The sequence below is a fragment of the Podarcis raffonei genome, chromosome 11 (genome assembly GCF_027172205.1).
Source record: "Podarcis raffonei isolate rPodRaf1 chromosome 11, rPodRaf1.pri, whole genome shotgun sequence".
Lineage (NCBI taxonomy): Eukaryota > Metazoa > Chordata > Lepidosauria > Squamata > Lacertidae > Podarcis > Podarcis raffonei.
Genome location: NC_070612.1, coordinates 227907 through 363527, shown reverse-complemented (window position 1 = coordinate 363527; position 135621 = coordinate 227907). Strand labels below are relative to the sequence as shown.

At 53.7% G+C, this 135621-nt stretch overlaps 9 protein-coding genes across 13 annotated transcripts in view; 4 read left to right on the top strand and 5 right to left on the bottom strand.

Moving 5' to 3' along the window:
• Positions 1-5225, top strand: part of SPAG8 (sperm associated antigen 8) — a 9458-nt gene extending 4233 nt beyond the window's left edge. For both annotated transcript variants that reach the window (XM_053408956.1, XM_053408955.1), the window contains exons 4-7: positions 1647-1692; positions 4507-4627; positions 4722-4784; positions 5076-5225. In XM_053408956.1, the coding sequence (XP_053264931.1) occupies positions 1647-1692; positions 4507-4627; positions 4722-4784; positions 5076-5198 (353 nt within the window). In that variant the 3' untranslated portion in view covers positions 5199-5225. The remainder of the gene's footprint in view (positions 1-1646; positions 1693-4506; positions 4628-4721; positions 4785-5075) is intronic.
• A 232-nt stretch (positions 5226-5457) lies between these two features.
• On the bottom strand, positions 5458-40041 carry NPR2 (natriuretic peptide receptor 2). The gene is made up of 22 exons (XM_053408935.1): positions 39178-40041; positions 26763-26965; positions 25375-25488; positions 19747-19882; positions 18070-18164; positions 17692-17818; positions 17359-17443; positions 15807-15927; positions 15497-15571; positions 15298-15375; positions 13664-13768; positions 13368-13439; positions 12830-12989; positions 12427-12588; positions 11431-11599; positions 10578-10724; positions 9562-9685; positions 7318-7386; positions 7000-7174; positions 6715-6813; positions 6365-6456; positions 5458-6085 (listed from the first exon to the last, which is right to left on the bottom strand). The coding sequence occupies exons 1-22, from the start codon at positions 39944-39946 to the stop codon at positions 6023-6025; spliced, it is 3240 nt and encodes a 1079-aa protein (XP_053264910.1). The 5' UTR covers positions 39947-40041; the 3' UTR covers positions 5458-6022.
• Positions 40042-55602: 15561 nt separating this feature from the next.
• MSMP (microseminoprotein, prostate associated) lies at positions 55603-58351 on the top strand. The gene is made up of 3 exons (XM_053409109.1): positions 55603-55726; positions 56797-56977; positions 58085-58351. Exons 1-3 carry the CDS (start codon positions 55603-55605, stop codon positions 58299-58301), a joined length of 522 nt encoding a protein of 173 aa, XP_053265084.1. The 3' UTR covers positions 58302-58351.
• Positions 58352-59158: 807 nt separating this feature from the next.
• On the bottom strand, positions 59159-69673 carry RGP1 (RGP1 homolog, RAB6A GEF complex partner 1). 4 transcript variants are annotated; one of them, XM_053408458.1, is made up of 8 exons: positions 69532-69672; positions 63612-63748; positions 63100-63183; positions 62350-62499; positions 62103-62273; positions 60634-60761; positions 60313-60490; positions 59159-59631 (listed from the first exon to the last, which is right to left on the bottom strand). In XM_053408458.1, exons 1-8 carry the CDS (start codon positions 69645-69647, stop codon positions 59402-59404), a joined length of 1194 nt encoding a protein of 397 aa, XP_053264433.1. In that variant the 5' UTR covers positions 69648-69672; the 3' UTR covers positions 59159-59401. The 4 variants fall into 4 exon arrangements, with proteins under 4 accessions (XP_053264433.1, XP_053264434.1, XP_053264435.1 ...); XM_053408459.1 differs by having other exon boundaries at positions 62103-62249; positions 69532-69671; XM_053408460.1 differs by lacking the exon at positions 63100-63183 and having other exon boundaries at positions 69532-69673.
• A 304-nt stretch (positions 69674-69977) lies between these two features.
• Positions 69978-88635, top strand: GBA2 (glucosylceramidase beta 2). The gene is made up of 17 exons (XM_053408101.1): positions 69978-70237; positions 71356-71447; positions 71634-71749; positions 71963-72181; positions 75020-75259; positions 76148-76250; positions 76351-76504; positions 78372-78497; positions 79846-80024; positions 80336-80440; positions 80686-80793; positions 82703-82854; positions 82960-83066; positions 86230-86372; positions 86500-86615; positions 87634-87825; positions 87918-88635. The coding sequence occupies exons 1-17, from the start codon at positions 69978-69980 to the stop codon at positions 88161-88163; spliced, it is 2658 nt and encodes an 885-aa protein (XP_053264076.1). The 3' UTR covers positions 88164-88635.
• An 835-nt stretch (positions 88636-89470) lies between these two features.
• Positions 89471-93737, bottom strand: LOC128423207 (avidin-like). The gene is made up of 4 exons (XM_053408100.1): positions 93577-93737; positions 92778-92991; positions 92448-92568; positions 89471-89695 (listed from the first exon to the last, which is right to left on the bottom strand). Exons 1-4 carry the CDS (start codon positions 93700-93702, stop codon positions 89662-89664), a joined length of 495 nt encoding a protein of 164 aa, XP_053264075.1. The 5' UTR covers positions 93703-93737; the 3' UTR covers positions 89471-89661.
• Positions 93738-110616: 16879 nt separating this feature from the next.
• On the bottom strand, positions 110617-112748 carry LOC128423314 (avidin-like). Its single transcript, XM_053408321.1, has 4 exons — positions 112491-112748; positions 111761-111974; positions 111394-111514; positions 110617-111012 (listed from the first exon to the last, which is right to left on the bottom strand). Exons 1-4 carry the CDS (start codon positions 112614-112616, stop codon positions 110979-110981), a joined length of 495 nt encoding a protein of 164 aa, XP_053264296.1. The 5' UTR covers positions 112617-112748; the 3' UTR covers positions 110617-110978.
• Positions 112749-119623: 6875 nt separating this feature from the next.
• On the top strand, positions 119624-124403 carry LOC128423424 (avidin-like). The gene is made up of 5 exons (XM_053408552.1): positions 119624-119823; positions 120194-121209; positions 122053-122284; positions 123371-123491; positions 123972-124403. The coding sequence occupies exons 2-5, from the start codon at positions 121078-121080 to the stop codon at positions 124003-124005; spliced, it is 519 nt and encodes a 172-aa protein (XP_053264527.1). The 5' UTR covers positions 119624-119823; positions 120194-121077; the 3' UTR covers positions 124006-124403.
• Positions 124404-125619: 1216 nt separating this feature from the next.
• CREB3 (cAMP responsive element binding protein 3) lies at positions 125620-135281 on the bottom strand. The gene is made up of 11 exons (XM_053408446.1): positions 135167-135281; positions 134530-134661; positions 132833-132967; positions 132435-132744; positions 130959-131077; positions 130716-130808; positions 130224-130330; positions 128872-128940; positions 128315-128399; positions 127856-127943; positions 125620-126838 (listed from the first exon to the last, which is right to left on the bottom strand). Exons 3-11 carry the CDS (start codon positions 132965-132967, stop codon positions 126453-126455), a joined length of 1392 nt encoding a protein of 463 aa, XP_053264421.1. The 5' UTR covers positions 134530-134661; positions 135167-135281; the 3' UTR covers positions 125620-126452.
• Between the last annotated feature and the right edge of the window lie 340 nt (positions 135282-135621).

Below are 135621 nucleotides of genomic sequence, written 5' to 3'. Positions count from 1 at the left end.
TGCCTTCGAAGCATAGAATTGTAGAATCAGAAGGGACCCCAAGGGTCCTCTAGTCCACCCCCTGCAATGCGGGAATCTTGGCCGCAGCATCCATGACAGAGGGCCCCCCCCAGCTCTGCTTAAAAGCCCCCAAGGAGGGAGAGGCCACCACCGTCCAGGGGAGACTGTTCTGCTGCCAAACCGCTCTTGCCATCAGAAAGTCCTTCCTGCTGTTCACTGGGAATCTCGTCTCTTGGAACTTGAATCTGCTGCTTTGGCTGCTTGGGAGCGGCAGAAAGCCAGCTTGCTCCCTCTTCCATGGGGCAGCCCCTCTGGGGACCCTCCCAGGGCTGCCTTGAAAAGCACGGGAATGGCGAAGTTTTACCTTTAGCTCCTCCTTTTCATTTGGCTTTGAGTCTTCTTCCGTGTTTCGATTAAGCCCATTTCATTCCTGTTTGCTGCCCTGAGCCCTCGCAGAGCTGGGGGGTGGCAGCAGCTCCACCTCCTCCCTCCAGTCTCTGGGGGTCCAGAGTGTGAGGGGCCACAGGCTGGGGACCCTTTCCATGGGGCTTCCTGGAGGCGGGGGAGCCTGCCCAGCTGCTCTGGGGGGGCATTGGCCTCTTGGACGTCTCCAGCTGCCACACAGGCAAAGCTCTTAGCAGCCTGTGCCCCCACCCCCCAGAAACTGCTTCCCCCACCCCAGTCTAAACCAGGCTTCTCAAGAGTCACCCGCTGTAGGCAGGCCAGCTCTGCTCCCACAGGCTCCAAGCAATCGCCATGGGTGCTGCAATGGGCTCTTCCTCCCCTCAACCTGCCCATCTCAGAGTGATGATGTTGGAGCTTCACGCTGCAACTGGATCTTTGTGAGGCCTGGAGAGCTGTAACCTGAGCTTACCTGGGTAGATCACCTTTGTATTCGCACCCTGAGCTGCTTTGTCGCATATAAAGAGGAAAGAGTGAAGCCGTCCTTGACCTCTCGCCTGGGTCCCCCTTTCCTGGGGAGCTTCTCCCCACTGCCCCTCACAGCCACCCCCTGCAGCCCAAGCCCACTGGGCAGCCTTTCTGTGCAACATTTCTGTAGCCTGCTGGGGATTTCACCACTGCTAGTGGATCAGACCCATCTAGTCCAGCCTCCTGTTCTGACAGTGGCCCACCAGATGCAGGGGGGAAACCATCAGTCAGGATTTGAACACAAGCCCTCTCCCCTCCCGTGGGTTCCAGCAACTGGGATTCAGAAGCCTTGCTGCCAGAGCTGAGCCATTATGGCTTTGAGCCCCCAATATCCCTCTTGCCCTCTATGAATGTGTCACGTCGCCTTTTCAAACCATCCAAGCCTCACTGCCTCATGTGGAAGGGAGTTCCATAGTTTAACGGTGCTGCACGAAGGACTTCCTTTATCTGTACTGAATCTTCCAACATTTAGGTTTGTTGGACACCCAGGAGTTCTGGTGTTAGACCAAAATATAAGCCCCGAGAGAGGGGGGGGAAGAGCCCTCCCATGGCTTGTAGCTTGAAAACGTCACTGCTGCCCAGGGAGGCGAAGGAGACTGGCATGTGGGGGGGGGGTGCAGGCAGAGGAGGACATTCTGCTCCCCCCTCTCCCCACCCACTTGAGGCCCCGTCCTGCCTTCTGAGATCTGACCTCCTTCTTTGTCCTCCTCCCGCAGGGCAGCGTGAGGCCATGTTGGAGTGGCTCCTGTACCAGAAGCACAGGTGAGCAGCGGGCAGAAAGTCCAAAATACCAGGGCAGCAGGTGAGCCATGGGTGGTCCCCTCCTCCCCCAGCTGGGCCTCCCCTCCTGCCTCTGGAATGGGCTTTCCGAGGTGAGAGAGGCTGCCCCGCCCCCCAGGTCTCACCCGCTGTGCCATCGCCTGTCTCCCAAGTGGCAGAGGCTCCACCAGACCAGGAAGACTTGCTTTGGCGCTCGAGGGGGCAGTCCATCTTTGGGCTTCTCTGCCCCAAGGCAGCCCTGGAGGAGAGGGTGTTGCACAAAACAAATGAAATACCGTGAAAATCCCTGAAACGAGAAGTAATTGACTAGAAATATTATAGAATTAAACTAAATAACAAAAATCTAAAAGTTTAAGGAAAAAATTAGAAAAACCTAGAATTGAACAAAGCCTTGATGGGATGCCGGCTACAAACCTCGTTTCCTGAGTTTGTAATCATTTAAGGTTTATGATTTCTCTATTTCCTTCTGAAGAATCTGAATAGTTCAGTGAAACGAGGTTTGTAGCCAGCATCCCGTTAAGGCTTTGTTCAGTTTTAGGTTTTTCTAACTTTTCCCTTAAACTTTTAGATTTTCCGTATTTAATTCTATAATTCTATCATTTAATTCTATAAGATAATATTTCTAGTCGATTACTTCTCGTTTCAGGGATTTTCATGGTATTTCATTTGTTTTGTGTAATTTCTCGGTTCTGTGACTGTCTTTTTTCTACTAGATGAGAGGGTGGGCAGGTGGGCAGGTGCCCCCCAGTGGCGGTGCATATGCCCATGCAGCCCAGGGCGGGTGCGCTCCCGAGGGGGGGGCGTGGCACAGAGGGTGCCCTCCCAGGCGTGGGATAGCTGCTCAGGTGCCCATCTGCGACTCTCAGGCCTCTCCCAGCTGTTAAAACGAAGGAGGAAGTGGGCGGAATGCTGCTGGTGAAGCAGTGCAGCTCCCCCCCTGCCCCCAATGGCTCGGGGTAGGCTTGGGAGTCGCAGGCGTGCCAAATGTCACCCCCCCCCAAGGAAGACATCTGGGGCAGCCCGCCCCCACCGCACCCCCCTTCCTCCGCCCCGGTTCCCCCTTGCCGGGAGCAGATTGCGGGGTCATTCCACGTCAGTTCAACTCAGTCATGCCACTCACCGCCTTGGATTTTGATGAAACTTGGTGTACACCCTTCCCTTGTGGTTGAAAGAAACCTCCTCAAGTTCCCCCCCTCTATCTCAAACGGTTTTAATTTTATAGCACTTAAAAGTTTAATGTAATCTGTGTTTCTGTCCCTCTTGAGATCCTCCGCCTTGTGTGCATTTTATTTTTTTTCTCCATAACCAATGATCAGATCTTTTTGAAATTTTACATAGAGATCAATAACATGATGAGAATTTCAGGAAAAAATACACCAGCACCCAAAAGATTTTATAAATGCCTTAAAAAGTGTATAAATGTAGCTTTTTGGGTGGAAAAACTAGATTTAGAAAACCTAAATTTTCAGCGTTAGGGCACAATGCAATCAAAAGTTTTTGATGGTGAAAATTATTGCAAAGACATGTACTTTCTCAACAAAGAATAAAAGTTATGGGTCTCTTATGTCTGATCATTGGTTATGGAGAAAAAAAATAAAATGCACACAAGGCGGAGGATCTCAAGAGGGACAGAAACACAGATTTCACGAAACTTTGAAGTGCTATAAAATTAAAACCGTTTGAGATAGAGGGGGGGGACTTAAGGGGGTTTCTTTCAACCATAAGGGAAGGGTGTAAACCACGTTTCATCAAAATCCGAGATGGTGGGTGGTGAAACCCTTGTTTTTTGCGTTGATTTGATGTGGACTGACCCTGCAAGCAAGTGGGGACTGGGCACAATGGAGAGATGTCAGCAATGGGGCTCTCTGAGGAATGGGACTGGGGCACGGACTGTTAAGCTGCCCACTTTGAGAGTGGCATGGAAGGGGCCTGGCACCGAATGCCAGTCTGCCCCTTTCGAAGGAGCTCTTGCAGGGGGCTGGGCGAGGGGGTCCTTCTGATCCCTCCCAGCCAGCGTGACAGGTCAGGCGCCGTGAGGAGACTTTTCCCGAATTGAAGAAGGTGTTTGAAGAATTAAAGAAAAGACCAGTTTGGTGGGAGGGCTGTGAGAAGCCTCCCTTCCTGGCCTGGACCCTTTTCTGGTCGCTCCAGCCAAGGACGGAAAGAAAGCAGGACAGGAATCTGCGTGGGGAATAACAAAAGCATGGGTAGGCAAACTAAGGCCCGGGGGCCGGATCCAGCCCCATCGCCTTCTCAATCCGGCCCGTGGACGGTCCGGTAATCAGCGTCTTTTTACATGAGCAGAATGTGCCCTTTTATTTAAAATAGGTTATTTGTGGGGCAGAGGAATTTGTTCTTTTTTTCTTTTCTTTCAAAATATAGTCCGGCCCCCCACAAGGTCGGAGGGATGGGGGACCGGCCCCCTGCTGAAAAAGTTTGCTGACCCCTGAACAAAAGGATATTGGAGACCCCTTCCCTCAGAGGCAGGCGGAGGGTCTTGGGGTGCAGCCTCCAGCCCCCGTGCCCCAGATCTCAATGCTGAACCTCGTGGGGGGGGGTCCTCCCTTCCCCCAGATCCCATAGGGCCAGAGAAGGGAGGAAGGTTTGGGGGGAAGAGGGAGTTCTCTGCTGAATTTTGCTCCATCTCCTTTGGGGTTGACGCAGCACCCCAAGCTCAGATCTTCCTGGGAAATCTCTGCGGTCTCCTCAGTGGGGCTCCCAGAGGCAGGGAACTGGACATTGCCCCCCCCCCATTCCAAGAAGCTGCTTCCCAGCCCCCTCTGCCTTTCTCTGCAGCAAGGAGCTGAAGGAGGAGGAGGACGACGGCCCCCCATGTGGACCCATGGATACCATCTCCACCACGCACGACCACTATCGCAAAGAGGGCTTCGTGTCGGTGGCCCCTGCCCCCACCAAGGTGAGAGAGAGGCAGGAAAGCGCCCCCCCCCAGGGGCAGCCCCCCAACCCCCCAAAAAGGGGGCTGCCATGTGACTCTTGCTCTCCCCCCCCAGCCCCACGACTACCGCCTGGAGCAGCCGCAGACCTTCTGGTTGGAGCACTGCCGACAGGTGCCGGTGAGTGGCCCCCCCTCCCCGACACCCCACCCCCACCCCAAATGCCCTACATTCTCCCCCCCCCCCGTGGTCCTGACTTTGAAGAGGCTCTGGAGGGCACTGAAAAAGGAAGAGGAACAGGAGTTGGGTTCTCTCCTCCCCCCTTGCACCTGTTGCTTTCACTTGACAAGGCTGCCCCCCCCCACAAAAAACAAGACAATGCTGGCTCCCTGACAGGCAGAGGGAGGGGGTGACCCACGGTGCGATTGCCGGCCCCCAGCTGCCTTCTCACTGTTTCCCCCCCCCCCGCAGGGCGTCTCCAATATCCGGACTGGTGACACCCCCTTCAAGAAGTGTGCGACGTTCACGACCCCCACCACCGAATACCTCGACCAGCCGCTGCCCTATGGCCCAGAGAACTACCCCAAACTCTAAGAAAATAAAGTGGGGCAGCTATTGGCAGATTGGGGGTGCTGCTGCTTGGGTCTTTTCCCCCCTTGAAGCCCCCTGGCTGGGGGGGGCAGGATTTGAGGATCTCCTGGACAGGCAAAGTCTCTCTCTCCGTTTTGGATCTGGCAGCGGAGTCAGGCTCCCAGGGCCAGGAGAAGGAGAGCAGGGAGGGCTGCCCCCCCCAGGCACCTTCCGACCTCCACCGGCCCCCTGCTCTGCCCCGGACAAATCGCAAAGGCTGCCCCAGGTTAAAAAGTCTGTATTTCGACAAAATATTTTGCACTATATTTACACCCGGAGGGAGGGGGGAGGAACAGCGGCGCTCTGGGTTGGCTCAGCCGGCTGAGTTGTGGTGCAGGATCCCATCTGCAAGGGGGGGGGGTCAGGAACCAGCCAGCCCCCCGGCTGGGCGTGGGGAGCACAAGCGGCCTGGGATGATCCGTGCTCCGAGAGGTGCGCTGCCTCTCCCTGGGCTCCTGGGGCCTCCTTGCTGGCGCATCTTGGTCTGGGCGGGGGCAAGGGATGGAGGAGGTGGCAAGACCCAGCCCTGGGCACATCCCGGGGGGGGGGCGCTCTCATCCTGCCCCTCCTGCCCCATCTTCCTCTCTCTCTCTCTTTCCTCTCATGGCCGGGGGACGATATGGCTCCAAGTGCTTCCTTCTCTCCGTCCGCCCGCCTGTCTCTCATGGCTGGGGGGGGGGCCTTATTGCTCCAAGGCAAAGGGGGGTTTCGGTGGCTCTTGGCGGTGGGAGGAGCCTGCTGCCCGGTACCCGTAAGTGGGAGGAGTCACAGGAGGGGGAGGAGCCACATCAGATGACCACGTTCTTCTTCTTCTCGCCCAGCAGCCAATAGGTGCGCAGCTTGCCCTTCCCCTGCCGTGGGGAGAAGAAGAGGCTCAGCCCTGGGACAGGTTTCCCCCCCCAAAAAACCCCACCTGTACCCCTCCCCCAGCAGAAGCCGAGGAGGTCGTGGCTTCCACAGTCTTGCCACAACTCTCCCAAAGGTCCAGGGCAGGAGGATCAGGAACGGCGACCTTTTCCTCCCTGGTGGAGGAGCGAAGGGTCGGGGGCTGCCTGGTGGGGTGGGGGCTGCCACACGGCTTCCCCTCCCTCCCTCCCTCCCACCCAACCAGGGAGGAGAGAGACCCCCACCTTCATCTCCACATCCCCCCTCAGCTCCAGCTCAAAGCAGCCAAACTCGTCCAGGTTCTCCTTGGTGGTGCTGGAGACGTGGATCTTCAAGGCTGGAAGACACAAGGGGTCGGGGGGGGTCAGGGCCAGTGGAACCCCCCTCCTTCCCAAAACGGGGCCAGAAGAGACAGATATAGGGCAGCCAGCATCCACATTGGGCTGGAGGGAGGGAGGAGGGACACCAGTTGTGGGGGAATCATAGAACGGAAGTTGAGAGGGGCTCCCAAAGGTCCTCTAGTCCACACCCTCTGCAATGTTGTGCAGCAGAAACTTCAGCAAGGTTGGGGGTGGGGTGGGGAGAGGGGGCTCACCCTCGCCGCTGGACTCCATGCGCGACGCTGTGTTGACGGTGTCCCCAAAGAGGCAGTAGCGGGGCATCTTGAGGCCCACCACACCTGCGCACACAGGCCCTGCAGGAGGCAAAGGGAGGCGGCAGCTTAGAATCGTAGGGTTCGAAGGGACCCCGAGGGCCATCTAGACCAACCCTCTTCAATGCAGGAATGGCAAGCGTCCCTGACAGACAGCCCCCCCAACCTCTGCTCAAAATCCTCCAGTGAAGGACCTGTTGCCGGTGCCCCTGCTGTGCCAGGACTCACCCGAGTGGATGCCAACGCGAAGGCGCAGCTGCTCGTTGGGCCGGTGCCGGATGTGAAAGGTCTTGACGGCCTCGAGGAGAGCTAGCGCCATGCGGACAATCTCGTGGGCGTGCAGCTTCCCGTTCCGGACCGGCAGCCCCGACACCACCATGTAGGCGTCACCAATCGTCTCCACCTGTGGGGTGAACCTGTCAGGCCAGAAGTGGGGAGGGGGCCCTCTTCCCTACAGCTATATGGTCCAATCCTGGCTCTAGTTTGGGGGCTGACAGACAGCTTTGGGTTCAACAGCCAGGACCCAAAGGCATGTTTTGCACTCACCTTGTAGACGTCAAAGTTATCAATGATGGCATCGAAGCAGGTGTAGAGGTCGTTGAGGAGGGTCACCACCTGGCGAGGGAGACACTCAGGTAAGTTGGGGGGAGCCAAGGCAGTGGGGCAGAGGAGGATCTTTGGGGGAGAATGAAGAGATGGGGGGCAGAAGGGGCAGAGTTGCCAAGGGAGCCTGGGGGGGGTGAGCTTTCAGGGGGAGACAGAGAAGAGGTTGAGTGGAAGCACCAGGGGACACACACAGACATCGCTATAGGGCCACCTGGGGATTTTCACCACAGAGTCCCCAATGTGCTTTGCTTAGAGTCATAGAATTGTAGTAGTAGTAAATAAATAAATAATAATAAAATAAAATAACAATAAAATATATTTTTTTTATTTATGCCCCGCCCTTCCCGGTTCATAAAACCGGGCTCAGGGCGGCTAACAACGAATTTAAAACACTTAATTGATGCAACAAAAAACAGCATAAAATACAGTATAAAACATGAGTAACAATAAATTCAGAATTCAAAAATCAATTTAGGGCTGGAAGGGACCCCAGAGGTCCTCTAGCTTAACGTCCCAGGACTCACAGCTGAGGAATCCCTGGCAGGTGTCTCCCCAAACTCTCTTGAAGGAGGGTCCACCACCTTTACACCTTTATCCAATTTTCCCTTTACACCTGATCCAAGGGAGGCAATGTGTGTTGTAAACTTGACATGAGCCAACAGTGTGACGCGGCAGCTAAAAAAGCCAATGCAATTCTGGGCTGCATCAATAGGAGTATAGCATCTAGATCAAGGGAAGTAATAGTGCCACTGTATTCTGCTCTGGTCAGACCTCACCTGCAGTACTGTGTCCAGTTCTGGGCACCACAGTTCAAGAAGGACACTGACAAACTGGAACGTGTCCAGAGGAGGGCAACCAAAATGGTCAAAGGCCTGGAAACAATGCCTTATGAGGAACGGCTAAGGGAGCTGGGCATGTTTAGCCTGGAGAAGAGGAGGTTAAGGGGTGATATGATAGCCATGTTCAAATATATAAAAGGATGTCACATAGAGGAGGGAGAAAGGTTGTTTTCTGCTGCTCCAGAGAAGCGGACACGGAGCAATGGATCCAAACTACAAGAAAGAAGATTCCACCTAAACATTAGGAAGAACTTCCTGACAGTAAGAGCTGTTGGACAGTGGAATTTGCTGCCAAGGAGTGTGGTGGAGTCTCCTTCTTTGGAGGTCTTTAAGCAGAGGCTTGACAACCATATGTCAGGAGTGCTCTGATGGTGTTTCCTGCTTGGCAGGGGGTTGGACTCGATGGCCCTTGTGGTCTCTTCCAACTCTATGATTCTATGATTCTATGATTCTATGAAAGGTAAAAGGAAAAGGACCCCTGGGATGGTTGAGTCCAGTCAAAGGTGACTTTGGGGTTGCAGCGCTCATCTCGCTTTTCAGGGAGCCTGTGGCGTTTGTCCACACACAGCTTTCTGGGTCATGTGGCCAGCAAGACTAAACCGCTTCTGGCTCAATGAGACACCGTGACGGAAGCCAGAGCTCATGGAAACGTCATTTTCCTTCCTGCTGTTAGAATTCCTGCTCCGTGATTGCAGTCATGGGATTGTTGTCTAACACATGACGGTGTACGTTTTGACTCCCCAAAGTGGGAAGTGATGGAGACAGGATGTTTGTGTTACTGTGTTCCGTGAAGTGGGACTGTTGTCCTTTGTTCTTTTTCTCTTTGCTGTCTGATGCTAGAGAGAGAGGGAGCCATGTTGCAGTGCTCCGTGTGTGTTTATATGTAAATAAAGTAGATTAGCCAAAATGCTGAGTTGCTGAGGTCTGTCACGCAAGCTGCGAAGATTCTGCGGATCCCTAAGTGTACCAGTGTCGGTTGGCATCGGTCACTGTGATGTTCGGGCTGAAGAAAGCTTTTGAAGCTCCCGAATGATCGACCAGTTGGGCATGGGCCCTACTCAAGTGTAGGACGAATTCCGGCCACCTGCCGCAGCAGTGTGGTACCCTAACTGAAGCTGAAGACAGGACTGCAAAGGTGTCAAAGCCAGGTGTGCCATCTGGCATTGCAGGGGGGTGGACTGGATGACCCTTGCCCCCCCTTCCAGCCCTACAATCCCCTGACACCAACCGCCTCCCTGTGCTGCTGGGAGGGGGCATGGCTGTGGTGTGCGGGCAGGGTCAAGCGCACCCCCCTCAGCCAGCCTAGTGGGACAGGGACAAGGGGCCGCCCCCCCAGCCCTGCTACCTGCATAGGGGTGCTCTCGGCCGACAGGGAGGTGAAGCCCACGATGTCGCTGAAGTAGATGGTGACGCAGTCAAAAGCTTCGGCCTGGACCGTCTCCCCACGCTTGAGCTGCTCAGCCACCGAGCTGGGAGGGGATACGCAAAGTGAGTCACTGAGCCGCTGGCTGACCCCCAACCCCTGCGCACCCATTACTGTGTGGGCAGGTGAAGGGGGGCATCTCCCTCAGTGCAGCAGGCAGGCAGGCGAAGGCAAGTCCCCAGCTTCAAGGTGGCCACAGATCTTCTCCCCACTGAATTGGGTGGGGGGCAGCCTGGGTTAAAGGTCAAGGGACCCCTGACCATTAGGTCCAGTCGTGGTCATCTCTGGGGTTGCGGCGCTCATCTCGCTTTATTGGCTGAGGGAGCCGGCGTACAGCTTCCAGGTCATGTGGCCAGCATGACTGAGCTGCTTCTGGCGAACCAGAGCAGCGCACGGAAACGCCGTTTACCTTCCCGCTGGAGTGGTACCTATTTATCTACTTGCACTTTGCTGTGCTTTCGAACTACTAGGTTGGCAGGAGCAGGGACTGAGCAACAGGAGCTCACCCCGTCGCGGGGATTCGAACCGCTGACCTTCTGATCGGCAAGTCCTAGGCTCTGTGGTTTAACCCACAGCACCACCTGTGTCCCTTAAAGCCTGGGTTACTGGGTAGGATAATTTGGAGAAATAGTGTAAGATGGCCCCTGCTTTGAAAGGTAATGGATTGGGGGGGGGGGCTGGCGGAATTCAATTGATTAGAGAAATTTAATTAATATGGGGGGGGGGCTGAATGGAAAAGGGAAGTGGGGCGGGCGGGCAAGGTGCCAATTAGCCAAGGGATTTATTTTGGGGGATTTGGATGGAGATCTGCTTGGTTTACTAATCCAGCATCTATACCTATGAATTGGCACTTGCCTGGCGCCCCCTCTGCCTGCCTGGCTGGGTCTGCGTTCCACCCCCACCCCCCACCCACCAGTGCCCCCCACCAGGCGACTCACTGGGGGAGGATCTGGTAGAGCAGGTTCTCGGCCTTGCGCTTCTCCTCCAGGTACGCCTGGGTGCGCTCCTCCACCAGTTTCTCCAGGTTGTTGGCGTACTGCTCCATGCGAGAGAGCAGGTTGTCCAGGATGCTGGCGCTCCCTTCCCTGCGGCAGGAAGTGCGGGTGAGGGGGGCAGGGGCTGCTTCACAGGCACATTGCGGTGGGGGGTGGCTCCTCCAGTATCGGGGTGGTCTCCCCCCACCCACATGGGCTGAAGCTCCTGGAGGTGCCCAGGATAGGAGAACCTGCCTCCCTTTCCCGTGTTTTGCTCTCACACACCCCATCAATACAATACCATATTTTTCCATGTATAAGACGCCCCCTTTTCGGGGGGACTCCAAATTAAGAAAATGGGGGGATACACTATCAGTGTATAAGACCCACAATTTTTAACATAACTTTTTAAGAAAAAATCCTTCCAGTGGGGGATTGCGCCGAAAAACAATGGAAGAATAACAACAAGAAGAATATTTCCTCCTGCGTGCCAACATAATATGGATTCATTAATCACGATGGAAAAGTCCCATACCAGGGGCTGCGACGATAAGAAGGGGAACTGTGATATTGGGAATAAACAACAGAGAAAACGCAGGAACAAAAATAAAAGACTTTCTCTGGACCAGCCGGAGATGGTGTGTCAATATTTGATATGTTATTAATTGCAATGTTGTTAATTAAAAATTAATAAAAACTATTTGGAAAAAAATTCCTAGTCTTATACACGGAAAAGTATGGTACATAGCTAACTGAGGTTCTGCCCCCCCCAACAAAAGGCCTGCCCCCCCATAACAAAAATGTGTCCAGCACCCACTTGTTGAACCTCCGGATGAAGATCTTGATCTGGGCGAAGTCGGGCCGCTCGGTCAGATCCTGCGCCCAGCAGCGCTCCATCAGGAGGGCCAACTCCTCGCTGTGCAGCCGCAGGTCCACCGTGGGGCGGAAGTGGGGCTTCTGGCTGTTGCGCACCTTCTGCACGATCTCTGCAGGGTGGGGAGGGCGAGTGGGGGGAGTGAACGCGCAGGCCGGGCGGAGGGGGTGGGGGCACAGCTGGCCGGTGGGAGGCTGTTATGGGGCGGGTGAGGGGGGGCGGAATGGGTGACTGGGCCACGGAGACAATGAGGATGTGGGTGTGATGAGCACCCTGCGGGTGTCGGAGGGAGATGTGGGGGAGAGAAAATGGGGGAGGGGTCACCCTGGGTGGTCAGCAGCAGCGGCGACAGACGTGATCACCATCAAGTGATGCTGAACGTGCTCCTTCCTCCTCCCAAGGCCAAAGGCTCTGATCCGGGATGCAAAGGCGGCCACAGCCCAAGGGAGCCTGTGGGGAGACCTGAAGAGCAGGCAGGTGGAGCAACGGGGGCTTTGCAGGGGGCTCAGGACAAGCCCAGAAGACGTCGCCAGTGCGTGCCCCCATCCTCTTTTGCTCACACAGAAACGCGCATGTGCTTCCAGCATAAGCGCCAGTCATGTCTCCCCTGCGATTGGCGGAGCTGTGCGCATTGTCCCCTCTAAACACAAGGCCTGGTGGGGCGAGGGGAGGACCCCCCACCCAGATCAGGAAGGCTTTCTCCCCGGCTGCTGGGACAAATGCCACGCCTGATACCTGGGGGATGCTGAGGTGTGGCAAGTGGAGCACCCCTCCCAAGTAGGACACACCCCCAGGATGTGCTGTGGTCCAAGGGTGGCCAACTTTGTGAGGGGGTCTCCTGGGACAACACCCAAGGACCCCGTGGTGGTTGTCATCACCACCTCTGCCACCCTCCCCAAGGGACCAGGGGTGGGGCTCGCCTTCTCCCTCTCCCCTCACCCTTGGGGCTGAGGTCCATGCCCTCGATGTAGAAGGCTCCGTTGCGCAGTGCAATCTCCTGAAGGATGATCCCAAAGCTGTAGACATCGGCCTTCTGCATGGCCAGTGGGGAGAGGACCAGAGGCCCCTTTTGCAGCAGCTCTGGGGCCGTCCACAGCTTCTCTGGGAGATAGGGGGAAAATCAAGGAAAGGAGGAGGGTCAGGAGGCCAGGGGCTCCCACCTCCGCTCCCAATGGCCTCCCAAAGACCAGCCCAAGTAGTGGAGGTGGGGACCCCTCAACCTGGCAGCGTGGGCCCTCGCTGAGCCCAGAGAGGGCAGCAGAGAAGGCCCTCGCTGGTCTGGAGGAAAGGGGGCAAGGCAGGAGATGGCACATCCTGCCGCCAGGGTGGGAAGGACACTCACTGGCATACAGGGCATGGTTGCCCTCGCTCTCAGTGCTCTGCCGGAAACTAGCCAGGCCATAATCCGTGATCTTGAGAACGAAGCGACTGTCCACCACGCAGTTGGACGACTTGAGACTCCCATGGTAGCCAATGATGCTGTTGTGCAGGAAAGCCATGCCCTGTGTCAGGCAGAGAGGGGGAGGCTGCTGAGAAGGCCCGGCAGGAGGGGCAGAAGCAACAAGGGGCACCCACTCTCCTCCCAAGGCAGGCGGTGCAAGGCCAGGGCAGGCCCCGTGACCCATACAGGTGATTGGGTGAATAGCAGCTCCTGCAATGATCGAGCATGTGGGGGCGGGACTTAGAGGTTTTAGCAGAGGGACCCAAACAAGGAAAGGCTTGGGAGTTACTGGCACTGCTGGCCAGGATGGCGCTGGAGGGCAGAGAGGCCCCACTGTGGGGTGCCACTGTGGGGAGCCCCCAGCAAAGCGGCTATTTGCCCAGCCTGTCCCTTTTCATGCTCTCGTGGGGCTCCTCTTGCCGCCTCCCGAGCCCCCCACCTTGACAATGTCATTGATGAGTGAATAGCGGAACATCCAGTCCAGGTTGATGCTCTCATTCTCCAGGACGTCCTGTCGGGGGCGGAGGGAGGGGAGATGAAGCAGAGCGGCAGTTAGGTGTTGCCCCCGCCTGAAAACAGCCCCTCCCACAGCACTGGGGGGTTGGGGAGGGCACTGCACCCCCCCCAGGAGGTGGCCAGAGGCACAGCAGCCAATGCTCACCGTGACCTCCCCTCCTTCCCCGGCTGCAGCCATGCAGGGAACAGACACACACCTGTGCCCAGGTGCTTCCTTACCTGCAAGCTGCCCCGGGGGCAATACTCAGTCACAATGCAGATGTTGGGCGGGTCAATGCAGGCTCCGATGAAGCGCGTCAAGTGGTTGAACTGCACGTCCCGCATCTGCAGATGGACAGAGACAGGTAGGAAATCTGTCGGCCAAGAGCCCCCAGAATGGCCACAAAGGAGCGCACCAGGTTGGCAAAGGCTGGTTTATGTGGCACATGCCTTTATCCTGTCTCCTGGTGCCATCCTTCCCTCCTCCATCTGCCCACAGGCACACATATAAGGAGGGGAGGGCTGCATTGCTAAACTGTGGAACTCTCCCCTGCAGGAGGCAGTGATGGCTACCAGGGCCAGATTTAGGTTTGATGAGGCCCTAAGCTGCTGAAGAGGGATATGGGTGGTGCTGTGGGTTAAACCACAGAGCCTAGGACTTGCCAATCAGAAGTTTGGTGGTTCGAATCCCCACGACGGGGTGAGCTCCCGTTGCTTGGTCCCTGCTCCTGCCAACCTAGCAGTTCGAAAGCACGTCAAAGTGCAAGTAGATAAATAGGTACCGCTCCTGCGGGAAGGTAAACGGTGTTTCCGTGTGCTGCTCTGGTTCGCCAGAAGCGGCTTAGTCCTGCTGGCCACATGACCCAGAAGCTGTATGCTGGCTCCCTCGGCCAATAAAGCGAGATGAGCGCCGCAACCCCAGAGTCGGCCACAACTGGACCTAATGGTCAGGGGTCCCTTTACCTTTACCTTTAAGCTGCTGAAAGTAATGGGGCCCTTTCTATGTCCAGGTGTCCTTTGTCAACAACAAATTGTCGCTGTTTTTTGTGTTGAATATATATACTATATGCTAATTTATGGACCCAATAAGTATCTAAAACCATTTGCACATAACAAAATATGTATTTTATCAAAGTGCTTCCTGGTTTTTTTCCTTTAAAAAATTTGGGGGCCCCCAGGCAAGTGGGGCCCTAAGCTATAGCTTGTTTAGCTTATACGTCAATCCGGCCCCGATGGCTACCAACCAAGAGGGCTTTAAACAGGGATTTAAATAGGGATTTGACTGATTCCTTCAGGCTGGCTGTGGTCTGCCTCTGAATGTGTCTGAATTCCAGTTGCTGGAAACCAAGGGAAGGGCGAGGGCTGCTCTTGTGCCCAGGTCCTCCTGGAGGGTTTCCCACTGGCGGCATCTGGTTGGCCACTGGGAGGCTGGACCAGATGGGCCCTTCGTGGTCTCTTATGGAACCTCCAGACCCACAGGCAGTCTGTCTTGATTGCTGGGTCCGTATGGGTGAGAAGAGGATGCTGAACCAGGTGGGCCATTGGCCTCATCCAGCAGGACCCCCTCGGGAGTTGTGGACCTCTCCTTGATTGGAGCTTTTAAAGTGGAGGATGGGTGACCATCTGTCTTGATGCTTGAGATTTCTGCATTGGAGGGGGTTGGGATGGATGACCTGTGGGTCCCTTCTAACGCTATGATTCTGTGATTCTATTCTTATGCTTAAAGACAGCTTGGTCCAAAAGGGGCAGTGGCAGCCCAGGCAACAAACATGCTCTCGGTGTGGTTCTGGGCTCAACACCTGCTGGATCCCGGCTAGGCCCCCCAAGTCGTCCCCCACCCCAGCTTGGCTTCTCCCCCCACAGCAGGTACCTACGTGTTTCAGCTCGAAGAGGACCTGGCGGGTCAGCTCAATCCTCTTCTTGTTGACGTGCTTGATGGCCACGACGTTCCCCTGGCCGAGAAGAAGAGGGGTCAGAGGGAGAAAGGGGGAGGGGCGGGACCCCCACGTCACCGCTCCCCACAACTTGAGCCCCCAATAGATAGGACGGAGGGCCGAAAAGCACGACACTCACCTTGAAGAGCCCGGTGTTGGCGAAAATCTGGTATTTGCCATGTGCTGTCATCAGGGAGCCGTAACTGGAGCCACGCTGGGGGCGGGGGGGGGGGGGGAGAAGACAGAGAGTCACCTGCCTGAATGGCAAAAGCTGGGCAGCTGTGTCTTTGTGTGTGCCAGCTGGGCATCTGCCCAGGCCAGAGCGGGAGGGTGGGAGGGGGGAGATGGCTGCTGGAGAGGAAGGAAGAGCAGAGGAGGGGGGGCCTTGGAGGGCCCCAGGGCAGTGGGGGGGTGTCTCTGGGAAGACCATGGGCTCCAATGGGACCCACCAGGGAGAGAGTGAGGCGGCTCCCAGCCCCCTTGTAGTAGCGCTCTGAACTCCCGAACTGGAGCTCATCCCAGCGGATCCGCCACAGCATGCTGGCCAGCTCCTTCTCCAGCATCAGCTTCCTGGGGAGGAAGGGGGAGGAGTCAGACCAAGGTGAGCCCCACCCACTGGAAATCCAGCCTCCCTTTTCCCCTCAAAGGAGCCCCCCAGCCCCAAAATGCCTCCTCTGGGAAGCCCACCAGGCTGCCAACACACACACAGCTTATGTCTCCTACTCAGAGGTAGACTGCCTTTCAACATGGAGGCTCTGCTCAGGCGTCCTGGCTAAGGCTAACATCCGCTAAAAGGCTTTGTAGCCAAATCACAAATGCATGTTTTGCTAAAGTACAGGGTTAGTACACAGAGAGTCACTAAACATCCTCAAGAGGACGCTGTGTGTGTGGCCGCTTCCTTTGCCTCCTCTGGTCAGGAATTCTGGAACAAAGGAGATAGTCCCTTGCACTTCCTTCTGCCTCTGAGGAGACTCTGTCTTCCCACCATTCTTCCAAGCTAAGCAGACGTGTGTCTGGAGCTCCCTATTTTGACACTACCAACTTTTACTTTACTGTAACTTAGAAGTACTTTTCTGCCTATTACTTTGCTGTATTTGCTGCCTGCATCAAAATGTAAGTAAACTTTTTTGGCTTATCTTACTAGAAACGTGGTTCATTCTCTGCAAAAGCGGGGAAGAGGGGGAAGGTCAGCAGAACACAATGAAAAGGTATCACTAACCAATTCCTAAGATTCAATAAGTTGCCAAACATGGAAGTGTTTCTGCTTTTTGTCTTTCTCCCACATACGTGGGGTGGGTGGTTTAAATTTTAATCTACAGATTTAATCCTCACTCAGTCTCCCACAGTCCTGCTGTCTGCTCTGGAGTCCCAGTTGTGAGGCTGGGTTGGGATGCCCACAGAAGAAACGAAGGTGTGTTGCTGAGGCCTGGCTGCGGTTCCACAGTGGCCATTTTGAAAGCACTCTGTACATGCTCCGAATCTCTCTGTGCTCTGCCATCCTTTCACATGTTCTGGGACTGGCAGGGCATTGGAGTGGACCAGTCGGTCAGGCCAGGCATACACTGAGGGCTGGGAAGGAGAGACCGCTTGTCCTTGGAGAAGGTCATGGGGTTTCATCCCTTGCCCAGAGCAGGTCCAGAGCTACTGAGCCAGCTGGCACCAGACAAGCAATGTTTAGAGTCCTGAGCAGCTGCAAGGGCTCGAGTGCGATTCACAGAATCACTCTGGGGCTCTGATTCTCCTCCCCATTTGTGGCAGCTCCAGAATGCGGGGGGGGGGGGCAGTGCAGTGGAAACACTCGGCTGAGCCAAAGCATCTGAGCTAAGCCAGGTGGGCACAGAACCAAGCCGTGGCGTTTCAGCCCCACCTGTCGGGAGGGGGGTCCTTGCCCCCCCTTGACAGCAGACTGCGCTCTGCCTGAGCACCTTGGGTCTCCCTTGTTCCCGCCGCCCACCTTCCCATGCGCCTGGACCAGGAGGCTCTCACCTGGGGCTCACTCACCTGAAGATCAGGAAGCTGGAGACGCCAAACATGAGGAAGGTGAGTCCCGCGCCCAGCGCCACAATGGCCAGCGTGTTGAGGGGACCTGGAAGGACAGTGGCAGAGTGGCACCAGGGGGCAGGATCCTGGCATACCTGGCCAGAATCGCCTCAGGAGGGAGATCCGCTTTGGCCAGCTGGACTCGCTGAAACATAGGGGGGAGGGGCAATGCTGCCTATCTGGGGGGTGGCAAAAGGGGCAGCAAAGGAAGGTGAGAGATGACCATCCCCCACCCTCAGGCTTGGGGTGCAATGAGGTGGGAGGGCCAACCCTCGGGGGACCAGATGCACCCACTTTTGTCACAGGAGGGGTCGTCCATGTCAAAGCAGGGGGGGTTGTCCAGCGGCGGTGCCCCCTTCACCCAGGGGATGGCTCCCAGCCAGTTCATCTGCTTCTCTGCTCCCACATAGTGCCCCACTACCTGTGGGGAGAGGGGGAAGAGTTTGGCTCACGAGGGCAGAGGGTCCCTGCCTCGCTCCAACACACCCATGTGGGCCCCCAGCCCCCTCTCGCCCTGGGGCAGCCCCAAGGACAGGCATTCCAAACAGAGGACCAGATCCAGCCCTTCTTCTCCCCAGAGGACTCCTCCCTGGTGCCTGTTTGGTTCGCCCTCCATCCCCGACCCACGCCGGGGTCACCCTCTCCGCACTGCTTGTTTGCTCCCGCTCACACCTGGAATTTGCCACTCTCCACATCCGCCATGGCCCACAAGTTGAAGTCTGTGTCACGGTCATTGTTGTCATCCATGCTGACTGTCCCAGTGACCCCTGTGGGCAGGAGGAGGGCAGGAAAGAGAGAAGGCTATATGTGGGGGGCAGTCAAACACAACTATGCACGAGCGCTAGCTAGTGCAGAAAAGGGTTAAGATCATAGAGGTGTGTTCCTAGACTCAGGTGGGTCACGTCCCCTTTTCACTGGAGAGAGAGGAAGTGAAGCCTTCTCTTCTCCTGTTCCTCACATTCTCTTCTCACCATGTAACCTAGTGCTCCAAGCTTAGAGCATGTATTTGAAGCCATCTGTATTTTTTACCCAAGACTTTTCTACCTGTGTTCTTCTTGTTGCTGCCTGGAATAATGCACAAATCAGACCTTGGAATTTGTAAGTAACACACTGGAAAGTGTGTAAAGCCCCGTGTTTTGAATCCAGGTATCCAGCTGATTTTTTAAAATTTCCCCTGCACACATGGGTCACGGTGATCTATTTCCTTACCACAATAAGAGTGTAAGGAGATCCCCTGAATCAAGCAAAGGAGGCCCATCCCGTCCAGCATCCTGTTCTCGCAATGGCCAACTGATGCCCCAAGGGACTCTCCTTTCTTGGAGGTTTCCAAGCAGAGGCTGGATGGCCATCTGACAAGGATGCTTCCTTTGTGATCCCTGCATCGCATGGGGTTAGACTAAATGACCCTTGGGGTCCCCTCCAGCTCTACCGTTCTACGCTTCCATTCCTGTGGTTTCCAGGAACTGGTGTTCAGAAGCACGATGGCCTCTGATCATGGAGGCAGAACAGAGTCGCCTTACTTGACCCCCATTGCTGCTCATGAAACATGGAGGGCGAGGAGGAGGAGGAGGAGGAGGAAGAGATGGCCTCCTGCCTTGTCATCTGTGGGATGTAATCCACTGGGAGCAGTCAAGTACAACATTCCTTGTAATGCTAGAGAGGACATGTAAGGAAATGTTTGGTCCAGCCAGTCGGAACTTCCTCTTCCTCCTGGCTGGAGCCTCCTTCCTTGCATGTGATAAAAGGTGGGCGTGACCTCACCTGTCCAGGTAACAAAAGGACGAGTCATGCAGCCCACCTCCCTGTTTCCTCTTTTTGTCCTGTGAACTGCTGGGCTGCTACCTGCAGTCACTAGGTAAATCTCCCTTATGGGGTAAACCTGTTTGTATGTAACTTTAAGCCTTACACCTGCCTTCAGGGATCACACTGTGCTCTGCCTGAGTAAACTTTCTTTTTGTTGCTTATAATAAGACTGTGGTGTCTTTATTCTTTCAGGTGGGATTCAAGGGGTCTTAGCAGGAAAATATTAGGAGACATTTCAATCTGGAAAAGCCAGAGTGAGTTGTGTATTGTCTTAAGAAACTCACATGAGTTTGCAACTAGTTTTCTGCTGTGTAAAGGGGAATGCACTCTGCTAAGTGAAGGAACTTGCTAGCGCAAGTTAGGAAGGATATTAATAAACAATATACCTTGTCCTGCCACCCTGAACCTTCCCACATCCTCATGCTCTGGGGATCCATTCCGAGCTTGAGAGCCCGCCCCTGCCTGCCTTGTCCTGGCTCAGACCACCTGCCAGCTGCCTCCCACAGGCCCCTTGCCCCACCCCGCCAGCCTCCAGCGCCCAGTTACCCTGGAACTTGCGCCCTTTCATCTTCTCCAGGATGCGGCTGGTGTTGCGCTTGGTGCCGCCCTCTTGCAGCGTCTCGTTCAGGGCCATGGCGTAGAGGAGGAGCCCGTCATGGAAGCAGCCGGCCACAAGGTTCTTCTGCCATGGGGGGACAGAGAGAAAGGAAACAGGGCGTGGGTGGGACTGAAGGCAGGATCTGCAGGCCCACAAGCAGAGGCAGATGCCAGGCCCAGCCAGGAGGCAGGTGGACACTCTCATCACGGCCACCACCAGACTTTGTGGGATGTGCTACATACGTAGCAGTCAAGTACAACATTCCTTGTTTTCCGAGAGTGGACATGCAAGGGGATGTTTGGTCCAGCCAGTCGGAACTTCCTGTTTCCTCCTGGGCTGGGACATACTTCCTTTTGCATATGACTAGAGGTAGGTGTGACCTTACCTGTGCAGGTAACAAAAGCAAAACCTCCCTCTTTTCCGGCTTCCTTTTGTCGTGTGAACTGCAGTGGCTGCCAGTCTGCAGTCACTGGGATTAACCCCCTATATGGGGTAGATCCACATGTATATCCTTTGTAACTAAGTCTGCCTTCAGGGATCCAACTGTGAACTGATAATGTGAGTAAACTTCTTTTATATACTTTACACAAGATTGTGGTGTGTTTATTCTTTTAAGAGGGATCTAAGGGAACTCACCAGGAACCTAATAGTGAGAGGCTTATACAAGCCTGCAACCAGCTACCCGCTGTGCATTTAAAAGGGGAATGTGAAACTCTGCTAAGTAAAGGAACTTGCTAGCACAAGTTAGGAAGGATATTAATAAACAATATGTCCTCTCCCGCCTCCCTGAACATTCCCACAGCCTTGTCAGAGGCCCAGCCCCCAAAGCCCCACCAGCCCCTGGGACTCAGCGGTGGATCTGGAGGAGCCTTGTCCAGCCTCCATCCCTCTCAGGTCCTGGGGGTCAAGTGGGACCAGCACCCAAGGGACACAGCAGCTGTCTCCTTACACCCTCACCGTTGGCCAAGTTCAGAAGATGTTACAGGGATGTCCCACGGAAGGACTCCCCCTTCAGGCACAGGGACTTCCTCTCAGGCATCCCAGTTCCACTCCCCTTCCACCCCAACTGAAATGTCCATTTTTACAGAGAAGAAGGGCTGCACTTTGGAATCCTTATCTGTGATTCCTGCATCGCAGGCAGTTGGATGTGATGACATTTCGGATCCCTTCCAGCTCTGCCATTCTATGGTTTCAGCAAATGGCCCCTGAGGAAGAAAATTTCTTCTCCTCCAGATTCCCACCACACCCTCTTTGCAGTGTTCAAAATTAGCCAGGCACCAGGCACATTTGCACCCGGCTCTCTGCCACTTGCGACCAAAATTAAGTTCTCAAAATTCTTAACCTAGCTCAAGGTTGTCATCTGAACTAGCCAGATGTTTAACTGATAATCAGTCAGTTAGTCCATCATTTGAAAAATAAGACTTTAGAGCTATCTTGCCCCAAAATGACAACCAGGTATTCCATTTTGGCAACCATAACCCTGCTTTAAGGAGCCATTTGACACCTAGCTTATATATCTAAGTTTCTATCACCGCCTCTTTGCACAGCTGATGGCACCCCACTTTTCTTCCTCTGACTCCTCTTTGCCTCCCTATTTATTTCTCACCTTGCCTTCCTCCTCCCAGAACCCCATGGCTGCAGCAATGGGCAGGGAGTGCCCCCATGCTCTCTTCACAACCGCCCTGCCAGGTGGGTCAATTCAAGAGAGGGTCACGGGTCAAGCAGCGAGCTCCCTGGCAGAGCGGGGGACCTGAACAGGGTCCCTCTGAGGACCCCTCCCCCCTTGGATTCTGACTTGATGCTCAGGAATTCCCTGGGGAGGCAGGCGGGGGAGGGAGGAGAGGAAGCCTGGAAATAGGAACAGCAATGCGGGGCAGGGGCAGCTTCCTGTCCGCAAAGATGGGTGCAGATGGGCCTTGCTTGGGCCGAGCTCTGAGGTCTCCTCTCCAGGCACACACCTTGGGGAGGAGAGCTTCCGTTCTCCCCAAACACCTTACAGGGACGGGGAGGGAAAGACTCAGCTCCTCGCCCCAAGAAGTGTGGGCTTTGTGTCCCTGCATCTGGCACAGAAGTCCCTCTCCATCTTCCAAGGCAGACTCTGGTCCTCTCTGCAGCTGATCTTTATCAAGCTTGCAACATCCTGTCCCAGATCAGGACTCTCGTCATCGCCTCCCCCAGCACGAGAACAGGAGAGGAGGTTGCTGGATCTGACCAGCGGCCCATCTAGCTCAGCATCCTGTTTTCACAGGGACTGACCAGATGCCTCTTCTGGAAAAGCAGCAAGCAGGATTGGAGCCCAAGAGCAGCCCTCTCCTCTCCTGGGTTCGGAAGCATTGCAGCCTCTGATTCTGGAGGCAGGCAGAGCCATCAGGACCAGCAGCCCAACACTTGGCACCCATTGCCACTCATGGGAAAACAGAGGAGGAGGAGGAGCACACACACGCAAGCCCGTTCACAACCAGCTGTTCCCCTTTTCTCTTTCCAGTCACAGGCTGGGAAGGCTCCCAGAGCTACCAGCCAATCACCTATCCCACACAGGCTGTGAGATGCATATTCCGTATTTTTTGCTCTATAAGACACACCAGACCATAAGGGGCACCTAGTTTTTGGAGGAGGAAAACAAGAAAAAAAAATATTCTGAATCTCAGTAGCCAGAACAGCAAGAGGGATCGCTGCGCAGCGAAAGCAGCGATCCCTCTTGCTGTTCTGGCTTCTGGGATAGCTGCGCCTTACTTTTTAGGAGGGAAAAAGTGAGCAAAAAATATGGTAAATGTAACAACAACAACAACATTCATCCTGGTACATGAGTGGACAGGGAGAGGGAAGGGCTGCCCACCCCAGGACCCCTTGGCAAGGCATAGAAAGTGTGGCCAAAGGGGGCAGATCTTCGTTCAATTCACCCCCAGTCCCAGGGACTCAGGGACCCCCAGCCAGCTGGTGACTCTCCTCCTGCACACAAGAAGAAACACACAAAGATGCTGGGAGGAGCATCTCTGAGGCTGAAATCCCAAAGACAACCTCACACCTTGAAGGAAGAGCTGAGTTCTGGGCTTCCCAGGAGGGAGGGCAGGCAGAAAGCCCCCCACTCTCCCCACACTGTCCTGAGTTACATACACACCTCTCATCTTGTCCTGCTTCCTTCTTTCTAAACCCAAAAGCCCAAAACACTTTTAGCTTCTCCTCATTGGGAAGTGACTCACATCTCCGTCCCCCAATTATTTTGGTTGGTTCGGAATTTCCATTGGAGATAAATTCCTTAAGCCATACTGACTCAGGGAACACCCTCATGTTCTGTTTCAGAAGCACTGAAAACATAGCAATATTAATAACGTGGATTTCTTTTAAATAAGGATATCAATTCCTGCATTGCAGGGGGCTGGACTAGATGACCCCCGGCATCCCTTCCAACTGTACAATTCTATTTAACTATGAATACAGGCGTCCCCAGAAACTCACGGATCACGCTGGCCGGCAAGAACCAGGAAGACATTTGCCCCCTTTTGCGACACGGAGGGCTCCTTGAGAGCAGGTTCTGCCGCTGACCACGAGGGCGGACTCTGCTCCTCCTGTAGATTTGTCACAGGAAGCCTGATCACTGCAGCCGCGCATCTCAACCCCAGAGCCTTCCTTTCTCTGAGGTTTCCAAGATGCCTGTTGAGTTGGGGAAGGGGCTCTGAGCCCTGAGTACTTGAGCTCCCCGGACTTTGCTGGATGAGACCTGCAGCACATGGGACTTCAGTCGGTGGGTCAGAAGCCACGGGGGGCTTGCGAGGGCATCCCAGGCGGAGCAAGGCTGTTGCCAGGCCTACGCAAAGCTAGTGTGAGGCCTGGGACAGGAGTCGGTTAAAATAAATTGACAGAGCAGCTGGTCCAGTTACATATGATGGCTTGGGGGCCCAGCCGACGTAGCTGTAGGGAGGACTGTGTTCCCCCCTGCCACCCTCTGCAGGGGCCTGGCTGTTACTGCCACGTGGGACTCCAGCTAAGGCCACAGGTGGCATCTGGGCTGGGATACATTCTCTTATTTGTGGGATTTCCAGTCAAAATCACAAATACATGATTGCCAGACAGGCACATAGAGTTCCTGAATCAATATAGAAGGGGCTGTTTGAGGTTACTTCCTTAATGCTTTTGCAGAAATTTCTAACCGAGGAGATAATCTTATCTACTTCCTCCCTGCCTGAGCGCTCGCTCGCGCTCTCTCTCTCTCTCTCTCTCTCTCTCTCTTCTTTCAAGCCAGTAATGTGAGTAGATGTACATGCCTGGGCCCCAATCAGAACCCAGACTCCATTTTGGAAACTAAGTTTGTATTTTGTAACATAGCAGTATTTTCACCGGCATACGACTTTGATGTATTTGCTGCCTGCATTGAAATGTAAGTAAACCTTATAAGTTTATCTTACTAAAATGTGTGGTTCATTCTTAGCAACAAGGGCAAAGAAAAGGGAAGGTCAGTAGACCACAAATAAACAAGGATAATTGCCTAATTCATAGCTTCCGGTAAGCTGCAAAAGCACCTAAGTATTTATACTCTGCTAAAAGGGCTTCACAGCCTGTTTGGTCTCCTATTTCTCCTACACATGTGGGGCAGGAGGTTTAAGTTTTAATTTACAGAGAGAAAGAGAGAGATTGCTCAGCACCACTGATTTTCAGAGTCTTTTCAACCTTTCAGCTAAGAACGAGTGCAAAAATCACTTAGCAATAACACTAATGGAAGACTCTGTGAATTATCACTTTAGGATTGATACTGTATAAATCAGGCTTGAATGTGCAAAAGGGGATCCCTTGGTGCAGGCTGGGTCTCAGGTCTGGACCAGTTGAAGATCCCCAGGAGAACACGTCATTTTAAATGACATCATTTGGCTTTCCATTCACTTTTCTGTCTGTTTGCATTTTATTTTGCTGTCAAATCGCTTTGAGACATTTCTCTTTTTTTTGCATAAGGCGACTAACCCATTCTAAAAGTACAGTAATAATGCTTGTGGGCCTCACACGACACGGTCCCATCTGGTCCCTTTGCCCCCTCGACCGGCTCCCCTCTGTCTCTGAAGGCCCATTATCAGCATCTTGGCTGGGGAACATTGAGCTCACCCTCCCTGGAGGGACCAGATGCTTCTCAGCTCCTGGGGGTCCCTCCCAGAAATCCTTTTCACGGCTGCCCTGTGACCCTTTCCATGCTAAGTGGCGCCTGCCTGGTCCTTCTGCCACAGACGCTGCAGCCAGCCTCTTCTGCCTCTTCTGCTTGCCCAAAAATTCTGCCCAGCGCAAGCGGTAAAGAAGATTCCCCACAAACCCACAGCACCCTCTTTCTCCTCATCTTTGGCTCCTGTTTGGAGCATCTCCCCTCAGCCTGGCAAAGGCCCTCACCTCAAAGCCCAGACCACGGGGGGTGCCTGCCTGCCTGCCTGCCTGCCTGCCTGCCTGCCCCCTGCTCTGAAGCCAGTCCCTTGGTGCCCCCCTCCAGCAGCCCCCAAGCCCAGCCCCCTGGCCAGGGGAAAAGCCTCTGGCCCCACAGTGTGGGCTTGTCTCTCCTCCAGAGGGGGAGCTGGGGGGACGCGAGGGGGAGGGGGACTTACCAGCGAGTCATTGAGCTCCACGTTGGACTCCCTCCGGGCACGAAGGATCAGCTGGCTCTGGAAACTCTGGTATTCTGGGTTCTGGGGCTCATGGTAGGTGATCACCAGCACCGTCTGCAAGAGAGGCAAGGGGGTGTGAATGGCGGAGTTGGAAGGGACCCCAGGGGTCATCTAGTCCAACCCCCTGTGATGCAGGAATTGCAGCTAAAGCATCCATGATGGATGGCCACCCAACCTCTGGCACCTGGTCACCCTATACAGAAGCGCCCGTGAGGAGTCAGCACACAAGGCCAAAACCGTGGGGGGGGGGGGGCGGGGACATGGCCCTGCCAGCTCCTGCTCCAGCTCCAGCTCCAGGCCAGGCCAGGCCTTCCTCCCCAATCTCAGCTCCTTAGGAAAACTCCCCCAGCTGCCTTCTCACCCTCAGTGAAGGTGCCCAACTGAACCTGACCAGCCAAAAGTACCTGCAGTCTGGGGTTACCCAAAGGAGGGCCAGGGTGGATCAGTCTTCTTAACTCACCCCAAAAGCTCTGCCCAGAATTGCAGATACTGAAGAAATGAACCTAGGCTGCCAATTCTCGTTATAGACCAGTATGAAGTAAGCAGCACATAAGCAGCACACAAAACACTACCAAACTATTCTACGTTCTAAATCTTATATTAATAATCCAAAAATTGAGAGAACAAGGTACAAAATCTACTACAGAAGCCACAAACAGAAAACTCATTCAAATTGTGTCCAAAAGGAAGATTCAGTCTTTAAAGTTCCTTTAGCCAGGCTCCTGTAGATATCAACAAAGGTAAGTTTGATCAAACGAAGTGTCGGTGATGTTACATCTTCGTTGACAGTGGCATCGGATCACTGATATCTAACCCTTGAGGACAACATTGCCGACACTTCGTTTGATCAAACTTACCTTTGTTGATATCTACAGGAACCTGGCTAAAGGAACTTTAAAGACTGAATCTTCCCTTTGGACACAGTTTGAATGAGTTTTCTGTTTGTGGCTGTTGTAGTAGATTTTGTAGCTTGTTCTCTCAATTTTTGGACTATTAATATAAGATTTAGAACGTAGAATAGTTTGGTAGTGTTTTGTGTGCTGCTTACTTCATACTGGTCCAAAACTGCAGATAGGCAGCAGAAGACAGCTGGCCTTGCTTAGAGCACCAGGAAGAGAGCCCTCTGTGCCTGCTCAGAGGTACTCTTGTCTTTAAGATTAAGTCATATCATCTAATGCGCCCATTGGACTCCCTCCTGAGAAGGCCCTGAAGCCCCAGGACCAGCCTTCATCATGCCCTACATCTTCTTGTTGGACTAGATGATCCTCAGGGTGTCCCTTCCAACTCTATGATTCTTTGGTCCCCCGCCCCCCTGCCGCTGGACTTACTCGGAAGGCCTCCTTGAGGCCTCCTGGGTCCTGGCCCTCCTTGCTCTGCCAGGGCTTGCCCGCTTCCCGGTTGCCCTCGGCTCGCAGGCTTTCTCCAAAGACGTCCACGTAGAAGAAGACGTAGTCTCCCAGGGTCATGCTCTCGTAATGCGCCAGGCGCAGGATCTGGTGCAGCATCTCCAGCGGCCCACAGATGTAGATGACTGAGGGAGGAAGCGCACAGAGGGAGGGGGCTCAGGCAGAGGCAGGGGGAGCCCTGTCCCCAGGAGACGCCCCCAAAACGCAAGGCAGCCACAGGCAGGATGGACACCTGGAGACTGCTGGGATATTGCCGGGGAGACGGGGGCATCAGGCAGGTCCCCAGCTGGCTCCAGCCACCGGCCGGCAGCCGGACGATCCCCGGTCTCCCTTGGAACAGCATCAATCAGCGACACGAGCCTCAGATATGTTTAGAGACCTGTGCATGTTCTGTCAGCAGAGTGAATAAATCTTCTCACAGCAGAAGAGGCAGACAGAGCCATGTGTAAGCAGTATATTACAGCATTTTATTCAGCAGCAGGAACAAAGAAAAAAACATGTCTGCTTCCCTTCGTCTCCAGCAAAACAGCTAAAAGCAAAAGCAACATACAAACGAAAGTTCCCAGCAGATCTGTGCTGGAAGTAAACAGGGATGTGACACACAGCAGTCATGCCTGTACCCTTTTAAGGTGGAACGGAACTGTATCCTAACAGAGACAAGCCCTCTCTTGCCAAAGAGGTCCCTCTCAAAGACACACACAAAAGGAACAAAGGCACACCTCACCAGGTGAAAGGAGGAAAGGATTAAAGCAGGGGGAGGCAAGCTAGGGCCGATGGACCAGAAGCGGCCCACGGGCCACGGGGGTCATTTAACTGGCCCACGAGCCCCCCCTGAACCCAGCCTTCCTCTCGGAGAGTCCCCCCACACTGCGCTAAACCGGTGCAGCATGGTGCAAGGGCTCACTTCCGTGATGCCAGAAATGGCCTCTATGTGGACGCAGAGAGCGGGAATCACAGGCACGCACACAGTCGGGCCCACGGAGGGATGTCAGCTGGAGTGAAGCAGCCCAGGCGAGGCAAACCTTGCTGACCCCTGGATTAAAGGCACCTGCATTTCTGTACAGTGGTGCCTTGGTACTCAAACACCTTAGCTCCCAAAGGCCGAAAACCTAGAAGTGTTGCTGTTTTTGAACATTTTTGGGAAGCTGAACGTCCAATGTGGCTGTCAGCTATTGTTTCCAGGGCACCTGCACCAATCAGAATCTGTGCCTTTGTTTCCGAACATTTTGGAAGTCAAACGGACTTCCATAATGGATTAAGTTTGGCGCTTTTGTTTTTGCTATTTATTTTGCGTTTTTGTTTTTGAGGCTTTTCTGGTTAATTTGTTTTTGTGACTGTGTGGAACCCAGTTCAGCTACTGATTGATGGATTGTGTGACTGCAGAAATGGATAAAAGCCCCCCATCCAAACAATGACTATCATCAGTACAGGTAAGAAATTTTTTAATTTTTATCATGTATTATACTGTCTTATTTATTTTATAGTACAATACATTGATTATTGCTTTCATTTTATGGATCAAAGGTCTTGTTAGATAGTAAAATTCATGTTAAATTGCTGTTTTAGGGGTTGTTTTTAAAAGTCTGGAATGGATTAATCCATTTTGCATGACTTTTTATGGGAAAGCGCGCCTTAGTTTTGGAACGCTTTGGTTTTAGAACGGACTTCCGGAACGGATTAAGTTTGAGAACCAAGGGTCCACTGTACTCAGCTACAAACTAACGGTTTTCCCTCTTGTTATAACCTAGGAATGATTTTGCTGCAGCAGCAGATCAGGTCTGTCCAGGCCGCCACCCTCCTCCTCCTCCTCGAGTCACTGTCAGGGCACAGACTCTCCCAGCATCTGGTCCTTAAAGGTCGGCTGTCTTTGTACAAGGAGGCGCCAGGAGTCCTTCCATTTCATTGTTCCTCAAGAGCAAGGGCGTCTGAAGTGCTTCCTGAGCGGTTCTTTGCTGCTCCTGGAGGGCTGTGGGGCTGAGGGTTTGCTTCCGTCAGGCTATCCTGCTCTTATTTATTGCTCCCACAGAATCCCCCATTTCGGGGTACCCAGAGAGGACAGCCTAACCCCAGCTCCCTTCACACCACCTGCCCAGAAGCATAGACCACAAGGCCGGGCTGCTGCAGCCTCCGGCTAAGACCCTCTGACAGGGAGACCCTCTCCATGCCTGCTGCCTTGCCTGGCGTCAGCTCCTCAGATGGCTTGACTCATAAGGACAGAAGAGGGGGCTGCTGGATCAGGCCAATGGCCCATCTAGTCCAGCATCCCGTTCTCACTGTGGCTGACCACGGTGGCCATCTCACCGTGGCTGACCATCACCGTGGCCTGCAGGAAGCCGGCAAGAAGGACCCGGGGGCACAAGAGCAACTCTCTCCTCCTGCAGTTTCCAAGAAGAGCCTGTTGGATCAGGCCCAAGGGGGGCCACCTGCTCGAGCATCCTCTTCCCCACAGGGGTGCCCGTTATGGGGAACCTGAAAATGGGGTCTGAGCACAAGAGCACTCCCACTCCTTGGGAATCCCAGTATGCAGAGTTTTCTCCCTCCAAAAGGGGAAGCAAAGCATGGATAGAAGCCACCGATAGCCTGTCCCCCCCCCCCCAATTGTCTAAAGGTAAAGAAACCCCTGACCATTAGGTCCAGTCATGGCCGACTCTGGGGTTGTGGCGCTCATCTCGCTTTACTGGCCGAGGGAGCCGGCGTACAGCTTCCGGGTCATGTGGCCAGCAGGACTAAGCCATTGCTGGCGAACCAGAGTAGCGCACAGAAACGCTGTTTACCTTCCTGCCTGAGCGGTGCCTATTTATCTACTTGCACTTTGATGTGCTTTTGAACTGCTAGGTTGGCAGGAGCAGGGACCGAGCAACGGGAGCTCACCCCGTCATTGCAGGGATTCGAACCACTGACCTTCTGATCGGCAAGTCCTAGGCTCTGTGGTCTAACCCACAGTGTCACCCGCGTCCCAGATTGTCTAATCCCTCTTTAAAGCCATCATTAAGTTTTGCAGCAATTGAACCATGCACCCTGTGAAGAAGTGCCAATTCCTTTTGTCTCTCCCAAATCTTCCAGCCTTCAGTTTCATTGGGTGAGTTAGAGAAAGAGAATCTTCACCACCATTCATAATTGTGCACGCCTTGGTCATGTTACCATTTATTGGCCCTTCTTTGTAAATGAAAAAGCCCCAAATCTTCTAACAGTCCCTCACAGAAGACTTGCTCCAAGCCCTTGATCATGTGATTTCCTTCCTCACATTCTGTCCCATATCATGGCACTTCAGGGAGGGGGTCCCAGGGGGTCTTCCACCCAGGCACTGAGCTATCTGTCAGGTTTGGCCTGACAGCTTTTTGAAGGTGGGAGCCTTTTTAAGGGCACATCACACTGGAAGGAGAGGAGCCCCGTGAGCCTCGGGGCTTGGAGAGAGGGCTGCCACAAATCTCTGGCTGCCTGGCCTTTGTTTGTTTCAACCATTTGTATTCCACCTAATCACAGTCATCTCTAAGCAGCGTACAAGAGACCCAATGCAATAAGACTAAAAATGACTTAAACGTTTCACATCAGAATTCAATTAAAAAGCCAGCTGGAATAAATTAAAAAAAAGGCATTCAGTAGGCTCTGGAGGTTCAACATCATACCCTCCAACATTTCTCCAATGAAGATAGGGACGTCCTATTCCATAATAATACTGATATTTTTAGTATTTATACCCTGCTCCAGCCACTCTGGTCAGCTTCCAACATACTGTATATAAAAACGTAATAAAACATTTAAAACACTAAGACTCTTCCCTATCCAGGACTGCCTTCAGAAGTCTTCAAAGGCTTGTATAGTTACTTATCTCCTTGGCTCAGGGGTCCCAGAACTCCATCCCCTCCAACATTTCTCTGAAGAAAATAGGGACGTCCTAAGGAAAAGCGGGACATTCCGGGGTCAAATCAGAAACCGGGAGGGCTTCTGTAAATCCAGTCCTGTCCTGGAAACATAGGGAGACTTGGAGGGTCTGCCCCAGGGAGGGGGCCTGTCTGACCTCAACGGGGAGGGAGTTAGCTTCACACAGATGAGTCCTGGGGGACCAGGGACAGTGACTCCACTCAGGACCTCAGGGACTGAGCAGGATGTGTGTGATCCAATCTGTTTGGCTGATGCTTGACCCTGACCTGGTGGCGCATGGGCAGTCAATGTAAGCTTTGGATCCTGATGAGCTGGTAATCATCTGACCCCATCAACAGTCAAGCCTTTTGCTCCAGCTGCAGCCTCCAGACCAGGCCCAAGGCCGGCCCCACCCAGAGCACATTGAGGCTACCAATGCATGTATCACCATGGCCAAATTTCCCTTGCCCAAGAAAGGCCATAGTTGGCAGACCAGCCGCACCTGGTGAAAGTCACTCCAAGCCACTGAGGCTACCTGAGCCTCCAGCAGCAAAGACAGAAATCTCTGGACATGGGAACCGCCCCCCCCCAAGTGCCTCCGTCTTCCCAGGGGTCAAGCTCAGACCCCCGGCCCCACTGCTGTGCCCAGACCACGGTCCAGGTCGTGCCATCCTCTCCCGACTCCAAGGTTATGGCGAAGGAGCAGCCCTGGCGCAGCCGAGGCAGCGAGAAGAAACAGCACAAAAACATGTTTGGGTTTGCGGTTGTGGCGAAAGAATTTGCAGGTTCCCGGATTCCAGCACCTTCTGCCTGGCTCCGTAATTGGAAACAGAGGGCCCCACCAGGCAGCTCCAGTTACAGGAAGGAGGGGGCGGCTCCTTGCGTGGCACATGATGGGGGGAGCCCTAGCCCAGGCAGGCTGCCTGCCATAGGAAAGTGGGTTGCAGCTTCTCCAGAGAGGAGGGGAGGGGAGGAAGGCCCTCTCCAAACCTCTCCTGGAAGCACGGCCCCCTCCTTCCCCACCAAGGCCTGAAGCGCTCGCCCCAACCTGGCCCAGCTGGCAGGGAAAAGATGTTGAGCAACAGCTGGAGAGGCAGCAGATGCTGGGACACCAGGCAGCCCACACAGTCGCCCAGAGGAGCCCCAAATGCACCCTTCTCTCACCTTCCCTTTTGCACGAATCCCAGCTCTGGCCTTTGAGGAGCGGGCAGGCGGCAGACCAACCTCCAGGGCACTCACGGCACATTGGCACGACTACCGCACTGCCTGGAATGCAGGCCATGCCTCGCTGATGCAGCACACCAACGCTGTCACACCAGCAAAGAGTCACGGGCCCCAGGGCACCGTTCGGACGCCAGACCCTCCCTCGCCTTTGTCTCAAGTGGATCTGGTTAGGGTGGGAGAGCAACTGGCACCTCGAAGGGGGGGGGGCAGGGAATCATTATCACTCCCAAAGGCAAAAACAGATTGAAGGGAAATGAGATCAGGAAATTAGGTTGCACCAGAACCGGCAGCCTGGGATGAGCTCTGGCAGAGTCCAGGCATGCCTTCCAGATTTCCGGGCAGGGAGAGGAATTCGAGTTCAGCTAAAGGACTGGCTGGCATCAAAGCCCGCCTGACTCCCATCACAGAAAAACTGACAGCTTGATGAAGGGCTGTCCACCATACAGAAGGACAAGCCTCGCTTTGGAAATGGCAGCCTGGCTGCAGCCAAGACAAGTCCTTCTTTGCCAACCCCTTGGAGTTCTTCAAGTGTCAGCAAGCAAGTGGACAGAAGTGAACTGATAAGACCCTGCAGACCTGGACTTTCCCAAAAGCTTTTGACAAAGCCCCTCCCACAAGGGTCCCGAGTGACCTTGGGACATGGGATAAAAGGGAGGGTGAAAAAGAGAAACAGAGGGTGGGAACAAGTGGCCTTTTCTCACGAGAAGCAGTGCTATTTTTCTAGAAAAAGAGGTGCCAGAACTCACCATGAACGCCTCCCTGGTTCTCTTATAATTTCAACGGTGCCCCCTGAGAGGGGCAGAACTGAGTTCCGCTGAGTTCCAGCTGAAAAAAAGCCCTGATGAGAATACAGTGGTACCTCAGGTTAAGAACTTAATTCATTCTGGAGGTCCGTTCTTAACCTGAAACTGTTCTTAACCTGAGGTACCACTTTAGCTAATGGGGCCTCCCGCTGCCACTGCACCATTTCTGTTCTCATCCTGAAGCAAAGTTCTTAACCCGAAGTACTACTTCTGGGTTAGCGGAGTCTGTAACCTGAAGCGTCTGTAACCTGAAGAGTCTGTATCCCGAGGTACCACTGTATATTAAGCAGTGAGGTCTGGGCATAAGAAATGCTAGAGGAGTGGAAATGACTAGCTTAGAGGTGGCTTTACAAGACAATTTAAGCAAATTTATGATGGAGGAGGCAGAGGAAGAAGAGGAGAAGTAGGCCTGGCAACAACTGAGGTTTTCTGTGGCTGCAACTTCTAGGAACCAAAAACAACTCAAGAGTCTTGTGTGACCTTAAAGGCTAGCCAATTTATTATGGCATAATAAGCTTTTGTGGTCTCGAGTTCACTTCATCAGATGCAGAAACCCTCACTCACCCATTGGGAGGGAGGGTTGTAAGCAGGAAGGTGAGAGAGAAATGAAGTGTGCAAAGTCCAGGCAAGGACAACTCAGTTAGAACCAGGCAGCCTGCAAAATAATGAAGGGCCTTCAGCACCATGACAGGTGAGGGACTTGGTGTTGTTGAGTTAACTGGCAGCTGCATTGCGACAGGAGGCCATTGCCTTTGTTCAGACCCAGATATATAATATTGTACTTATTGGTGATTTACGTCAGGCATTTCTTAGACAACAAGACACATCTGAGAAAGAGAAAAAGGCAGAGAACCAAGAGGAGTCACCTCCTGCAAGAAAGGGCAGAGAACCACTTGCCGTCCCCTCCAGCAACCAGCTGAAAGCCCTTCAATGCCTCACCAAGGATCTCCAGCCTTTGACCCGAATCTTCTCCCCCAGGGCAGGCCTGCTGACAGATAACCCCCTAAGCTAAAACAGCTTCTCAGCAGCAGCAGCAACAGGCACATCTGAGGAGAAGCAGACACAGGGGCAGCGCCTGCATCAGGCACAGATGCCAGCTCTGCCCACCATGCCAGATCCGGCAATACTATCACAGACTCCAGAACACCAGGGGCTCCTTCACTTGCTCACCTTCCAGCCTGACATAAAAAGCCCTTCTGCAATTCTGCACCAGACAGAGAGGCCCGTCTCTGTGCAAAAGGAAGACTGGTCAGGGAATGAATTGCCTGACCACTATAGTCCATGCATTGGCAACCTAAAGGCTGGATTTCTGAAATGCACTCTACACAGGGCTGCCCTGGGGCCTGGGGCAGAATAACATTGCTGTTGTTGTTAAATTTGTATACTGCCCTTCATCTGAAGATCTCAAGGCAGTTCACAAGATAAAAATACAGAATAAAGCCACAAAATACATAATAAAGACAACAGCAAAACAATAACCCCCCTCCACAAACACATTTAAAAGAACCTAAGGCTGTTAATCAAGCCAAGGTCTGGTTGAAGAGGGATGCTTTCGCCTGATGCCTATACCTGTACAGTGGTACCTCAGGTTAAGTACTTAATTCGTTCCGGAGGTCCGTACTTAACCTGAAACTGTTCTTAACCTGAAGCACCACTTTAGCTAATGGGGCCTCCTGCTGCTCTGCTGCTGCTGCTGCACCTCTGCTGCACAATTTCTGTTCTCATCCTGAAGCAAAGTTCTTAACCTGAAGCACTATTTCTGGGTTAGCGGAGTCTGTAACCTGAAGCGTATGTAACCTGAAGCGTATGTAACCTGAGGTACCACTGTATAATGAAGGCACCTGGTGAGCTTCTCTGGGGAGAGCATCCCACAAGTGGGGAGCCACTGCAGAAAAGGCCCTTCTTGTGTTGCCACCCTCGGGGTGTCTCGTGGAAGAGGCACACCAAAAAGGGCCTCAGAGGATGACCTCAGGGTCTGGATCAGTTTATATGGTGAGAGGCGGTCCTTGAGGGGTTGTGGTTCTGAGCCGTTTAAGGCTTTATAGGTCAAAACCAGCGCTTTGAATTGCACCTGCAGTCAGACCAGGATCAGCATTATATGGTCAACAGTTTTGTCCCAGTGAGCAACCTGGCTGCTGAATTCTGCACTTCAGCTGAAGTTTCCAAACCATCTCCAGAGGCAGCTCAATGTATAACACATCGCAGTAATCTAACCTAGAGGTTACCAGAGCATAGACAACAGGAGTGAGGCTGAAAACTTTTCTTTACCACCGGCCTCATACAGGCAATTCCGAAAAAAACCTTCTGTACTTGTTAGCTGGCGAACTATGATTTTAAGTTGTTATGTGTTTTCTCTTGTATATATGTCATTGTTGTAAACCACTCTGAAATTTATGAAACTACAGTACTGTATACAAGTGTTTTTGATAAGTAAATAAAGCTATAAATGGACACAAATCTCACACCAGAAATCGCAATAGCCAAAAAGCAGTGGGGGAACATTGTGAGGGCTCCCAAGCCACTCTGTGGCCACGTTTGAAGGGGGATTGTGACACGATGCTGCTGAATAACATGAAATTCATTATGCACATAGAAAACTGGAATATAAAAACAATAATAGAAGTGTACTCATTGTTTTCCATCATTACTTTCTCTCATTGCCTGTTAGCACTGTGTGAAGGACTTCCTTTTATCCTTCCTGAATCTTCCAACATTCAGCTTCACTGAAGGCCCACAAGTTACACTGGTACCTTGGTTCCCAAATGCCGAAAACCCAGAAGTAAATGTTTCAGTTTTCAAACAGTTTTTTGGAAGCCGCACATTCGATGCGGCTGTTGGCTATTGTTTCTGGGGCACCTGCACCAATCAGAAGCTGCGCCTTGGTTTTTGAGCATTTCAGAATTCAAACAGACTTCCAGAATGGATTAAGTTTGACGCTTTTGTTTTTGCTATTTATTTTGCATTTTTGTTTTTGAGGCTGCTTTGGTTAATTTGTTTTTGTGACTGTGTGGAACCCAGTTCAGCTACTGATTGGATTGTGAGACTGCAGAAATGGATAAAAGCCCCCCATCCATACAATGACTATCATCAATGCAGGTAAGAAAAAAAAATAATTTTAATTTTTATCATCTACAATACTGTTTTATTTATTTTATAGTACAGTACATTGATTACTGCTTTCATTTTATGGATCAATGGTCTCATTAGTTAGTAAAATCCATGTTAAATTGCTGTTTTAGGGGTTGTTTTTAAAAGCCTGGAACGGATTAATTCATTTTGCATTACTTTCTATGGGAAAGTGCACCTTGGTTTTGAAACGCTTTGGTTTTGGAACGGATTCAGTTTGAGAACCAAGGTACCACTGTGCAGTATTGTGAGAGGCAGCCACGCTCCCTTGATACCTGCTATCATTTTATAAACTTCTACCCCTGGGTATAGGGTGATATATAAATTCAATAATTAAATAATAATAATAACTATACCATGCCACCTCTCTTACTTCTCTTTTCTCCAAGCTAGAAATTCCCAAACACTGCAACCTTTCTGCAAAGGAGGGTTGCTCCATTCTCTGGATTGTTCTGGTTGACCTGTATCAGAGACGGTTGGGGTTGGGGAGATGGAATGAAGTGCCCTGGGAAAGGGCACGAGGGACTGGCTGGCATACTTCATTGCAGGTCCCACTTGTTTCTCATATATATATATATATCCCCGCTAATAATGGATCTCCCATGAAACATGTAATTTAGCCCTCAGCTTTAAGCCATAAAAATCACAGTGTGGGAGGAAGGAATATTTGCCACAAGGGATTGAGGGGATGACGGATGACAGCTCTCCGCTCTCCCGCCTGCTCTGACCAACCTGCCAGCCTCAGCTCAGGCTGCAACAGGCTCCTCTGGGGGCAGTCCTTCCTTCCAGGGGTCCCCCCTGCCCCTGCCTGCAGCTCACAGCTCTGCCTCCGCCCTTGGGGCCTACAACCTGGAGTCTCCGGATGAGTCAGCCGCAGATGTGTCCAACCTGCTGCTGCTTCCCAGGAAGGAGAAGGGAGGTTGATGCAGTGCAAACACACTGGGAGAGGAAATATGGTGTGCCTGACAGGGTGCTTGCACTGCGCTGACCTCTGACCACCTCCCCACCCCCTCTCCTTCTGGGGCTGGAAAGGGAGCAGGCAGCCTGCCAGTTTGCAAGTAAAACTGAATTACTGTGTCACAAAATGATGCATGTCTAACAACATGGAAAGTTCTGTTTTAGGCTATAGGTTGGGGTCACATCAGACATGACATTAAATGTGTTTTTGCATGTAATGTGTTCTCTCACTCTCTTCAGTGTAAATAGCAGCCTCTTGGAGCGGGGGAGGGCAGTAATGATCAGGATCAAAGCAGGCAAGACAAGTGGCGTTAACGCTTTCCTCCCCAGCTGCAATCTTGATGAAAAGAACTCAGCCAAGGTGCCCAGGCCCTCACTGAGCTCAGACCCTGTTTGCCTCCTGCCTAATCTTGGAATTTCAAACCCTGATGCTGAAGACCAAAGACCAGGTGAATATTTGCTGTGCAACAGCTGTGGAGCCCCCAGGAAGACTGAGGGAGAGCACTCACCTCCCAAATTCTCTGAGGAAAATGTTGAAGGCCCTTTTAATTTAAACCACAATCCTATGCATGTCTATTGGAACACACGTCCCCTGCAGCTCAGTGAGGCTGACTCCCAGGTGAGTGCTGCAGATTTTACAAAAGCCTGCCATAAGAAAGATGCTTGAGGGTCAAAGCATGAAGTGGGAGGGAGGGGAAAGTGGGCTGGGGGAGGGGTTGCTCAGAGAAGGCGGGGGGGGGGCAACTGAAGGGTCAGGTAGACCAGAAGATCCCAGCAGAGCCTCAGACCAGAGCAAGAGGCAGCAAGCCCAGAGGCCAGACCCCCGTCCCCTAAGAGCAGAGGACAGGACCCTCCCTCTGCCTCCCCCCACAACGCAGCCCTCTGGCCATCTCACAGGAGCCCGGCCCGTGGCTGCAGGAAGGGCTGGGGAAGAACCTCCCGCCCCATTCTCAAGCCACCCTCGGCTCCCTCTCTCCGAAGGAGTTCAGCGGCAGTTCGGGGTTGTTTTTTGGTGCAGGGAGAGAGAACCGGGGCCGCCGTCTCCTCTGGGCTCCCAGCAACTGTCAGCCAGGAGACATCAAACATCTCCGCCGGCCTTCCAGGGGTGTGACATTCCTGAAATTCTCACATTTAAATCCACTCCAGCTCCCGTCGTAAAAGACGCAGCAATAAACTTTTTCCCCTTTGGAAGGGGGAGAGGCGGCGGCTTCCCGACAGGCAGGCAGGCTGGCTCTGCCCCGGTCTTCCCTACAAAGGCCGGCCTGAGATGGGTCCCAGCGCGGCCCCAAGGCAGCGGCACTGGAAGGCACCTCCAGCCCCCGGAGCGCCGTCTCAGGCCGGGCCGGCTCACCCGACCCCCGGTCCTCGCTGGGCAGCCGGCCGGAGCGGAGGGGCGGCGAGTGGGCCGGCGGAGGCAGCAGCAGCAGCAGCAGCAGCTGTTCTTTTCCCTCAGGGCGCCCCCCGGCCTCGGCCTGCGCCAGAAACGCCCCCGGAAAGCTCCGCGGAGGCAGCTGGCCAGGTGCGGCGGCGGCGGCGGAGGCTGGAGAGGCGAGGCGAGCGCGCGGCGCATCCGACAGCACGACGGCGCTCCTGCGCCCGCTTCCCTCGGCGCCCGGTCCGTCTGCCCCAGGGGGCGTCCGGCAGAGGCGCTCGGGCCAGGCCCCTTCCCCCGGCCTGGCCGTGGGGGCTGATCCCGCCCCACGCCTTCCTGCCTCCCTCCCTGGCTGTCCCAGGCGGGCTCCGTGCCCGTCCCGATGACACAGCAGCCGCCGAAGAGGCTCCATTAGCAGCCGCAGCTGCAGCTCGGATCGATAAGTGCCTCCTGGCGCATCCATTAAGGAGGAGTGTCAGGCTGCCCTTGGCCAGCGGCCCCCCCCCCCCCCCGCCTACGCCCGGAAAGTGGAGGGCTCGATCCGGCTTCGGGATCTGCGAGCGCCACCCCCACCCCCAAACTGCCAAGCGGTCCTCGTAGATGCTGAGATAGTTCCAGCCGGGTTCCCTTGGATGGGTGGGTGGCCCGGGGATGGGGCGGGGGGGGCATGTATTTCTCCTTGGCCACACAAGGGCAGTTCCTCCTCATTGGGTCGTCGTCCCCCAGTCCAGGAGTGCCCCCTCCGTCCTCTCTCGGAGTCGCAGAGCCCAACTCGGGACAGAGACCTCCATCTCCGGCCCGGAGGAGGCTCGACGGCAGCGGAGGAGGTGCCGTCTCGCCGGGAAATGGCAGCAGACGGAGCGGGGCTGGGGGGGTGGGTTGCATGCAGACGGAGGTGGGAGGGTGGGATGGACTGCAGGCACCCGGGACACGCGCCCCCCTCCCCGTCCAGTAGCAGCAGCAGGCGGCCCCCCAAGCGCTGCGACCCGCTCACCTCGCCCGTTGGCCCGGATGAACTGCACGGCGGTGTCCGGGCCGCCGCCATCGTCTGCGGCGGCGCCGCCCGCGTTGCTGCTGCTGCTGCCGTTGTCTCGGGGCGCGTAGATGTGGTAGCCGACGGTGAGGCCGGCGTGGCGGAGCTCCTGGTAGACGCCCTCGATGGTGAAGTAGAAGGGCCGGTCGTCGGTCTTTCGGTCGACGTAGAGGAGCGCGGCGCGGGAGCTCCAGTTGAAGCGCTCGTGCAGGAGGGCCGCGAAGGCGCCCAGCTTGGGCGCGGACGGGCCGGTGCGCACCAGCGTGGTGTAATGCTCCTTCTTGTGGCTGAAGTCCGAGGCGACGGCGCCGGCCGTGAGGAGCGGCAGGCCCCAGTGCGAGGCGAAGCGCCCCACCGAGGCGGCCGGGTAGACGCAGCCGGGCCCCAGCAGCACGTCCGGGTCGTGGTAGAGCTTCAGGTCCACGGCCTGGAGCGGCGCCACCGACTCCGAGCAGGCGCCGTTCAGCTCCGACGTGGCGTTGACGGTGCGCATCGACAGCCCGGCGGCCCGCAGCGCCGGCTCCAGCGCCTCGAGGGCCAGGCGCACGGCGGGGCCCACCCGCGGCAAGGCCCACGGGTAGCTGGGGTTGTGCTCGGGCAGCACCAAGGCCACCGTCACCACCGTCGCGGCCGCGCTCCCGTTGGCGCCCTCGCCCAGGCCCGACGAGGCGGCCGACAGCGACAGGGCCACGGCGGCGACCACCAGCAGCGACGTCGTTGGCGAGGCCATGGCGGGGCGCGCGGGGAGGGAGTCTGCTCCGCTGGGCTGCTGCGTGGCTGCCCGGGGGCCGCTCGCCACCACCTCCTTCGCTTCGCTGCTGCTGCTGCTGCCGCCGCGGCGCCGCCGGATCCCTTCTGTGGGCCGCCGGGCCGCCCTGCGCTCCCCAGGAGAGGCCGCCCCCTCCGCGGCCAGCCCCAGCCGCCCACCCTGCGCCTCCCTCCGGACGCCGTGCCAGAGCCGCCTGCAGACGTGGGGGGCAGCGCCCCCTGGTGCCTCCGTCCGCGTCCTCCGACGCCGCCAGCCCAGGCGCCCCACCAGGCCAGCGGCCGCGCTCCAGAGGCGGCGGCCCGGGGCGCGGCTCCATCCCGCCCGCCGGGGCAGGACCCGGCCCGCTGCTACTGAACGCGGCCGCTGGGCGGAGGTCGGCCCGCCCGCCGGCTCCGCCGCAGCTGCCCGGACGCCTCCATCGCGCGCTCTCGCCCTCGAGCGTCCTGCTCGCTTCGCGGCCCGGCGCTCCTTGGGCGAGGGAAGCTCGGGCGGGCCAGGGAGCGGCGGCGGCGGCGGCGGCCCTGTCTATCCCGAGCGCGCACGCTGCCCTCGGCGCCGGGCTGGCTCTTCCTCCTCGGGGCCTCTCCGGAGGGTTCTTAGCGGCGCAGGAGAGGCCGGCTCGCTCGCTCGCTCGCTGGCCGCGGCTCTCTTTCTGTCCTAGCCGCGGATCCAGCAGCCTCTTGGTTCGCTCTGCTCCTTCCAGATGGAAGGAACCGGGCGGGAGCGCCGGCCAAGCCGCTTGGAAGCTGTGCGCGGAGTCCCGCCTGCGGTGGCGGCTGAAGAAGCCGGAGACGCGCCTCTCCTCCGGGCAGCTGCCGGTGGAAAGGGGCCAAAGGCGAGGCTCTCCATTGGCTCTCGCTTGCCCTCTCCGGAAAGAAATCTCGAGGGCGACTCAGATGCCTCGCTAGGGCGCGTCAGTCAAGGAGAGCACCGGAGACCCGGCAAAGTGGGCGGAAAGGGCAGCCCCGAAGCCTTTGGGGTCTTCTTACTCGCAGATATGGGGAAGAACATAGAATTATAGAGTTGGAAGGGACCCCCGGGGTCCAACCCCGCAGTGCAGGAACCTCGGCTAAAGCATCCATGACAGATGATCGTGTGCTTAAAAACCTCCAAGGCAGGAGAGTCCCCCGTCTCCACTGCCGAGCAGCTCTTGCCACCAGAAAGTTCTTCCTGATATTGAGTCGGAATCGCCTTTCTTGAAACCAGTGCTTCGAGTCCTACTCCCCTTCATTAGTGGAAGGGGATCAAGATAGCGCCCCCCCCCCCCGCGCAGCATTAGGGGCGGCCCCAGTGACCCTGAGGAGCAGCGCGAGAAGCACGACCCGATGTGAGGAGTCGTGTGCATGTAAGACTCGTGTTTGGTGCCTTGACTGTGCCTCAGATGCGCTCGGATCTTCCCATACTGATGGTGGAGGAGAGGATGCTCTGAGCCATTGGGCAGCGCTGAGCCCGGCCTGTGGTGGCGCCCCGGTTTGACAACCCCCCGGTGTCCCCGCCAGCCCGCTCCTCCTAGCCACGCTGGTGCTGGGGTGGGTGGGTGGGTGCTATATATTCTGAACACACAAAAGGAAATAACTTCTTCAAATGACCCGCTTTCGTCCTGGCGAACCCCGGGTTCTCTGCAAGCATTGCAACAAATCCTCCCGCCTTCAGCCGATACGAATGCAAATGGAGTTCTAAAGGCGGGGGGGGGGGGGCTGAACAATGATGTCTCAGGCCAGCATCCTCCCGTCAACATGCACGCCCTCCCCCTATTTCTGTTCAGGGACCTTAGCCAAAATCGCCGCTCTGCAAAAGGCGGAGAGGCATCTACGGGTTGATCTCTGGATGCTTTGAAAAGGATTTCCAACTCCCAATTGTTTAATCAAGTTTAGATTACTGCAACGTGTTATACGTGGGGCTGCCTCTGAAGGTGGTTCGGAAGCTTCAAGGAATGCAGAATTCGGCCGCCAGGTTGCTCACCTGAGCAAGACGCTTTGCGCACCTTCCACGATGCAGGAATCTCAGCATGTCTTCAGGCACCAGGGGAAAAGGTTTCTCTTCACCGGGTATTCGGCTGATTAACATTCTGTGGTTTTTTAAATGTGTTTGTGGGAGGGTTTGCTTCTGTTTCTGTTTTGTCTTCTCATTTTGTGTGTTTCTGTTGTAAACTGTCCTGGGATCTTCGGGTGAAGGTATAGTGTACAGTATACAAATTTAATTAACAACAACAACAACAATCTTAACAAAAACAGCATTCATTCGACACCAAAATGACTCATCTCTCCTGAATTAGGCTGCTGAAATTCACTTATTTTTGTCTGGAAATATTTGGAGACTGCTCCGTACAGACCGCGGGCGCCCCCTCCGGGATGAGGGACGAGGCCAAATGCTCGCGGCGCTTCGGAGCGGCGGGCGAAGTCGCTGCAGCCTTGGCGGCAGAAGGAGGCGACGCTCCGCCTCTCCTCCTCTTCGGGTTCCTCTGCGTTGTCGATGCCCTGGATGGAGGGGAGTATGTGGGGAGCCCTCGCCCGCCGTCACCCGAATGCGAAGGAGGCAAGCCCGAGGCACCCCCCCCCATCCCTCCGCCTAGGGATGCTGTTGCCGAAGTTCGGGAAACGAGCGGCGGGAGGGAGACGGATGCTCCTGGCTGGGCCCCCTCCCGGCAATGGCCGCGAACTGACCCGGCACCGACGTGTTTTGGGGACCCGAAGGTGGTGTGGGCAGGGCTGGGCCGGTGGGGAGGCCCCTGTCCTGGCCGAGTCTTCCTTCTCCCGTAGTTCTCCACTGGCCACAGAGGGAAGAGGACTTTGGTGCAGCCCAAAGACTTGGCGGGGGAGGACATCACAGTGGCCAGCAGAGCTGGGGGCACCCGCCTGCCTCGGGAGACAATGAAGGTGTGTGCCTTTGGGGGTGGAGTCAAACGGCTGGGAGCTTGCAGCGCCTGCTGTGGCTGCGGAGACCGATAAGGGAGAGACATGTTTTGTTGCAACTGGGCAGATGAAGGTGCCTGGCTGTGTTGCTGCAGATGGACCAGGGCATTTCTCTTCTCTTTGCTCCTCCCAGCGGCCATTCCTCCTCTGGTCACTGCTGTATCTGACTGTCTCCAGGTGCTGCGATCATCACTCCAGCCTTCGCCTCACCTTTGCATGCTTCTTGTAATGCGGAGTTGTTCTGCCAAGGGGCCTGGCTCCCCATAGGGAAGGATCCTTGGCAATCCTGCCACCTTCCACTCTGTGTACATGACCAAGCCAGCATAGACAGATTATCTTCCATAAACACGGTTTTAACAATGAGTCCGTAAGTGACTGTGGAGGCCAATTCTGGATTCACACGTCCTTCCACAGTGGGGACATTGGTTTCCAGGTAGGAGTTGATCACGGTGAGGGTTTGCCAAACACGCCTTCCTCTTAGCACGTTTCTCCCTCGTGTCCTGAGTTCGAGTGTTTTCAAATCCCATGACACCTTTGGTAAAGGCTGTTCTCCAATTGGAGCCTAGGGCTTGCTGATCAGGTCGGTGGTTCGAATCCCCGCGACGGGGTGAGCTCCTGTTGCTCAGTCCCTGCTCCTGTCCACCTAGCAGTTCGAAAGCACGTCAAAATGCAAGTAGATAAATAGGTACCACTCTGGCGGGAAGGTAAACGGCATTTCCGTGCACTGCCCTGGTTTGCCAGAAGCGGCTTAGTCATGCTGGCCACATGACTGTATGCCGGCTCCCTTGGCCAGTAAAGTGAGATGAGCACGCAACCCCAGAGTCGTCTGCAACTGGACCTAATGGTCAGGGGTCCCTTTACCTTTATACTACATTGTTTTAGACTTGCCTTGAGACAGTCTTTAAACTTCTTTTGTTGACCACCAGCATTACGCTTCTTAAATTTGGAATAGAGTAGCTGCTTTGGAAGGCGATAATCAGGCATCCAAACAACATGACCAGTCCAATGAAGTTGATGTTGAAGAATCATTGCTTCCACACTGGTGATCTGAAGAGGAAGACATCACTGAGACGTGCTGGGAACCTGGGCTTGGGAGAGCACGTATTTGCCAGAAGCTCTGCCCTGCAGTTTGATGCCCCAAATCCCCCTGACACGGAGCATGTGGAAAGTGCTGAGGCATCGCTCCTGAGGGTTGCAAGTTGCCCAGACTCACTTCCACAAAGCAGCAGACTGTATGGTAAACCTTCACCTTGGTCTTGGTCACCAGCATCACATTCTCCCATACCTTTACGGAGAGGCGAGCCGTTGCTGTGGCTGCCTTGCCAATACGCTTGTCCAGCTCAGCATCGATGGAGAGGTTGCTGGTCATGGTGGAGCCCAGGGAGACAAAGCAGCGGGGGGACATCCAGGGTCCCAGCCGCGCCTCCTGGTCCCTCCTGTCTAGGTTGAGAGTGCCGCCTGCTGGCCAGTGATGGGAATGCAGCTTCCTTGCCATCAGCACATACTTTTTTTTCCTTAGTTTTTATTAAAGTTTTTTGTGTTGCTCTTATACCCAAATGAGACATGAAGGCTGGCAACATCAATCCTGCTGCGTGGGAATCAGGCAACTGAGGAGGAATGACCACTGGAAGGAGCAGAGAGAGAAGAAACGCTCTGGTGCATTTGCAACCGGACGCCTTCAGCTGCCCCAGATGCAACAAAACATGTCTCTCCTGTATTGGTCTCTGGAGCCACAGAAGGCACTGTACACATCACCCCCAAAGGAACACTCCTCCACTGCCTCCCGAGAGAGACAGGTGCCAATAACCAGATGGCAGGCTACGGCCATTCTCTTGCAAAAGAACTTGTCTGACTAGCTCAACAACAGAATTCTGCATTAGTTTTTTAACCTTTGCTGGATCCAGGACCATATTTAGAAGGCGCTCAGGACACCATGCAGGGAAGCATGATGGAGTCAAGACAGTGCACTGCTGGTCAACAGCCACAGAGGTGGTGGGCCCCTGGAGGTTTTTAAGCGGAGGTCGGGAGTGCTTTAATTGAGATTCCAGCATTACAGGGGGCTGGACTAGATGACCCTTGAGGTCCCCTCCAACTCTACAATTCTATGAAATATCTATGAAAATAATCCTGGAAATGGGTTCTGTTCATATTTCACCCTAGGCGGATTGTTCCAGCTTTGCAGCTCTGCTTGGAACAACCCTCATGCACGAAGCTTTGTTTTTGTGAAGAGTGGGCAATCATTTACACACACACACGCCCCTTTGGAAAGAGCCAGTGCTCCCGGCTGAGGCATCCTGCTTGCTGCCTTTGTCTGCTGTGAGGGGCCACACATGCCCAACAGAGTCAGATAACTGACCTGCTCCAGAGACGTCCCATCAGCCAGGAATTCCCTCTGAGGCCAAAGTCAACTGCATCTTGATAACTTATGAATAGATGTTCTTGTCTGAAGGAAATTCCAACATCCTTATGTAAACGTCTGTCCTGAGGCCAAGAAAACCATCTTGGTCTGCTTGCAGGTGACTTCAGACATTGGACAGCCTGGTGGGGGGAGGGGAGAAGAGCTCCCCTAGCATTGGAGGAAACAGGACAGAGGGAGGCCGATTCACATGAGGCGACGGGCGCATTGCAGGGGGCCCTGGGACCTTCCAAGTGAATCACCAACGTCCTGAGCAGCCATGCGGGTGCAAGCCTGATGTGCAGACTCTTGAACACAAATATTATTATTTTATATCTATTTATATCCCGCCTTTCCAATTTGATTTATTATATTTCTATGCCTCTTTTCATTCAAATGTATCCCAAAGCAGCTTACAAACACTAAATCACAAAAATGATAGAGCATAATAAAGCATCACAAATACAGCATAAATCATACAGAATAATAAGTAATCAGTGAAACAATCGCAATCTATAAAACACTGTTAACAAAGAACAGCTAAAACATAAACTAAACAGCACAATTAAAGCAAAAGACACATTATACGATTAACAAATCAATACAATATTTATAATCTATCTTCTTTGGTGATCCCTCGTAGCCGAGCAAGATTGTCTTCCATAAACACAGTCGAACAATGAGTCCATAAGTGACTGTGGAGGTCAATTCTGGATCCACACGTCCTTCCACAGTGGGGACATTGGTTTCCGGGTGGGAGTTGATCACGCTGAGGGTCTGCCAAGCGTGCCTTCCTCCTAGCACATTTCTCCCTTGCGTCCTGAGTTCGAGTGTCTTCAAAGCCCAGGACACCTTTGGTAAAGGCTGTTCTCCAATTGGAGCACTTGCAGGCTAGTGTTTTGCAATTGTTGGTGTTTATACTACATTTTTTAAGATTTACCTTGAGAGAGTCTTTAAACCTCTTTTGTTGACCACCAGCATTACACTTCCCATTTTTAAGTTCGGAATAGAATAGTTGCTTTGGAAGACAATAATCAGGCATCCACACAACATGACCAGTCCAACAAAATTGATGTTGAAGAATCATTGCTTTGACACTGGTGATCTTTGCTTCTTCCAGGACACTGGCACTAGTTCGCCTGTCTTCCCAAGTGAATGTGTAAAAATTTTCAGAGAGACCACTGATGAAATCTTTCGAGGAGTTGGAGGTGGTCCATGTTTCACAAGCAGACAGTAAGGTTGGTAGTACAATAGCTTTGTAAACAGCATTTTGGTTTTCCTGCGAATGTCCCGGTCCTCAAACACTCTGCACTTCAATCGGGAGAAAGCCGTACTCGCAGAGCTCAGGCGATGCTGGATTAAAACAATATTAACAACCTTAACAATACAGCAACCACAAAATAAACTGAGCACTGTTAAGTTCATTTTTATAAATACCATATTTATTTTTGTGTCTTATCTTACTCTGTGCACTTGTAATTATGCATTTTTTATCTTTCAGTAAAGTTTTTTTAAGTTCACACACACACACACACACACACACACACTTCCCACCCCCATGACTCATAATCTTTCGCTCATTAAAATACCCCAACCCCTAATGGCCATGGCAGCAACTCCCTCCTGAGGGCTCCTGGGGCTGGAGGTGGGGCAGCAGAGGGGAGACCAACCAGCTACTGACAGCAAACAGCGTCTCTCTGCACCTGCAGTTCTTCCTCCTCGGAAAGAGCTCCCTTGGGAAGGCTCCTGGGGCTGGAGGGTGGAGAAAGCAAGTGCTCTCTGGCCAACACAGAGTCTCTCTGCCCTCAGCCACACAGGGACCCCAGATGGCTTGCAGATAAGATAGAAACCGCTAAAAACGTGGGGGGGAAGCTGCAATTAAAAAGCAATCAAGTGCCAATAGAAGTAAAACCATATACAGAGAGGTCTATTAAAAATACAGATAATTACAATAAAAAACATCACCTCACCATAAAAGTATAAAAAGAACTCAAAAGCCCAAAGGACAAGAAGGAGGCAGCCAGTCAGTCCAACCTCTCTAGGAAGGGAGCCCCAAAGCTGTCTCCCCCCAGAGCTCCCTGGAGGACTCCTGTTCCAGGTGGGCTGAAAAGACCCTCTTGGGTGGGGTGGGGGTCCTTCAGAGGGACCCTGCATTGGGGGGGCACTGATGAAAGACTCCCTTCGCCTCATGAGGCTGTGCCAGGCAGGGTCCCAGAAGGAAAAGCAGCAAGGAAATTAGGAGAGGAGGTTTGTGTCCTACGTGACTAATTGCTGCCTCATTACTTCATTAAGCCTTGGGGGTCTGCTGGGCACCTTCCACAAAGGCTCCTGCTCCTGGCAGAGGAGAACTTCCTCACGGCAGATGCTCACAAGGGGGACTTGCTGCCTTCGGGCTCCCAACTCCAAGCGGGGGCCATGAACTGGGTTGCCTGGGCCACCCTTGGCAGAGCCCCCTGCCCTGGGCTGGACCCCCAGGCCCCCTCCATTCCCCCACCCCCATGGCCACAAGGCGGGCAAATCCCTGGCCTCTGAGCAGGTGCTTTTCCAGAGCAGCAGCACCACCTGCTCTTTCGGGTGCATTAGACTCCAATATAGGAATTCTAAGGCCTTATATATAAAACGTAAATGTTCATAAATGTACAAGGCAAACACATACATAAGTATGTAAACCACGTGTCTGAAATAGTGCAGGAGAACAATCCTGAAGCCATTTTGACTCTCCCAAATAGACCTCAAATAGTTCTCTGCAAGGAGGAGGGAAAAGGGGAAAGCTTTCCAATGGTCTTTTGACTGTGGGGGCTGCTTACACCTCCCTTTTCAAATACAGCCAGGCAAGTATCTGTTACACTGAGCACACTCTCAATATGCGCAAGAGATTCAGGAACTAAGGATCTACCATCTCCAAGGAATGGCCAGGCTACCCAGAAAAGGCAATCAGATAAGGCATGATCAGGTATCCTGGCAGACAGGAGAGAAGCAACACCCTCAAATTTCTGCTGGGGACAGCCTCCTTCTGTGATGTATGGATGATGTTTTTTGGGGGGGGGTCTTGAGCTACAGGGGAGGCAATCTCAAAAGTCTCTCTAAAGGCTTCCATACATAACTACTGTAGTGATGTATGGAAGTGAGAGCTGGACCATAAAGAAGGCTGATGGCCGAAGAATGGATGCTTTTGAATTCTGGTGCTGGAGAAGACTCTTGAGAGTCCCATGGACTGCAAGAAGATCAAACCTCTCCATTCTTAAGGAAATCAGCCCTGAGTGCTCACTGGAAGGACAGATCCTGAAGCTGAGGCTCCAAGACTTTGGCCACCTCATGAGAAGAGAAGACTCCCTGGAAAAGACCCTGATGTTGGGAAAGATGGAGGGCACAAGGAGAAGGGGACGACAGAGGACGAGAAGGTTGGACACTGTTCTCGAAGCTACCAGGATGAGTTTGACCAAACTGTGGGAGGCAGTGGAAGACAGGAGGGCCTGGCGTGCTCTGGTCCAGGGAGTCACGAAGAGGCGGACACGACTAAACGACTCAACAACAACATATAAAGGCTTGCACACCAATGTTCTGGGTTCTTCTCCTCTCTCCCTGCGTGGGGGGAGTGGGGCTGCACCCAGCCAGGCACATGGGCGTAGCATTGCAGGGTTGGACTAGATGATGCTCGGGATTCCGTCCCACTCTACTATTCTAGAATTCTGCTCTAGAAGTCCTCCACTTCTCCTCTCCCGACCCAAGTCCCTCGTTCAGCCCTCACTGGGCCTCCCGCCACTTGGTGAGTCCAAGGGAGACTTTGGAGCAGAGCCAACCCCAGCCTTCATGATTCCTACAATCTCGGCCTGCACCTTCTGCCCCTCCTAGATCAGCTAGCTAGGGGTGATGGGAGTTGTAGTTCAACAACATCTGGGGACCCACAGGTTGAGAAAGGCTGAGCTAGAGGCAAAGGGCAGCAGCCGGATATTTAGTTGAGATTCCTTGAGTTGAGATTCCTGCACTGCAGGGGGTTGGACTAGATGGCCTCTTGGGTCCCTTCCAAATATATGATTCTGTGAGGAGGAGGAGGGAGCAGCTGCCAGGGGATGCAAAGGATCCGTTTTGCAGATTCAGCACTCTCTGCATTTCAAACCATCCTCCCTCTCAGGGGTAAGACCTGAAAAATACAAGAGCACCACCAAGCAGTCAGTGGAAATCCGCTTCAGCAGAATGCGCAGGAGTGCGTGGGCTCCAGGTTAGCTGCGATGCATCAACACCCACCCACCAGGCCAGATGTTTCCTGGAGTTTCTGGAACATTCTTCTCCAGGGGTTTTGGGCCAGCCTGCGGGAGCCCCTTCCGCTTCTCAATATCTGTGCCAGGAAAAATATCAGGGACTGGGAGATGGGGGGGGGGGGGAGGAAGAGGGGCTGGAGCACACTGCTCCCCCAACCCCAAGAGAGCAGGTTTGAACTGGGGGCCCCTCCCAAACCAAGCTGAGCTATTCATGCCCCCCAACCCCAAAGAAGCTGTTTGGCAGGGGGCTGCTCAGAGCCCTTGCATGGGATGCTCTGCAGGTAGGACAAGTTACTGCCCTCTTCAGGAACACTCCCCACCTGCCTCCCTCCACACAGGCAGGCAGATGCACAGGTAAGACCATGGTCCACTGAGCCCAGTATTGTCTACACTGACCGGCAGCAATGACCACCCGCCACCTGGAGGTGCCTTCAGGGATGGAACCTGGGCCTTCTGCTGGTGCTCTGTTCAGAGAGAAGGGGGTGGGCACACTGCCTTGCAAGGACTGGAGGGGGCGGGAACCCCACAGGTATCTCAGGGGCACACCTAGAAATGGCATCTGCTCAGGATGTCTCTCTAAAGTTAGGCCAGAGGCTGCAACTTGGAGGGTCAAGCACCCATGTTTGAAATTCAGCCTCGTGGGGGTTGCTGGAAAAGACCCCGGTGAGGCTGTGCCGGTGTCTTCTCCCCTGCCATCTCTCCAGCTGGGGGCGCTCTTGCTGCTGCACCCAAAGCACCCCTCCCGCTCCTTCCTGTGGGAATGTTAGGAGAGGAGATATTGCTTTGATATGATCTCTCCTCGCTCACTAGTGGGTAAACAGCAGAACACGTTCCCTTTGCAATCTCTCAAAGGACCTGTTGATGGCATTTTACCATTGTACTGTTGAGAGTGCATTAACTTATGGTCTGTGTGTGTGGTTCGGGAGCTGCACGGTCGGAGAAAAACAATACTGTCCAGGGTTGTAAAGACTGCGGAGAGAATAATTGGGTGCACTCTTCCCGCCCTGGATCAAATCTACGCTTCCAGGAGTCATAAGAAACCTGCAGAGATAGTGCAGGATAGTGCGCACCCCGGAAATGATCTCTTTCAGCTTCTGCCTTCTGGAAGAAGGTCCAGGGATATAAAGACTAGGACCAACCGCCTGAGAAACAGTTTCTATCCAAATGCAATTTTGGTTTTAAATGCTGTGTAAGGCAGTCTCTATGGGAGTATAATGTACTTAATTATGGGGCATCAGAGTTTTTAGGGGGCTAACCAGGCTGGGACAGCTGGGATAGCAGGTGTGTTGGTTTTGAACGTCTGATGTAGATTTTCTCAATTTTGTTGTTCGGTATGGGACAATTACAATAACAATAATTATCGTAATGTTGTAAACCTATTGGAAGCAAGTTGATGATTCGTTAGAATCCTTTAATTAAGCAATCCAGTCTGGCTTGTTCCTGGTAGGTTTCCCCCTTTGTTTCCCTCTTAAAATAATAACAGAACAACACAGCCTTCTTTAAAAGGAAGAATAGAGTTTTATTCACATTCAGTTCACAGCAGGAATCTGAAGGCAGGCTTTATCTTGCGTGAGCTACATCTCAGACTTTCTGCTTGTGGGCTCCATCCTATGCGCTGGCTAAGAGCCAGGAGAGTCCCAGAGTCGGAGAGAGAGATGGTTGCGTGGGCAGCCCTTTGATCTGGTCAGCCAGGGTCATCCCCATCGACCTGGTCACACACAAGAGGAGGACGCTCCAGAGTCACCTTCCCCTGGGTGTCCATTCCAGGCAACAGGAAAAGGTTGGACTTGACTGCTCTAGTAATAATACCCCCCCACTTCCCAGGGGCACCCCCCTCTGCCAGGTGAGTGGCACTTTCCTGGAGCCCCCTCCCCGGCCGGGAAGGAGAGGCGCTCTCCCGGGACTCTTTCTGAGTCACCACACAGGAAGCACCAGCATGCGCTCATTTCCTCGCAGAGCCTGCAAAGCACCTGCCGGAGAGGATTTATGGGCTGACACGCGGAGGCGGCTATTTTCCTGCCTGAGCAGCTGGTGCCAGAGCCCCTGGCCCTGAACTCCCGGGGTCTTTCCTGTCACGTCCCACCATTCTCTGGAAGAGGGCAAAGGCCCTGGCCAGAGGGGCAAGGAGGGCACAGCCCTGGCAGAGGACCGGCTTCCAAGCAGAGGGTCGCAGGGAGCAGAAAGGGAATGGGCATGGCTGCCAGGCTGCTCTGCAAAGCACAGTGCGCTCACAAAGAGGGAGGCATCTCAGGCAGAGGAGAAATAGTTATACCAGGGAATTCTATGGCCTTTTAGAATTGGGGGGTTGATATTGGGTTTTTCGTTTTGTTACTATGGATGAAGGGTGGTATATTATTATTATTATTATTATTATTATTATTATTATTATTATCACCCCCTTATGCAGGAGGCAGTGAACCAACCTAGATGACTTTGTCGCGGTTCAACAGAAGATGGGACACATTCATAGAGGAGAGGGCTATTGGATAACAATAACAGTAACAGTAATAATTTATATGCCGCCCATCTGACTGGGTTGCCACAGCCACTGTGGATGGCTTCCAGCAAATATAAAAGCATAATTAAAATTAAAAACCTCCCCGTACAGGGCTGCCTTCAGATGTCTCCCCAAAATTGTGTAGTTCTTTATTTCCTTGACATCTGATGGGACAGCGTTCCACAGGGCGGGCGCCACCACCAAGAAGGTCCTCGGCACTGAACCTCAGTGTCTGGACAGAACGGTGGGGGTGGAGACGCTCCTTCAGGTCTACTGGACCCAAGCCTTTTAGGGCTGTAAAGGTCAGCACCAACACTTGTGAAATTGTAATGCTTCATTATGCTAGACATCTTAAGGCTCCTTTGGAACTCACTGGGAACATTTTCAACATTGATGGAACAACCGTCAAGTTGTATCTTGTTAAATTTGTTTGCTGGTTCTTCAAATATTAAATAAAAACATTTTTTTTAAAAAAAAATCCTACCAATCCACTTTTGACTCTGGTGGCCAGTTTGACCAGAAGGCATATCAGGCACCCCAAAATGACCAGAACCTGTCCCCCTAGGCTTTGAAAAGGGGTGCAACATGGGAGGCCTTTAGGCGGCTGGTAGCTCTGAGGCCGGCAGTGTTGGAATCTCAGGGGCTGCTGCAGGATGAGGGCACAGCTGGCCCTCCGGTCTGGCCTGAGGACTTCTCAGAAGAGGCAGACGGGGGTGCAGGACGGGATGGGGACCCTTTGGCCTGATCCAGCAACCAAGCTCTTCCTGTGTTCTTGTTGTCTCATGAGACTCCCCTATTGCCTCTCAAGAGTTTGCCAAGCTGGACTCCTCTCCCCACACTGCCTCTCAGGGAGCCCAAAGGCAGCAGCCTCAGGGGACAGTCAGAAGTCTTGGTGGCCTCAGTCTCTGTGGTCGCCCTTGGAGCCGCATGGCGCTTGCCTGCTCCCTTCCGGCCACCCTTGGCGGAGCTGGGCCTCACCCTGCACATCCGAAAGCCATGCAACTTCCACCGCCCTTTCCATCTTTCTCATTTGCTCAGGGATGCTTCCTCTCACCTGGCGGGCTCCGACTCAGCTGCTGGGACCACCTCCCCCCAACTCGCTGCCCCACAGCTGCTCCAGGCAGAGCTGCCCCCCTGCCCTTCCCTCACACAAAGCAGCCAATGGCAGCTCATTGCAATGGTGCCCCTCCAGCCCAGCAAAGGGCTCCTTCTCCAGCTGCTCCCACCCTCTGGGTCCCAAGGGCTGCAGGAGGTCCAGGCCAGGCCAGGCGGAGGGGGGCAGCAAGAGATTGGTGCTCCTGGGAAGGAGGGGGCCTGGCCCAGCTGACTCCCCAGGGAGCTGCTGCTCCCAGCTGTTGGGGCGAGGAGAAGGGCACCCAGGGAGGCCTCCCCCCACTGGCCTGGGGGCAGAGTCTTGGGACTTTGCTCTTGGCCCAGGTGGGCCCTTGGAAGCCGCCCAGCCCAGCCCCAAAGCGAGCGGCTCTTGGAACCTGCTGGTGTTTGCAGAGAAAACACCCCGAGATGTTGGGCTCCGGAGCCAAGCCCCTTCCATGCCTAAAACAGCACTGGCAGGACTGCCTTGGCATGGGGATCTCCTGGCAGTGCCCGCTGCCAGCCGGAATCCTGCATCCTGTTTGCTTCCTGCGCGGCAGCTGCCAGCTTGGCCCTGGGGGTCGAACAGAGGTTTGCCCTCCTGCTGGGAGTTGCGATGCCCCCTTGCCCAGGGCGCTAAACCCTCTCCCCTTGGGGGGTGCCAGGATGCCCACCCAGGGCCCTTGCCTTTTTCAAAGGCTGCATGCAGAGATCAGAGAGTGGCACATGGGACAGATGGGGCTGCAAGAGAGCTGGGGGGAGACTCCCCCCACTGCCTCTCTTTCTCCCAGCAGCTCAGACATGCCAGAGAGGGGCAGCCCTCAAGTCCTTCTGCAATAGTGCTATGAGGTAGGGAAGCCCACCTCGTCCTCTGGCATTAAATTCCCTATGGGGGGGTTGCCCCACCCTCTTGCTGCCCTTGCTGTGGCAGAGGCTTGGCCACTGGGATATGCAGTGGAAAAAGGGGTCCAGGAGGGGCCTGGGTGATGCTATGGGGCAGAGAGATAGGGAGGAGGGGGGCAGGCAAGGTGCCAAGCGAGGAGAGGGCAGCCAGGCAGGGAGAGGGTGGGAAGAGAGGAGCCAAGAAGAACCCCAACAGAGTTGCCACACCGCACCCCACCAAAAGGGCACAGCCAAGAAGTTCTGGCAGTAAAAACACTGTGTTGGAAGGGACCGCCAAAGGCCATCTAGTCCAACCCCCTGCAATGCAGGAATCACAGCTCAAGGATCCCTGATGGAGGGCCGCTCCATCTGTTTAAAGGCCTCCAATGGAGGAGAAGCCACCATCTCCTGAGGTCACAGAACCCTAGAAGTGCAGAGCTGGAAGGGACCCCTGGGGGTCATCCAGTCCAGCCCCCTGCAATGCAGGAATCTCAGCTCAGGCATCCCTGACAGATGGCCTTCTAGACTCTGCTTAAAGACCTTCAAGGAAGGAGAGGCCCCCACCTCCAGAGGGAGTCTGTTCCACTGTCAAATGGCTCTGACTTCTCAAAAGGAACTGGAATGAACCGCCAATTATTGTCATCAGGATAGAAGGGAAGCAGACACGAGATTCTTCAAACATCTGCCAGTGCCGAATGTGGTGGCTATTAATGGGGGCAGCATTGAGAGGCCTTTGCTGGCCCTCAGTTTGGTTCTGGGCTGGATTCCATGCGCTGTCCCCCCCAAAACCTACTATTATTTTATTTAGCAAATTTGTATACCACCATCAGATCACAGGGCAGTTCACAACTAAAAATGCAAAATGAAAACACAAGATATGTAATAAAACATAATCAATACGGCCAATGACCTCCCTCCCATGCACATTTCAAAGGCTGCAGAATGTTAACCAGCCCAACGCCTGGCCCAAGATTCATGCCCCTCTGTGCCCGTGGGCGCTGGCTTCCTCAGAGGTGATGTGCAGCTGTGCGCATCTGCATCCCATGCGCAGGAGGCTCAGAGGAGGAAGCGAGGTTGCTGCAAATGGCAGGAGGGGGGAGCGTGGCTCTTGCGCATGAATCCTGCTGGTGGTCTTCCCACGATGGGCATCTGGCTGGCCACTGGGAGAAGAGGATGCTGGGTGAGGTGGGCAATGGCCCTGATCCGGCTGCAGGCTCTCCTTACATCCCCGCCAGAAGGAGGGTGGCCTGGCTGGCTTCTTCCCCCGGTGGTGGAGGGGTCGCAGGAGAGCTACCTCGATGCCCCGCAGGGCACCCCCTCTGGGGCTCCCAACTGGAGGCCTTCCCGGAGGGCATGAATCAGCTTTTCGCAGCTTGTTAAAAAATCCCCGTCCCACCTCTTGTTTTTGTGCCTCCGACCAGGAAATGAGCTTTGCCACTTTGCCAGGGAGAGTCAGCCGGAGGCCAGGCCCATAAAGCTCCCCTTTATAAGCACCTGTGGGGCAGACATTCCGCAGGGAGACCGAGGCAGGAGGAGAAGCAGCCTCCCCCAGAACCCAGAGACCCCCGGGAAGCCCCACGATGGCTGCGAAGGCGAGGCTGGGGGCAGCGGCGGCATTCTGGGCCCCCCTGAGGGGCTGCCTGCTCCTCGCGCTCCTGCTCCAGCTGCCAGGAGCAAGGGCCCTTTGCTACTTCCATGCGCAAGGTGAGGCGGCATGGGGGAAACAGGCGGGGGGCCAAGGGGAGGGACAACAGAGAATTGTGGAGTTGGAGTGACCCCAAAGGTCATCCAGTCCAACCCCTCTGCAGTGCAGGAATCTCAACGAAAGCATCCGTGGCAGAGGGTCACCCAAGCTCTGCTCAAAAACCTCCAAGGAAGGAGAGTCCCCCGTCTGTTCCACTATCAAACAGCTCTTGCCACCAGAAAGTTTCCCCTGATGTTGAGTCAGAATCTCCTTTCTGGTAACTTGGGTTCGAGTCCTACCATCTAGCACAGGAGAAAACAATCTTGCTCCATGTGACTGGCCTTGAGAGACTGGAAGATCAGGAACGGCCATCAGGCGCCCTTGGGCTACACAGCCTTGAGGCTACCCAAGGCTAGCACAAATCTTCAAATGTACAGAAATATTGCAAAGAAGTGGACTCACTAGCAGGGTTTGAGTAGTAAGCACAATCAACAAAATCAAGGTAGAGAATGTATGGTAATAATTGAAAGAATCTAGAGGCAATTAGAGAACAATCAAGGTAAAATAATGATAAGAATATAGTAACATTTTATTTTTATTTTAAGAAAGCTATATTAAAAGAAAATTAAACAAGTAGAAGAAGTAAATATGCAAGAAACCAGAAGAGGAAGTTGAGGGAAGTTGGGGGGGTGTATCTGGGGATGTTGTCTTTTCTTTTTGTGAACAATGTTACAGTGATAAATATAAAACTGCAAAATTTAATTAAAAATATATATTTTTTAAATAAATAAATCTTCACATGGCAAAGGAGCAGATTCAGACTTGACCTTAGGAAGACCCTTGTGACAGTAAGAGTGATTCAACCACAGAACGGGCTCCCCGGAGGATGGCGGACTCTCCTTCCATGGAGGTTTTTAAGCAGAGGTCAGGCGGCCATCTGTTTGGGTTCCTTCAGCCGAGAGGGTTGGGCTGGATGATCCCTGGGTTTCCCTTGCCACCCTACAAGCCTGATTCTAGAGAGGCAGGAGGAGACTGGCGGTGGCCCAAGAGCACCCAGGGCTCCCCGCTTGGCCAGGATCTGGCTGAGAAGGCAGCTGGCAGAGCCGAGGGCCAGATCCAGTGCCAGCCCTCCTCCCTGACCGCCCTCCCTCCTTCCTTCCAGCCCCCTGCCTCTACAAGGAGAAGCACTTTGGCCCCGGAGAGTCCTGGCAGGATGCCAACTGCTCCAAGTGCTTCTGCCTGGACCCCCTCGGCGTGGGCTGCTGCGACATGTGAGTTGGGCCGGGGGGGTGCATGTGGGCTGCAATGAGCAGGGAGGGGGCCCGTGTCTGGGAGGGGAAACGCAAGGAGCCCCTCCCAAGTAGCAGCTCCCAGAGGGCACCACACCTGGAAGGGGCCCGGGCAGGTGAGGCACCTGGAAGAGGCCACCCAAGGGTGAAAATGGGGTCCTGGCCCCTGAGGCATCCTTGCTCCAGGCTCTCCTGGCATCGCGGCACCCGGGGCCAAGGCGGGGCAAAGGGGTCATTTCTGGGACACAGGAAAGAGTAGGGAGAGGCGAGCAAAAGTCAGGGATTGGGACCCAGTGATGCTGTCTGAGCAGATTTGAGCCCGGGATGTGAGGAAATGCAGAGTCTAGCAGAGTCTCTTCAACTCGGGGCGAAAGATTTGCCCCACGATGGGCAAAAGAAATTCTGCACTGAAGGGGGTTGGACTGGATGGCCCTCGTGGTCCCTCCCAACTCGACACTTCTTTGAGGGGCTCACTGAGAAGCAACCCACCTGCCCAAGGAGGGGTGAAGTCTGACCCCCGTTTCTGAGTGGGGAGGGGACCCGCCTGGCGCAGCCGCTTAGAGGGCCAGGGAGGGCCGAGTTCGAATCCTCTCCCGCTGGTCTCACTGGAGGAACAGAGCCAGCCCCATGCCCCCCCCCATGCCCAGCCTAGCAGGTGCAAAGTTGGGGGGGGGAAGACCTTCACAGCCCCAGCTCAGCTCCTTGCAGGGATGGCAGGATCAAGCCGAGAGGCAGTCGGGTGTCTGGGAGAGATGCCTCCTTCCCCTCCTCCTCCTCGCTCCCTGCCAAGTCGCCCCCCCCCAGGGCCCAGCCACACCCTATAAATCAGCCACAGGGCATTGTGGGGCCCAGAGTCCCCCCACCCACATCAACCACCCCAAGGAGGGGAGCTGCATGGCTGAAAGCAGGAGGATTGGGGCCTCCTCAGCACCCAGTAGCTGCAAGGAGCCTGGATCAGGCCCACAGTGCCATGGGGGGGGGAGTAGGCTGGGGGTGCTTTTGCTCTGAGAAGCTCAAGAGCCACTGGACTGGATGGGCCTGATCCGGCAGCCTCTCCCCATGTTCTTATTGCCCCCATCCTCCTCGCAGGATGCAGCCTCCGGTCGACTTCCCCGCCTGGTGCGAAGCGCACTACGACTCCCGGGCCTGCAAGATCTCGCTGGTGCAGAAAGGCAGGCCGAGGCTGCCCTGCGTGAACAACCTGGAGCCCGGCTGGGGGTCAGGCCAGGCCCCTGAGCAGCAGCCCGGCAGCCGAGGGGGGGCCAAGGCCCGGCTGGGGAGGAAGAGCCTGGAAGCGAAGCGCTGAAGGGGGGTTGTGCAGAAGCAGCGCCAGAGGCACCCAGAAAGAAAGAAAGAGGGTCTTGCTAGCCACCATCACCAGAGGACCCCCCCTGCACCTGTAGAGCAAGAACTCCCCCAACCTCTCCCCCCAGCTGTGCTTGCTGCCCACCCCTGCCCGCTTCCTGGGCTGGGCACCTTCCCCTTCCCTCCTCCAGATGCTAAGCAGGGAGGGTGCCAGCACCCGGACCCTCTCCTGACCAGACACCTTTGCCATGAATTCCCCCAGAAATTGGGGTCTGGCTGGCTCCCCACCCCTGCAGATATTGGGCCTGCTTTTATCCCCAAATATATCCAAAATGGGGTGGGCAGGGGGTGTGGATGTCCTGGGCTGCTGCCCCCATTTCCAGCTTCTTCTCCCTCCCCCCCCCCAGTCTGCTGGCTCCTCTGTTAAGCAGCCAAAGCCCCCCACCCCCAAAAAACCCACTAAAGGGAACCACTAAAGAGAACTAGGGGTCCAGACCACTCTGTGCGGGGGGGGGGTGTGCCATGAGGGAAGAGGGCTGGGCCTGACCCAGAGATGGGCGCGATCCGCAGCCAAAGCTCTTCCTTAGGGCGTAGAGAGAGCATGTCTGACTCTTCAAATAAACACCCCATGAAGCAGCAGAAAGGCTCTGGTGCCGTGGATTTCTTGGGGGGGGGGAGACATGGGCAGGAGGGGAAGGGTCTCTCGTGGCCCCCACCCTCCTGGGCAAAGGATGGCACCTGCAGAGTATGGGGGGCAGCCATTGCAGCAGATTTTTATTAACCAACAGACACAAAACACAGCATTGGGGGAGATGAAGCTGGGAAGCCCCACAGTGACCCCCATGGTTTGCAACAGCCCCCACCCCACCCCACGACACTCTGGAAAAAAGGACAAGGGCAGGTTGGAGGCAGCGCCCCCTTCTCCATGGGAGAAATTCACACACCAGGCGGGGAGTGGGGCAGGGAGAGGGAGGGAGCCCAGCTGAAGAGCCCCCCCCCTGCTTGCACCCCAGACCTTCCAGCCAAAGCCCCCCCCCATCAGGATCATGCCTCTCTGAGGCCACACGGAGGAACAGGACACTCAGACACGCAGAGGAGCCCTCAGATGGTGAGGGAGTTGGCGCCAGGGACCTGGGAGACGGAGGAGGCCAGGAGCGGGTTGGTGGGCAAGACCTTGATGGGCAGGTCCCAGCTGAAGGTGTCCACGTCCATCTGCTCCACCCCCGACCACCGGGAGGCTTCTTCCGAGGGGGGGCCCTCCGGGGGGGCCTGCCGCTGCGACGCCTCACGGGACGTCACAAACTCAAAATGCAGACGCCACTTCAGGGACACTGCAAAGAGGGGGTGCCATCAGCAGAGGTGCTCCGGGCTGCTCCCGCTGAATAACAGCCCCCCACTCATCCCCCACCCCACAGCAGCAGGGAGGTGTTTGGGGCCAGCAAGGACCCCCTTCTGGTCAAACCAAGGGAAGGGAGAACACCTGAGGGGCTCCCTCTGTCAGTGGGTCAGTGGGCCAGCCAAGGGGCAGAGAGGAGGGGGGTGCCCATGGGTCAGGGGTGCCAAGAGAATGCCAGCTTATGGCTGGTCAGGGGGGGGGTCAAAGAGGTGCTTCCAGCAGCAGCTCCCTTTTTGTGACTCTTTTGTAGGTGGCCTGGTTTAGGGGCAAAGGAACTAGCCTCAGAGCTGGTGCACTGGCCTGCCCACCTTTGCCCACTGGGCACTGACTGGCAGCAGCTCTCTGCAGTTCAGGGGTGCCAGGAGAGTGCCAGCTTGTGGCTGGTACAGGGAGGGGGATAAAGAGGGGCTTCCAGTAGCAGCTCCCTCTGGCTTAGGGGCACAGGAACCAGCCTCAGAGCTGGCATACTGGCCTGCCCAACTTTGCCCACTGGGCACTGACTGGCAGCAGCTCTCGGCAGTTTGGTGCAAAAGGTTGACCCACCCATGCCCCTTCTGCCTGCAAAGCAATCGCCCCCCGGAAGCTGCCCGGCCCCTCCCTCCCGGGAAGGACTCACCAATGTTGGTGCTGAACCCCGGGGCAGAGCTGAGCGGGATGGGCAGGCTGAAGCTGGTGTGCGAGGTGTGCAGGCAGGACTCCTGGTGGCGGGCGTGGGTGCTGTAGGAGACGGGCTGCCCGCGCCGGTGCTGGAAAGCCTCCTGGATCCGCTCCTCCGTCTGCAGGCTCACCAGGTACTAGCAGCCAGAGAGCAGAGGGCAAGCCCAGAGGCCGGGTGAGCTCCCGACTGGCATCCCACACCCTCGACTCGCCCACCCCCCATTTTGCCTACCCCGCTCCTTCCGCAGAGCGTCCTGGAGGGCGCCCCCCCGGGCCTCACCTGCAGGCATGGGATGTCCCCTTCAGAGAAGTTGAAGGTGCCCACAATGTCTTCGCCAATCTTGTAGACGGCCTTGAAGATGCAGAAGGTGCCCACTTTGCCGCGGGAATTGCTGATGTTGTACAAGTCTGGGAGCAAAGGGGGGGACTTAGTCGGGGGGGAGAGAAAAAGGTGTGCCCCCACCTGGAATTGAACACGGCTGAGCTCCCCCCGCCCAGTGAAAACCAGCCTCTTGTGCGGTGGCTGACTGAGGCACTGTGCCCCGTGGCATGATGGGCACCTTAAGCCACACGGAAGAAGGAGCCGGCTCCTTTTCTGCTGCTCCAAAGGGGAGGCCCAGACAAAAGGGTGCAAAGGAGATTCCAGCGAAATATCAGGAAGAACTTTCCAAGTCTCCCTTCTAATAAGGGCAACCTGACGACTAGACTTTCTGTTTTTGTGCCCATAACCTAAGTTCCAGGAGTTACATGCAGGGTGGATAAAAATCAATGATTTAAAAAATAATAATTTAAATTGGATTTTTTAAAAAATTAAATTGGATTTTTAAAATAAAATGCTTTCTGAGGAAAAGTCTTTCTAAATATAGCTTTCTATTTAAGTTATATTATAGTCCAAAAGCTATTCATCAGGAAATAAGGATTTGTTTTAAGTTTTTCATGTGTGCTAAAACTCACTCTAAGTTTTTTTTTTAAATTGTTTAACCACATCAGTTAACAAACATGGATACATATGCTATAATGTTATTGTTTTAGTTAAATAAATTGTTATTAAGGAAATTATTATTTTTCCCCTTCCAATAAAGTACAGCAGGAAAGTTGTCCAATTATAAACAGTTAACTTATTAAACCTCACAATAATTTCATAATTATCTGTCTAGGTATTTCTAACAGTATAACCTCATCAGTAACTTTTTATATAACTGTAAAAACTACTCTGAAAATGTATTGTTCTGAAAAGGAAACCTTCACCTGGTTGTAAATATTATACCAGCAGGAATGAGTCTTTCTGTAAAAAAAGGATTGAAACCCAAGTCTTCCTGACTAGTGATTGAAATCATGATTGAAATCAATTTGATTTAAATTGATATGATTTCATTCAACTCCACCCTGGTCACATGGCAAATAGCTTTTCTTTCTTTCTTTTTTTACCATTTCTCAACTTTATTTTCAGGGCAGGAGAGATTTTATTCCATTGTATTGAGCTTGGAAGATGCTATGCTCATTTTCTCTTTGGGCTTTGAAGTAAGCAAATAGATCTTCAAAGATGCTGAGCATGTATCCAACTCTATTGACAGGATCCTTGAACAGGGTCATTTCCCTCATTCGGGGAGACCCTTAAATTACCACGTCTAATTGAGTTTATTCATGCTGCTCTTCCTATATTTCCTTTTTTGACAAATGGCTTTCTCTCCCAGGGCAGTGGGGCAGGAGAGCCAGTGAACTGGGGGGGGGGGTGTTGAGGCGACTTACGGAGGCTCCTTCTGGAGGTGGCCGCCATCAGCAGCTCGGTGGCCAAGTCGGCCAGCCGGGAATCCTTCTTGGTCCCCTCCTCCTCCTCCAGGAAGGGGTTGGAGGGGGCCACGGCCTCGTCCTGGGGGCACTGGTAGTCCTTCAGTCCTGCGGAGGGAGAGGCTGCATGAGCTGTTTTGCCAGGGGAGGTCAAGATGTCCTCCCCCCCCCATCCGGTCTGCACAGGGACCCCCCCCCTCGGCCTTACCATGCAGCACCAGCACCCGGAAGGGGACGCGAAGGAGCTTGATGGGCGAGTTGACCCTCTGGCAGCCGATGGTCAGCTTGTAGACGTACTTGACCGCCTGCCCCCGGAAGGAGGGGGGGCCGTCCACCGGCAGCGTCTCACAGTAGGAGTCTGGGGAAAGGGGGCCGTGAGTCTGGGGAAAGGGGGCAGCCAGCAGGAGTAGAAGCAGAGCAAATGAAAAAGCCTTGCGCTGTAGCGGGGTGGGATGGATGACCCATGGGGGCCCCTTTCAACTCTTATTCTTACTCCGAAAGGGCCCTTGCTGCATCCATGTCCCCCAGGATCCTTGAGCAAGCCCCCCAACACCCTCGGCCTGAAAAGCGGGGGGCAGATCTGAGCAAGCTGGGGGGCATCTTCCACATGCCCCTTCCCCACCTTTTTAGAGACTCTCAACCAGGCAGAGGCTGGGTTTTGCTTTGGGGGGCAGCAGGCAGGCTGGGGCAGCAAAGCCAGTGACGCAATGCAGGTTCAGGTGGGGCTGGGGCTGCCCTGGCCTCCCCCAGGGCTCTCAGCCCCACTGCCTGGCTTGCCCTTCCAGATCATCTCTGGGCGGCAATGGAAGTGGGAAAGTGGGGCTGGTGTGGGGGGAGCCCAGAGCCCTTCCCCACAAGAGAGGTCATCCCTCGCCTCCGCCAGCCAAGCCTTGGGGCTCCCCAGCACCCCTCCCCTAGGGTGGGGGGCAAGGCAGACGGGTGAGAAGGGGCTACTCACAGGTTTTGGACTCTCCTGGATCCAGTCGCAAGTCACAGAAGAGGATCTTTGGGGGGGTGGACAGGATGCAGTGGCCCCGCTCCCCTGCAAGGCAAAAGAAGAAGAGTTTGGATTTGATATCCCACTTTATCACTCCCCTTCAGGAGTCTCAAAGCGGCTCACATTCTCCTCCCCCTTCCTCCCCACAACAAACACTCTGTGAGGTGAGTGGGGTTGAGAGACTTCAGAGAAGTGTGACTGGCCCAAGGTCACCCAGCAGCTGCAGGTGGAGGAGCGGAGACGCGAACCTGGTTCCCCAGATTACGAGACTACCGCTCTTAACCACTACACCACACTGGCTCAAAAGGGGCCATGGGCACAGACTCACGGCCAGGACTACCCGTCGTCCCCCTGCCACCCTAGCAGGCTCTCCTGCCTTCTCCTACCTTGCCACCGGCCCCCAAGTGACACTCCCTGCCCTGCCCCTCTTTCAGGCCAAGGAAGGAAGCTTTCTGGAAGGAGCTCAGGCTCACCTCTGTTGGGGACAAAAACCGTCTCGTTCTCGGCCTGGACGTCGTGCCGGCTGTCTTCCGAAGGGGGCAGAGCCACCCGGCTCTCGCTGGCGTGGAACTGGCAGTGGATCTGAGCGCTGGCCCAGGCCAGCATTTCACTGGGGGGGGGGGAGAGAGGGGCAGGCAGTGAGGGAGACGGAGCAGAGACCCAGGGGAAGAAGGCCCATGAAGGTGAGGAGAGCCTGCAGCTGGATCAGGCCCACCCAGTCCAGCCAGGTGCCTAGGATGGGAAACCCACAAAGAAGATTGGAGCAGAACAGAAACTCCCTCCCCTCCAGGATGCTTGAGCAGAGATTCCTGCATTGCAGGGGGCTGGACTAGATGGCCCTCGGGGGCCCTTTCTACTCTACGATTTGGTTTCCAGCATCTGGGATTCAGAAGCGTTGCTGCCTCTAACAAGAGAGGCAGTGCACAGCCGTTCTGACTAGGAGACATCGATGGCCCTCTCCTCCGTGATGAGAGAGGGCAAACGCAGCCTGAAAGACGTCCCAGCTCAGGGGTGTGTGTGTGTTTTCCCCATTCCGTCCCATCAGTGCTTTCAGATTTTCCAGAAAGGTGCCACCTGCTCTCAGTGGCGAAGCTGCATGCTCTGGCACCTGGAAAAGGCTTGCAAGCTGGAACCCCACGCTTTCCAGACCCCTTGGGGTACAGGACCCCCCAGACCATGTTCCTGTGGTGTCTGGAGGAACCCCAGCCCCTCTTCCTCCCTTCCCAGCACCACACACCAGGTAGGAAAACAACACAAACCTTGTGATGAGGAACCTAACTATCTAGATCACCCCCTGGCCACTGCTTCTGCTGCCACAAAACTCACAAACCCGGGCAGGTTTCAAAAGCCATGAAGGGTCTGAGGCCACAAGATGCCCCTCAAGAATAAATGGGGCTCAAGCCAGGAGTGGAGGTGACCGGCTGGCCCGGGGGGGGGAGAGGCAATATGCCCTGGCGGGGCTCTGGGAATATTTTTGGGGAGCCTCGAGGGGATGATCCCAGAAGCATGCTTGGAAAACAATGCTCCAAAAATTCGTGATGGTGGAGGACAAGATCACTTGGCACGCCAGCCCCTCTGTCTAACACTTTCCGGGACTTCTACTATTTATTAACAAAAGAAAGTGCAAATTTGACCAATAACCCAAAGAATCAAGACTCCAAACCATAAAACGTCACAGCCCAGAAGGGCATAAGTACAAAAACAGAGGACAGCTCCAAAGGGATAATAAAGTATTAACTCACACAAGGGTTCCCCTTTACAATTCGTTATAAAAATGAGAGTATTCTCTGGCTGTAAAGCTGCACCGTTATTCAGATTAAAGGTTCAATATGGTCTTAAATGAGCCAGAAATTAGCTTCTACAGGTGGCAATGGGTGACTTGTGTGCCTCAATTTTTGAAAGCCATATTAAAAACCAGTCATTCAAGCTGCACCCTTTTCAAGAAGGGCAACTTGCCAAACCCTGGAATGCCAGCAATCGAAATTATCAAGATTAAAGGTCTTCCAGGATTCGAAAACACAGCCCTGGGCTGCAGTAAAGAGGTGAAAAGTTCTTTCCTTTTCACCTCCCATTCTGTTTCCTTCCACATAGAGGCTCAAAGATGGGAGCGCTTTCACAGAAACGTTCCGCAGCGCAGGAGACAGGAAGGAAGCTTGTGGCACCCCAGAGTGAGCCGAGAGCCACGAAACTGGCGACTATGGGGGTGCAGCGCTCAGCAGGCAGCCCCAGAGCCCCCCTGGCACTGCGCCAAGCTGGTCCCAGCCACTGAGAGGTCCAGGAGAACCGGGGTGTGTGTTTCCCCTTCCCACTGTCCATCTCCCAGCACAAGTCACCCACCAGAGAGACCATGGTTGGATTCCACCTCACAGCCTGCCTTGAAACCATCAGCACCTGGTTCCTCACCTGGGGGTGCGCCTGGAGGCCCCCCCTCACAAAGGAGGCTCCAGCAGAGGCAGAAACGGGGAGTGTCTGGCCTGGGGTGCCAGCCATGGCCTCTCACCAAAAATGGGCCTGGCCATCGGCACCCCAGCCACACACAGGCTAAGTGGAAGGAGAGGCTGGCAGATATTGGAGACCATGGACCAGAAACTCCAAAAGTCTGCTTCTCCTCCCTTCCACACTCTGCCAGTGACTCCCCCCATGGCCCCTGGGGGTCCTTGTCTTGCTGCTATGAGCTGCTTTTTAATTACTTTGCCATTAGCCACTCTGAAGGTCTTTCTGACCAAAAGATCAGAATAAAAACACCATAAATACAACAACCATTTCTGCATCAAACGGAAGGGGGGGAAAGGAGGGTTCTGCAATGCCACACCAAGCCAGAACTGCCCCCGGGAAGGCAGACCCACTTGGCTGCCACAGCTGCTCCCTTTGGGGTGGCCAGGATGCGCCCCGGGAGATTGACAGAAGCAAAGGGGGTCTGGGCCAGCCCTTCCCACACTTGGCTCCAGGAGATGGCTGCCCGGTTCATGCCGGCTCCAGATGATTGGGAGGAGAAAAACCAGCAGGAGCACATGAGAGCAACCCAGTCAGATGGGGGGCGAATTATTGTTATTATTCTACTGTGCACCAAACCCAGCCTGCTGCCCTCCCTTGCTGGACATCTCCTTTCTGCACCACACAGGCTTTATAGACAGAGAGTTGGGAGGGATCCCAGGGGTCATTTAGTCCAACCCCCTGTGATGCAGGAGTGGCAACCGCAAAGTCCATCAACAGCCTGCACAGGCCAGCCGGCTGAAAAACAAATACCCCGCCTGAGGACTTGGGCACCTCAAGCAAAGTGCCCAAACAGGTCAAGCCAGTTTCACTGCATAACCAGGCATAACCAGGCTGACCGGAGTGGAGAAGCATCTCTCTCAGGATCTGGCAGGTGACAAGGAAGGCAGCCATCGCAGGTCAGGGCCTGAGGCCAAAAGCGGGAGGGGAGGGCTGCCAATCCAGCTGGCACGCAGAGGCTGGCTCAACCAAACACCCACAGAGCTCCTTTCTGAGGAGACCAGCATCTTCCGGGGCAGGCCGGCTGGGCGAAGGCCACCCAAAGGAAGCCTGCAGAGGACCCCTCCTCCTGAGGGAGCCCCGGCCACAGTGCTGAGGGGCTGCAAGCCCCCCTCTGCCCGCTGCTGCCTCTGCCACCCTCAGCAGCATGGGCATGGAGCAAGCAGAATGGCAACCTCAAAGGCCTGTGGCAATGCAAGAAAATGGAGCCCAGGCTGGCACAGCCAGTGGAGGGGGGGAAAGGGCCGGCAGCATCTTGGCTGCTCTGCACTGGGCAGGGAAGCCTTAATGGATCTCTGTGTACTCTCAGCACTTATCTGTACAGTACTGTACTTCCTCAAGTCCTTAACTGCTCCCAGGTTCACCTGTGACTGCTCAATTGCTACATAAAACATTGCATCAGTTGCTGGGGCAGCCTCAAGAACAGCCTCCCTCTCTCGATTCCAGTAGGTAGCCGTCTTGGTCTGAAGCAGTCAAAATAAATTGAAAAATTGTCCAGTAGCACCTTCGAGACCAACTAAGTTTGTTCTGGCTATAATCTTTCGTGTGCATCTGAAGAAGTGCGCATGCACACGAAAGCTTAGACCCAGAAGAAACTTAGTTGGTCTCGAAGGTGCTACTGGACAATTTTCTAATGTTTATTTATTTAGCCTCCCTCTGGCACAAGAGGCAGCGCCAACCCTGCGGAGGAGGCCTGGCGCCAGGCTCAGGAAAAGAGCCCCGAGGCCACAGAGCACAAAGGCCGCTGCTCCCCAGCCCTGCCGCAGAGTCCTGCAACCGTTGGCCACGCGGCTCCCAAACAGCCGCTGTGAGGGGCAAGGAGCCTCCCTGCACCTCAGCGCATCCGGTCAGTGAGCCAAGGCCCAGCAAGACCCCCAACTCCCTGCCTGGCCTGACTTGACTCACTGGTCTCCCCCACTGATCCCATCCTGTACTGGATCTGTCCAGTCCAGCATCCAGTGCTCACAGTGCCTCTTCTGGGAAGCCCCAAGGAGGATATCAGCCCCTGCTTTCAAGGGGGTGTCAACACTCCCCACAAACGCTCCTAACTAGCATCACAAGACAGGCCTACCCTTTCGGGAAAATGGGGTGGCTGAGCAGTGGTGAGGCCTGGCGGGTAGACCTGCCCACTAAGAAACTTGCCCTGCCGAGGGTTGGACTAGAGGACCCCTGGGGACCCCTCCCCTCTCTGATCCACCCTTTCTCCGTCCAGGTTGCTCTTTCAACCCACAGGGAGCCTCCCACCCCCCAGCAAGCCCTTGATGAATGGCACTGCTGGGCAATCAACTCTGCACCCCCTCCCCAAAAAATGCCACCACGGCAACACTGGACATGCCCTGCCCTAAACTGGGATACCTACACTGGATTTCCTTGCAAGGCTGGCGTAATCCACACTCGCTCAGCCACAGCTCTGCACTGATGGGACTTGATCTGCACTGGCAGAGAATTTTTTAAAATGTTTACAATCTCAGAAAAACATTCCTTTGGGGTGAAATAAGCTCAGAGTTTAAAAGAGTGTGAACTGAATTGGTTTCTGTGTCTGAATTTACACTCAGTCTCGGCCCTCTCCAAATTGCATTGCTATTTCTCCACCAGCAAAAACCAGCAGAAAATTACAAGTTCCTTCTCTAGATAATGGGCGTTTCACACTCATCTTCTCTTTGCCTAATTGGCTGGATCCACCTTCCTGAATGGCAATCATTGAGGCGGCTTCATCCATTGGCTAGAAGCCCATCAACCAGGAAGAAGCAAACGCTTCACAAAACAGGAGCCCTTTGGCCTCGGTGGGAAGCTGCCTGCAAAACTCCCCTTGTTTGAGGCGCATTGTGCAGCAGGGAATTTCGCGTGAGCAGTTTCTGATCTCTGGGTGCAAAACTGGGCCTAAGATTTCAGATCAAAACTGCAGAGTGGAAGGAAAGGACCTTTTTCTGCCTCCCCACTTCCAGCTACTCTCCGAAGACTGGAGAAGAGACCCTCTTAAGAATATTAGGGGGGTGGGCAGGGACAGATTTAGGTTTGATCAGGCCCTAAACTCCTGAAGGTAACGGGGCCCTTTTTATGCCCAGCTGGCCTTTGTCAACAACAAATTGTTGCTGTTTTTTGTGTTGAATATATGCTAGATGGTCATTTATGGACCTAATAGGTATCTTCAGTCATTTGCACATGTTGCCCTGCAACCAGTCCATGCAGAATGTAGGCACCCTATATATAGAAAGGAGCAAACTGGTGATATTTCAGGGAGCAGGCTAGCAGGCAGGGCTCATTGCTTACATCATAGGAGCCTACACAACACAAAACACAGTTGCTGTTTGCAGGTTTTATTCTATTTGTTTTTTATATCTTATATTTTGGAAATGTACATCCAGGTTTTTTTCCTTGAATTTTTTTGGGGGTGCCCAAGAGAGTGGGGCCCTAAGCTAGAGCTTGTTTAGCTTATATGTAATTCCGGTGCTGGGGGAAGGACTAGACCAGGCTTCCTCAGCCCCGGCCCTCCAGACGTTTTGAGACTACAATTCCCATCATCCCTGACCACTGGCCCTGCTAGCTAGGGATCCTGGGAGTTGTAGGCCAAAAACACCTGGAGGGCCGAGGTTGAGGAAGAAGCCGGGACTAGACCATGTGAAAAAAGAAGGTAATAGTTTAGCTGCAGTTCCTTCCTTTTCTGCTTATAAAAAGGCGCCCCTAGACACCCCCTTGTTGCGCCCAGGACCTCAGTTTGAGGCGCCCTTCGGCTCCTGGCTTGCCCATCTCGGTTGCTTGGCGCGTTTCTCGTGCAAAAGGCTGAAGCGACGCAGAAATGCACGCGCTCGCCGTTCCGACGTTTCCCGGCCCCCGCAGCCTCCTCCTCCTCCCCGCCCGGCCCCCGCCCGCCTGCCCTCCCTCCCTCCCGCCGGGCTCTACCTGGAGGCGGACGTGGCGTCGGGCGGCAGCGGGTTGCGCAGCGTGACGAGGCACTCGAGGGGCTCCCCGGCCAGGAAGACCGCCCCGCGGAGCAGCGCCGCCGACACCTCGATCATGGCCGGCGGGGGGGGGGGGGCGAGGGACCCAGGCGTCCGGGAGGGGAGAGCGCCGCAGGGACCTGCCCGGCTCCCTCCGAGGCCCCGCTCGGCTGTCCTCGGAAGCGCCCGCCCGGAGGCCCCGCCCAGCCTGCCTGCCTGCCTTCGGCACAGCTCGGCTCCTTCCGCCCCCGCCGCGCCGCTGCCGGCTCTCCTGGCGGCTCCGCCCCGTCGGGCGGGGGGGGGCGGGGCGGGAGGCGGAGGGCCGTTGCTGCCGAGCCGAGGCAGAGGCGCGGAGCTGCGGACTCGCCCTGGCGGCCGGGCACGCGCAGCTGGGCGCCGCCTCCCCCGATGGCCACCCCCGAGGAGAACGGCGGCGGCGGCGGCGGCGGCGGCGGCCGGCCCGGCGCCCGTCGTCGGAGGAGCTCCCCGCCCGGGGCGCCGGAGCTGATGCGCGCCTTCGAGGGCTCGGCGGCGGCGGCGGGCCGGGGGCTGCCCCGCTGGGGCTGGCGCCTGTGCCTGGCGCACCGCTTCGCCGAGCGCAGGAAGCCCTACCAGGCCTCCGACGTCTCGGCCGCCGACGCCGTCAAGCACCTCGGACTGGCGCTCAGGTCAGCGGCCGCCGACGGGGAGCCCAGCGGGGCGGGGGGGGAGTCGCCTTGGGCCGCCCCGTCGGGGAGCCGCGCCCGGGCAAAGGTGAGCGGGAGGCCGCTTCCCGCTGGAGCCCGCCGGGCTCGAGCTCTGGCGCCGTGCCCGGGGCGCGCTCCCGGAGCTGCGAAAGGGAGGCCTCCGGGCTGCAGGCGGCGGGGGCGGAGGAGCCGCGCCCGGGAGGCTTCTCCGGAGCGGGCCCTCCTTCCCCGGGGGACTCGGGACGTGCGCAGAGGCCCCGACCCGGCGGGAGGAAGGCGGCGCGGGGCTCCTCCGGGGTCGGGGGGGGTCTCCCTTCGCAGCAGACGCTGGAGAGGAGCTTGAGCCGCGAGGGGATCTCCTCCTCCTCCTCCTCCTCTTCTGCTGCTGCCCCGGGTCCAAAGGCGTAACGTGCGGCATTAGACACGGGAGCCTGATATTGCAGCGGCCAACCTGGTGCCCACGAGCAGGACCTGGGCGCTGCAGCAACACTCCCCTCCTGCGGCGCCAGCCACTGACACTCAGAAACATGAAAGCCTCTGTGGCTACCATATAGGGGCTCCAGCGCCCTCATCTTGGCCAAAAAGACGCCCCAACAGGATGTCCCCAACAGTGCTCTTGACAGCCACCCCCCCCCAAAAGCCTTTGGAAGCCCAGCTGCCCTCTGTGATTTGAAAGCCACCCAACCGGAGGGAGGACCCTCCTGGCCTCTGCAGGGACTGGGTTCCATTGGGTGGGGTTTGTTTAGTTTTACTCCCAGTAGACCCACTGAAGTTAATGGGCCGAACTTAGTGGAATGTCACCCATCCTTAAACTGTGTGCTGGTTCTGGGCCTTTGTCGTCTTATTTTTTTCTGTTTTTGTCGATTTGTCACAAATGTCTTTACTCTTATCTGTAAGCTGCCTGGAGTCCCTGTCAGCAATGAAGGCAGCATCTAACTAAATAAATTGATGATGATGATAATAAATGTACAGGCTCACACATGCGCATGTAAAGAATAGCAGAGTATAAAAAGAGATTGCACAGATGTGGGGGCCCCTAGGCAGGTTCTTAAGATGCATCCGTGGAGCCTGGCCGTGACCTTCCAGGTGTGCCTCCTCAGGTACTTCAGGTGGTGGTACCGGAAGACTCGCGTGGAGAAGAAGCACCCCTTCATCAACCTCTTCAACTCCCAGCCCCTGCGCCAGATCTATGGTGAGCAGGGCGGTGCTTGGCTTCTCCTGTGCCCAAGGAGCCATGCCCAGGGTGACGGGCAGAGCCAGCCAGGGATTCCCTGCAGTGGAAGGCAGGGAGCAGAAGAGGGCCTGGCTGGGCCCCTGCCATGGCTTCCTGGCAAAGAGGAAGGGTCTCACCAGCCTGCCACCCTCGCTTTCCCCACAGGCTGCCCGTTGGGGGGTTTTGGCGGTGGCACCATCACACGAGGCTGGCGGGGGGACTTCTGCCGGTGGCAGCTGAACCCTGGGCTCTACCACTACAAGACGGTGATCGCTGACCAGGTGCGTAGCTGTGCGAGGACTTAGCCTCCTGGTCTGTGCCCCTGGGGGGCGCGGCAGAGTTGGTTCAGCCAGCCGAGGCTCTGGGGGTCTTGGGACTCCCTGCCCTCTCAGATCAGCTGCCTTGCCGGCCAGAAACCTGCCTCCCTTCCCTGGCTTTGCTCCCCTGTGTTCAGTCTGCCCCTCACCTCGCTTTCCATCCCCCCCCCATACCAGTTCACCATCTGCCTGCGCCGGAAGGGCCAGACCGTCTACCAGCAGGTCTTGTCGATAGAGAAGCCCAGCCGCCTGCAAGAATGGAACTGGGGTTTCTGCGGCCACTACGCTTTCTACCACGCACTCTACCCCCGTGCCTGGGCTGTCTACCAGCTGCCCGGGCAAGACGTAGTGCTCACCTGTCGGCAGGTCTCCCCCATCATCCCTCACGATTACCAGGTGAGCCTCTTCCGTACCTGTGAAGGTACCTCTGCGGGGGTGAGGGTGATGGGTTGCATTGTTCTGTTGCAGGGAAAGGGAGGTGGGGGCACCTGGGAGCCTTTCAGCTCACTTTGTGGGCCCTTTATTGCATGCTCAGCCTTTTATTGCATGCTTTTCTCTGGAGAGAAACTCTTTGCACAGCAGTTTTTGGGAACAGCTGGGAAAAGCCAGCAGCCCAGCTGTGTCCAGGGCCTGATTTAGGTTTGATGCGGCCCTCAGCTCCTGAAGGTAATGGGGCCCTTTCTATGTCCAGCTTTGTCAACAACAAATGGTCGCAGTTTTTTGTGTTGAATATATGCTATATGGCAATTTATGGACCTAACTGGTATCTCAAGCCATTTGCACATGTTGCCCAGCTGTATGTAAGTTTTTCTTGCCATTGTTCCTTTGATGGCATTTCTTCCGTCTTCCAGTATTGTGCAATCAAGATTCTTGCCGCTGTTGTAAATAATGTCCATTTCTCTTTAGGTAACTCTTGATTTGAGATACGTAACAAAAAGGCTTCCATTCAGAGGGCTGAGTAGCTGCCCAAGGCAACAAACACCTTTTTGTGGTTTTGGCACAAGCTGCTGTTCCAAACCAAGAAGGGCATAACAGGTTTTAGTATCTTTATTAAACCTACATGTGGTAGTTTTAACGAGCACGTGGTAAGCAGATTTGTCACTAATGTAGAGAGAGTAATAATAATAATAATCTAGAGAGAGTATCGACAGACTCTCCTCCAGCTCAGTTCACAGGTAACATTGCAGCTCTAACTCTCCGGACTAGCATCATGACATGCCTTAAGTAGAGGAAGTGGCGATAGAACAATCTTCAGGGACCTGAAATACTAGTTTTCAGGGCTTGCTCACTTCCATGTTGTCCTTTCCAAAAGCGCTGTTGACCAGGGTTGCGGAAAGTTTGGGGGTTTCGCTCCCAAACCAGAACTGCTGGAATAACCTCTCTAGCAAACAGTGTCTCCACCGCTGAAACGTTAATTGTCTTACTGAGACAATGAGGCAGAAACTCCCAGTCCAACATCCTGTGACTCTTTCCTGATAGGCAGGCTGGAAACTTGTTCCTTTGGGTGCCATTTGGGACAGAACCCGGGGCCAGGTCAGGAGAGGGCAGCCCTGTGGAAAACAAGAGGAGCCTGTTGCTCCCACTGGACCGTTTTGAGGCGGTTTCACAATGCAAATTGTTTTATGTAAGAGCAGTTCCAAGCCCAGTGCGGAGAGCAGCTGGCCCTAAAGTCCCACAACCTGCATCCTTGCTGGTAATAATAATAATAATAATAATAATAATAATAATAATAATAACTTATTATTTATACCACGCCCATCTTGCTGGGTTTCCCCAGCCACTCTGGGCGGCTTTCAACCGAATATTAAAAACAATACAGCATCAAACATTAAAGCTTCCCTAAACAGGACTGTCTTCAGTTGTCTTTTAAAAGTAAAACAGTTGTTTATTGCCTTGACATCTGCTGGGAGGACGTTCCACAGGGCAGGCGCCACTACGGAGAAGGCCTTCTGCCTGGTTCCCTGTAACCTCATTTCTCACAGGGAGGGAACTGCCAGAAGGCCCTCAGCGCTGAACCTCAGTGTCTGGACTGGATGATGGGGGTGGAGACGCTCCTTCAGGTATACAGGACCGAGGCAGTTTAGGGCTTTCAAGATCAGCACCAGCACTTTGAATTGTGCTCGGAAACGTACTGGGAGCCAATGCAGATCTCTCAGGACTGGTGTTATGTGGTCTCAGCAGCCACTCCCAGTCACCAGTCTAGTTGCCGCATTCAGGATTAATTACAGTTTCCAAGTTACCTTCAAAGGGAGCCCCATGTAGAGCGCATTGCAGTAGTCCAAGTGGGAGATAACTAGAGCATGCACCACTCTGGCAAGTCAGTCTGTGAGCCCTATTGAAACTTTGCCCCTATTGAAATTCCTTTTGTTACTTTGGGCCCAGTTCTCTACCCCTGAGCTGTGCCATTTCGCTAATGCCAGCAGCACTGTGAACAGCAGAGACACTCTGATTTGACCAGCACTTGTACGCATACTGGGGTGTGCGTTAATCTTTTAGAAACCCAAAACTATGGGGGGGGATGAACCAATTTTTCTTTCCTTGCCACAAGCTATGAATTCACATGCCAAAAGCCATGTGTGGCAAGCACAATGCTATCTCTGTAGGATGGCTTGAAACTTACCCATTTCTTTCACTTCAATTTCTTTCAAACTTCCTGGTCTACTGTTACCTTAACATACAACCGTCTCTCTCTTGTTTAGCTGGTTCTCAAGTGTGGCAGGCAGGCCCAATGTAACTACTTCTACTTTTTGTATGAATACCAAGCAAGCAGAGGAGATCCTTACCTCCAATGCTGCCTAACAATGCTCTCTTCATCAAACAGCTGAGAAGTGTATCCTCCATTCCAGAACCACGAATGCAAACTCAACCAAGCATGTTGCTAACAAGAGAAGGGTTTATAGTTCTGACTATGACTCAATAGATCTTCAGGGTAATATTTGTATTTTTCAAAAAGTAAAAACCCAGGACTAGGTTCCAAATATATTATCACCAGTGAGTGGCAAATAAACTAAAATGGCTCTTAAGCTGAAATTAAGATTGATAAAGCAAGTAGATACTTACTTACCTTTGTATTACACTTTTAATCAATATTACTGCACATATCAATATTTAATCAATATTACCGTACATATCAATATGCTTGTGACGGAAAGGGCTCGGTTGTCCCTGCTTCCTGCCCCACACAGCCTCCTTTCTGCAGCCTCTGACCCCCTCGCTGCCTTTTGTCTCCTCCAGGACACCAGCCTGCCCGTGGGGGCTTTCCTCTGGGACGTGGAGAACCAGAGCGGGGAGGACATGGAGGTCTCCCTCATGTTCACCTTCCAGAACGGCACAGAGTCCAAGGGGGACCGGAGTGGGGGCCACTGGAACGAGCCCTTCTGCCTGGAGAAGGACGGCCGCTGCGTCCGGGGCGTGCTGCTTCACCACTGCCTCCCAGTGAACCCCTACACGCTGGCCATCTCCGCCCGGGAGAAGGTAAGGAGGGGGGCGTCGTGCAGGGAGGAGGGGCGCCAGGAACGTCCGGAGGGAGGCCAGCCCCTCCTGCCATGGTGGGGGAGATCACTTTGCGTTCCGAAGGCAGGGAAGGATTGGACCCTGATTAATAAAATACACACGAGGCTTGGCCAGCAAGACTCTGGGAGGAAGTGCCAATAATAATCTGTCACACCCTGGCCCAGGTCCCTTTTATTAACAAAAGAACTTCTAACACAGTGCTTGTAAGAGCCAGTCAGATGTCCTCTGAGCATTTCAGAAAAACCTACCACGTGGGTACAAAGTTACATTTTTAGGCTAAATAAAACAGGGATCAAGGAGGAATGCATTTCGCAAACCCTGGAGGTCATAAACAGCAGTAAACAGGAGAGGAGGGATGGCAAGGAAAGACAGGCATCTCTAGCATCTCCTTGTGAACTCTCTTCCTGGCCCTCAAGATCTACCTAGACTAACAAAAGCTACATCAAAGCTACCTTCTATCTTTATGGCCCAGGATGCCCAGTGAAGCAACCAGCCTGTGTTTCAGAATGCTGATACGTGCCTGTCAGGCAGAGAAAATGAACAGTAAAGAAGATGGGCAGAGATGCAGAGGCTTAGGGGATATGATCAGAAATTATTGTCAATGACTCAAACCCAGTCAACGCAAGGCTTTCAGTGCTGACACAATGGCTTGCTTCATTTTTCATAATTCCTCATAGCAATCCCACCTGACCCCCACAGATCACTCCACTCTCAACTCACCTGTCTCACAGGTAGGACTCTGGGCTGCTGGGCTTCCTATCCCTGCTGCCCTTCTGCCAGCCCCGCCCCCCCTTGGCGCCCAGTCTTTGCCACAGGGCCGGGTTTCGATTCCTTCGCTCTCCCCTCTAGGCAGGCACCACCGTGACCCACCTCACCACGTTCAACCCTGCTGGCACTGGGCAGGAAGTGTGGCAGGACCTCCTGGCAGATGGCAAGCTGGTGTCCCCACCAGGTGAGCCCCAGGCCCCCCAGGAGGAGGTGGCACAGAGGGAGTGGGGAGGGAGCAGGAGGCCAGGCGCCTTGACGTGCAAAGAGTGTGCTCTCTCTTTCAGGGAAAAGCCCCCCAACGGAGAAGGGGGAGGCTTGTGCAGCAGCTGTGTGTGCCACCTGCACGGTGCCAGCTTCCGGACACTCGACGCTGGAGTTTGCCTTGGCCTGGGATATGCCCTGCATTCGGTTTGGCTCCAAAGAGAAGGAGCACCGCAGGTGAGCGCCTGCCGCTGTGGCTGGATGATACATTTCTTAAGGTTTGGCTTCATAGCTGAGGGATCACCTGAGGCAAGTGTGGGCCTGATTCCAGCCTGCTCTCGGCCAGGCATTGCGCTGCTGCGGGTGGGGCCATCTGCACTGGCAGGCTGTGCCACAGCGTGCTCAGCTGGCACACCCAGCCTCACCCAGACCGGGTGACGAGAACTTGTGGGCACCCAGGGAAGCTGGACGCTGGAAGAAAGTCCTTCTTTGCACAGCGCAGAGTTAAACTGTGGAACTCTCTGCCCCAGTAGGCAGGGACGGCCCCCGACCTGGAGAGATTCATGGCGGAGGATTAGGAGTGGGCAATTGGGGGCCGCTGGCCGTGTTGGCGCTGCTCTGCTCCCCACAGCCAGAGGCAGCGATGCTTCTGAATCCCCCCCCCCAGGGGAAAGCGTTGCTCTTGCGCTTGGACCCGGCTTGCGGGTGTCCCATTGGGGCATCTGTGGGAAGAAGATGGTGGCCCAGAGGGGCCATGGGCCTGATCCAGCAGGCACTCTTCTATGTTCTTCTGTCCACGTAAGGAGCTGCACCCCCCTTTGTTCCCAACCTGCTCTGAGGCATTTTCCATTGGGGGGGCAACGCAGGCAGGCAGGAGAGCAACCAGCCCCCCCCCCGACCTGCCACCTTGTGTTGGCACTGCTGTTTGCAGGCCTCCTGGTCGGTTGGCACAGTCTTACCCCTAGGAAATAACTGGTTCATCCTGACGCCACCGTCCTGGCTGTGGCCTCCCTTAGCCCCCCGTGACCCACGCACCGCCCCCCCCCAACCACTGAGCAGGGCTCTGTGCAGACCCCGCCCCCAGGAGTTGCCCTTGTATCCCTCCCCAAACCAGGGAGAGTCCCAGGCTGACAAAGGGAGAGGCTGGAGCTGAGCTGTTGGCTCAGGAAATACCTGGATGCAGCCTGTGACCTTGACTCACTTTGTTCTTTTGTGTCCTGTAGCAAATAGTTGCTGCTATTTTTTTGAGTTTAGTCCAGGAATCATTGATTGTAGTTGTTGAGTCTGGATTTCTGTTTGTTTGTTATTTGGTAATATTTTGAGAGTTAATTTTATTGTGCAATGTGATATTCTGAATAGACCATTGAATATTATTTTCTTTTAGTCGATTGTTTAAAAGTAATATTTATGAGGACTTTCTGGCATTGGGTGGGATTTTCCTGGGCGTGGGATCTTCCTAGTGCTTCCTGTTGCTTCTCCGGCTTGGAAACTGCCTTGGGTGGAGCAATACAGAAAGTGGTAAACAAACTAAAAGTGAAACGAAAAATGGAAAATTGAGGGAGTTGACCTGAGAGGGTGAGAGAGAAATCCAAGCCATGTGGAGGCTGGGCAGAGTGGCTGGAACCGTCCTCTGCCAGGCCATGCCCAGCCTCCCCATTTTGCCTCTTCCCCTGAGCGGGACTTGAACTGTGTGCCCTTTTCCTGCTCTAGAAGAAGACGAGGGTGGGAGGGGGGAAGAGGAAAACCCCTGTCATTGCCATGCGAAGCCTGGGCAGCCCCGCCATCCCGTCTGCCACCTCCTGACTGTGCAGAGGGCACCCCCCCCAGACTGGCACATGGGCATCTCCCCCCATTGAAGGCTGGCAGGGAGGTCCGCATCTCTCCCCTCAAGCGGAAGGGGCTTAATCCCAGCCCTACTGCAGCCCCTGGGATTGGGCCCTTTGGGAGGTGGGAAGCCAGCACAAAGGCCTCTCGCCCAGATACCACCCCTGCTCCCTGGGAGCAGCCTGACGCGGGCAAGGAGCAGGCAGAGGGTCCCTGCCTGCTGTTTCTGGCGAGTGCCGAGTCTGGTGACCTAATGTACCTTCTTCCTCTTCCTCTGCAGGAGGTACACGCGCTTCTTTGGCAGCAGGGGAGATGCCTGCCCGGCTCTGTCTCACTACACCCTCTCATGCTACCAGGCGTGGGAGGAGAAGATTGAGGCCTGGCAGCGCCCCATCCTGGAGAACAGGTACAGCCCTCCCTCTGCTGGCAGACACAGGCCGGGAGCAGATCCTGGCCTCCAGGAAGGGCCTGGGGGGCTCCCCCCACCTGATGGGGTTCTCCTGGCCAGGCTGCGCAGGGACCCACACCAGGCCAGAGGGCCAGGCCAGGGCAGGCGAGTGACTTTCTGCAAGCCTGCATGGGGGTCTGTGATGTGAGCTGCCCCCATGGGACAGTCCTGCCCCTCCCGGAGCATGGTGTGGCCCTCTGCCCCCCCCCCAGCTCCCTTTCCTTCCCTAATAGGGTAAGACCCTCCGATATATCTGCTAGGCACCAAATGGCCCCTTAAGCCCAGCAGAATATCTGTTTGCCCGGCAGGTGCCTGAACTGCCGTATTTTTCGCTCTATAGGACGCACATTTTCCTCTCCAAAAATTAAGGGGAAATGTGTGTGCGTTCTATGGAGCGAATGCAGGCTCCTTGGCTTCAGCGATAGCAACGCAAAGCCTCTGAAGCGCTCCGGAGGTTTCGCTTTGCTTTCGCTGAAGCCGCCTGAAGCCCCCGGAGTGCAGCAGGAACTCCCACTGCGCTCCGGGGGCTTCAGGCGGCTACCCGCAAGCCCTCAGAGTGCAGCGGGAGTTCCCTCTGTGCCGCCTGAAGCCTGGAGAGCGAGAGGGGTCGGTGTGCACCGATCCCTCTTGCTCTCCAGGCTACGCTTCGCTGGAGAGGCGCTGCACAGTTTTCCCTCTCTGCGCAGCGCCCCTTCAGCAAAGCGGGAGGAGAAATGGAAGGGGCTTCGCTGAAGGGGCACTGAGCAGAGAGGGGGAGAATTGTTTTTTCCTGTTCTCCCCCTCCTATGGTCCGGTGCGACCTATAGAGCGAAAAATCCAGTAAATGACCCTCCAAGTCGCTTCCAATTCTCCAATTCTATGGTCTTAGCTCTGTTGCTTGGCCACCGCTTGCTCATAAAATTATTCGTTTGTCCCAGTTTGCAAGAGGGAGAAACACACACAGTGGGAATGGCCTGAACTATGGACCGAGGCAGAGGTTTTTAAACTGCGGTTGCCAACCTGGTGCCCAGAAATCTCTAGGTAGTTGCGATTGGACCCCTGGCTAATTTCTAGCCCTGCTCCCAGGTGGGGGCTTGGGGATCCCTGTGCCTCCTTCCTTGTGACAGAACCCCAGAATTGCAGAGTAGGAGGGGGGTCCCAGGGATCATCTCTTCCCACCTGCTGCACCTGGCAGGTGGTGGTCCGGGCTCTGATAAAGGAGGCTCCTCCCCCTCCTGTGGTTTTGAGGGAGGGCATGGCGGTGGCCGGCTGGTTCTTCCTTGGGGGGCCCACGTACAAGTGCCTTTCTTTCCGCCCCCCATTGCAGCGACCTGCCCCCCTGGTACAAGTCTGCCATCTTCAATGAGCTGTATTTCCTGGCAGACGGAGGGACCCTGTGGGTGGAGCTTGAGCCGGAAGACCCCGCGGCCGCCCTGGGGGCCTCCCTGGGCCTCTCCCAGCACCTTGCTGTCCTGAAGGAGTACGGGAGGTTTGCATACCTGGAAGGTAAGGGGCAGGACTCTGCCCTCTGCCGTGGCTTCTGCCCCAAGCAGCAGAGGGGGGGTCTGTGGCGTGTGGCGGGAGGGGAGAGGGAAGGGCACCAGGGGCTTTGCCACCCCCAGCCTTGGGTCAGACTGAGGCACCACAAATTTAAAGCATTGTGCACCTTGGGAACTGTAGTTGCCCTTCCCAGCACCTGTAAACTACAGTTCCCAGGATTATGGAAGGGGGGAGTTCTTTGGACGTATGGTGTGTGCATTCTTGGGGCTGGGAGTTCCGCCGGTGCCCACCTGCCCGCTTCCCTCTGCTCCTTCCAGGCCAGGAGTACCTCATGTACAACACCTACGACGTCCATTTCTACGCCTCCTTTGCCCTCGCCATGCTGTGGCCCAAACTGGAGCTGAGTCTGCAGTACGACATGGGTGGGTGAGCCTCCACCCTCCCTCTGCCCGTCTGCCCACCCCCTCCCAGTCGTCTCTCCCCCCCCCAAACGCCCCACGGGAGGGCCTCTGCTGGAGTCGGGTCCCAGGGGTGAACGGGGGGGCAGGAGCAGGGCATCGCTTCTCCCTGGCTTTTTCTGGTGAGGCCAAGGCCCCTTGAGCCAAAGGGGGGAGGGCAAGAGAGAGCGAGACCCCTCAACCCTGGACCCCCCCTCTCTCTCCCGCAGCGGCTGCCATCCTGAGCGAGGACACCCGGCCGCGCATGTACCTGATGAGCGGGCAGACGGCGCAAGTGAAGCTGCGCAACGTGGTTCCCCACGACATCGGGGAGCCTGGTGAGGCCGCACCTCCAGAGCCGCCCTGGCGCTCGCCGGGCAAAGGGCAGCCCCCCACCTTGGCAAAAGAGGCTCAGGCTGATCTCACCGCAGGCACAGCAATGGCCCCCGGCCCCCGCTTGCCAGATCCGAGAACCCCCCTTCCAGCTGGGGGCGCATCTCATTAATTTCCTGTATTGCATTTCTATCCCACCTTTTTCTCCCAGGATCCCAGGAGCTCAAAGGGGTGCCAGCGATACTCCCTGCACACATTTAGTCTCCACTACACCCCTGCGAAGGGACGCGGGTGGCGCTGTGGGTTAAACCACAGAGCCTAGGACTTGCCGATCAGAAGGTCGGTGGTTCAAATCCCCACGAGGGGGCGAGCTCCCATTGCTCAGTCCCTGCTCCTGCCAACCTAGCAGTTTGAAAGCACGTAGATAAATAGGCACCGCTCTGGCGGGAAGGTAAATGGCGTTTCCGTGCGCTGCTCTGGTTTGCCAGAAGCGGCTTAGTCATGCTGGCCACATGACCCGGAAGCTGTACGCCAGCTCCCTCGGCCAGTAAAGCAAGATGAGCGCCACAACCCCAGAGTCAGCCACGACTGGACCTAATGGTCAGGGGTCCCTTGACCTTCCACCCCTGCGAGGGAGGCTAGGCTGAGAGGCAGCAATTGGCCCCCAAGACACCCAGTGAGCTTAGTGGCCCCGTGGTGTTTTTTTTTAAAAAAAGTTTTTATTAAAGAAGTTTTTGTGTTACAAAACAAACAAACAAGGAAAGGTACATAGAGCTTCTCCCCCACTGGTTCCAAGAGCCTTGTTTGCACTTCATTTACATTTGGTCTGAGACTCTCCTGTCATAGCCCAGTGGGGATTGGAACCCGGGTCTCAGTAGCCCAAGGCTTGACCCGCTGCCCCTCCCTGGCTCTCCAGTCGAGGCCCCACGCCAGGCAGGATGAGGCCTGAGAGTCTCCCTAAGCCGCTGCTGCTTCTTGGCATTCACCGCCAGCTCAGTTGCCCCCCAGTGCCCCCTCTGATCTCGAGTGAAAGGGGGTCCTTTCTGTGCATTTTTGCCCTCTCTGCCTTCAGAGGGGCCTGAGACATGCTTGAAGGGCGTCCTCCTCAGGGTGGATTTGATTTAAATCGATTTCAATCACAATTTCGATCACTAGTCAGTAAGACTTGGTTTCAATCATTTTTTACAGAAAGACGACTCCTTGCTGGTACAATCTTAATATTTACAAGCAGATGAATGTTTCCTTTTTGGAATAATAAATTTTCAGAGTAGTTTTTACAGTTAAATAAAAAATTACTGCTGTGGTTATACTATTAGAAATACATAGAAAGAGAATTATGAAATTACGGTGAGGTTTAATAAGTTAATTGTTTAGATTTGGACAGCTTTTCTGCTGTACTTTATTGGAGAAAAACAATAATTTCCTTAATAACAATTTAAACAATTTGTTTAACTAAAACAATAACATTATAGCATATGTATCCATGTTTGTTAACTGATGTGGTTAAACGATTCTTTTTTAAAAAGCAACTTGAACTAAGTTTTAGCACACATAAAAAAACTTAAAACAAATCCTTATTTCCTGATGAATAGCCTTTGGACTATAATGTAACTTGAACAGAAAACCTTTGGAAAGATTTTCCTTCCGAAAGCATTTTATTTTAAAAATCAGATTTAAATAAAAAAAATTCTGATTTTTTAAATTTTTTAAAAAAGACACGATTGATTTTTATCCACCCTGGTCCTCCTCCTTTGCCTCTCTCACCTTTCTCCCTTGTCAGCCCTCTTTCTGCTTGACCGTTCTCAGGCGCGTGCCCGGATTGTGCCCTGGGTGCAGACTCCCAAGGGTGTAGGGCTGGGGCAGCGGGCAGGGGCGCCCCCTGGGCCTCACTCTCCCCCCTCCTCTCCCCCCCAGATGACGAGCCCTGGCAGCACCTCAATGCCTACCTGATCCACGACACGGCCGCCTGGAAGGACCTGAACCTGAAGTTTGTGCTGCAGGTGTATCGCGACTACTACCTCACGAAGGACTCTGCCTACCTGCGGGACATGTGGCCCGTCTGCCAGGTAAGGCCAGGAGGCGGGCTGGGGGGCGGTGGCAAGGCTGGGGCGGGCCGCGGCAGGGGGGCAGCCCCCAAACGCCCCCCACCTCCTCCCTTCCGCTCCCTGCAGGCTGTGATGGAGTCTGAGCTGAAGTTTGACAAGGACGGCGACGGCCTCATTGAGAACTCTGGCTTCGCCGACCAGACCTACGACGCCTGGGTGGTGACGGGCGCCAGGTGAGCAGGCAGGAGGGGGTGGGCTGGATGACCCTGGGGGGCCCTTTCCAACCGGGATTCTTTGAGGAGGGCTGCCCTGGCCGAGTGCTGGGCTGGGCTCAACACCCCCGGGTGGTTGCAGCGGCAGAGTGGTCAGTTTTGGGGCAGGCCCAGGCAGGCATCTGGCGGGGAGGGTCTGCGCTTTGAAAGGGGAGGGGCTCCCTCTGCCAAAATGGCTGCCAAGGCTGAGAGGGCAAAACAAGAACAACAAACCTCTGGTTACGTGAAACACACTCAATAAACACACTAGACGTAACCGGCTGTACTTTTGAATAAATAAGGTATATTATTCATTGTATCAAACTGTAGATTCCAACGGAAGTCTCATAAAGTTCAACAAAAAAAGCAGAAGACCCAGTGGATCAGTTCATTCTCTAGTCAGTTCATGCATAAGGTCCACACATACATAAGTTTCTGTTCCACCTGTCTGTTCACAGAGTCCAATACAGTGGTACCTCGGGTTAAGTACTTAATTTGTTCCGGAGGTCCGTTCTTCTTTTTTTTTTATAAAAATTTTATTGGTTTTTCAACATATAATATAAAACAATACAAAAGACAAACACAAACAAACAAACATATAAACATATATAATTTCATAAATTTTTTCATGTACCCAATTTCAGCGACTTCCCCATGCCCCCCTTTTCTGCATCCCTGTTTTGAGCTTTTTTTCAGCAGCCCCTGGTCCAAATTACTTATTAATTCCTTTCTTTAACCTCTTTCTTTCCTCTTATCCAATCATTTATCGCTGCAAATCTGCTATGTTTTAACCATGACATTTTAACACTCACTAATTTTACAAAAATTTTTAAGATAAAGTTTAAATTTCTTCCAATCTTCTTCCGCCGTCTCTTTCCCTTGGTCACGGATTCTGCTCGTCATCTCTGCTAGTCCCATATACTCGATCACCTTCGTGTTCTTAACCTGAAACTGTTCTTAACCTGAAGCACCACTTTAGCTAATGGGGCCTCCTGCTGCCACAGCGCCGCCGGAGCACGATTTCTGTTCTCATCCTGAAGCAAAGTTCTTAACCCGAGGTACTATTTCTGGCTTAGCAGAGTCCGTAACCTGAAGGGTCTGTAACCCGAGGTACCACTGTAATCCACATGAAGGGTTGTTACAGTTCCACAGAATCCTTTCACAGAGTCTTATGCAGGAACTGACTAGAGAGCCCCCTCCTCAGTTTTTAAAAATATTTTTATTAATTTTCAAAAAATCTGCAAGATGCAGTGTCATTACACAGGATCTGATGACAGCATGCAGAATCCATATGCAATTAGAGATCGCGGTTGAACAAGTATAGACATGGAATGAAGCCCAAGTAAATAAATACACCAGAGGTGTGTTGGGTGCCTGGCACAGATTTGATGTTTAAACAAGGCAGGAATGCAAAACACGGGCCTTGCCATACCAAGGGAAAGGATTGCAGTATTCAAATAACCCTGCGAGTCAGTGGCCCTTTTGGTTTGTGGGCAAGGAGGTGGTCGTCAGCCATGTTCCTCCTTGCTTACAAATGAAATAAAGGCAAAGCAGACAGCTACAACCCCCCCTTTTTTTTCTTTGGCCCCAGAGGACTCTCGGCTTTGTCTCTAGCTTTTCCAGCCATGCAATATCCCACATTTCATGTGTCAAGTAGCAAGACTGGCCCCATCTCTCTTTTAAAAATAATTTTTATTAAAGTTTTACATTTTTTTAACATCAAAATATCATAATATATAACAAAAATACCATTCCCCAATTCTCCCCCCCCCCCAATGACTTCCCTCCACTTCCTCTTCTGGTTTTTTGGCATATGAACTCCTGCTTTTTTCGTTATTTCTTAGTTTTTAAGATTTTAAAAATAATTATTCTTTTCTTATCATTTTGGCATCCTCATTCTATTTCCATCATTTATTTTGTTAATGGCAAGTGTTTAATCAACCCCTGCAAGTGAGTCCATTTCTTTGCATTGATTCTGCAAATATGACCTGAATGTCTCCCAGTCTTTCTTGAAACCTCTATTGCCTTGTCTCGAAGTCTTTCCGTTCACTTTGCCATTTCAGCGTCTTCCACCCATTTTCCTTGCCATTCTTCTTCTACACTTTTCCATCTTTGTGTTAGCAATATCCTAGCTGCAGTTGCAGCATACATGACAAGTCTTTTTTTCTCTTTTGGCAAATCTTGACCAGACTGGCCCCATCTCAAAGCGAGAGTCTTTTAGGAGCAGGCAGGCCGAGTTGCGCCCAGAGTGTGGCGGGGGGGTCCCTACTTGCAAATCAATAGTAACAAAAACTAATCCATTCAAAAGTATGTATTCTGACAAGGATTACAAACTCTAACAGAGATTACAAACTCAAACTCATAAAAATATGTATAACACAATAATTCATTACAGAATTAAAGATAAGAGTTTATAAGTAGAGATAAGTTCATGTTAGTCCAGATTCGTCGTGGTAGCTTTTCTGTGCTCAAGATACACGTTGATCTACCCACACGTAGTTGTTACCCTTGAGAAACGTAGAAAATAACAGGATATATTTATCCGAAAGTCTTCAAACTTACACGACCCTTTAAAAATTAGCTGATGAAAGTGAATACATCGAAACAGGGCCTTGTCCTGGTTTCTAATCCATAATTGACTTTTGCTCAATGATTGAAACCAAGACCTCCACCCTAGCAGGTGCTGTTAAGTTGTGTTAATTAAGCTGTTGGGTATACTATATAGAGAGCAGCACCTAGTTCTCTCAGTACCCTGGTGGATGGGTTGATGGATGGGTCATGCTTATTGATATATTATAATAATGTTAAAGGAGTTTTTGTTATTGTTATTAAAACCTAGCAAAAGTTATTTTGCCTTCCTTGAAATGTGTGGTCTCCCCAGCACGCTTTCTGCAGCGCAACTAATCTGCAAAAAGCCAACAGCGCCCCCTTCTGGCTAGACACAGCAAGAGGCCAGAGCAGTGAATCCCTCTCAGCCGCAGCCCCCTGGTCTGAGGACCCCAAAGCCCCAGAGCTGCTCTGCCCTCCAGCCCCCCTTCTGGTGGTGGCCCCAGCGTGGGCCCCGGTTTCCCATCCAGGAGGGCTCCCCCCGGTGCCCGTGGGCCAGGGCTGGCTCCTGCCAACCTCCTCTCCTTTGCCTTGGCAGCTCCTACTGCGGAAGCCTGTGGCTGGCGGCTCTCAGCATGATGTGCCAGATGGCGCAGCTCCTGGGCCAGGAGGATGCCCGGCAGACGTACTCTGCCATCCTGGCGAAGGGCACAGCAGCCTTCGAGAAGCTGCTCTGGAACGGTGCGTGGGGGCAAAGGCGGCTGCCTGCCTGCCTGCCTTCTCTGGGGGGGGGGGGACTCTGGGATGTCTGCAGGCGTCTCTCTCCCGCCCGGGATCACCCTCCCTCCGTCCTCTCCCCCCCCCCCAGGGAAGTACTATAACTACGACAGCAGCAACAGCACCTCCTCGGACAGCATCATGTCTGACCAGCTGGCTGGGCAGTGGTTCCTCCGCGCTTGCGGCCTGGGAGAAGGCAAGTCTGAGGTGAGGAGGGCAAGGAGGGTCCCCAGAGGGGGAGGGGGCTCATCCGCAGTCGCGAGGGTCCCACCAGGACGCAGGGAGTCATCCTTGGTCAGCTTCCATGGCAGTGGAGGGTCAGCCTGTGGAGGGACTCCCCTCCTTTTCCCAGGGGTTGGTGGGGGGTCAGGCACCCCTCTTGGAGGCTCACATCAGATCACTTTCAAAAGACACCCGAAAGCAGCCCTCTGCAGGGAAAGCGCCTGCTGAATCTCCAGTGGCAGAGAGTTCCATAGGACTTGGTTGAGGACCCTAAAGCATGGGTAGGCAAAGTAAGGCCCAGGGGCCGGATCCAGCCCAATCGCCTTCTCAGTCTGGTCTGCAGAAGATCTGGGAATCAGCATGTTTTTACATGAGTAGAATGTGTTCTAAATTTAAAATGCATCTCTGGGTTATTTGTGGGGCATAGGAATTCGTTCATATTTTTTTTCAAGATATAGTCTGGCCTCCCACAAGGCCTGAGGGACAGTGGACTGGCCCAGTGCTGAAAACGTTTGCTGACCCCTGCACTAAAGGCTGTTTTATACTGCCATCAGCTGAGTCCTGCAAACTCAATTGACCAGTGATGCTACGGCAGATGATCTCAGTGGCTGAGCTGGGACAGAACGGCTCAGGGACCCTGGACCTCTGTTGTTCAGGGCTTGTGGTTTTAATACCTTGTTGGGGCAACCCAGTCAGATGGACAGCATATGAATAATAACTATAATTATTAATATTATTTACCGTTTTTTCACGTCTATAAGATGCCCCCATGTATAAGCCACCCCCTATTTTTGGGGACTCAGTTTTAAGAAAGTGAGGGGAGATGCCCCCAAATTGTTGAGCTTCTACCCCCTTGCCGCTGCGGGTGGGAAACACTCCCTAGATCATTTTTCGCCTGCAGCAGCACAACCCCAGTTTTTTGACATGATTTTTGAGTCAAAAGCCTCATCTAGGCTGGACTAGATGGCCCTTGGGGGTCCCCCGCTGCTCTTCCTCCCTGCAGGTCTTCCCCCAGAGCCACGTGCTGAGCGCCCTGAAGACTATCTTTGAGCGGAACGTCATGGGCTTCTCCCAGGGGACGATGGGCGCCGTCAACGGCATGCGTCCCAGTGGGGTCCCTGACCGCTCCAGCGTCCAGTCGGACGAGGTTTGGGTTGGCGTGGTGTATGCCCTGGCCGCCACCATGATCCAGGAGGTGAGCGGGGGGTGGGCACTGGGGTGGGTGGGCAAGAGCGGCAGGCTGGGGGCTGGCTCTCACCCCCTCTCCTCTTCCTCCTCCTCCTCCAGGGGCTGGTCCAGGAGGGCTTCCGCACGGCCGAGGGCTGCTACCGGACGGTGTGGGAGAGGCTGGGCATGGCCTTCCAGACGCCCGAGGCCTATTGCCAGAGGAGGGTCTATCGCTCGCTGGCCTACATGCGCCCCCTCAGCATCTGGAGCATGCAGCTGGCCCTGGAGCGCAGGGGGGCAGGGGAGGCCCAGGCGCCCCCCGCTTCCTCAGAGGCCTCTGACCCCCCCATCTCCGTGAGCCCATGAAGCGGCTCCCTCCCTCCCTCCCTCCCACTGCAGGCGTGGGGGTCCCACAACTGGCCAGCCAGGAAGGAGGGGCCTGTGGGTGGGGCTGCTGCCACCTCCTTGTTGGGCAAGGCCCCCCTAGTGTCCTTAAGCATGTGGGGGGGCCCTGCATGGCTGAGCCGCTCCCCGGCGGGGGGGGGTCTTGTTGCTGCACGGTGTGTATGAAGGATCTTTCTCTGCCCCCCCTTTCTGACTGCCCTTTCCTCTTGGGGTCAGTGGCAGGTGTCCCTGCCCGCCCCCCCAGTTCACAAGAGGAGCGGTGCTCCCTTTTCAAGGGGGTGGTGGAGGAAGGGGCCCTTCACCACCTGCTCCCCCCCCCTTTTCTCTCCTACGATTGATTTGCACACAATCAAGCTCTGTACAATCTGGGGGCTGCCCCAGAGTTATTTTTAGATGCAGAATAATTTTAATTTAAAATAAACAGTTGTTGGCATGGGGGGGCTCTCTGTGTATTTTTGTGGGTGGATGTCTGTTGCTCCAGGTGTGCTTTTAGGGGGTGGGGCTGACACCCCTTTTCCCTGGCCATTCCTGGGGCTTACCTGGCCTGTTGGGTCTGTGGCCCAGCAGTTCCCTAAATGTGGGGAGGGGGCTGCATCAACGTCCTGCCCCCCCCCCCCCGTGATCCTCTGTGTTTCCAAGGAGTGCCTGCCTCTCGGCCTTCTCCGGGGGTCATGGGGTGGGGTGGGGTCAGGCTCCCCTCTGGGATGCCAATACGCAAATAGGCTAGCCTTGAGAGTGATTTCTCATTGGCAAAGGTGGAAAAGTTTCTTTATTGGTTTTTTGGTCATCAGCCCATGAGACAGGTCTCTGGGGCAGGTGCAGAGAATTTAAAAGAAAGTTTAAGAATACAGAAAGGCCAATAAAAAGCCCTGAGCAAGCACAGTGAATAAACTATTGGCAACCACTGCATCAGAAGTTTCCCCCACCAAATGCACTCTCTAGCGCAGGGGTCGGCAAGGTTTTCCTTGCCTGGTTCACTCCAGCAGAGAAACCTCCGTGGGCCGGAGCGCGTGCACGCCCACAATGTCCGGAGTCTGCGCAGACGCGCTTTCCGGTGCCACAGAAGTGAGTCCTCGCACTGTGTTGGTTTAGTGCAGCGCGCAGGGACTCGCCAAGCAGGCGGCTCAATTTGGGGGCGGCTTGTGGGCTGGTAAACAACCCCCGTGGGTCGCTTGTGGCCCATAGGCCTTAGGTTGCTGACTCTAGCAAGTGCGATGGTAAACCTTTCTTGAGCCACTCTTGGCCAAACCGGGGGGGGGGGCTGCAGGCTGGTGGGGGGGTGACCAGAAGGGGGGCACACAACGTACATGCACACACACAACCCTGAGGGGGGATTTTTGCCTTTCCCCATAGAAGAGGCCAGAGGGGCAGTGCTGGTGGAGTGCAGAGGGAGGGGGAGCCATCTTCTAGCTGGTCCTACGCATGAGTAGCAGAAGCAGGCCCAGATCCTGGTTCCTTTTTATTTGACACGTACAAAGACGTTCTTGCCAACCCTGCAAGGAAAAAGAGAGAGAGAGAGGCTGAGAATTGTCCAGCAAGGGCCCTTCACTGATTTTGGTGACTTGGGGGTGAGAGGCCAGGACTGGCTTCAGTGTCCGTGGATGAGCCTCCCGGTGCCCACGGCCCCTTGAGCTGCCAGGCTTACCCTCTTCCTCCACGTGCGCCCTCAGCAGTGGCACCAGAATGGGCCAGGAGCCGAGCGATGGCATCCCGGGAAGCCCCCTTGCAAGCAAGCATGGACCGGGGCATAGAGCTGCCAGCCCCCATTTCTTCACCCAAGGCAGTGAGGGAGCTGCTCTGCTATTGGGTAAGCCCCCCTCCCCAGAAGTCCCAGATGTTTGCAGCAGCCCTGCTTCACTTGTAGGCCTGCCCCCAGGGGATGTTGAGCCGGGCAGTGGGGAGAAGGCCAAGCCCCATCTGCTGCAGTCGTAGGTCTGCTGAAGATTGTGGGTGCCTGCCAGGAATGGCTTCAACTTTGCCTGTTGACTTTGTGGGGGCCCAGCCCCACAAATGTATTATCGTCATGGCCCCTGGAGCTGGCTCCAGTGGCTGATGGGGTGGGGATTCTCTGCAGCCGGAGTTTCAACCTGGGGGCTCCTCTGTCCCATGGCGGGGATGAGGAATTGAGGGGCTCTTGACTCACGGACCAAGTTCCCTGACAGGTAACAAAAGGCGAATCTTTCCTGGTGTTTTTCCATAGTAAAAAGGAGTAACCTGTTGGATTCCTGCCTGCCACACAGCTGTTAGCGGCACAAAAGCCCTTCTCTGCCCTGACGGCAACTCTTAGGCTAACCCTAAACCACAGAAAGAACTCCTGTTCTGTGAGGGACGAGCCAAGCGGTCTTCGGTTGGCAGATAGATAGATAATACTTTATTCGTCTATAAACCCACAAGGTAAAACCAGTCAATAAATAAAATAGCATTTTACATTCTAAAATATCAACTAAAATATTTCGGTTGGCAGGACCACCTTCTGGGCTGTGGTGCCATCAGGATGCAGAGGACAGTCGCCCCCTTAAGACCTCGGGGGGGGGTAATATAAACAGCTGGAATCCCCCCAGGATAGAGGAAGCTCTCCAGGTGAGGAGTTTCCATAGCCAAGACCTGGATGGGGCCGTCCTCCCATCCTGGAGCCACCTTTGTTCACTGGCCTCGGATCACCTTTTGCTCGCTTCTGCAGGTGCGGTGGGGGCTCTTTTTGCTCCTGGGACGAGATGCCTTGGTCGCCAGGGGGGAATTCCAGGAGGATCTTGCTGCTAAGCCCCGTGTGCGGGGAGGCATCCCTTTGCGGTTGGTCCAGGAAATGCCGTCACTGGGCTTGGCTAAGAATTTGCAAAGCTCTTCGCGTCTTGGGACAGGGTTTCTCAAGAGGACTGGCCCGCCCCCCACAGGCCTCCGTGACCATTTTGCATGGCGCTCCCTCCCCAAGTGGTCGGAGTCGCGCTCTCGCGGCATCTCTGGGCTTCCCAATGCCTTCCCTACTAACGGTTCGGTTGATGTTCTGTCCGACTAGTCTAGCTGCTTGCTTGCTTGGGGAGGAGGTGTACATCACCTAAGGTTAGTAAGCAGTTTTATTCTCCCGCCCCCCCCAGGTTAAAATAAAATTAAGACCAGTCATGGATGCACGTCACAGGTGAGGCAAGCAGGATTCCCGCACTGCAGTTTGGACAAATTTAAGATTGAATTCTTCGGAAGCAAGCAGCGTATTCTGAGAGCATCATGGGCTGCAGTTACTTTGTTGTTGTTGAGTCGTTTAGTCGTGTCCGCCTCTTCGTGACCCCCTGGACCAGAGCACGCCAGGCACCCCTGCCTTCCACTGCCTCCCGCAGTTTGGTCAGACTCATGTTTGTGGCTTCGAGAACACTGTCCAACCATCTCATCCTCTGTCGTCCCCTTCTCCTTGTGCCCTCCATCTTTCCCAACCTCAGGGTCTTTTCCAGGGAGTCTTCTCTTCTCATGAGGTGGCCAAAGTATTGGAGCCTCAGCTTCAGGATCTGTCCTTCCAGTGAGCACTCAGGGCTGATTTCCTTAAGAATCGATGCATTTGATCTTCTTGCACTCCATGGGACTCTCAAAAGTCTCCTCCAGCACCAGAATTCAAAAGCATCCATTCTTCGGCGATCAGCCTTCTTTATGGTCCAGCTCTCACTTCCATACATCACTGCTGGGAAAACCAGAGCTTTCACTACACGGACCTTTGTTGGCAAGGTGATATCTCTGCTTTTTAAGATGCCGTCTAGGTTTGCCATCGCCTTTCTCCCAAGGAGCAAGCGTCTTTTAATTTCGTGATTGCTGTCACCATCTGCAGTGATCCTGCAGTTACTTAGAGGCTGAAGGCATTCTTTGGCCGATAGCAAAGAGGATTTGAGACGGAGCCTAATTCAGCACCGAGCTCTCGCGGACTGGGCTAAGTTAAGTGAGTTCCTGGACGCCTCTGGCAGGATTGCGTTTTGGGGATTGTGGGGCTACCCTCCTTGCAGAGGGGAGGCCGATGGGAGTCGAGCTGGGGCCTTTCCCCCCCTCCCCGCTTCTCGGGGGCGGAGGAGCTGAATCGTCCCTGAGATCTGCTTGGAAGCGTAGGGGAGAGCGGGAGCCTTTCTAGGAAGAGCTGCTTTTCCTTCTGCTCTGAAAGGGAGGGAACTGATGCTCAGCCCCGACGGCGCCCCTTCGCCCCTTGAGGGTCTCGCCTGCCTGTTTTAATGGCTGGGGTGGGACCCCCTCCCCAGTCGCCCTTGGGCCGCTTACCGGTTGGCCTTCCAGTCGTCGGCGTGCGTCGCCACCTCCTCCCGCAGCAGCCACGTCGTCTCCAGGGTCTCCTCGCCCTTCTCGTCCACGAAGCACTGCCCCACGAAGACGGTGGTGGAGTCTGCAAGGGGGCAGAGAGAGGGAGGTCGGCGGGATGGCGCAGAGACCGCTCTGCTTCCCCTGCGAGGGTCTTCAGGGGCGGCATGGTGGGGGGATTGCCCAGCCCGAGAAGCCACCGCCCTTCCCTTCTCCGTCCACGGAGCTGCTCGGACCCTCTCTATCCACGCGGGGCTCGTGCCTCCCGCCCTGCCCTCCCCGCCCCCTGCCTACCGGAGAAGGACCAGCTGACGGTCAAGCCGAAGGTGGGCTGGGCGCGCCGGTTGGTGTGGTGCTGCCTGCCGTGCAGAGGCGACTCCTGGATGGTGGCGTCGGTGACAGCCGAGACTGCGGTCAGGTAGGAGCCCGAGAACTGGCCGTCCTCGTTGGTGGTCCCGATGACCATCTTGGAGCCCAGATCGTTCACCCACGTCCCCGCCAGGTTGCACTGCGGAGAGGAGCGGGTCAGAGAAGGGACAGTGGGAAGGGACCCCAGAGAGTCATCAAGTCCAACCCCAAAGGCGACTCCCCAGCATATCAGAGAGGAACCCCTCGGCCGCACGCAAGCGGGCGCGGAGACCCCAGTGGCCACCCTGCGCCCCGTGAATATCGTGCCTGCTCCAGCTCCCCGCCCCGCAATATTCTTATTGCCTCCCTCTCCGCAATATTTTCCAATCCCATCCGAAGCAACCCCCTCCAAGGCGCCTGTCGCAGCTGCAGGTCAGAAATTAAGACCCTGCGAAAGAAGGAGCCTTAAACCAGAGGAAAGGAAGCCAGCGGCAGCCCGCCCTGCCCCACAAGCGCGCCGGGAGGCGCCCCGACGTCTCCGCTCCCTTCGCGCCCTGACGGGGCTTCGTTTTCCGCCCCTCCGGTGAGGCGCTGCCGCAGGTCCCTTTCGCAGAGGGGAGAGCGAGGCTGAGACCACGCAAAGCCCCTCTGCCCAGATGCGGAGGTCTCTCCGACTGCAGCCGGCGCCACTTGCACGGCCGCCTGCCCGCCCCGTCCTCCTTGCCTCGCCTCTGCCTGGCCCTACCTTGGCCGGAGTCTGGCTTTTCCTCTGGACGTCCAGCGCCAGTGAATAGGCTGGCGAGAGGGAGAGAAGGGCGCCCAGGAGCGCCAAGCCTGCCATGCCGCCCAGAGAGACCGTGCGCTGCGCCATCCTCGATGCCGGCAAGAGAATGTCCCCCTCGAGCCGGCGGCCGCCCTCTTATAGCGCCCGGGCGGGCTGGCAATTGCGCAAGTCGGGTGGGCGCGGCACGGAGACCGGTGCCAAGAGGGCGGAGGGGCTGGCAGAGGCATCTCGGACATCTCCCAACCCCGGCCAGGAAAGATGTTCGACCATCTGCCAAGCGGCCCTTATCTTTTTATTTGCTTATTTAAAAAAAAACAAACAAACGTATTCCTATACTGCTGTTCCATGGAAATATATCAAAACAGTTTACAACAATATAAAACCATACAGTAAAATCATAAAAAGTTTAAAACAAGTGAAAATCAAAAGAATTAGAAATAATATTCAGTTGACCATTGTGGGGGTTCTGTTCTTAACTGCCTGCCTAGGCCTGGAGGAATAGAAGAGGTTTCAGCAGGCGTTTAAAATTTGGCACAGAAGGCGCCTGCTGAATCTCCAGTGGCAGAGAGTTCCATAGAACTTGGTCAATGACACCAAAGGCTCAGTTTTATACTGCCATCAGCTAAGTCTGGTGATGCTACCGCAGATGATCTCAGCGGCTGAGCTGAAACAGAAGGGCTCAGGGACCCTGGACCTACGTTGTTCAGGAATTGTGTGTTTTTAATATTTTGTTGGGAGCCACCCAGAGTGGCTGAAGCAACCCAATCAAATTGGTGGCATATAAATCATAAAATTATTATTAATATTTAACCTGAAGGCACTCGCAATTCATTACTTAATTACTAAATTAACCTGCATCTTACAATAGTTTTGCACAAGGTCAGAATTGGGCTTACAGTGTGGGGGCCCCAACCCTTAGAACAGGCTCCCCTTCAGCAACGGTGGTCTTCTCCTGTTGTTGTTTCCTGCTGCCCTGGGATGCCCTCCCTCCAAATTCCCGGGGGGGGGGGTGGTCAGCGTTCCTTCCTCCCATTCACCCTCCCCACCAGCAGCTTCTCTGCTTCTGCCCCTAAGAGGCCTTAGAACTTTGCGCTCACATTTGCTTTCTAACTTTCTTTATAGATGCCCAACTGACTTACTGCCTTTTAAAGGAAAGCGAAGAGTCTGGTGGCCTTCTGCCTTGTGCCAGGCACATGGGTGCCCCCTCTACCCTGCTATCTGTAGCCCACCTCCCAATCAATATCGGACCAGCACTGTCTCTTTTGACTTCTTGGCACCAGGTGAAGAATTCCCTCTTTCAACAAACCTCCTGGCACCTCCCAGCCAGGAACTGTATTGGGTTTGTAATTCTTTTCATATCTGCAATTGTTGCCTGTGTTTTTGGATTGTATTGTGAAATCCCTTTGACATGCTTTGTAGGAAACCATTCATAAAGGAGAACAGCCTTGGCTGCTAGACAGAATGGCTGTTTGTCCTCCCCTGGGCCTCTGAATGCTGGTTCCTGGGGGTCCCATGTGGGGGGAGCCCTGCTACTGTGTTTCGGTCCTGTTTCCTTATGGGCTTGCCTCTGAGGCATCTGGCCGGCCACTGCAAGAACAGGAGGCTGGACCAGATGGACCACTGGCCTGGCATCAGGGCTCTTAACAAAGACCCTAACCCTAACAAAGCCAGAGGGCTGGGGCAGAGGTTGTTGTTTGTAAAAAACAAAAACAGCCTACATGGGAAGCGGCACAAGCTCCTTCCAATTATTACACAGAGACCCAGCTGGCCTAAATGTGGCACTCAAAAGTTATTTATGCCAGCTTGGCCCCATGAATGTGGGTGCAATGCAGCGTGCACGGCCCTGGCACCAAAATTTGTGGGTGTCCGGCCCCTTCATAGGGAATTTTGTGCATCCATGGGCACCCAGGGCCCCATGGAGTTGGCACCTATGCTTGGACAGCTGTGCAGAAAATAACAACAACAACAATAATAATAATAATAATAATAATAATAATAATAATAATAATCAACTTTTATTTATATCCTACCCTCCCCGGCCAAAGTCAGGCTCAGGGCGGCTAACATCAGATATATAACATTGGTACAAAATCAAACAATAATTAAATTACCTCCTAAACACAGGTCAAAATCAAATTAAAGTCTAATTAGATGGCTTTCTTCAGGGTTAGGGTTGGGAACAGTTGTTGTTGTTGTTATTATTATTATTATTATTAATAATAATAATAATAATAATAATAATAATAATAATACCCTGCCCATCTGTCTGGGTTTCCCCAGCCACTCTGGGCAGCTCCCAACAGAATATTAAAAACATTATCAAACATCAAACATTAAAAGCTTCCCTAAACAGGGCTACCTTCAGATGTCTTCTAAAAGTCGGATAGTTGTTTATTTCCTTGACATCTGATGGGAGGGCATTCCACAGGGAGGGTACCACCACCGAGAAGGCCCTCTGCCTGGTTCCCTGTAACCTCACTTCTCGCAGGGAGGGAACCGCCAGAAGGCCCTCGGGAGATGGACCTCAGTGTCTGGGCTGAACGATGGGGGTGGAGACGCTCCTTCAGGTATATTGGGCCAAGGTCATTTAGAGCTTTAAAGATCAGCACCAACACTTTGAATTGTGTTCAGAAATGTCTTGGGAGCCAATGTAGGTCTTTCAGGACCGGTGTTATATGGTCTCCCAGTCCCCAGTCTAGCTGCCACATTCTGGATTAATTGCAGCTTCCAGGTCACTTTCAAAGGTAGTCCCACGGAGAGCGCATTGCAGTAGTCCAAGCAGGAGATAACCAGAGCATGCACCACTCTGGCGAGACAGTCTGCGGGCAGGGAGGGTCTCATCCTGCGTACCAGATGGACCTGGGAAGGGCCAGGATTTTGTTGAGAAGGATCACTGTGACCTCCCGCCATCAGCTTGACCTGGCTCCAGCATTTGCACTTCCTGCATATTTTGTTGCGTAACATTTATTTTTCCACAATTTGCAATTTGTTATATAACAGTTATTTTTCAGTAACAAACCTTAATCCAAGTTCTGCACAAGCTGTATGCCTGCCCTCACCTTGAGCTTGTGCCCAGGTGCCTGCCAACTTTTGCTTTCGACAGGGAGGAGAGGAGGGACTGGGAGCAAACATGACAGCCCTGAAGATGGATCATGCCCAAAGGAGGTCTTATCCTGTCCTCACTGGGTCAACCAGATGCCCACTATGGGTCCTGAGTCCAAGAGGAGCAGTCTCACCTCCTGCGCTTTCTGGCAACTGGTATTCGGTCCAGAATCTGAACCTCAGTTTAATCCTGTTAAACAGCACAGCCCTGTTAGTTCCCTCTCAAACTTGCTTTAAATCAGTGCAGTTTGGAATGGGTCAGTGCACCATCTTGATTGCAAACGGCATCCAGTTATAGACCCAAACCTCTTTCTCAATATCAAGGACCACAATACACAAGTGGGAAGCAAGGCTTTCAGAAGCGTCCAAATCAGGGCAGTTTGGAACTTCTTCTAAATGCCAAGTATGGCAACTGTATCTCAAGAAGCATTTGACTGCACAGAGAACAGGGGAGCAAGCCATTTCCAAAATATACAGTAGATCAGGAACTCCCTCCATCATTATTTTTCAGAAGAATTTTTATTTTTTTTTTTTAAATTCAAAATTAAAACAAAACATATTATCCAGAAACATATCATCCTTATTCCCCACCCCATTTTTCCTCCCCCCCACCCTCCCCCACAAACCCCCCCCACCCCCCCGGCTTCCCTCAGTTCCAGTCTTGGGTTTCTCTGAGAATGCTGTTTCCTGCATGTTACAAAGCTGTATAGATCCTCAAACTATTTAGCTGATTATTATCAATAAAAAGTTTGTGAATATTTATTCAAAGACAGCCAAGGAGTCTAGTTCGCTTTGTTGCGTCTTCAGATACTTTGTAAAGGGTTCCCATTTATCTTTAAAGTCACAGTTATCCTTGTCCTGTAGCTTATATGTCAATTTTGCCAGTTCTGCATAGTCCATCAATTTTTCTTGCCATGATTCTTTAGTTGGGGTTTCTTCAGTCTTCCATCCTTTTGCTATTCGACCTTTCACGGCTGTTGTTGCATACAAGAAGATGTTTTTCAGCTTTTTTGGCAAATCTTTCCCTACAATCCCTAACAAAAATGCTTCAGGCTTTTTAACAAATGTTAAATGGAACATTTTCTTCACTTTGTTGTATATCATTCCCAATTTTTAAAAATTACAATACAGTCCCACCACATATAATAAAATGTCCCTTTGTTTTCCTTACACTTCCAACGTATATTTGAACCAGTTTTGTACATTTCCCCTCACTGCACTGGTGTCGTGTACCATCTGTACATCATCTTCATGTAATTCTCCTTCAATAGGGAAGAATCTGTAAATTTTAAATCAGTTTTCCATAATTTTCCCCAATCTTCCATCATAATGTTGTGACCTACATCTTGTGCCCATTTACTCATAACTGATTTTACCTCTTCATCTTTCGTCTCCCATTCTAATAGTATGCTGTATGCGGCCATTTTGCAGAATAATTTGGCAGTTACCTCACACCAGAAGCAATCCAGTTTTGAAGCGCAGAGCTCCAGCCTGGGAAGCTCAGCTGGCTGCCTGGCAGGAGCGGGGGGGCCTTCAGCTGCTGCAGAGTGAGGAGAAGGAGTTCCTTCAGGGCCCCATTGTTTCCCATGGAAACCTGGAAGTTTGAGCCACTGCCCTGAGTTCAATCACCAGGCAGGTGAGGCTGGGAGAGGGCCTCTGGTCTTCTTGTGAGCTAGCAGGATGCCTCACTCATTTGCCCCCCCCCCCCCACACCCACACACTCACCCACCAGCTGAAGACTACTTGAATGGAGGTGGTTATCAGGATTGGTGCAAACCTGGGCTTCAAACCCACTCCAAACCCTGCTCCTTCCTGAACCCGCCTAACCACAGAGGGCAAGGGGTGGTGCCAATCTTGACACTCCTGTTGACCAGGCTGATTTCACTGAGATCTGTGGCAAAACAGTGGCAGCAAGAAACCTGGTTTGCAGGACTTTGTTGGCGGGAGATGATGTCACCAATCATGGAGGCTGGTTGGTTTGGCTACAGCACATCTGTGACACACCAACACAGAGAGCCTTTTCCACTGCAGCCAAGGTGAGGGGCAGCTTTTCATATAGCCAGATGCAGAAATGGGGAAGAAGAAGTCAATCCTGTTCATTGCTGGGGGGGGGGGGGAATGATCCTCTGTGAGCAATTTGCACTGCCTTCCGACCTCCCCTTTCCTGCATTTCAGAGGAGCTCCTGGCAGAGCTTGGATCTCTCTTAATAATAATAATAATTTATTGTTTATACCCCACCCATCTGGCTGAGTTTCCCCAGCCACTCTGGGCGGCTCCCAATTGAGTGTTAAAAACAATACAGCATTCAATAATAAAACCTTCCCTAAACAGGGCTGCCTTCAGATGTCTTTTAAAAAGAAGACAGCTGCTTATTTCCTTCACATCTGAAGGGAGGGCGTTAAGCTCACGCAAATCAGGTTCTTGCAGGTCAGGTTGGAGCAAAGAGGATGGTTCACTTCCATTGACATTTTGTGGTTTTGCACTTTACAGACGGATGACTGGCTGCTGTTTATACTGGACACAGACGGCTTACTCACCTTGTTCTCCGCCCCAGACTCGCATTGCCCCACACCCTGCTGTTCAGAAACAAGAACCTCTTGCTTCATCCTGGGCTTCCCCCTTCCACTCTTGTGCAAGAATCCCCTGTGTTGCTGCCAGCTGTCTTCCGAGCATACATAGGAAGATGTCACCTGCAGGCCACTGATCTGGGGAGCCCAGGACTGTCGACCCTTCCTGGCAGTGGCTCTGCAGGTCTTCAGGCTGAGATTCCTTGCAGCCTGACCTGAACCTGAGACCTTCTGCATAGCAGGCAGAGATGCTCTGTCATCAAGCCAAAGCCCTTCCTCATTTTGGCTGTCAGTGCATCCCCCATCCTGCCCAGTACATGATGCCAAGAGAACCAGAGAGAGGAGGTGAGGTGCCTGGGTCAAATCCCACCCACCAGACAGAGTGAGGTCTTTCAAACACAAGATAAACACATCTGCTGCAGCAGCATCCAGCCTGTCTGGACCTGGGCCAGAACCTGCTTCAGGTCTGTTGTAATTTGAATTGCTTCAGCGAGGAAAACATCCCCTGTGGTCTGGCACATTGTGACTTGCGGGCAGAGGGGGGGCATGTTTGTCCACCAGCTCCTTCTCAGAAGTACACGGGTTAACATGATCCCTGCCTGAATAAATATTACCGCCTTTCTTCCCAAATAAAGGAACAAGGACACATTGGAAATCCCCCTTCCTGTGCCCTCTGGCAAGATTTCCGCAGCTGGCACTGGAGCAAAGGGCAGTGTGGGGGTTGCCCTGGCCTGCCCTGGCCTGACCTTCTATGGGCTGTTTCCGCAAGAGGAGGGGGGCGGGGACTGAGCCTTGCAGCTTCTGGGAAGGGACGCAATCGCTGCTGCAGCCTTCCCCTTCCTGGCAGGAGGGCAGAAGGAAGAGACAGTCGCAACCCTGGGGCACCTAGTCCCTCCTCTCTGGGACCTTCACCTCTTTAAAAGAGGACTAGACAAATTAATAGAGGCTATTTAAACTATTTTTTTTAAAAAAAAAAAACAACATTTATTAATAAATGCAATTCTTACAAACACAAACCAGAACACTAAACAAAGTTATTATACATAGATACATACACCTCTCAAGTTAGATTACAAAAAAGGAAAACAAACATACAAACTAAACATACAGACATACATTTTGACTTCCCTCCACCGATATGTGCCTTCCTTTGTTTCTTTTCTTCTTTCCGCTGTGTTATCAATATTATTTTGACTATCTCACCTTATACCCATTTCTTCTTAATTTTTTACTCTATAAGTTTCATTCATTGCATATTGATATATTAATACCAGAACAATGTTTTTTGGTGTATTGCTTCATGCAAGTCCACTCCTCTATCAGTTTTTGGTCTGACTGGCCTCTTACCACTGCTGTAAGTCTTGCTGATTCTATATATTCACAAAATCTTATTTGCCATTCTCTTATTGAGGGAGTTTTTATTCCCTTCCAGTTTTTTTGCTATAATCATTCTGGCCGCAGCGGTTGCAGATAAGAAAACTTTTTTCCTAGTGGAAGGAATGTCAGTCAATATAATTCCCAAGAGGTATGCCTGTGTTGTTTTTTTACATGATATTTTAAACATTTTTTAAAGTTCCTCTTGAATGTCACTCCAAAATTGTTTAATATACACACACTCCCATATGACACATGGTTCCTATCTCTGTTTTGCATCTCCAGCCCAAATTAGATTTTGATATTTAAACTTTCAATGGCTCTCAGGCACAATGGCAAGCTAGCATGCCTCTGAATACCTGGCTGCACAGGTGGTGTCTTGGCTGTGTTACGGAAATTACGGGGGGGGCACATCTTTAAAGTTAAATATTACAAATATTATGCCTGAATGTATCCTTTCAGCTTGACAGTTCAGGGAAGTTACCTAGCTTTAAAAATAATATAAAATCAACTCCTTTGCCAGTTTCCTCCATTCCAAAGCTATTTTTCCCTTGAAAAAGGACTCCAGGAAGTGTCCAGAGGTGACAATTGCTCATTGTTAGCCAAGGGAAGCCAAATCTCACCACCTGACTCACCTCAGGCTCCAGACACAGGAACTTCTATTGTACTTTTGGGTGGTGGGTAAAGGTAAAGGTAAAGGGACCCCTGACCATTAGGTCCAGTCGTGACCGACTCTGAGGTTGCGGCGCTCATCTCGCTTTATTGGACGAGGGAGCCGGCGTACAGCTTCCGGGTCATGTGGCCAGCAGGACTAAGCCACTTCTGGTGAACCAGAGCAGCGCACAGAAACACTGTTTACCTTCCCGCTGGATCGATACCTATTTATCTACTTGCACTTTGACGTGCTTTCGAACTGCTAGGTGGGCAGGAGCTGGGACCGAACAACAGGAGCTCACCCCGTTGCGGGGATTTGAACCACCGACCTTCTGATCAGCACCAACCTTCTGATCAGCAATACCTGAGTCTTGCCCTGCCATGTCTACTTATGCTAATCTTGTACCAAGGACTTGTCTGGACTTGTTTGCCAAGGTTAACCCCTCCCCTTTTGTGACATGTCAGTGATGTAGCAATGATGCTGTACTAACTGTATTCTGGGATATGGTGGGAAAGTTTTAAAAGTCTTTGTCACCCCATCCTCGGGGTTCAAATTTGCTCTTTGAACCTATTGCGCTTTAAACTTTGGTCTACAGCTATTTGCTCCGGTTGGCTGGAATCCTTCCTTTATTCCGCAGGGACCCGCGGGCTCTGCCCAACCAGCTGGGCGACTGAGCAGCCTCTCACCTAGATTTTTCTGTAACAGCTGGAAGGGTTTGGCCTCTTGGATTATGGTCTCTGCTTCCCTGAGGAAGGTCTTCTGGTGAGAGATGGGCTGCACCTCACAGCGGTTGGCAAGGATGCCTTTGCTACGAGCCTTGTGAACCAGATCAGGAGAGCTTTAAACTAGTTCCTTAGGGGCCGGGAGACAACATTACAAATGACAAAAGAGCACCTGGTACTGGGGATAATGGCTTCATTGATGCACAGGAAACTGAGGTGCTGCTCCAGAAACCTGCAAAAGGAAACTACAAGAAGGAAGCAGCTGGAGGGAGCAACTCATGGTTTCAGTTGTCTCTACACAAATGCACAGAGTATGGGAAACAAACAAGATGAATTGGAGCTTTTATACAGGATGGCCAATATGACCTGGTAGGCATTACTGAAACCGGGTGGGATACGACTCATGACTAGAATGCAGGAATTGAGGGGTATAACCTGTTCAAAAGGAATAGACTAAACAGGAAGGGAGGAGGAGGACCATTATATGTAAAGAATGTGTACACTTGTGAAGAAAACCATGACCTGGAGCATGGAAAGCAGATTGAGAGTATATGGTTAAAAATTGTAGGAGAGAAACACAAGAGGGACCTTACTGTGGGGGTCTGCTATAGACCGCCAAGCCAGACTGAAGACTTGGGTGATGCCTTACTAGAGCAGATTACCAAACATTCAAAAAGGAGAGATATGTTGGTCATGGGAGATTTCAACTTCCCTGATATCTGTTGTAACTCAAACTCTGCCAAGAAGGTAAAGGCCAACAAAATCTTCCGTTGCCTTCCTGACAATTTCTTTTCCCAGAAGCAGCAAGGGGATCGTCTCTCTTGGGCCTGGTCCTCACCAGCTGGGAGGAACTCATTGACAAAGTGGAAGTACGCAGAATCTTGGGTTGCATGGCCATCTGTCCTGGATGCATTGCAGGGGGTTGGACTAGATGACCCTTGAGGTCCCTTCCAACTCTACAGCTCTGTGATTCAATGAATACCAGTTGCTGAGAGTCACCAACGGGGAGAGTTGCTGCCCTCAGCTCTTGCTTGTGGACTTCCCAGGAAATTTATCTGTTTGGCCACTATGAGAAAAGGATGCCAGACTTGGCAGTCGGATCCAGGCTCCTCTGATGTTCCTGCTGAAGCTGCTTATGGAGAGCATCTCCCTCTTGCCTGGCCCTCTTTGTCTTTTCGAAGGTGGTCAAAGATCTAGTGTCTGCTGCTTTTGTTGCTGGGTTATTTAAGAAGGCATGCAGCTGGTGGTGTGTTAGCTGGGGGATCTGGGTGTCCCCTAGTTTGTCTTGTATTTCCTGGATCAGTAAGGGTTTGTCATTTTTGTGGAAATCTGTTAGGCACTACAAGCCTTTGGCTTGCCATGCTTTTATTTGGGTGTTTTGGGCTGTGTTGTGGGCCAGGGGGTGCGTGGGGATGGGGCAGTTTGTGTTTCCTCTCCTAGTCTGAGGGCAGCTTCTGCTGGGGCCTGGCCTGTGATCTCAATGTTACCAATGTTTGTTGTTTCAGCCAAGGGCATCAGGCCTGGTGTGAGCAGGATGCTGTCCAGACTGGACCTTATGCCATGGCGCCCCGACTGCAATGTGCAACTGGTACCACCTGGGTTCCTGTCACCCCAAATATTGCATATGGCCACCATTTTTAAAGCATTTTAATAGTCTCTCTCTAGTTTTTCGGGGTTTCCCTCAGAGAAGGCTGCCCATGGGATTGTGGGGTGGATGTTTCTCAGGGAGTTTCCTCTCACTTTAGGTTGAGGTCACCTCCCAGGCTTGCTTCCCATTTGGAGAAGGAAATGAATTTATTTAGTGTTTTCTGGATGAAGTCTAACTGCTTAGCTTTGCCATCTAGTGTTCCTTTGGTGGAAATGAATCTGCCTTTTCTGAGCCTCTTTGCTGTTGTGTATGTCTGGTGCCTGTATAAACAGTCATTGTTCTGGTCTTAATTTGAGACTTGGGATTTTTGGGGAATCATTTAACTGCCCCCCATTCCTGATTTTAACAAAATTTAAAAGATAGGAAAAAGTGAAGCACCGGCAATTAGGTTTTTAATCAGAGGGTTCCCTGTTTAGTCTTGCTAGTGAACTAGCAGTTTTGTTGCTACGCCGCCAGAGGGCTCTCGAGCAACTAGATTTTTACAGACCTGGCCGGTCAGTGTGTCGCTCCCTTTCACTGACAGATGGATTCAGTTGAGGGGCGGGGGGTGGTCTGCGTCCTTCCCTGGTCCCCCGGGCTCAGGGGGTGGTTCACGGTGGGTAGGGAGGGAAGAAAAGGGAAAGGAGAGTAGGAGAGAGGGGAAGGGGCTTTTAAACCCCAACCAGCTGACCTGGGCTTCTCACTCTCTGGTGCCTGCTTCTGGGGGGGGGGGGGATGCTGCTGCGAGTAAACAGTAAGAGGAAGAAGGGGGAGGAGAAGAGTAAAAGAGAACTAAAATGAAGAAAATTGGGTGGTGCTAACATTTTAAGATCCCAAGCCTTGGCTGTAGTCATCACTAGCCTTTTTCTTGCCTGGTGTGTGGCTCATAGCAAAAAGAAAATTTGAAAAGAAAGAAAAATGGCAACATTTAAAAATCTGATAAGGACAAAATCTTGGGGTACGGTCTAGCCCTGCGGGTTCAGAATTGGTCAGCCTCAAGCAAGAGACCACAGCCAGGCAGACTGAAGCAAAACAGCAGATAGGAAGCCTGTCCATTTATTGTTGCAACCAGGTTCCAAGCTCCACAAAAAACGAAGAAGTCCAGAAGAAAAGGCACATGGGTTGTTCTTAAAAGTTCCCACAATGCATTTCACCAGTACTTTTTTCCAGGGAGTACTCAAGGGTATGAAATACTGGCACCTCCCTTTTTGGTTTAAAAGTGTGGCACTTCATGGTGAGTACTAGCACCTATTTTTCTAGGGGGGGAAACACTGCATTCCACACAGCATACATCAGTGGTATGTCACAGAAATGTGGGAATGCTCAGGGTGGCAGGAGAGGATATAGTGTTTATTAATATATTCACAATCCTTATTTTCTATAACATATTTCCCTGACTTCCCCACACCTCTCCCTCTTGTATTCCAAGTCCAATTGTTGGTTCAACAAGCTCTTATCCCTATTTTTAAACCTTTTTATATTTAGTTCCTTTTTCTAAAAAAACAATTTTACCTTATAGACTTCATATTTATGCATCATTGCTTATTCTTTAAACCTTTTTCTAAAATCGGCCTAAATTCCCTTCCACGATTTCCCCAATTTTCATATAGATATCCAAACAAAATAAAAACAGACCAAGTTAGATTATACACCCTTTGGATTCCCAAACTCCACCCCCCCTTTCCCGGTTTCAATCCCCTTGAAACGTCCATCCGTCCATCTACCATCAGCCTGGAGACCTCACGTCCGAGGCTCTCAACTCTCTCTCCATTCCTCTCTGCCGGTTTTTCTGACAGTCCTCAGTATTAAACACCAAATCTCGGAGGAGCTCTAGTCCATTATGGTCCCCGTTTCTTCCAGCCAGACCTCCACACCCAAAAATGGAGCCTGAATCTTGTTTCTTAATCCTTTCAAGTCCCAATGTCCCCAAAGCTCCATCTTCCACCTTGATCAAATTTGTAATCCTTAGGTCTTCAGATCTCCACATAAGGAGATCCCACCATTTTTCAGTTTCCGATTCAAACCAGATTTTCTTCATCAAGTTCTTATTTTCCTTTATAGCCGTCGTGTCAGGCCTCTGGCTTTCCAACAACATTACAGCTTCTCCTTCCTCTTCTTCTGGAACAACATATTCTTCTTTCCCCTCAGTCTCAAATCTCTCAAGTTTCTCTTCTTGGCCAGCTGCATAGGCTTCCTGGGTCAAATCCTTATCAAATTCAATGAATTTGTTTACTGTTAAGTCCAGAGTTTCAACATTTATAGTCAAAACATCCACTTGGCCTTGTAGCTTTCCCAAGAGAACAAAAACTCTGTCCAGCTTAGCTTGAATTTCCCTTCCTTCAGCCATTCTTGTAATATCCCAAACCCCCTCTAGAGGGATTTTGGTTACTTAGTATTCCTTACAGTTCAAATCCAAAAGTCAAGTTAATTTGTATCAGTTCTTCCTTATTTTCAACAAAATATAATCAAATTGTTACAGATATAGCCAGCAGAAACAGTAAAAACAAAGTTCCCTTTTTCCGTTTTGACAGCTAGTTTGACAGCTGTCAAATTCTTCAGTACCTTTCCAACAGGCTTTCTCGCGGATCCCTCCCGGGTCTGAGGGGGGGTGGTACCTCAGCTCGAAATTAACTCTTATCCTCCAGTACAATTGCTTGTAGTGCCAAATCGTGAAATTAATATCTTTTGCCCAATAAAAGAAAGAGTTCTCACGACCTTAGTTAGCAGGTCCTTGTTTTAGGTTGTTTACAGGATGGGGAGACTGGCTTCCTGTTTACGTCTTCCCCGATCGTGCCTAATTTCAAAAAGTTTTCCTTTACAAGTCCAAATTCCATACTACTCACGGGTTGTTGTTTTTAGGTCCAAATCACAAGAATAAGTCAGCGCTCTCCGGCCATGGCAGCGCGGCTTCACTCCGCAGGAGAAGCAATAGACTCTCAGCACCGCGCCGCTCACCCCGTCCCCCACTCCGAAGCCTTTAAAAAGGCTCCTTCGCGGGTCGGGGGGCGCTAATGGTGCCCGCCGAGTCCCCAGGTCCACAGGCTTCAGCGCCTGTGGTTTCTGAGGGTCCCCGCGTCGTCGCCGCGGCAGGACCCAACTCCTACGGAGCCGATTCCCTCCGGAGCTCGGAGGGAATCCGCCATTAGCCGATGGCGCTAACCTGAAAGTCCTTGCATTCCCCTTTACACAGCAGAAAACTAGTTGCAAACTCATGTGAGTTCCTTAAGACATGTTACGGTAAAATCTGGGTGCGAGGCTGCTCTGCCACCCAGCTCGTCGGACTAAGTCTGCGGGTCCCTGTGGAGGAAAATGAGCTCAGCCGGAGACAGGAGCAAACTGCAGAAGATCCCAGTTTATTGCGCAACAGGTTCAAGGCGAGATTGAACAGCGAGGAAGGGGTGACATGAACTTTTAAAACTTCCCTCCATGTCCCAGAATACAGTGCAGAATACATCCCAGTTACATCATGAATACATTAAGAAGAGGTTGGGTTACACAGGATTAACATATGGAGGAGGGAGGGGGGAATATGCAGAGCTGGAGATATGCACAGATAAGCACATCCTGAGTACCGGTGATGAGAAGACAATGGTCCATGTATGCATAGTCTGCCACCTGGCATTGCCCGGAGGAAAGGCTTGGCAGAGTGATTTGACAGGATTAGGGTCTTCCTGAGAGTACGTGACACCTCGCTTGAGGGATTATGGAGGACACTGGAGGTGTCATGGAGTCCTAGAGAAACTGAGCAAATTGGCACCAAAAGCAAGAAAATCGGTGTAACGGTTGATTTTCTATGAATTTTATAGATTTTAGTCCCTTTTGACATTGACAATTGGACTCGGAAATAAATGGATATATTGTAGCGAAGAAGAAGGTGAAGAAGACATGCCCCCCCCCCTTTCTGTATCAGACAATACACAATTCACTCTGGCTTGTCCAGATTGAAATGTGTTCTAATATTTTCCTGGTAAGACCCCTTGAATCCCTCCTAAAAGAACAAAGACACCACAGTCTTATTCATAAGTAACAAAAAGAAAGTTTACTCACGATCAGGCAGAGCACAGTGTGATTCCTGAAGGCAGGCTTAAGGCTTAAAGTTACATACAAACAAGTTTACCCTGTATGTGGGTTGACCTAGTGACTGCAGGTAGCAGTCCGGGAAGTTCGCAGGACGAAAGGAAGATGAGAAAAGAGGGAGAGTGGCAGCATGTCTTGGCCTTTGACCAGGTCTGGAAAGGTCACGCCCTCCCACTAGTCCCATGCAAGGAAAGATGCTCCAGCCCAGGAGCAACAGGAAGTTTTGATACCCTTGCATGTCCACTCTAGCAAAACAAGGAATGTTGTACTTGACTGCTCCCAGTGGATTACATCTCACATGAAAGGCTGTGGTGTCAGGCAGAAGTCTGAGATCCAGACATGCCCCTAGCAGAAGGCGGCATTTACACCTCCTTTTCTCATTAAAACTTGGTTGGCGCAGCTTCTTTGCTCTTCCTGGGTCTCCTTCCCCTCTGGGGCTGGGCTTTCCTGTGGTGATTTTGATAGCACCTAGTCTGGCAGATGGGAGGGGGATTCAGTCTGTGATGATACATCTGGAGGATTATGGCGTCCTTGTTCCCTTCATGCCATGAGTCACGTCCCCTCTATCCCTGGAACACCATTTTATTATGCTTTGGCACTAAATGAAACCATTTATTTTGCTATTTTTTGTGAATTTCTTTGTTTCAGGAAATGGGCTTTTCTCCTTTGCTCTGGAACAATGCTGTTGTCAAGCCCTTACAGTGCAGTGCTCCAGCTCAAGAGGTCAACGCTTCTGATGTGTTGGTTAGGGTACCTCCCCTTTGTCCATAACAACTCCAAGAAGTTGCAGATCCCATAAATGTGGGGTCGGCCTACCAGCCACCTTCCAGTGTCTACTACCACATTGCCTCCTTGGCATTCCCTCCTTATCCTGTACCCTGCAAATGTCAGCTTGTTCTTGTGACTTCAGTTGTCCTTTCTTTTGTTTCCAGTTGATTTTGATCTGAACAGGCAGCCCTTGGCCTGTGACCAGTGGCAGACAGAGCCCTCAGCAGCTGTTCTAAGCCTGGCCGGCTCTCCCTGTCTCGCTCAGCTAAGTAGCATCCTTGCTAGCCCTCCCAGCTAGACAGGCAGCGTGAGACTGTTCCCATCAAAAGAGTGAGAGCTGGAATGTGGTCAGGCTCCCCTGTTGCTTTCTAGAGGATGGGGTGGTCTTGTCCCTTCTTTCTCTCCTTGAGTGGGAGCCCTCGGCACTATCCTGCGCTTGAGTGTCCTGGGTTTCTTTGGGCCTCGTGTGAGACTCTTCAGGTGGGGCGTAGGAAGGGGGGTGCAGTGGGGGCGGTCTGCCCCAGGTGTCACCACTGAGGGGGGACAAAATGCCAGGCGGCACTCACCACAGGGCCTGCAGGCTCCACGCTGCCCAAAACAGTCTGCCCACCACCTCCCCCTCAGCTGTAGGCTGAGTGAGAGGAGGCAGGCAGACTCTTCAGAGGCTTCTTGCCCTGCCTGGCCCCGCCCCACACACATCTGGCCCTGGCCCTGGGCACAGGGCACAAGCGCTGCCCCAAGTGCCCAATCGGCTTGCTCCGCCGCTGTATTCAGGTGAGCTTTCTTCAGTCCATCTTTCTGGAAGTTGACTGGAATGGTTTATGGCATGGGAGTAATGTTTAAACAAGGCAGGATTATGGAAGACATACCTTACCATAACAGAGTCAAACCTCGGCTCCTGAATGCCAAAAACCCAGAAGTAAATGCTCCGGTTTTCGAATGCTTTTCCGGAAGCCAGACATCTGATGCAGCTTCCGCTTGAGTGCAAGAGGGTCTTGCAGCCAAGTGGAAGCTGCACTTCAGTTGTCAAACATTTCGGAAGCCAAACGGGCTTCCAGAATGGATTGCATTCAACAATAGAGGTTTGACTGTAATGGAAAGGGATTGCCGCGAGTCAGTGGCCATATTCATTTGTGGGCCAAGGGGGTTGGTGGTCCTCAGCCACGTTCCTCCTTGCTTACAAAGTCAGAGAAGAAAGGTATGAACTCCCCCTTTTTTCCTTTGGCCCCAGAGGACTCTCGGCTTCTTCGTTAGCTTTTCCAGCCATGCAATATCCCACACTTTTATGTTTCAAGTGGCAAGACTGGCCCCGTCTACATTTTCCCAAAACCCTGGTGTCATTCTAGCTCCTAGGAGCAGCTGCCCTGTCAAGTCTTATGGTGCAAATTCTGGCTCCCCTCAAACATAGACAAAAGTGCTAATCTCCTAGGAGTCAGGCACCATGTGTGTGTGAATCAAGCCCCCTCCTCAGGCGACACTGACCCCTCCAGCACCCGAGCCAGAACTGTTGTGTGGGGCTTTGGCCTGTCAGTCGGGGGTGGGACAAGTGTATGTCTTGAGTTGTGGGGGAACAGGGCTGGCTCCTTTCTCTGGCGCACAGAAGTTTGGGGCCTGCCCCTCCCATACTGAAGGGAGTCCTTTATCAGGTTAGCTGGACCCACACTCTGTACAATCTGGGGCTGCCCCAGTGTTATTTTTATACGCTGACTAATTTGAACTTAAAACAAACTGTTGTTGGTGAGGGAGAGGCTCTCTGTGCCTTTTTGTGGGTGGATGTCTGTTGCCCCAGGTGTGTTGGGGGGCAGGAATAGGTAGTGCCCCCTCTTCCCTGGCCATTCCTGGTGCTTGCCCGGCCTTTTGGGTCTGAGCCTCAGTATAGTTCTCTCAATGAGGGGAGGGGGCTGTGTCAATATCCTGCCCCCCCCCCCGTGATCCTCTGTGTTTCCTGGGCAGTGGAGTGCCTGCCTCTCAGCCTGTTGAGGGACTCCTTGCCTTCTCCCAGGGTTTTTTTTTGGGGGGGGGGACGGTGGTGATGTCAGTATTCCCTCTGGGATGCTAACATTCAAACACTATGCTGGCCTTGAAGGTGATTTTTCTGACAAGCTGAACAATAGAAAGGTTTATTTATTGGTTTTCTGCAATTGCCCCATGAGACAGTTCTCTGGGGCAGGCACAGAGCATTTAAAAGAAGGTTTAAAATATGTAAAAGGCCACCAAAAAGCCCCTAGCAAGTTCAGAGAATAAACCCTTAGCAGTTGCCTTATCAAAAGCTGTCACCACCTGCAGCAAATGTTCTCTCTAGCGTGTGGGGTGGTAAAAGCAGCACCCCCCCAAAACCCTGTCCTGAGGGGGGATGATTGCCCCTCCCTGTGGAAAAGGCAGGGGGGCAGTGTTGGTGGAGGGAAGGGGAGTTGTCTTGTAGCTGGTCCTACGCACGAGTAGCGGAACAGGCCCAGATCCTGGTTCCTTTTCATCTGACACGTACATAGACGTTCTGGCCCACCCTGCAAGGAAAGAGAGAGAGAACTTTCAGATAAACCATTCAGTTGGCATTTTCTTGGGTCAGGAGGGCTCCTGGACGACTCTGGCATGATTTCATGTTCGTGGGTTGGGGCTCTTTGCAGACAGGGAGATGATGGAGGGTGGGGGCTGAGCTGGGGCCTAGGCCCACCTTCGTGGGGGCAGCCTGGTCCCCGATATCTGCTTTAACTGTTACGGAAATGAGGGGGGGCAACCATCGGGAGCAGCAGCGAAAAGTTGCTTCTTATTACTAGGAAGGGAACTGAGCTCAGCCCCGACGGCGCTCCTTCGCCCTCCAGGTCCTCGCCTGCCTGCTTTAATGGACGGGGGACGCCCTCGCCAGTCGGCCCGTCGGGGCGGCTTACCGGGTGGCCTTCCAGTTGTCTGCGTGAGTCGCCACCTCCTCCCGCAGCAGCCACGTCGCCTCCAAGAACTCGTCGCCGTTTTCATCCACGAAGCACTGCCCCACGAAGACGGTGGTGGAGTCTGGGGGGGGGGCAGAGAGAGGGAGGGAGGTGGGCTGGCGCCGAGCCGAGGCCGTCCAGCCTCTCCTTCAGGGGCGGCAGAGCGGTGGGGGGGGGGCCTGCTGTCCCTCGGCTGGCCAGCCCAAGTTGGCCCCCCGACGCCACCGCGTGAGCGAGAGGGCCCCTGGCGGCCGGGAGCCCTTCTCTTCTCCGTCCATGGGGCTGCTCAGACCCCTCCTTCTCCCCTCCTGCCCCCCCCCCCGCCTACCGTAGAAGGACCAGTTGACGGAGAAGCCGAAGGTGGGCTGGGAGCGCGGGGGGTTGGGGTGCTGCGTGCCGTGCAGGGGCGACTCCCGGATGGCGGCGTTGGGGGCAGCCGAGACGGCGGCCAGGTAGTAGCCCGAGAACTGGCCGGCCGCGTTCAGGGGTCCGATGAACATCCGGGAGCCCAGATCGTTCACCCACATCCCCTGCAGGTTGCACTACGGGGCCAGAGGGGAGAGAAGCGGGTCAGAGAAGGGACAGTGGGAAGGGACCCCAAAGGGCCGTCAAGTCCAACCCCAAAGACTGCTTCCCCCCCCAGATCAGAGAGAGACCCCTCGAGCCCGGACAAACGGGCGCGGAGATCCCAAGGGGTACTTTGCGCCCAGTGGAGATTGCGCCTGCTCGCCACTTTTCGATCCCATCCGAAGCAACCTCCTGTAAAGCGCCTGCGGCAGCTGCTGCACGTCGGAAATTAAGACCCCGGGAAACAAGGAGGGGAAGCCGGCAGCAGCAGCGGCTTCCAAGGCCCGCAGAGAAACACACAGCCCGCCCCCCAAGTGCGCCTCGACAGCCCCGCTCCCTTCGCGCTTTGACCGGGACTTCTCTGTCTCCCCGCCGGTGCGGCGCTGCTGCCTCCCCCTTTCGCAGACGGGAGGGCGAGACAGAGAGCAGGTGAAGCCCCGGTGCGGGGGTCCCCTCCAAGGGCAGCCGGCGCCGCTTGCCCGCCCGCTTGCCTTCCCTCGGCCCGGCCCTACCTTGGGCAGGGAAGGGGGCTGGCTTTCGGCGGGCGAGAGGGAGAGAAGGGCGCCCAGGAGCGCCAAGCCTGCCAGGCCGCCCAGAGAGACCGTGCGCTGCGCCATCCTCGATGCCGGGAAGGGAATGTCCCCGTCGAGCCGGCGGCCGCCCTCTTATAGCGCCCGGGCGGGCGGGCAACTGCGCAAGTCGGGTGGGCGCGGCGCGGAGACCGGTGCCAAGAGGGCGGAGGGGCTGGCAAAGGCATCTCGGACATCTCCCAACCCCGGCCAGGAAAGATGTTCGACCACCTGCCAACAGGCACCGTTATCTATTTATTTGCTTATTTCTTTATAGATATATATATTTATATACTGCTGTACCATAGAAATATACCACAATATAAAACCATACAGTAAAATCATAAAAAGTTGAAAACAACTTTAAAAAAAAAGAAACAATATTCAGTTGACCGTTGTGGGGGTTGTATTCTTAACTGCCTGGCCAGGCCTGGCGGAATAGAAGAGGTTTCAGCAGGCGTTTAAAATTTGGCACAGACTGCACCTGCGGAATCTCCAGTGGCAGAGAGTTCCATAGGACTTGGTGATGACACCAAAGGCTCAGCTTTTTGTACTGTAGTCAGCTGAGCCCTGCGAACTCGTGACGCTACAGCAGAAGATCTCCCTGGCTGATTTGGGACAGAAGGACCTCAGACTTTTCAGGGGAGAGGAAGCACCTCAACCCCAAAAAGAAGTCTGCAGAGCTGGAAAAGCCTCAGCCAAGGGGCTGCGGGAGGAGGGAAAGGTTGCAACGTTTGGGGCTTATTGGCTTAGAAGCATCTCAGTGCCTCATTTGGGGCAGTCTGCAGCGCAACGCCACGGGATCAGAGAATCCTAGAGCTGTAGAGTCAGTTTCAGCTGAGGCCTCCCGGTGCCCACCTGGTAGCTCAGTCAGTAGAATCATAGAATCCTAGAGTTGGAAGAGACCACAAGGGCCATCGAGTCCAACCCCCTGCCAAGCACTCCCACCGTGTCCTGACACGGGCACATCCTCTTCATCTCATCACCAAGCCAGAAATGTGAGCACAATCTGCATGTCTGAGCTCCATTGCTGACACCATCTTTGCTAAGGCTGCCTAAACACAGCTGCGGTTTCTGTTACTCTTCAGTAAGTGTTCTGAGTGAATAACTGTTGTTTTTACCTTTTACACATCTGTTGTGTGATTGTTGTTTTAAGGTGGACAAAAAAGCGAAAATGCCAGGAGAATCCAGTCTGCCTTGAAGCAGAATCCTGGATTACTTAAACATAAAGGCTAAACCTAGCCTATCTAAGCTTCCCTTTTAAGCTGCAAAGGGATGGGCACTCTGCTGAGCTCACAGACATGAGGGAGGAAGGAAAGATAGTATCTCATAAATATATCCTCTCCTAGCATCTATACACGTCCCTACAATAAATACACAGGATGGGCATACAAACATAGGTACATAAACCATATTCTGAAATGGTGCAAGACCCCAAATATTTCTCTGCAGTAGAAGGAAGTATGGGGGGGGTACCTTTCAAAATAGTTATTTTTCACTTGTAAATCCTGTAAACAAATAAACTGCTTGGAATGAGGGGGCTTGCCCTCTGCAAAAACCAGTCTGGCAAGTAAAGCAGAGCGGACCTATCCATAGGGCATCTTCTTTTAGCAATGGGCGCAGATTTGTGGGCAGGAGTCAGGAACTAAGGTATATACCATTTCAAAAGGATGGTCCAGGGCAATCAGCATACAATTATCAGATATCTTGACAGACAGGAGACAAGCCACACTCTCTGTGTATGATCCTTTTTGGGTGGTCCTTGGCTAAGGGGCTATGCAATTTCGAAAGCCTTTAAAAATTCCTTTATACCTGTGTTGGAACTCTATTGCAACAGAAAAAATAAATATCTTCCTTGCTTTCACTAGTTCCTGCCTTCATTTAATTTTCTCTGACTGACAACAAATTTAGGGGGACACTGAATCCCTTGAGGCAGAGGGCCTTCTTAGTGGCACCCACCCTGTGGAACGCCCTCCCATCAGATGTCAAGGAAATAAACAGCTATCTGACTTTTAGAAGACATCTGAAGGCAGCCCTGTTTAGAGAGGTTTTTAATGTTTGATCTTCCATCGTGTTTTTAATATTCTGTTGGGAGCCACCCAGAGTGGATGAGGAAACCCTGCCAGATGGGCGGGGTATAAATAATAAATTATTATTATTATTATTGATGGAGAGCTGGGCTGTAAAAGACACCCCCCCATTTCTCTATAACTCTCTGTTGTGTATTTTCTAGAGGAGAAAAGTGAAACACTATAGACAGCATCTTAAAAAGCAGAGACATCACCTTGCCAACAAAGGTCCGTATAGTTAAAGCCATGGTTTTCCCAGTAGTGATGTATGGAAGTGAGAGCTGGACCATAAAGAAGGCTGATTGCCGAATAATTGATGCTTTTGAGAGTCCCATGGACTGCAAGAAGATCAAACCGATCCATCCTTAAGGAAATCAGCCCTGAGTGCTCACTGGAAGGACAGATCCTGAAGCTGAGGCTCCAAGACTTTGGCCACCTCATGAGAAGAGAAGACTCCCTGGAAAAGACCCTGATGTTGGGAAAGATGGAGGGCACAAGGAGAAGGGGACAACAGAGGACGAGATGGTGGGACAGTGTTCTCGAAGCTACCAGCATGAGTTTGACCAAACTGCGGGAGGCAGTGGAAGACAGGAGTGTCTGGTGTGCTCTGGTCCAGGGGGTCATGAAGAGGCGGACACGACTAAACGACTAAACAACAACATAGATTTTCATAAAGTATATTGTCATGGTGAATTACAAGCTCCAGAGAAAAACTACAGTTCTCAGGACTGACAACAGGGTGAGTACTGTTCAGTTGACATGAAAAGGAAGGGATTGCCCCACAACATATTGTAGAGAGAAAGTTTAGATCCATTATGGAAATGAGATGTTGCACGATAAGGATGAAAATCTTCCCCAGTGAATGTGGGGAGACCCAGCAGCCACTGGGGTGCATCTCCAAAACTGACTGGCAACCAAGGGAGCTCCACGCACACCTTTGGAACTCTGGCATGGGAGAACACCCAACTTGTCACACACATGTGAAGCATATCTGACAGTTAAAATATCCAAAGAAAATAGGCAAAAGCTAGACACCGGAGCACAGGAAGGAATCCTATATAGCTCATTATTCTGGAGGAAAAGGCTATAGAATTATGGTCTTAAAAGCAGGACAAGGCAGATCAGGACAGGTAGTTAACAAAGCTGTCAAAAGATCTTTCTGAGCAAACAGAGGAAGAAACACAAGACCTCATGTACTTCCCACAACTAACTAACAGATCTGCATTCCACCGTCATAGCACCCTCTGCAGGTGATGAGCAGGAAGAAGATGCGGAGGACCAGACTCAAAGCAGGGGCACCACCAAAGATGATGAGGGACTGATGGCGACATGCCTGAATTGGAGGAGAGTGATGAAGGCAGAGCGGGATTATGTTCACCAACTCATGCAGGGGTCTGGAATGCAACTCTCAGGCAAAATGAGTATTGCCTTTATTCCATTTCCTGCAATGTTTACAGTGGTATCCTGATCTCCACTTCTAGGCCTTCCACTTTCTTTTTTCCAATAATTTCCAGAGACAGTACCATAACTTTAATAGCACCATTCTCTGAATTCACTCCAGTGCTTTCTCTCTGCTAGAACTAAAGAAAGGCCAGGACTCAAGTCCCAAAGCTTCTTTCCCTCTCAACCACCAATGCCATATCCAGATAGTTCTGCAAATCACCATTTGTAGTTTTATCTTCTTCTCCTCCAAATCCTTGTATGGAGGTCATTTCTGCCTCTGAGTCTTCCCCATTCCCAGCTTCCACCTCCTACTTCTCTGGCTCATTTTCTTCATCTTGATCAAGCATTGATCTGACCACTTTCAATTGTTCAGCCATCAACTGCTTAACCAACTGAGACTGGTTGATCCAAAAGTACATTTGTCATCCTGGATACTTGAGATCATGAAAGTTAATTGCGCACAAGATGCAATCGTACTGTATACAAAAAATTAGCATTGATAAGTCTGGTAATATAACAATATAAGGAAAGGTAACTATCATCCTGACACGTTTTGACCTCAGCAGGTTGTCTTTTGTGGGAAATTATACAGTGTTAAGATAGGATTCAGGATGCCAGTGGATGGTGTTGAATGGCTTTGATCATAAGCTCTACCAAGCCATGCTGTTAATGGTTAAGAAGGGCCAAGGTGGGGCATCAATGTGAAGGTCCAAGCAACTTTTGCCTCGTTTATCTTGTTTTCCACATGATCTATGAGCATTCCCAGGCTACAGTTGGCTTCAGCTGGAATGCCAGATTTTACTTGCCGGCAACTGATGTTGAGAACATTCGTATTTCAGAAAGAGAGCTGTGTTTCAGCATTATGGCTTAACTCTGAGACTCCTTTGTAATCAGTTTGCTGATAAAGAATGAGTGCATTAAAGAAATTGGTGAAAAACTAGCCTAAAGTAAAAGCCCAGTCCCTTTGGAAAAGGAATATGATTCAAATGGGGAAATTATTTATTTTTGTTCCTCCATTTTGATGACTTGTCCAAATTGTATTTCTAATTGTGCTCAATTATGACGATTGCAGATAGGTCAATCATTTCTAGGCAGTGATGCACATCAATTATTTTTATCAGGTTTTGAAGCAATTGTCAATTCATTAACTTGAACTTTGTGTGACTATCAATTGCTCTGGGTGAATATAATTGCCACGTGTTCCCGCTTGGGGTGGATGGTGGGTTGGCCACTGGTTTGGTGTCGAGACTAAACGACTGACTAGAATGTCTCACCTGAATTATTAGTAAATAATTTTTTCATCTTTTCTGCTAGAACAGCTTTAACCATTTCCCTGAATGGGATGAAGCTGGCAAGTAGCAGACGCAATTGTTAAAGCTTCTTAGCAGGCCAGTGTGTAATTTGTGTGCGTGTGCGGCGGGTTCATGAGGTCAGGGGACTCTGAAAGAATAGAAGAAAAAGTGACTTAAACAATTGCCCTTGTTCTCAGATCTGTCTGTCCTAATGACCAGAACACAAACTACTGATTATGCTTTTCCCTGGCTCTCCTGTCGATTTAACTAAACAGCTATCTGGGTTAAAGATTAATCAGTATTAAAAACTATTTCTATTAAAATCTCCAGGCATGACTGCTTCTCTTCTCTAAAAGAAGCCTTCCTTGGGATATATTGGACAGGAAGGTGTGCCATACTTGGTCATAGCCCAAAATACTCAGGGAAGGTATTAGTTTTGTTCCTGCTTTTCTGACGAGGAAGAGAAGCTGAGTCTTGAGAAGGATCCCAGTCAATGTGGAGGCTGAGCTGCGTCTCCAAGGATATTTCTGTACAAGGAGCCTCATTGTCAGTGGCCCAGAGGTGGAGCACTAGCACCAGTTAAAGGATCTCTGAGGTCAAGGATGTGGAAGAGTTTCTGGACCCTGTGATCACCATCTGAGGCCCTTCTTCCTGTGCCTCCTCCATGAGAGGCCCAGAGGGTGGCCACATGAGAATGGGCCTCTTCTGTGGTGGCTTCCGGTTTGTAGAATGCTCTGTTCTGCCTTGGAATGCTGTGTCCAGTTCTGTCCAGTTCCTGTTCTGGAGGGCAGGACTCAAAAGAATGTCTTGTAATCAAGTTACAAGGCAGGAGATTCTGACTAAACATCAGGAAGAACTTTCTGACAGTAAAAACTGTTTGCCAGTGGCACAAACTCCTTCAGAAGGTGGTGGACTCTCCTTCCTTCGAGTTTTTCAGCAGAAGTTGGATGGACATCTGTCACACAAGACCTAGTTGAGATTCCTGCATAGCGGGGGGTTGGACAAGGAGACCCCCACCCCGGTTCCTTCCAACTCTACAATTCTATGATTCTAAAGTTCAGGATGTTATTAGCCAGTCAATCCATCTTAATGTTTCCCCCTTTGAACCACAGCTGCAAAATTGTTATCTCAAAACAAATCTTTTCTCCTGGCGAATGATCACTGCTTTACTTTCAGTTTCACCAGGAAACAACAACAACAACAAGGATTAGAGATTTTTCCAATAGAGGGGTTTCTATTTGTATTGTTGTTGTTGCCTTTCTCAGTGTAGCAAGCGTCTTCTTTCAGGGTGCAGGCTTGGCGTTCAGGAGAGTCTTGTGCTTCGCAGCCATAACAAGCTCCCTGTCTGTTATGCCGGCCTCAATCTGCTTCTCTCTTTTGCCAAAGGAGGTTCTCTCTCTGATGTGGTTCCCCCTTGCTTAGATGCTGTCTCTAGGGCAGTTCAGTAGAGCTTATTCTATGGAATCAGAGTTCACAAAGTACATTTGGCTGTTCTGGCAGTGTTTATGGGAGGCGGCGCTTTCTACTTTGTGCTATGGGTCCTCTGGCTGGAGACGGATCTGGCTCACCACGAGAGAGTGATCTGCGTCATAACTTTGCGACAAACAAAACAAGAACCCCTTGAGTGAGCATGACCCCTCCAGGTGGGAACCACAGGTCCACCGGAGGGTATCAAAGGTCCTGGGATCTTGCTTGACCTTCCTTCTTCCTCCTGCTCAGCCCCGCCCCGCCTCTGTCTTCCTCACTGGACTGATGATGGACCACTTCCCCACTCCGCTGGAGCTGGGGCCAGGACTGGCGGGGCGAGAAGGGTGAACGGGGTGGGGGGAGGAGCGGGAGGAGAAGGAAGCTTGAGGCAGTGATGCTTCTGAATCCCAGTTGCTGGAACTGGCAGGAAGGCAGAGGGCTCAGGTGCCCAGATCCTGCTTGTGGGCTTCCCAGAAGAGGCGTCAGGTGGGCCACCTTGAGACAGAGGCTGAAACACGCCCCCCCCCCCATCATTCAGTTTGTACAAACACGACACACACACACACTCACACATGACATATGCGACACTTCTGTTATAAATTCATAGAAAATCACCCGTACATTGGATCTGTACCGTTCCACTTTTATTTTACACCATGAAGGAAGGACTATCAAAGGGGGGAGACTTGACACAAGGCAGCCAACAAGTCCGCAGCAAAAGGGCCTGCATGTGGAAGTGGATTCAGTACAAACTGAAACAAAGGACAATGATCAGCCCTTCCCTCTGGGGGAAGAAAACTGCAAACTCCCCTTTTTCCTCTGGAAAATACACATGGGGAGGAGGAAAGGAGGAACCGGGCAGGTGACAGGACACTCAGGTTACCACCACAACTCCTCCCTCAACCCCTCCTTTTTGTGATGTATCAATGATGTAGTTGTGATGTAGTTGTGATGTAGTCTTAGGGGTGTAGCATGAGGGATTAGGTAAAGGTAAAGGGACCCCTGACCATTAGGTCCAGTCGCAGACGACTCTGGGGTTGTGGCGCTCATCTCGCTTTACTGGCCAAGGGAGGCGGGTACAGCTTCCGGGTCATGTGGCCAGCATGACTAAGCCACTTCTGGTGAACCAGAGCAGCGCACAGAGACGCCGTTTACCTTCCCATCAGAGCGGTACCTATTTATCTAGTTGCACTTTGACATGCTTTCGAACTGCTAGGTTGGCAGGAGCAGGGACAGAGCAACGGGAGCTCACCCCGTCACGGGGATTTGAACCGCCGACCTTCTGATCGGCTAGCCCAAGAGGCTCTGTGGTTTAACCCACAGTGCCACCAGCATCCCTAGCATGAGGGATTAGTAGCTAATAAAAGTTGGGGTCTCCTTTTGTTCAGGGCTTCCATCTTGCTTGTCTTGCAGTGAGTGGGAGTCCTGTCGGGACAGTCTTCAATAAAGACCAAGCCTACTGGCTGCTGTTTTGCTCCAGTTATCCTGGTTGGTGTCTTTGCTTTTTGTCCAAGGGAGCCCTCGGATTTCTCCGTAACAAACCAGAAGGTCCTCTTTGGCTTCATCCGGCAGGATCTCCTTCTGTTCTCATGGCTCTGGGCTACAGTGGTACCTCAGGTTACAGACGCTTCAGGTTGCAGACTCCGCTAACCCAGAAATATTACCTCGGGTTAAGAACTTTGCTTCAGGATGAGAACAGAAATCGCGCGGCGTCAGCGGGAGGCCCCATAAGCTCAAGTGGTACCTCAGGTTAAGAACAATTTCAGGTTAAGAACGGAGCTCCAGAACGAATTACCGTAAGTTCTTAACCCGAGGTACCACTGGACTTCCAAGGAGGGGCGCAGCGAGTGCGCAGAGGTTCTGCAATGATGTCCTGCATCCCTTCCGGTCGGGCCCTCTGAGGACAGAGGTTCTTCTGAAGCCCCCCTGCGCCGCATTCCCCGCCCACGGATTCTCCCCTCCAAATCCCCCCCTCCAGTCGCCTCGCCCCCGCCCCTTAGGGAAGGCACGCCGGGTGAGCGAAAGCCCTGAGCCGGCCTTAGCGGGAAGGAAAGACGCGGTATTTTTGGAGAAGTGAAAGGAAAACCCTGCGTCAACAACTAGCGAACTTTCGGTTTTGCAGGGAAGAGGAAAATCAGCTGGTTTCTCAGAAAGCACCGGGAAGGGGGAGGGGGACGCGGCCGGAGGCTATATGAGGGCGGCCGGGGCTCGCCGGGCTCGGAGCTCTTCGGCAGCAAGATGTGGAGCAAAGTGGCCCGCGCGCCCGCCCTGGCGCTGCTCTTGGCCGCCGGCGCGACGGCCGGATTCACCTATTCCCGCTCGGACCCGCCGGTCCTGCCCGTCGTCGAGGCGGCGGAGAAGCGGTTTAAGGTGAGGCCGGGCGGAGCGGAGCGTCTCCCGCCGCAGGGTAGACTCCCTGGGAGAGGAGAGACGAGGACGGGGAGGCGGATAAGGCGCTTCTGCGCCACCTCCAACCTTCCTTTCCTCCGCAAAATAGTCAGTTCCCGTCACTGGGGAAGCGCAGGAGCGGAAAGAGGGGCGGTTGCTCTGCTCGGGTGCCCTTGCGGGAGAAAGAAGACCCTGGGCTGGGGGCCCACTGGTCTCCTCCTGCTGCGGGGTGGGGGACTGGCCACCCGCTGCCTCTCCGGGGCTCCGGACGGCTCCTTTGGCAGGGAGGCCGCAGGACGTCGCGGCGGGAGCCCCCTCCAGGCACCGGGCAGGCGTCGGTCCGGGAGGGGAGCCCAGAGGCAGGCGCAGCCCTGCCGCCGCCCTTTTGGGCAGGAAGGGGGCGGGCCGGGGTGGGGCGCTGCCTCGACGCCGCCGGGCAGGGCGGGTTCTGCGGCCCCGAAGGCTGAGCCAGCAGCGCCCGGCCGCCCCCTCCGTGCGCGCCCGGCCGGGGCTGGCCCTTCTGGAACGAGAAAGCGAGCCTTGGCCCCCGCCGGGCTGCCCCGAGAGAGATGGAGAGGGGTCCTAGGCGGCGAGGCGCGCCCGCTTCGCCTTCAGCCCGCAGCCACGAAAGTTTCCACCCATCCCGCTTGGGATGTAGCGCTAGGAGCAGTTTCAGACGCGGAGCCCTCACCCGCCCCGTCGGGGGCAGAAGTGAGGAATCGGGGCCTGAGGGCTGAGCCCCCGAAACCAGCCTCGGAAGGTAGGTCTGGGGGGGGGGTTCCCGGAAGTCGTCCCCCCCGCTGACCCTCCTCTTTCCCTCCTTAGCCCTCCTCGCCAGCCCAGAGCTCCCTGGCCGGCACGTGGGTCAACGAGCTGGGCTCCAAGATGGTCCTCAACCCTCCCGACGACTCCGGCCAGTTCACAGGCTCCTACCTGACGGCCGTCTCCGCAGCCCAGAAGCCCATCCGGGTGTCTCCGCTCGTGGGCGCCCAGCACGACCCGAAGGGGGCCGAGGAGGAGTATACCTTTGGCTTCCTGGTCAACTGGTCGTTTTCAGGTAAGGACCCCTCCTCGCTTTCCAGGGTGGGCTGGGGCCGCTGAAGGTAGGACTGGGGGGTGGGGGGCAGCTTCAGCATCCCCATGGCGGATCAGGGGGTTTCCTTTATTTCACAGGCTGATAATTTAGATCCTGCCCTTGTTTGCATCACCCAGGCATCTTGTTATGTTTTAATTATTACGCTGCATAAATTAAGTCCTTAATGTTGTACTTTGCCCGAAGATCTTTGGATAAAGGGCTGTATATAAACTGAATAAATGATTACAGCAATAATAATTTCTGGAACAGAGGAAGCTGACTTTATTGTGCTGAAGCCACTGAAATCCTTTGAGAAGTAGAACTGGAGTCAGAGCGCTGGTCCATCTAGCTCAGTATTGTCCACACTGACTGGCAGCAACACCTCTCCAGGGTTCTAGAGTCTGCCCCAACCCTCCCTGGACATGCCGCTGGGGGCTGAGTCTGCCAAGCAGGTGGCCTCTGCTGAGCCACAGTCCATCGTTGGTGGAAAGGTGGACTGCAAATCCAGAGGGCAACAGAACGAGGACTTTCGCTTTGGCACTTTTGTCATTGTTGCTATTCTGATTTATTACCTGCCCTTCTCCCTTAAGATCCCACGGTGGCTCACAACAATTGAAGCTAACATCTTTTTAAAAGTCTCAAACTTGTTAATTGATAGGTCATGTTTGGGTCTGATTGTTCCAAAGGAGCGGCTGAGCTCATCTCTGTCGGATGGGATTTCTGCAAGTCCTTCGCTGCTGCCAGGCAGGGAGCCCCAAGGGGCGGGGAGCTTAATAATAATAATTTATTATTTATACTCCGCCCATCTAGCTGGGCTTCCCCAGCCACTCTGCGCGGCTTCCAAAAGAATATTAAAATACTGTGATACATCAAACATTAAAAGCTTCCCTAAACAGGGCTGCCTTCAGATGTCTTCTAAAAGTTAAGGCAATTCCGAAGGCAATTCTGCCTGGCCTCCCTGTTCCCCGGCCATCACTCCCCTCCCACAGCAAAAGTTTTGCAAATGTTTGGTCAGGGAAGAGAGCCTCTGACCTGCAGCTTCGCCCCCCTCTGTGCCCCCCCCCCCAGACTCCATCGCTGCATTTGCAGGGCAGCGCTTTGTGGATGCTGAAGGGAAGGAGACCCTGGAGACAACTTGGCTTCTGCGGCAGAAGGTGGAATCCCATGGCGATGACTGGGAGGCCACTCGGTAAGCGGAAAGGAGCAGCTCTCGACGGGGGCCTTCTCTGGGGTTCCCCCACCTGCCCCCAACCTGCACCATCATACACCTGGTGCTGCTTTCAGGTGCATTTCCACAACACACTGGGCTGGAGCTGCACCTGACCCACTCTTCCCACCCCCACCCCTTCCAGGGGATACGATTTCCCCCTTGCCAAGCAAGGGCAGTAAGAACCAGTGTAGGTGCAAAAACTCTGCTTGGGGGCTCTGTGGTGCTTGCAGGAGGGCGATGCTGCCACGCTGCTTCCTTGGGGGACATCATCTTATGTCTGGGGGCAGCCAGGGGAAGCCCCCACCCAGCCGCCATGGGAGGGCTTTGGAAAATGCCCCTGGGGCAGATGACAACCACAAGGACCAAGGGGGGTTCATGGTGGCCATGCCCTACTCAGCCCTCCTCAGAGCAGGGCAAGCACAAGGAAGGGCCTCTCCCTTACTCACGGTCTCCTTGCAGGGTTGGCAGGAACGTCTTCACACGAGCAGCATAACAGGATCCGAGAGACTCACTCGCTGCTGCCGCTGCTCTCCCATCTACCACCTGCAGGAAGAGGGCTTCCCTTTCCCTTCTTGATTAAACATTTATATAGATTATTTCTTCTCCAAAAATGCACCATGGCTGTGACAGGCCCCCGCCCTCCCTCCCCAGCAAGTGAAGAAAGAGCTCTGGAGGCTCCGACCTGAACGGATGAACTCAAGTGACAAGGAAGGAGATTCCAGCTAAACATCGGTTAGAGTGAAGTCAAAAAACACACCAAGGACCAAAAACATTTAGAGAATCAGATTAAATAGAGATGAAAAGTACAAATATGAAAGTAATGTCTTTCTAGAAACTGTATGTATAGAATAAATTGTGGTTTGTACTCCTTAAATGATTGTATTGAACAAATAGTTTTTTATTTTTCTTTCTTTTCTTCTTTTTTGTTTTTCTTTTAATCGCTATGCATATTTTAGTCTGCATTTTGATTTAGATTTTGGACTGTTGTTGCCAATTGTCTTTTTTATTTATTTTTTATTTTTTGCAAAATTAATAAAGCATTAAAACAAAAAATAAACATCAGGAAGAATTCTTTGACAGCAAGAGACAGTGGAACAGACTCTGTCGAGAGGTGGTGGACTCTCCTTTGGAGGTTTTTAAGCAGAGGTTGATATTTGGGGGGGGGGGAGTTTGGACTAGATGATTCTCCAATAAAGCACCAGCAATGGGACAGGCCTGCTTGTGTTCTGGCCCAGTCTTTTCTAGGTCTGCACATAAGTCCTGGCCCTCATTCCTTTTTCCTTTATTATTTCCCGAAACTTCTATCCAGCCTTTCGTCTGTTACAGACGGGGGGGGGGGGAGTTCCCAACCCACACATCGGAAGCGTTGGCCTCCTGAGCTGGCGCGCTCTTGGTCCCAAACCTCTCCTGCCTGGCAGCTTGACTCATTCATGAGAAAGGCTTCAGGAGTGAACACTGAGGAACGATCCGTACCCGCTGCCTTTTGGGACATATTCAGAGAAGAAAAGGCTCAGGAGTAAACCCGACACAAATCTGGGGCCAGGCTGCCTTCTTCCCCCACCTGCTTTTCCATCCCCCCCCCCATGGAGCAGAAGTCACTTATTGGGACCCCCCCCCTGGTTTTTAGGAAGGATTCTGAAGTATTTTCTGGTCCCCCCCCGCACGCTCCTCCGCTTTACTCACAAAACAAGGCAGGAGAACCATTTTGTAGTCATTTATTATTTACATTTACATCCAGATTCTGGGCTAAACTATTATCCTCCCCATCCAGCTTCTTTCAATGATAAAATAGATAAAAGCAAGAACAATGAAACAAACAGAAGCAGAGAGTCCATTTCAACAGTGAAAAGGAAGGAGAAGGGCTCCAGGTTACTCCCCAGGCCTATCTCCCCCCCCCCCAGGGATGGGTAAGGGGCTGCTCTGCCCACCCACCCATGCCCACGGCTGCTCGATTCCAGCTCCCGTTTCCAGCCCTGACCAATGGCCCTGCTGGCCCCCTTGGGCGAAGGGAGGGGGGTCGCCAGGGCCCTTTGTCCAGGAAGCCCCTCCAAGCTTGCCGGGGGGGGGCAGGGACTCCTTCAGGGCATCTCAACAGGCAGGGGGCAGGGCTTCTTCCCTGGACCAAGACAGCGCCACCCACTCAGAGGTCAGGACTGGGCCTGGGGGTGGCAGAGGAAGCCTTTCTGGCCCTCCCTTCCTCCCTCTCGCTTGTCCCAATTCCCTGTGTCTCATTGGGAGGCCGGACGCTGCCTGCCCAGAAACCCCCCCCTGAGAGTTCCCTTGCCCACAGCAAGAGCCTTCAGGGATCCAGGGCAGCAGCTTCTGGGGGTCTCAGCAATGAAAGCGCATCCTTTGGGCAGATGCTGGAGTTGCTCTTCCAGGTGCCTGGATTGAACAGGGGGGTCTGCTCTGTGGGTGGGGGCCACGCATGCCAAGGCGATGCATCTGGAGCAGCCTGCCTCCCTACCTGCAAATAGCACCCCTCCCACTTTTGGCTCGCTCCCCTGCACAGAGGGCCCCCCCTCCACTGCTAATCTGGGGGTGGAGGCACCCTAAGAGATACAAGCAAAGGCCGGGGGAGGAAGAGGCTGCTTCTCAGAAGGCTTCCACTACAGGGGACACACAAGCGGTATATGGGGGGGGGGCACGAGAGCCACAGTCCAGGCATCCACGGCTCAGTTCTGGGCCCCTCAAGACCAGAGTCGAACTCTGAGTGGAGTGGAGCCGTTTCTTGGAGGCCCCCCCCTTGCCCAATGAGCTGCAGGATGCCTCCCCCCCCAGGTGCCGGGGTCCGGGATGCTAAATAAATGCTTCTGTCTCTGAACCAGGCACAGCTTCTCTTCTCCTCCCTGCAAAAAAGTGGCAGGCCGGGAGCCCCCCGTCTTTCCATGGCGGCGCCTGCCGGCCTGTCCCGCCATTCACGGGCTGCGGGCCAAGCCCTCACATCTCATCCGAGTGGCGTGGCTGGATGACCACGCTGGTGGTGCGACCGACCCAGCCCCGCTCTTGGGGGTGGGCAGAGGCTGGCGGGAGGGCCCTCTCCTTCCCCAGAGGCTGGTGCTCGGGGGGCAAAGGAAGCCCCTCTGCTTGCGGAGAAGCCGAGGGGTCGGAAGAGGAGTTGCTGCTGCTGCTGGAGGGCGGGTGGGGCTCGGCGGGGGGGCTGCGGTGGTCCTCCAGGGACCGGTTGAGGCTCCCCGCTGCTGCGTCCTTCAGGGCGGCTGGGGGCTCTGCCTTCAGTGCGGAGGGTGGGGCAAGGCCAGGGGCTGCTTCCACTGGCTGGAACTGGGCAACGCTGCTCTGGTACTCCCGCAGCCTCCGGGACAGCACTGCAAGGGCAAAGGGAGCGTATAAGCGGGGGGTGAGGAGCCCCGTCTGGCCTTGACTCTGCAGTTCAGTCCTGCTGGCATCCCCTCACTCTCTCTAGCATACAACTCAACCAAGCCTCTGTTATGCCAACCACTAAACCTCCTAAGGCGACATTCAGCTTGGGGGTGTCCCCTGGGGACATGGCTGGCTCCCAAGAGAGCAAGGCGTGCTGTGGGCCTGATCCAGCTGAAGGGCTTTTCCTGGCCCTCCCTTCCAGGTCATCTTCCTTGGAGGAGTTCTCTCTTCCAAAATTAAATGCAACAAGGCTGGACCTTCTTCTTTCCCACTCAAGAAGATGTTGAGTGTCATAGTGTGGCTACTCCTGAGCTGCAGAACCCAGAACTTCGCTCTCTCTCTCTCCCCCCCCCTCTCCCTTTCTCTCTCTCTCTCTCTCTCTCTCTCTCTCTCTCTCTCACACACACACACACACACACACACACACACACAGCTTTTACAGCCCAGCTCCCATTCAAGGCCCACTATCAGTCAGAGAAAACAAGCTGAGATCTGGCTGATCTTGACTGCATTATCTGCTGCCACAGAGTCCCCCCTCCCTGCCACCCCTTTGCTCACTCCAGAATCAAGGTTCTTCCCCTTCCCCACAGAATCCTCATTTTCTGAAGGCGCTAGACCTGTGAAATGTGTGGCAAGGACTTCTGGGCTGCCTCCTGCAAGGGGCCGGACCCTGTGTGATGCCTCAGGGAAAGGCCAAACGGAGGGTCTCAGGACAAGAAGCCACTGTGCCCTGGGAGCTGCTCTGTTCAGCTGGGCGGGGCGGGGGGGGGGAGATCCCAGGAAAAACTTTGCCCAAGGTGCTTTCTGTCCAGCTTAAGAAGGTGGGGTTCAGGGGCTGTTGAGCCAGCCTGCCCATTTCCAGGCAAGGGGGCTCCCATGTCCTTCCAACTTGCACCCGGCCCCCTCCCCAGCGGCGTGTGGCTTTTGCAAGAGCCGCCTTGGCACCCTTTGAGGAGACTCACCTCCCTGGAGCTCCAGCTGCTTCTGCTGGCTTCCTCCAAAGGGGTAGTAGCTGGGCCAGAGGATCAGGCAGAAGGAGAAGACCAGGACCTATCGCAGAAACAGAGAATTGTGGCATTGGAGGGGCCCCAAAGGGTCTTCTAGTCCAACCCCCCGGAGAGGGAGCCCAGGGCAGGCATCCGTCAGCAAGGGCTGCAAAGGCAGGCAGCCGGCAGCTTGGGGGCAGCTCAGGAGAACACAGCACCTGGGGGGGCTGGAAGGGGTGCGGGGAGGAGGAGGACCAGGACCTCACAGAAGTCAGGAGTCCTCAATGCTGGAAGTCAGAGGCACCAGTGACAGACAGAAGATGCCTCTCCCCCCAGGAACAAGGCAGAGCCCCTCTGGCCAAGAAGGGGGGGGCAATGGCCAGCAGGCTGGGGTGGACTGCTGAGCCAAGGGGCTGCAGGGGTCCTGCAACTCACCAGGACACAGGTGCTGGCCGTGGTGGTCTTGGTGGTCGAGTGCTGGATCAGGGCTTGCAGCTTCCGCAGTTGCTCCAGCAATGACCTGCAGGAGAGGCAGAGCAGCTGGTCAGCCTCCTGCTGGCCCCGAGCCCCCGCTCTCCTCTGCAGCCAGACGCACCTCCCAGGAAGGGTCCAACATGACCAGGGGACCGGACTGAGGATGCGGGGTCTGGAGGGGCTGGTTTCTGCCCTGCACTATGGAGCCTGGGGACAGCCATCCTCTCGGCCTCAATGCCCCCGCCCATGAAATGGGAGCAGGAGTGGCCCACCTCCCTCCACAGGGCTGTCACAGGGGGCACAGCACAGCAAGATGACAAAACCCAAAGCAGTGTGCCAGCAGCAGGAGGTCAGCGAAGGAGGAACTGTCACTGGGGCTGCCCCCTTGCTCTCCGCCTTGAGCTGGAAGACCCCCACCCCCATTCTCCCCAGGGCCCTCCTTGGGAGGAGGTGGTGGCGAGGTCCCAGGGGAGCCCACCCTCCTTCCCAGGGACCCGCCAGGCAAAGGAGGCTCTCACATGTTCTGCTTCTGCAGCAGCTGGACTTTCTTCTGAAGTTCGTTGTTCTGCGCTGTACAGACGACGACCCTGCAGGGAGGGACAGGAGAAGAAGAGGGTCAGGAGGGGCCTGGCAGCCGGGGTCTCAGATGGGGCCATGGAGGAGCAGGAGCAGGGGGCAGAGGAGCCCCAAGGCAGGAAGGCAGGGAAGCACACCTGGATCTGCAAAGCCCCCTCTCGCTGCTGAGGAAACCCTCCCCTCTGCTCTGCCTGCCTCCCCGGGGTGTCCATCCTCCCTCCCCCCCTCCCCCCATGCCCAAGAGGCCTCTGCCCCCCCCCGGACTCCCTTGGGAGGTGGTGGATGCTCCTTCAGTGAAGGTTTAGAAGCACAAGTCAGTCAGTTGGCCACCTATCAGGGACTCTTGCACTGCGATTTTGGCATGGCAGGGGGCTGGGCTACATGACCCTGTGACAAAAAAGTTGGTGTTGCTGGACAGGTTGAATCAACAAGGGTTTCTCTCTGCCCCCCCTTCTTTCTTTCCCTACCAGCAAATGGTTAAGGAAGCAAATAGTTAAGGCTGCCTCTGGTTGGCTGAGGTTCCAGGAGGGAGAGTTTAAAAGGAGAGGATTTGAGGATAGTTAATTGGGAGTTGGTTGGAGAGGCTGGGAGACAGGTAGGGAGGCAGGTTGAGGGAGAAAGAGTGAAAGGGAGCAAGAGCTGGTTCTGGAAAAAACAACTTCTGCTCTGAGCGTATTGGGAAGGACAGAGTGTGGAGTCCTGGGGGAGGAGTAGACTGGAATTTTACAGGGAGGCCGATGTTGAGCAAGGAGAAGAAGGAGCTGGAAAGGAACAGCCTCCTTGGGACTCCAGTCTAGTCCGGAGGGGAGAGATTCTGCGAAGGAGAAGAAGCAACTCCCAAGCCCAGTGAAGGGGGGTGGTGGAGAGCCCTTGGGTCTATTTCTTAGGAGTGTTAAAGCGGGTGGAGAACTGAAGGAAAGAACCAAACCTATAACGCAAAAACAACTGAGGACGAAATAAAGGGAAATCGCACTGTATTCTGGAAGTAACCTAAGTTTAATCCATATGTGCTATATACTATCTTTTCTTAAATAAAGCTTTATTGTTTATTTAAATAAAACCTGTCTGAGACTCCAACTTTCTAGTTATCCCCTCACAAAGCTCCCACACAGGATACTCTGGGCTAGAATTTTTAAGCAGAAAGGAAAAGAAACTTTCAGGTAAAGGGTTGTTCAGTGAGGTGGGGGCAATTTATCTAGGTGAGAGCGGGCTCAACGGCGTGAGAGGAAAAGTGCCGCCATGCCTGCCACAGATCCCCGGGGTCCCTTTCAACTCCACCATTCTGATTCCTCACCTGCTCTCCAGGCTGTCCACGTAGACCTTCTTCCGGCGCCGGCTGTCCTGGGCCGACTGCTTGTTCCGGATCTTCCGGCGAACTCTCTTCAGGACCCGCTCCTCAGCCTGCAGCGCACAGGGCTCTGAGGGTCAGCCAAGGCCAGGCTGGCAGCCAGCAACCCTCCTCCAGTTCACCCAGGAGCAAAAAGGATGTGCCCCCCCCCCAAAAAAAACCCCAAGGGGCATTCACCCCGGGAAGTACAGGAGGCTGGCTATAAAAGCGCCACCCCCTGGTAGGAAGGGCACTCCTTTACTCTGGAATCAAGCACCTAGACCTCACCGTTCCAGAGAAAAACAGAGAGCCCATCCAGAAAGCCCCCCCCCCCAGGAGAAGCAGGAATTGCAGCCAGGAATTGCACCCCCATTTCCTGCTTGCCTCTGCCCACCGTGCCCAGAAGCGCACCTCAGGGCAAGGGTGCACATGCACACGTGCAGAGTTTGTGGCACCCACCTTGGTCAGCGGCAGGTTGGACGGGATCGAGACGCCCTCTTTCTCCAGAAGCTTCTTCTCCTCGTCTGTCAGAATCAGCGGAGGGAAGTCAAACTGAAAAAGCACCACGTTCAGAGGTAGGGCTGGGTGGGGTGTGCCAAGCTGCACCCCCCAAGAGGCAGGAGAAGGGAAGCCCGTGTGGGAGCCCCCCCCCCGAGAGCCAGATATATTGAGGGCGAAGGGGGACACACGGCCGTCTCGTACCTGCAGGTCCCCCCCACTTGGCTGGGGTGTCGGTTCCTCAATGGAAACTGTGACCGGGAGAGCACTGTCCCGATCGCTGAAGCAGGACTCTGACGAAGTCTCCATGATCTCCCACATCTCTGGAAGAGGAAAGGGGGCCACACAGTCAGGTGTGGAAGGGGCCATGAGGTCAGAGGGCCCAGGCTTGCCGGGGGGGACACACCCCTCTGCTCTCCTTCCTTGGCACACTTTGCCCCGGGCGGTGCAAGGATGTCATGAGAACATGGCAGCGCTCGTGGCTCCACCCCAATCCCACGCGCCAGCCAAGAAAGAGGCTGCTCCTGGCCCCAAAGGGATCGGGCCCAAAATCAGCACTGCCAACACTCCTTTGTGAATGAGGTCACAGAAACGGTTTCACCGCGGGGCAATCTCTTGCTTTTTGCATTTCATTCCCTCACCGCTTGCATCCTCTGTGCGTCCATTACTGTTCACCTGCCCACTGAGGAGGGCGCTCTGCGCATGTGAGGAAGTGGGGGCTAATTGGCCACTGGAAAAGGTGTGTGCAAACAACAAGCACGACCGCTGCCTCTCCCCTTCCAAGGCATCCCAAAGGGAACAGCTCTCCAGCCCATCAGACCCTGCTCAGGGCGATGGCAGCTCCCTACGGGGGGGGGGGGTTGAGAGATGGGGGGCAGAGAGAGTGACCGGCCGCGAGTCAGACCAGGGCAGTGGGCCCCCTTGTCCAGCATCCTCCTCCTGCCCCAGGGAAGCTCCCAAGCAAGAGTGACAAATCAAAGATGGAGCCAGCTTGTTTTCTCCTGCTCTGGAGGCTTCGGCCCAGTAGACCGGAAGGAGCGTCTCCACCCCGGACACCGGGGTCCATCTCCCGAGGACCTTCTGGTGCTTCCCTCCCTGCGAGAAGTGAGGTTACAGGGAACCAGGCAGAGGGCCTTCTCGGTAGTGGCGCCCGCCTTGTGGAATGCCCTCCCACCAGGAAGGAAATATACAACTACCAGACTTTTAGAAGACATCTGAAGGCAGCCCTGCTTAGGGAAGTTTTTAATGACTGATGTTTTAATGTATTTTTAATCTTTTTTGGGAAGCTGACCCAAGCGGCTGGGGAAACCCAGCCAGATGGGCAAGGTATAAATAAATAAATAAATAGATTTATTATTATTATTATTATTATAATTACTACTACTACTACTACTACTACTACTATTATTAATGCACTGGTCCCAGTCCAGCTACCCCTTGATTCCCTCTGCTGGGGGAACTGTCCCTTTCTTCCTCCTCTCTCCTTCCTGGTCCTAAAGAAGCTACTCAGCAGATGCAGAGAGAGAGAGAGATGGAGGGAGGGAAGGAGAGAGAGAGGTTCTGCAGCGCCACATCAGCAAGCACAGGGGAAAGCTCAGAGCCTGCCTGCTCTGGCCCAGCTCAGCGCCTGCCCCAAGGGACATTGCAGGACCCCCCACCCCAGACGCCCTGGGCACTCACCCAGGTCAATGGCGACATCCCCGTCGCCCACATCCGAGGAGGAGCTGGCGCTCTCCAGCGCAGAGCCTTCGGGGGGCCCAGGCAGCGCCGGGTGCAGGGAGTAGTTGTGGTCGGACTGGACACTTTCGGAGCCGGCGGGGCTGCCAGTGGGGGACCCCTCCCAGCTTCCGGGGCTGCAGGAGAAGTTCTGCTCTTCGGCAAGACTGCTGCTGCTGTGAGGAGGGGAGGGGTCTGGAGAGCCGCTGGACTCTTCTGCAAAAGGGCTCAGGAGGCACCTCAGAAAGTCGTCCACCTCCTCCTCGCCCAAGGCCTGGAGGGAAAGGAGGGTGTGAGGCAAGGGGGGGGGCTGGAGCAGCAGCAACCCCACCCCTGGCTTGCCCAAGGCAGCTGGCACTCACCTCGGGCCCTGGAAAGTCCCAGTCTTCTGGCAGGAAGCCTCCCTTGCCCAGATCAGCTGAGGGACCTCCGTCCTGGAGGAGGAAGTCAAGGAGGTCCTCATCTGCCAGACAAGCCATTTCCTCTGGGCACAACATCTGGAGGGAGAGGGAGGGTGTCAGGGCCAGGCAGCAGGGCCAGGAGCCCCCAAGGAAAACTGACTATTTATTTGAACATGTACTCCACTTGCTCGGAAAAACTCACCTTCAGCTTTACAAAAAGATAAAACAAGAAAATCAAGAAAAAATTACAACAGCACTTTAAAAATACAGAAAGTTAATATTAAAACTGGTTAAAATTCACATCAACTTTCTAAGCATTTTCAGGGTAGGCTTGTCAAAAGAAGAATGTTTTTATCAGGCTCCAAAAAGAGTACAAGGCACCTGCCGGGTATCAATAGGCAGGGAGTTCCAGGGTGTAGATGCTAAATGACTGAGTGCTGACGAAATCAGAATGGGTATCCCGTAGTGCCAATTCCACCGATGGGCAACGGCCATTGTTACATGAAAAACTGAGGTTAGCTTTGGCAGTCCAGCTCCCCCTTAAGAGAGTCCCCAATGTCCATGAATGGTCAGAGAAGGAGGACTGGAGGCAGGACCCAGTCTAAGCAGGCAGATTTTTATTTTTCTATTGCAACAGAATCCCCCCCCCCCCACTTTACAAGGAGGTGAGGACAACCCAGAACAAAGGTGAATAACAGCTTTTAAAAGCTTTCCTCAACCCCTTAACCAAAACCCACTAAAAGAATCATACAAGCATCACAGAAAGAGAAATTTGAATGTAGCTTGTCTCCCGTCTGTCAACATACCTGATTCCCTTTTGCTGGCCAGCCTAAGCCATTATTTTGAAATACCTTGACTCCAGAATCTGTTTTCACACATCATGCAGAGTTATCAATACCTCTAAAACCAGTTTTACAGAGAGAGGAGGCTCAGGAACAATTTCCTGCTTTGTGATTGACAAAGGTGAAACTCGGCTGCCGTATTGCTCTCTGTACTATTCCACCTCAGGTGTTGCTGGTAAAAGTGATATTGCACCAAGTTATGTTGCAAAGTCCATTTCCACAACAGCTCCTATTGCATTACCTGGAGTTGCATGCAGAGGCTGTGGTGTTTTGTTGACAGGGGCAGAGGAGCGTCCCTTCAGCCCCTCCCAATAATTTTTTTTAAAATAAGATATTTATTAAGATTTTCAATTTTTCATACAAACAAAAAACAAACAAAAAGATTAAAAAAGACATAGTTCATAATACAAACTTTTCAATAACATATTTCTCTGACCTCCTCATACCTCCCCTTCTTGTATTCCATTTCAAATTATTTGTTCAGCAAATCCTTAACTCAAAGCATTACAATATAATATAATGGGACAGGGCTTACCTGGGTGTCCCCCCCCCAAAAAAAATTTCCCGTTGGCACACCTGGACACGTGTATTTGCAAATGCACTCATCCCTGTATGTTTATAACGGCACATCATTAATTTCCATAACATTGTCAGATGCAGACAGCTTGGAGGCACCTGAGGTTGTGCCCAAGAGATCTGGACGGTGAGCTCTCCCTCTCCCCCCCCCCCCTGCCACCACAGAGGCAGCTGTGCAGAGGAGCAGCAGTGAGAAGCAGGAGCTGGGGGGGGGCTTTGGGCTCCCCCCATTTTGCTTACCTGTCCTCAAGGAGATGCTCCCAGAACTAAAGGAAGGAGCTTCGCTGTGGAGCCCCAGCTGGGCAGGTGGGGCACAAAAAGGGTCGTCCTTCACTTCGGCTGGAGGCTTTGAATCCGAGGTCGCGTAGACACCTGTCAGGGATGCTTTTGTTGTAACCCCTGCATTGCAGGGGGTGGGCTAGATGCCCCTCGGGGGTCCCTCCCAACTGCCCACTTCTATCCGTCTATGATTCCGCAAAGGCCCAGGACCACCAGGTTGCCCAACGGGGGTGGGCTCCGGTAGGTCATCCCTCCGGGCTTGGCTGCCCCGGGACGTGGGGTTTCGAGCCGAGGCTGCCCTCCCCCTCGGGAACAGGAGGCCCCGCGATCTCGCGGCGGCCCCGGCCCCGATCCGCGCCTTGGCCGGGCAGTGGACTAGGCGGCCAGCCCGGAGGAGGCGGAGGCAGCCGCCGCCCCGTCGCGGCCGAGGCTGGGGCGCGCCGTCGGGGCCCCAGAGAGAGGGGCGGGGCGGCGCCGGACTCCTGGGTCCCCCGGAGAGAAAGGACCGGGCGGGAGGGGTCCCAGGGGCAGATCTGCTGGGGACGGGGAGAAGGGAAGCCCCGGGACCCCGACGGGACCCCGACGGGACCCCACCCACCTGCGCGGCCCGCTGCGCCTCCGCTCCGTCTCCTCGCTCGCCTTCCAACGCAGCAAAAGCGACGTCACTCGAGTGCAGGAACTGGCCGAGGCCCGCCCTCCCCGCGCACTGATTGGCGAAGCGGCGGAGAGGCCGGGGCCGCATTGGCCGAGGCAAGTGTCGCTCGCGGCCGGGAAACCCCCTTCGGCCGGCCGGGCCTGGATCTGCCGTCAGAGGGACCTCCCTCGCTCCAGCCCCGCCCGGGGAAGGAAGAGGTATTCCGCAGCTGACCTTTGTAATGTTTGATTTGAAAAGCTGTAAGATAATATTTTAGTTTTAGGTGTATCTGAAGAAGTGTGCATGCACACGAAAGCTCATACCAAGAACTAACTTAGTTGGTCTTTAAGGTGCTACTGGAAAGAAAAAAATTTTTTTATTTTAGTTTTCTGTTAGGTTGCTTTGACTGTATACTCTAT

Excerpts from the sequence above, each read along its gene's own strand:
- LOC128423424 (XM_053408552.1), top strand. The coding sequence starts at position 121,078 with ATGTGGAGCAAAGTGGCCCGCGCGCCCGCCCTGGCGCTGCTCTTGGCC. Across the intron at positions 121,210-122,052 it reads CGGCGGAGAAGCGGTTTAAG|CCCTCCTCGCCAGCCCAGAG; the intron begins GTGAGGCCGGGC and ends TTCCCTCCTTAG. Across the intron at positions 122,285-123,370 it reads GGTCAACTGGTCGTTTTCAG|ACTCCATCGCTGCATTTGCA; the intron begins GTAAGGACCCCT and ends CCCCCCCCCCAG.
- LOC128423314 (XM_053408321.1), bottom strand. The coding sequence starts at position 112,616 with ATGGCGCAGCGCACGGTCTCTCTGGGCGGCCTGGCAGGCTTGGCGCTC. Across the intron at positions 111,975-112,490 it reads TAGGGCCGGGCCGAGGGAAG|TGCAACCTGCAGGGGATGTG; the intron begins GCAAGCGGGCGG and ends CTGGCCCCGTAG. Across the intron at positions 111,515-111,760 it reads CGTCAACTGGTCCTTCTACG|ACTCCACCACCGTCTTCGTG; the intron begins GTAGGCGGGGGG and ends CCCCCCCCCCAG.
- NPR2 (XM_053408935.1), bottom strand. The coding sequence starts at position 39,946 with ATGGCCTCGCCAACGACGTCGCTGCTGGTGGTCGCCGCCGTGGCCCTG. Across the intron at positions 11,600-12,426 it reads CATGGACCTCAGCCCCAAGG|AGATCGTGCAGAAGGTGCGC; the intron begins GTGAGGGGAGAG and ends CCCACCCTGCAG. Across the intron at positions 6,814-6,999 it reads TCGCGTTGGCATCCACTCGG|GGCCTGTGTGCGCAGGTGTG; the intron begins GTGAGTCCTGGC and ends TGCCTCCTGCAG.
- MSMP (XM_053409109.1), top strand. The coding sequence starts at position 55,603 with ATGGCTGCGAAGGCGAGGCTGGGGGCAGCGGCGGCATTCTGGGCCCCC. Across the intron at positions 55,727-56,796 it reads TTGCTACTTCCATGCGCAAG|GCAGCTGGCAGAGCCGAGGG; the intron begins GTGAGGCGGCAT and ends CTGGCTGAGAAG. Across the intron at positions 56,978-58,084 it reads GGCGTGGGCTGCTGCGACAT|GATGCAGCCTCCGGTCGACT; the intron begins GTGAGTTGGGCC and ends TCCTCCTCGCAG.
- GBA2 (XM_053408101.1), top strand. The coding sequence starts at position 69,978 with ATGGCCACCCCCGAGGAGAACGGCGGCGGCGGCGGCGGCGGCGGCGGC. Across the intron at positions 78,498-79,845 it reads CGCCCCATCCTGGAGAACAG|CGACCTGCCCCCCTGGTACA; the intron begins GTACAGCCCTCC and ends CCCCCATTGCAG. Across the intron at positions 80,794-82,702 it reads CCACGACATCGGGGAGCCTG|ATGACGAGCCCTGGCAGCAC; the intron begins GTGAGGCCGCAC and ends TCTCCCCCCCAG.
- LOC128423207 (XM_053408100.1), bottom strand. The coding sequence starts at position 93,702 with ATGGCGCAGCGCACGGTCTCTCTGGGCGGCATGGCAGGCTTGGCGCTC. Across the intron at positions 92,992-93,576 it reads AAAGCCAGACTCCGGCCAAG|TGCAACCTGGCGGGGACGTG; the intron begins GTAGGGCCAGGC and ends TCCTCTCCGCAG. Across the intron at positions 92,569-92,777 it reads CGTCAGCTGGTCCTTCTCCG|ACTCCACCACCGTCTTCGTG; the intron begins GTAGGCAGGGGG and ends GCCCCCTTGCAG.
- CREB3 (XM_053408446.1), bottom strand. The coding sequence starts at position 132,967 with ATGTTGTGCCCAGAGGAAATGGCTTGTCTGGCAGATGAGGACCTCCTT. Across the intron at positions 130,809-130,958 it reads CAAGTGGGGGGGACCTGCAG|TTTGACTTCCCTCCGCTGAT; the intron begins GTACGAGACGGC and ends GTGCTTTTTCAG. Across the intron at positions 127,944-128,314 it reads CGGCCAGCACCTGTGTCCTG|GTCCTGGTCTTCTCCTTCTG; the intron begins GTGAGTTGCAGG and ends TTTCTGCGATAG.
- RGP1 (XM_053408458.1), bottom strand. The coding sequence starts at position 69,647 with ATGATCGAGGTGTCGGCGGCGCTGCTCCGCGGGGCGGTCTTCCTGGCC. Across the intron at positions 60,762-62,102 it reads CACCTCCAGAAGGAGCCTCC|ACTTGTACAACATCAGCAAT; the intron begins GTAAGTCGCCTC and ends CTTTGCTCCCAG. Across the intron at positions 60,491-60,633 it reads GGGACATCCCATGCCTGCAG|TACCTGGTGAGCCTGCAGAC; the intron begins GTGAGGCCCGGG and ends TCTGGCTGCTAG.